The 140,667-nt window shown below is 39.7% G+C and overlaps 1 protein-coding gene across 11 annotated transcripts; it reads right to left on the bottom strand.

The window, feature by feature from the left end:
• Positions 1–32,249: 32,249 nt before the first annotated feature.
• Positions 32,250–122,962, bottom strand: ADGRF1 (adhesion G protein-coupled receptor F1). Of its 11 annotated transcripts, none has more exons than XR_013383416.1 (23): positions 122,810–122,961; positions 94,270–94,357; positions 88,198–88,329; positions 86,357–86,501; positions 83,900–84,099; positions 83,689–83,772; positions 83,511–83,595; positions 71,919–71,997; positions 69,752–69,844; positions 68,371–68,428; positions 66,026–66,175; positions 64,609–64,782; positions 62,868–62,968; positions 61,963–62,021; positions 57,857–58,017; positions 56,571–56,734; positions 54,730–54,918; positions 51,637–53,010; positions 49,877–49,918; positions 48,820–48,879; positions 45,080–45,146; positions 34,061–34,436; positions 32,251–32,738 (listed from the first exon to the last, which is right to left on the bottom strand). XR_013383416.1 is itself a non-coding variant. In XM_077903750.1 (23 exons), the coding sequence occupies exons 8-23, from the start codon at positions 71,946–71,948 to the stop codon at positions 32,728–32,730; spliced, it is 2,811 nt and encodes a 936-aa protein (XP_077759876.1). In that variant the 5' UTR covers positions 71,949–71,997; positions 83,511–83,595; positions 83,689–83,772; positions 83,900–84,099; positions 86,357–86,501; positions 88,198–88,329; positions 94,270–94,357; positions 122,810–122,961; the 3' UTR covers positions 32,252–32,727. The 11 variants fall into 11 exon arrangements, 3 of the variants coding, with proteins under 3 accessions (XP_077759876.1, XP_077759875.1, XP_077759877.1); XR_013383418.1 differs by having other exon boundaries at positions 83,689–83,769; XM_077903750.1 differs by having other exon boundaries at positions 32,252–32,738; positions 34,359–34,436.
• Between the last annotated feature and the right edge of the window lie 17,705 nt (positions 122,963–140,667).

The raw sequence follows: 140,667 nt of genomic DNA, 5'->3' as shown, positions 1-140,667 counted from the left end.
AATCATCCCCAGCCACTGTCGGGAGAAAAAAGTCTGTCAACACCATCAAGATTTGACAATCCTATTCCAGTCTCCTTGTCAAATTTTGTTCCCAACACTAGCAACTCAAGCAGCTCACAGTAAAAGCAATTATATAATTTCATAACTATTTAAGTTTAGAAACACCTAAGCTTCAGAACATTGACTTCATTGAGAGTTTGAATACAACTTTAAGGTACTCTAGAAAGAATTGCTATCTACTATTATCTCAATTGTCCTTCCCAGATTTCCATATCTGATGAAAATAGGATAAAAATGTGCATAAGACAGTTTAGAAATCACAAAAATGTTCTATTCCAAAACACATTCATTTATTTGAATATGTAGAATGTATTTTTAACAAAAAACAAAATTTCTAGAATAATGACAATATTAATTGCCATCAATTATTGAGTATTTATCACATACCAAAGGCTATGTTAAGTTGAATGTTTCACTTAATTCCAGTAACAACTCTGAAAGGTGGATACAACGACTTCCATCTTTGTTAGGAAACTAAAGCTCATGGAGGTTGTGTAACTGACTCATAGTCACTCAGCTGCACTTTAAAAATGTACGTATTTTTTTACTTTCATGATAAATATCGAATAAATAAATTAAGGAAAGAATGACTCAGTATATGAACCAGTGGCTTCCTGAAATGACCTATACTGCCTATGTAATTGTTCTTATGCAAAGAAAAATAAGCACAAAAATAGTTACAATATTAATAATAATATTATGCAGAAAATCAGTAATTTGGGATAAAACAGATTTTTACATTGAATCTGATGTTTGACTGGAGCTGGTCCAAATAGAGTGGGGAGATGAACCCTTTTGGGAGATAATTCTAGTCACTTTAAATTTTACTTGCAAAAAAAAAAAATTTTTACTTGCAAAATTTGGCTCCACTTTGCTCTGTGAGAGAGGTACTACTAGAATTATTCGTTTTAAAGTGTCTTAAAGAAATATTTAGATTGGGAAATGACCATGAACATTACAAGTATTTGCAAATATTATAATATAATAACATGTAATAAGTTAGCATTGTCATAGAAAATACTGTAAGATAGTGTTATTATATAAATTTTACTATATCATATATTGCAAAAATTTTAACCATATCACCAACCCAAATTTAGATCCATATATTTTTATACTTCGTTTTCTTTCAAGTTTTTCAAAGCTGACATAGTGCAAAGAAAATTACAAATAGCACTACATTTCTACATTTGTTTAAATCTCTCTTCAGTAGGGAGCATACTTTGATCCATAAAAAAAATCATCCTGGCGCACCTGTGTGGCTCAGTGGTTGAGCGTCTGCCTTTGGCTCAGGTCATGATCTCGGGGTCCCGGGATTAAGTTCCACATTAGGCTCCCCACAGGGAGGCTGCTTCTCCTTCTGCCTATCTCTCTCTCTCTTTCTGTGTCTTTATTAAAATAATAAAATCTTTAAAAAAAAAGAAAATCATCCTTATAGGACTTTCTTTTTGAATTATTTGTACATAAATCTTTATATTCACATACATATTTTTGTTTTCTTGCTTAATTATATTTCATTGGAATGTCACTTTGCTATACAGGTTTCATGCATTTTCTTTTGATTCACAAAAATACTTTTTCTTTAAAATCTTTAAAAAACATTTGTGATTCTTTTGTAAGTGAAATGGCCAAACTCTGATGTTTACATGAGTAAGCAGAGTTCATTCCAAATAACAAAATAACGAGTTCAGCTCATGTTCAAAACTACCTGAATTTCTGATGAAGCCCACAGTTTGCTGTTTATTTGAAGCTCTTTTGTTATTTCACTGAATTCCCCTATCCATTTGATTTTTTTGTCTAAATTAAATCTTACTGCTTAAAAGCATTCTGTAAGCATTGCCATGACATGTCTAAGGATGGTTGCATGGCCAAATTTGACATTAGTTTTTTCCATTTTCCATCTTTTGGAAATAGATACAAACAATAATGCATATAAATTTTCTGTTGTTCCGTAGAACTCCATTGTTGTCCACAAGCTAATGCTTTGTCTCCTGGCAACAAACCCAAGCTACGTTGAATACTAGATGATGTGTTTTTTCTTCACCTGAATATAATTCTCAACAAACTTTTTTTTAGAGAGAGATAAAAGAAGGGCAGAGGAAGAGGAAGAGAGAGAATCTCAAGCAGGTTCCAGGCCCAGCATGGAGCCAGACCGAGGGCCGGATCCGATAACCATGAGATTATGATCTGAGCCAAAATCAAGAGTCGGGGGCTCAACCTACTGAACCACCCAGACACCCACGAACAAACTTTTAAATCAATGCCTAAAATTGAAATTTGTTTTTTCAGCTTTTCGTCAAAGCCAGAACTCTCACTTATTACAAAAGATCTAAAAACCAGCAAAACACTTATAAATTTTGACTTCTTTATTTCTTCATCCAGTGGTCTTTCATAATTTGTATGATAAATGTAGGTGTACGAGAAGATTTTTATCATTATATAATCTAGTTGATCTAAGGTATGCATACTTTAAAATCTTATGAATTAAATATTTCTATCTTATTACTCATAATTAGTAATCCCTTTAAAATTTTTCCATTCTAGATAGAGATCATTTGTTTAATTATTTTTATCTGTGTTTTTTATCTGTTTGTCCCATTTAGCATCAAATTTCAAAATAATTTCTGCTTAACCTAAAAATTTTCCAGTGTTTTCTGTAAATATTGTTCTATTATTACCACAAAAAATCATCAGTATGCTTGGATGAATATTGGACACAACATTATTCTTTTAATAATAACATCCAATGCCCAATGGCCTATTTCAGTGATTAGATGTTATCAATTGTTTTCCATTTATTCAGTCTTTTTTTTTTTTTTAATTCTGATAATTGCTGCTTGCTTCAGGGGAGGTTGCATTATTTATGTTCTTTATTTGTTTTTGAGAGTTTAAGAATTTCAAGTCACAAATATCTTCATTGGCCAAAGCTGACCTTGAAAATGGATTGTACAACATGTACCAGTAGTATCAAAATACCCTGTTTTTGAACTTACATTATAAAAGCCAATTAGAGGGGCACCAGGCTTAGTCAGTTAAGCATCTGACTCTTGATGTCAACTCAGGTCATGACCTCAGGGTCGTGAGATCAAGCCCTGAGTTGGGCTCCATGCTCAGTTCAACTTTTGTCCCTTTTGTCCCTCTCTCAACTCCCCTCATGTCCCTCCCCACCCCGTGTGTTCTCTCTCAAATAAATAAATAAATAAAATCTTTAAAGAAAAAAAAACAAATAAAATCCAATTAGATAGGTAGAAGGCAGAAGTCTTACTGGTTTTGTTAAAATAGTCAAACTTTCATGCAGATACCTATAAATTAAAATTTATTTATTTTATTCATTTTATTTTATTTATTATTTTTATAAATTAAAATTTAAAGGACATCTCTCATTGAGTGCATTAGCATCCATTCCAATATTTATATCCATATACAAATATGTTTAGAGGACAGAAGCCATTTTATCATACCACTTAAATTATCAAGAAGGACTAAGGCAAAAGTTATAAGCTTTTGCAGAGGTAGTCTTATTTATTTGCAGAGACCAAACGTCCTCCTTTAAAATTATTTTGCCTGCAAAGTTAACATTTCAGCCTATTCCAAATGTGCTAATGAAGCTACTTCCTCTGAGGTTAGCCCTTCTGCTAATAGCATGACTGTTCCTCCAGTCCTTGGGCTGGACACATGGGACTGTCTTTAACTCACTCTTCTCCTTCACCTCATGATGGATGTTAGTTACCAAGTCCTGGGAGACTTATCTCAGCAGTGTCCTTCCTATCTGTCCTCTGCCTTTTGATCTTTACCAACACTTCCCTAGTTTGGGCCATCATTACTTCATACCTGGACATCTAAATAGGTTCTCAAATTGGGTATCCTTTACCCAGGCTCTCTCCTGTTCAAGTCAAACCATGCAGTGGTACCACATTCATTCTTCAAAATAATCTGATTTTCACTTGTGGATATCCTATATAGTCTTAAAATTAAGTTCAATTGTTTCTTCTTCCATGAAGCTTTAGCTAATCCTTTCAGCTAGAGGATACCTCCCTCTTGAATCTCCTGGTCTCCTCCGGGAAGGACATTCTTCTTATTTTGTTGTGTCTGATTACTTCTCTTACTCCCTTTACTAAACTATGAGATTCTTGTGGTCAAAGTCTTGGTCTTTCCATTCTTTATCCTTCCTGTATTCCTAACATGATACTATATATACAAACAGCATCATTAAAAATTTGCCAAATTAAATGAAATAGAGATTTATAAAAGCTTTCTCTTCTAAATAAGCCAATTTTAATATCTATTCAGATCAAATATTTTTATGAAAAAAAATTATTTGTCTTGAATATCCAGAAATTTATGGCTCTAATAGAACTTCTTCTGGAAATTAAAGGCAATATTTCTTTAGAGCTCCCCATTGTATGAGTAATACTTCAAATTCCAAATCTGTGAATAAACTCTTTTTAGCCTAATGTATTAGGGTAGTTGTAAGGGTTTGTTTTTTAAAGATTTTATTTATTTATTCATGAGAGACACAGAGAGACAGAGATATGGGCAGAGGGAGAAGCAAACTTCCCGTGGGGAGCCTGATGAAGGATTCAATCCCAGGATCCCAGGGTCATGACCAGAGCCAAAGGCAGACTCTCAACCACTGAGCCACCCAGGCATCCCGGGTAGTTGTAAGTTGTAAGCAGAAATGACCTGGAGCTGTCTTTTCTTCAGCATTACAAAAAGGGAAGAGAAGAAATATTACTGATTTACCTTAACAGAATTCCTCAGTCCTCCAAATCTGAGGGCAAGATAACAGTAATACCTTATAATTCTACCTCAGTTTAGAGATCCCAATATTTGCAAATAACATATTGGATAAAGGTTAGGATCCAAAATATATAAAGAACTTGTAAATCTCAACACCCAAAAACCAAATAATCCATTTTTAAAATAGGCAGAAGACATGAACAGGCATTTCTCCAAAGAAGACATCCAGATGGCCGACAGACACATGAAAAGATGCTCATAATCACTCATCATCAGGGAAATGCAAATCAAAACTACAATGAGTTATCACCTCACACCTGTCAGAATGGCTAAAATCAACAACATGAGAAACAATAGGTGTTGGTGAAGATGTGGAGAAAAAGGAACCCTCATGCACTGTTGGTGAGAATGCCAACTGTTGCAGCCACTGTGGAAAACAACATAGAGTTTCCTCAAAAAATTAAAAATAGAACAACCCTACAATCCAGCAATCACACTACTGGATATTTACCCAAAGAATACAAAAACACTAATTCAAAGGGATACATGCATCCCCATGTTTATAGCAGCATTATTTACAATAGCCAAGATATGGAAGCAGCCCAAGTGTCCACTGATAGACGAATGGATAAGAAAAAAAAATATATATATATATATATATATAATATTATTCAGCACTAAAAAAGAATGAAGTCTTGTCATTTCCAAAGACATGGATAGAACTAGGAAGTATAATGCTAAGTGAAATAAATCAGAGAAAGACAGATACCATTTGACTTCATTCATATGTAGAAGTTAAGAAACAAATGAACAACGGAAATCGAGAGAAACCAAGAAACAGACTTTTAACTCAGAGAACAAACTGAGGGTTATTGGATTTGGGGGAAACTGGGCGATGGATAAAATAGGTAATGGGGATTAAGGAGTGCACTTGTGATGAGCCAAGGGTGATGAATGGAAGTGTTGAATCACTATATCGTATACTTGAAACTAATACAATACAGTATGTTACTAACTAGAATTAAAATAAAAACATTAAAAAAGAGATCCCAAAATATTTCCATATAGAGATAATGCTCAGAGCATTTGTAAGTTATTCAAGTCAGATATTACTAAGCTAATTTCCAGAGAGCAAAATAGAGTCATAAAAGGAAAGTGAGAATTCTATCCATCCACCCACTACTAGCATGTTTTAATTTCCTGCACTCTATAGAATATTCCTTAAATTTAAACAATACACTTAAATTTCCATAGAATATGCTAAAATTTTTCCAAAGACTTATTTTGCTAACAGAAGAAAATAGGATCCTGGATTGAAAAAGCCATTAGATAATATTCAGGCTTGAAATAATAAATGGGTCACATCTTGAGCATACCAAATCTACCTAATTACTCAATTGGTAGCAGTTGCCTATAGCATTTAATTGAGAAGAATTATACTACAAAGTCAAGGCTAAGTAGTTTGTAAAGAGATCAGTGATGGATTAGCTGTGTCTGCCAAGGATATAGGAGGAGGCATGTGTGCCGTATATTTATTTGATGGGCTTAATCTAGTTCAACTCTCCTGTTGTATAGGGGGGAAGACGGGACCTCAGAAAGTTGGAACGACTGGTTTTAAGAGACATTGTCCTATAAGGAAAGAAACTGGACGAGAATCCAGAATTTTGAATGTAAAGGAAAGTTTCATGTGTACTCCCACTCCATGTCTATATTTGCATACACAGCTATGCCTGTTACCACTGATTACTAGCATCTTCTGTTTAGGGAAACCAGTGACTCCTAAAGAACACACACAAGGGTAATAATCTAATTTCTAATCGAGGAAAAGGTCTCAGTTTTCATGGGCATGAAAACACCTTCAGAAAAAGGAATGACTATTGCTTTTCAGAGGTAGGAGATTGCAGAGTATATTTGTTTTCAAAACTTCTGCTTGAAAAATCTCAACCGGAACTCCAACATCACCAGAGAAAACCTCCCTAAGGATGTTTGTTCCTGTTTGTTTAAATGAGAATATTCTAAGATATTTTGACTACCTGGTCTGCTTGTTCCATGCTGAGGGACATTCTGTCCTCTAGAAAGAGAAAAGAAAGAACAAATCCTAAGCCTGGGAAAAGTGGAAGTAATCTTTTTCCCTAAAGCTAATTGTCTTGCAAAGCCATAAATATGACATGTTGTTAATGGAGGATAATTAATTCATTCCTCATAAATATCATTCTTGTTCCACCAATGTGGCTATTTTCTCCAATGTTCTTATTTGTTCCAAAAGTGCAGACACCTCCTGATAAGATGTGAATCACCTGACAAAACTGAGAAGTCCCTGCCTCAAGAAAGCAAACATTTTGAGATTTACTAGGGCAATTCACATAGAAGGCAAGTGATACATTTATTTCAACACTTTGCTCCTACCCCTCTGAAACATTAAGGCAAATATTTACCTAGGCCATCAGGAAATATGGCTGTGACCGACACAAAATTGATTTTCCACGTACAGATCAGTCTCAGGAAAGTAAGTTATGAAAGAGTAAAATCACAGATACATTGAGGACTTTGTAAAAATTTGGAAAGCAAGGCTATTTTTTTCTTACACAACATCTTTAGTTTGCGCGAGGGGGCTCTGAGACAGCATGACCTGTAATTTTAAATATAAAACAAAAAATCTTAAATGTCTACAGTCAATTATTACCTTGTGTGACTTACACATGACTCCATCACACAGTTCTGACATAATACAAAATATTTGCAGAAACAACAGTATAACACACCTGTAAAGGACAATGGAATAAAGTGAAAACATTACAACCTTGAACTGTCCTTCAATCCTTGACCATTTTGGGGACTGCCAGTAAGCCCCAGAACTCACTTTAAGAGTTTGGAGCTAAAACCATGCCAGGCTTTGTATATTCATCTCCAGGGCCCTTCTCTGAACTGGTGGTTGCAGCAGATAAAGAAGAATGGGAAGATGTGAGAAATATTTAGGAGGTAAGAAGGATTTGCTAGTAGATTGGTGGGAAGAGAGCTTGGTAAAGAAGAGGAAGGATCTGAAAACCAGGCCCAAGATGGCTAGAGGGATTGAGGATACCTGTGAGGGAAACATTTCCTGAAAGAGGGAATACAAAAGAAGGATCCTGTTTGGTGTCTGAGATCAGAAAAGAATCATGGATTACTCCATAGGATATGATGGTAGAAGTCATTCACTTAGAGTCTGGATATAATGAGAGACCTCCGTGGGTTCACCAGATGGGCAGCCCTCTTCCTACTGTCTACACAATTCAGTCCACGGTCTTGGTTTTACATTGCTCCCAAGAACCTGAGATTCCCTATACTTGAGACTCTACCTGTACCACTTCTTGTGTCCTCAGCCCAGTCTGATGGGGGTCCGTAGCACATCTAAGTGTTAAAGTTACTCTGATTCAATCACACACCATCAGCAGAGATGGAGCCCCCAGGATCCCGCAGATTTGAGCAGGAGTGGCCTCCTCCAATTCATGTTCCTGGCCCCTCTTGCTCCACAAGGGATCTCACACATACAGGTATGAAAATCCAGGTTAGCACATCTAGACTCTAACCACACACTCTTGGTCACACAATTGGGGTTAGGAATCTGCTCACCAGTGGTACAATCCATTTGGGGGGCCAAAGCTTACATAGACCCAGAAAACCAGACTGAGGTCTTCAGCAGGGAGCTCCAGGGTCCTGGATCACTGTAGTGAAGACTAGAGAGTATGGCTCATGGGCTTTGGATGGGTTTGTCCCTTTGGCCCTATGAGGAGAGGTGTGGCTAGAGGATGACCTCTCTCTTCACTGCCGTACTCTGGCACAAAACTTCAAGGAATCTGAAAAATTCCTGGTGTGAACCTATCCATGCAGGTCTTCTTTATTTATTTATTTATTTATTTATTTATTTATTTATTTATTTTTATTTACAGAGAAAGAGAGACAGACAGAGAGTGTGTGAGCAGAGTGGGGGAGAGTCAGAGGGAGATGAAGAGAAATAATTCCAAGCAGGCTCCATGCCCAGCTTGGAGCCCAATGTGGGGCTTGATCTCAAGACCCTGAGATCATGACCTGAATTAAAATCAAGAGTCAAGAGTCAGATGCTTAACTGACTGAACCACCCATGTATGCACCCTCCGAGGTCATTATTATGAATGTCTCTTGGTCAAGGAAGAAAGATGAAATACATTTTATTTAACAGTTTGTTTGCTTGATTTATAACTTCAAAATATAAAAATATATGTTCTGTGGGCCTTTATTTATATTCTCATCCCAGTTTTCACAAATAGCAAGGATAGGGTCTGGAGAAGGAAGATTTGAGTCACTTACTTGCTCTTGTTCACTGTCCACATTCTCTCACACTGAGTGTGACTCTTGCCATACCACATGTGTTTTTAGGATTAAGAGATACATATTTACTCATGTCACATAGCCCCTAAAATGCAAGTCAGCTACTGCACCTTATACCAGCTAAGACACAGCCATCATTTCTAACCCTGAGAAATCACTGGCAGTGTTGGACTCACTGTGACAGTGTGTCATGTTTGTCCCAGTCTGACCTGGCAATATGGGCATTTACATAGTGTCTATGTCTCATGAAGGTTTTTTCAAGGTTAATTTTGATTGTCTTTAAATTTTACTCTATTCACATGTATATGCTGATTGGATGACTATCAGGCATCCTAGTGAAGGTAGTAGCCCTTATGCTAGTCATTAGAGTCTGAAGGGACAAAAATGTAAGCAAGATGAATTGGGGATGGTTCCAACTGGAAGAAAAATAAAAAGTGTGGGATAATTTAGATGTTTTATTCTTTTGCCAGCCCAAAGACAAATGAGAATGACCAAGGCAACCAACATCAACCTTCTCACTTACCTGCTTCAAAACTGATGAATTGATGGAGCAGACAAGCAAGTGCTTTGTAAGTAGGAGGAATAATTCTATTTATAAAGAGGGGGAAGAAAATATAATAAAAGGTCGAGTTCTAAAATCCCATTCTGAGGATTGGATCCTCTGCTATTCAATAAAAAGTCACAAGAGAACCTTCACACTCAGCCTTAAACCCTGTACTACAGCCCCTGTGCCTTGAATTCATCCAGAGAAGGCCATGCCACCTTCTGATGAAATTGGTTCATCCTGATACTATGAAGCAAGTCTCCTGGGAACAAGCTGTTGGAGAAAAAGATAGTGTTACTGAATCTGCAGGGGCTAATTTTCAAGGACTTGAAAAAGCAACATTGCATTAAGAAGGGCAACACTGCCAATAACTGAGTTCTTCTAAAGGAGATTTGAAAAGATAGGATAGTAAACACTCAAAGAGAACTAGGCTTTCAAAGAATTGGCGCCCATGGGTGAAAACATAAGGGCTGGTTTTTGTTTTTGTTTTTTTTTTTTTTTTTCTGTTTTAAAGATGGTTCAGATAATTTTATTTCAGAAGAAATGTCAGCTATTATTTGGGAGATGTTGATTATCTGGTTCAATGGGTATAGAGAATCTAAAGTTAGCAGGAAATGAAACCACAAAAATATTTAAAAGAGAGGAATGTGTGACACATTGGTGAGCAAAATTCAGAGATAGCATAGAGTGGGGCTGTGAGAAATATATGGACAAGGTATGAGGGAAAAGTTTAAAGATTCCCAGGTTTAGGTTTGATAATTGCTTATTAAGGCTACTAAACATATTTCCTTGAAAATCAGATTTTTTTTTCCTAAATTAAAGTCTGAATATAACATCAGGATAGAGTCAATTTACTCAAGAACAGATATTATGTATGGAACCTTCAATTTTGCAAGAGGTAAGAGACCTATAAGGCATGGGTCTTGACCTCAGAGAGTTTGTTGTTGTTGTTGTTGTTTTTTACCTAGGAGTGCAAAACCAAGACCATGGACTGAATTGTGTAAATAGTAGCAAGAGAGCTGCCCATTGAGGGAACCCACCTCTGCCATTTACTGCACACATGACATCTAAGCCACTCTGTGCCTCAGCTTCCTCATCCATAAAGTGGGAATAAGGACTGTAAATCTCTCTATGGAATTGTGAAGATTAAATGAGTTATCATATGTAAAAGGGCTTACACCAGTTTCTAGCACATAGTAGGTGCTCAATACTTTTGACTGTAATTATCATTATAGTTATTACTTACTTTTTAAATAGACTTAGATACATAATACTTGATTTTTGTGAAACATACCAAGGACAGGTTTCCTGCCATGCAAAATAGCATGTTTTTGGATATAAAACAAAGAACCATGCTTTTTGTATTCTTTTAATATAAATTATTACAATTATAATGGTTATAATATATTATGAACCATACACTGATAAGCACTTCATGTATAACGTATTTTCTTACATAATGCTCATTACTACTTTTCAAGTTGGGTGTAGATATGTACATTTTATTTTATTATTTAAATGAATGAATTTATTTATCTTTAAATTCAATTTGCCTACATTTAGTATAACACCCAGTGCTCATCACATCACGTGCCCCCCTTAGTGCCTGTCACTCAGTTACTCCATCCACCCTCCCACCTCCCTTTCTGCAACCTTTTGTTTGTTTCCCAAGGTTAGGAGTCTCTTATGGTTTGTCTACCTCTTTAATTTTTCCCACTCAGTTCCCCTCCTTTCCCTTATAGTCTGTGTCTCTATTTCTTATATTCCACATATGAGTGAAACCATATGATGATCTTCCTTCTCCGATTGACTTATTTTACTCAGCATTATACCCTCCAGTTCCATCCACATTGAAGCATCGTGGATATTTGTCTCTTCTTATGGCTAAGTACTATTGTATATATAGACCACATCTTCTTTATCCATTCATCTGTTGAAGGACATCATGGCTCCTTCTACAGTTTAGTTATTGTGAACATTGTGGCTGTGAACATAGGGGTGCAGGAGCCCTGCTGTTTCACTACATCAGTATTTTTGGGCTAAATACCCAGTAGTGCAATTGCTGGGTCATAGGGTAGCTGTACTAGTTTGCATTCCCACCAACAGTGCTAGAGGGTTACTTTCTCCACATCCTCTCCAACATTTGTTGTTTCCTATCTTGTTAATTTTAGCCATTCTCACTGGTGTGAGGTGGTATCTATTGTGGTTTTGATTTGTATTTCCCTGATGGCAAGTGATGCGGAGCATTTTCTCATGTGCTTGTTGGCCATGTATAGGTCTTCTTTGGAGAAATGTCTGTTCATGTCTTCTGTCCATTTCATGACTGGATTGTTTGTTTCTTGGGTCCATTGAGTTTGATAAGTTATTTATAGATCTTGGATACTAGCCCTTTATCTGATATGTCATTTGCAAGTATCTTCTCCCATTCTGTAGGTTGTTGACTTTTTCTTTTGCTGTGCAGAAGCTTTTTATCTTGATGAAGTGCCAATAGTTCTTTTTTTTTTTTGCTTTTGCTTTTGTTTCCCTTGCCTTCCGAGATGTATCTTGAAGAAGTTGGCTGTGGCCAAGTTAAGAAATGTTGTTGCCTGTGTTCTCCTCTAGTATTTTTATGGATTCTTGTCTCACATTAGATCTTTCAACCATTTTGAGTTTATTTTTGTGTACAGTGTAAGAGAATGGTCCAGTTTCATTCTTCTATGTATGGCTGTCTAATTTTCCCAACACCATTTATTGAAGAGGCTATCCTTTTTAGGGATATTCTTTCCTGATTTGTCAAATAGTAGTTGACTATAAAATTGAGGGTCCATTTCTGGGTTCTCTATTCTGTTCATTGATCTATGTGTCTGCTTCTGCGCCAGTACCACACTGTCTTGATGATCACAGCTTTGTAATACAGCTTGAAATCAGGCATTCTGATGCCCCCAGCTTTGGTTTTCTTTTTCAATATTCCTTTGACTATTCAGGGTCTTTTCTGATTCCATATATATCTTAAGATTATTTGTTCCAACTCTGTGAAGAAAGTCCATAGTATTTTTAATAAGGATTGCATTTAACATGTAAATTGCCCTGGGTAGCATAGACATTTTCACAATATTTATTCTTCCAATCCCTGAGCATGGAATGTTTTTGCGTCTCTTTATGTCTTCAATTTCTTTCATAAGTGTCTGTGGTTTTTAGGGTATAGACCTCTTTGGTTAGGTTTATTCCTAGGTATCTTATGCTTTTGGGTGCAATTGTAAATGGGATTGACTCCTTAATTTCTCTTTTTCAGACTCATTGTTAATGTATAGAAATGCCACTGATTTCTGTGCATTGATTTTGTATCCTGACACATTGCTGAATTGCTGTATGAGTTCTAGCAATCTTGGGGTGGAGTTTTACATAATGGATCACACCAGTAAGAGAAAAAAAAAAGAACTATATGATCCTCTCAATAGATGCAGAAAAAGCATTTGACAAAATATAGCATCCATTCCTGATCAAAACTCTTCAAAGTATAGGGATAGAGGGAACATTCCTCAATACCATAAAAACCATTTATGAAAAAAACCCACAGCAAATATCATTATCAATGGGGAAACACTGGGAGCCTTTCCCCTAAGATCAGGAACACGACAAGGATGTCCACTCTCACCGCTGCTATTCAACATAGTACCAGAAGTCCTAGTCTCAGCAATCAGACAACAAAAAGAAATAAAGGCATTCAAATTGGCAAAGAAGAAGTCAAGCTCTTCCTCTTCACAGATGACATGATATTGTATAGAAAAACTCCACCCCTAGATTTGACATTTTAATTGAGTCTCTAAAAAGTTAAACACTTGCCCAAAGTCAGGCTCACAGTTAGTGACACAGCTGGCATTTGAACCATGCCATCACTCCTATGCAAATTGGGAAACTCAAGGCTGTATCACTTTCTTATACAAAGCAGTTGTATTCTGCACACAGCCCTCATAGCCATCACTTCTCAAACCCTTTGAAATATATTCAAAAAGCAAGAGAGGGTTGAGCTTGAAAACAAGAGGAGACACAGTTTTCCCTTGAGACCAAGGTCTAGGGCTACGGAACTCACATGCCTGAGAAGAGAATTTTCTCCCTGGCTACTTAGGAGCACAAAGTAGGAGCACTTTAACTTGACCTGGGTTCCAAATATGGTGCTGGCTATCTCTTCCTGGATCTCAGGGTTGCACCTCCCAGGGAGAGTAGAGTCTGCTGATGACATTTTTATTCTCTAACCCATCAAGTGAGGAAGTATTTAATAAGTTACTCATCTGGAAAGCTCAATTGAATGAGTTCCCCCCCCACACAATAATGGTAACAGTGAAAAAAAAAAAAAAAAAAGGTCTATCAGTCCAAATGAATCATTGTGATAAAATATATTTTCTCCTAGTAAGTTTTGCTAGAAGTATTTCTTTTGTTGAAATATCTTTTGCTTTCCACACTTGTCTCAGGAACCCTTAACATTAAAACATTTATGATCTCATATTCTTAATGTTTATCAATATTAGCCATATTAGGAATTAAATCAGAAATGTAAAAAATATATTTGTTAATTCATTTTGTTTTATTTTATTTCATTTTATTTTTATATTTATTTTTTTTAATTCCAGTATAATTAATATGCAGTATTTTATTAGTTTCAAGTGTAGTGTATAATATAGTGATTCAACAATTCTATACATTACTCAGTGCTCATCATGATACGTATGTTCTTATTCCCCTTCATCTATTTCACTCATGCCTCTACCCACCTCCCCTCTGGTAACCACCAGTTTGTTCTCTGTATTTAAGAGTCCAGTTTTTTGGTCCCTTTTTTTGGTTCATTTGTTTTGTTTGTTAAATTCCACATTTGAGTGAAATTTTATGGTATTTGTCTTTCTCCGACTGACTTACTTCACTTAACATTATACCCTCTAGATCCATCCACATTGCAAATGGCAAGATTTCATTCTCTTTTATGATTGAGTAATATTCCATTGTATATACATGCCACATCTTTACCCATTCATCTACTGATAGACACTTGGGCTGCTTCCATAATTTGGTTGTAGTAAATAATGCTACAATAAACATAGGGGTGAATGTATCTTTTTGAATGAACAAATATCCAGTAGTAGAATTACTGAATCATATGGTAATTTCTATTTTTAATTTCTTGAGGAACCTCCATACTGTTCTCCACAGTAGCTTCCCTGGTGTGCATGAGGATTCCTTTTCTCCTCATCCTTGCCAACACCGGTTTCACAGGTGTGAGGTGTTATCTCACTGTGGTTTTGATTTGTACTTCCCTGAAGAAGAGTGATGTTGAGCATCTTTTCATGTGTCTGTCTGTAGGTCATCTGTACGTCTCCTTTGGAAAAATACCTGTTCATGTCTTCTGCCCATTTTTAATTAGATTATTTTTTGGTATTGAGTTATGTAAGTTCTTTATATATTTTGGATACTAATCCCTTATTGGATGTGTCATTTGCAAATATCTCTTCCCATTCAATGGGTTGTTTTCTGGTTTTGTTTATTGTTTTCTTTGCTGTGCAGAAGCTTTCTATTTTGATATAGTCCCAAGGGTTTATTTTTGCTTTTACTTCCCTTGCCTGGGGAGATATAACTAGAAAAATTTTGCTACATCCAAGGTCAAAGAAATTACTGCCTGTGCTCTCTTCTAGGATTTTTATGGCTTCAGGTAGTACATTTAGGTATTTAATCTATTTTGAGTTTACTTTTCTGTATGGTGGTCCAGTTTCATTCTTTTGCATGTAGCTATCCAGTTTTTCCCAACATCATTTGTTGAAGAGCCTGCCTTTTCCACTGTGTATTCTTGCCTCATTTGTTGTACATTAGTTGACCATATAATCATGGGTTTATTTCTGGACTTTCCATTCTATTCCAATGATCTATGTGTCTATTTTTGTGTCAGTACCATACTGTTTTGATTACTACAGCTTTGTAGTATACTTAAAATCTGGGATTGTGATACCTCTAGTTTTGTCTTTCAATTGTTTTAAAGATTTCGTCCATTTATCTGAGATAGAGAGAACACGTGAGAGAGAGCATGTAAAAGCAGGAGAGAAGAGCAGAAGGAGAGGGAGAAGCAGACTCCCACTGAGTAGGGAGTCTGACATGGGACTGGATCCCTAGACCCCAGGATCATGACCTGAGCCGAAGGCAGACGCTTAACTGACTGAGCCACCTAGGCACCCTTGTTCTTCATTTTTGGTAAATCATTTAAAGTGGCAATAATCAACCCCTCACATGTCTTTTTGAATATTTTATTTATTTATTCATAAGAGACACAGAGAGAGGCAGAGACATAGGCAGAGGGAGAAGAAGGCTCCCCACAAGGAGCCCGATGTGGGACTCGATTCCAGATCCCGGGATCAGGAACTGAGCCAAAGGTAGACGCTCAACCACTGAGCCACCCAGGCATCCCAACCCCTCATATGTTATCAAAAATAACACTTTTATGAAAAATAATTATGCTTTCCAAAACAAAAACAAATTGAGTGATAAGGTGGTATTTGTTTACATTTATGCAAACGTCTTTTAGTTTAATAGAAGATGGCTGGACTCTCATATTTACTTATGTATTCAACCCATGCTATTATATCATATGTCATGCAACCTTTGGAAAGACTTATTGTACAAATAAGACAAAATGAGAGGGGGAAAAAGGCAAATTATATTTTAACACTATGCTGAAAATAAGTTGGATCTCATGGACTTTTCAGAGACTCTAATCACTAGACCATGCTTTAAAAACCTCTGCCTTAAGGATTAAAAAGACAGGAGAATGCAAACTAGAGAAACACAAAATGAAAAATCATTCAGAGATTAAGAGATAAGACAGGGAGAACACTGAAAATCTTTAGTAAGTTTTGAAATGTTAGTGTGAGTAAAGAAAACTCCTTGGTTAAAACCCTATTTCTTTCTTTAGGTGGTTACACCAACTTTGAAATGCTTATTAGCAATTAGCCACTGTTGACAGTTTTTCAGTTGCTCTTTGGGAAATCACCTCTCAACAGAAGCCAGGACCTGGTGCATCATTTGCATAGCCCAGTGCAAAATGCAAACATGGGCTCCTTGTTCAAAGAACTTCAAGACAATTATAGCAGAACATTAATCCATTCATGGGCCCTTCAAAACGTAGGACCCTGTGCAACTCACAGTTCACACACCAGGGAAGCTGGTCCTGATGGGAGTACTTGGAAAGAATTGTTTCCTGGGCTACACTGGTAGTGAATAGGGAATTATCATCCTTGGACATGAATGAAATCACAGGAAAGCCACACATCTTTTTCCATCCCTTTTTCCATACCTTTCTAGGCCCACTGAGCACTTTCTCTCAAATATAATAATTTCCATCAATCTTCTCAAGTTATCTAGAAAAGAATCTTTGGAAATCTCACAGAATTTGAATGCTATGTTTTTGGAAGGTGGATATGTCTTCCCTGATACTAGGCTTAGAGTTTGGGTAATAGCTTCCATCCATTCAACCATCCATCCATTTATCCATCCGTCTGTCCATCCATTTATTTTTTGACATAACACTTATTAGTTACCTGCTATGTGCAAGAGTTTATCCTAGGATCTGGGGAGCTCATTGAAAGCTTCAATTACGAGTGTTAATACAGGGTGCGTGGGTAATTCAGTTGGTTAAGCACCTGACTCTTGATTTTGGCTCAGATCATGATCCTAGGGTTGTGAGATTGAGCCCTGTGCCGAGCTCCATGCTCAGTGGAGTCTGTTTGAAGTTATCTTTCTCCATCTCTCTTTGCCTCTACCCTCCAAAATAAATAAACAAATCTAAACAAAATTCTCTCTCTACCTCTGCCCCTCCACTCCACTCTCTCTAAATAAACACACACAAAAAGGTATTAATGCATTCTCATGGAAAGCTTAGAACAATTTCCTTAGCATTAATTTTAAGAAGAAAGACTAGCCTTGTTTCAAATTGTGCATAAGGATTATAAGGCTTTTGAGGTCTTAGTAGGTACTGTTACATTAAGTATCAAATACTTAATAAGGCTCTGGGACACCTGGGTGGCTTAGTCAGTTGAGCATCCAATTCTTGATTTTGGCTCAGATCATGATGTCAGTGTTATGGGATCAAGTCCTGTGTCAAGTTGATGCTCAGTGAGGAGTCTGCTTGAGATTCTCTCCCTCTCCCTCTGCTCTCCCACACCCCAATTTGCTCTCATGTGTGCTCTCTCTCTCTAAAGTAAACAAATAAATAAAATGTTTTTTTAAAAAAGAAGGCGGCTCTGAGCCTAGCTTCTGCCCATGTGACATATAGTCTGCTTGTTATCAATTTCCTCTGGATGCTCTGTAATAATCAACCTTTAAACTTAAACTTTTATAGGGGTTTCACCTTCTTCAAAACCTTTGTGCAGTGAGGTTCCTTAGCAGCTAGCATCTTGGAGGGCCCATCATAATGGGAGTAACCTCCTTAATCTTTTTCCTCAAATACTCAACAGTACAAGCTTTCATTTGTGCAGCCCGGATCATTCCTTTACTGACCTCCAAAAGAATCTTATGCCTCACTGCCTCCACACATTTGCCTTTTCTCCTTGGTCCACATGGAAGGCCTTCCCCCCTCCTCCATCTCCTGCCACACATCCAAATGCTTCTACTTTTTCAAATTTGATGCCCAGGTATTTTACCTCATTAATCCTACTTTTATGAATCTAAGGAAAGGAAATGATGAAAGATACAGACATGCGTACTATATATTAGTATATTATTTACATTACAAAAATTGAAACGAATTGCCTCATTTTCCTAATTCTAAGAGCTGTACTTTAACACATTTCACCTCTCTAATGCATATTACAAATGATGTATTCCTAATGTAATTTTTCCTTTATCCTACAAAATGCTATTTTAAAACCATGTTTCATTTAAAAATCATTGACAACTTAAAATAAAGGAAAGTATTAATGTTCCTGTGAAATTAGGGAGTAGAGTCCACAAAACCACCCTCACTTCTGATGCCAAGTTGGAGTTTGGGGATTCTTAAGGCCACCTTCAGTTTTAATAATCCACAAAGGTTCACAGAATTCACCAAAAACTATTATACTTGGGGTAATGGTTTATTGTAGTGAAAGAATACAGGTGAAAATCAGCCAAAGTAAGACATGCATAAGGCAGAGTTCCAGAAAATTCCAAATGTGGAGCTTCTATTTGTGTTCTTCCAGTAGAATCATGGTCAGCATGAAATCCCCTGGCAACAATGTGTGACAATATGACAAAGTATTGCCAACCAGAGAAGGCCTCCTGATTCTTGGATGTCTGGAGTTTTTATTGGAGCTCAATCACATATATACAGTTGACTGCCTGTGTGACTGTCAATCCCTGTGTTACCAACCCCTCTGGAGGTAAAGCAGAGGCCACATGACTTTAAAGCCTCCGTCATAAATCACATTGTTAGACTGCACAGTGTGGCACAAAAACCCTAAAGTAAACAAAGACACTCTTATCAGGCAGGACATTCCAAAGGCCAAGAGAATATCTCCCAGTAGCCAAAGTAAAGGCCAAACCTCTCTTTGGGTAAGATTAATTCTTTACTACAGAGCTCTGCAAATGAAGGATTGGTTGAATTATTAAATACAGTACAACATCATGATGAAAGAGCATGCACCTCATTAAAATCATGTTTTGAAACTTATTTATGACATGGGAAAATTTTCTGAGCAAATTTGTCTTGCATACACCTTCTAAATTGTGTATGTGTGTGTGTATGTATGATGTCTTTTAGCTAACCTGTGATACATTTACATTCTTCTGCATTAATGATTTTTTCAGTTGCCCACATTCAGTTCCCGTGAAATATATTTTTTATTCTCCCATTCAAGTTTTGCATTTCCTTACAGGATAACAGAGACTTCTCCTTCCTTCCTATTTCTTTATCCCCATACCAGGCCTTGTGTCAATGTTTAAAACCAAAGAATGGAAAATTACCTTGGAAAGCCAATTGTACAGAGAAAGTTTCTTGGTAAGAATTCTCTGTTTCTCTATTAAATTTAATCTTTCATTCCTTCATTCACTGAGCAAACCTTATACAATTTGTGTTAGGACCAGGAGCTATACAGGTGAGTGAGCCATACATACAATCTTACATCCAAAGGGATGAGAATCTCGTGATAGAAAGAGACATATAAAGGATAAGCTACCACGTAATGACAAAGCTATCTTCTCACCTAATGAAAACCCAAGTGCTTCAGCATATTCTAATCTAGAAACTTAGAAAATCAATGAGAAATTACTGTAGCTGAGCCATAGAGATAGAGCATATATAGTAGAACTGTCATTCTTCCATGGATCCTATATTATACCTTCCAGACCACAACCAGATCCAGGATATAATATTAGGACAGGGACTCAAGCCTCTGTCATCTTATGGACACAGAATCTGAATTCTATTTCTATTCTATTTACTTTGGAATTTGACCATTTCCTCCCCTTTCAATTCTCATGTTCAAAAGGCACATTACATTATCCAAGACATTAGACTGGCAGGACAGACATCTACAGGAGACACCTTAAGTGATTCCAGGGTTTCCACATTTAATCTTTGGTAATTTTGCAGTACTTTACCTGGCACCATTTCTGGCTTTGGCATTTGTTTTGGAGCAAAACAAGCAAAACAAAATGATAAAATAGAACAACAACAAAAAAAACCCACATATTTCTTTTTCATCAACATAAGTGATTGATTGAATGGAGGAATAAATTATAAATATCCTTTAATATATATAAGTATAACACACAGGACATTAAGTGGAAAATACCATAATGTCAGGAAAAAAGCTTGTAGAAAATCAGCATATCCTAGTTGAAGAAATAAAATATCACTCCCCACACCCTCATACACAGAATCGGCCTTAAGCCCCAATATTATTTGGTTCTAGGACCCATAAAAATTGTCTTTTGGCACTGTTTCTAATGACCGTCAAGCTGCTATGAATGACATCTAAGTTATCTGTTTTCATGCAGTGTTAGGTGTTTTCTTAAGCACTCCCTAAGTCAGCATTGTTATTGCTAAGTTAAAAAATAAGCTCCTCCTTCCTGCTCCATTCAAAGCCCAGGTGTGTGGGGGAAATCTCTACCTACCAGCCAGGCAGCGCACACACGAGCACATGCAGATACGGGTCCACAGACCAAACAGCCACCAAGAAGGAAATACTTTTCATTTTGGTTTGTCCAGAAGGGCTTGGCAAACAATGGAGAGAATTGAGATGGGAAAATACCAAAGAGCTGCTTGAAACATTCATCTATGTTTAAAAAAAACAAAAAAACAAAAAAAAACGGGGAGGTGGGGGCGGGGCGTAACTAGGTGACCGGCACTAAGGAGGGCAAATGATGAGATGAGCACTGGGTGTTATACTATATGCTGGCAGATTGAATTTAAATTAAACACACACACACACACACACACACAGGGAGGTGTGAGTGGCTTTGGATCACGGTGTTGAGGCGGATATATAGTCACATTAAATGAAAAGGGCCTCAGGGCAGCCCAGGTGGCTCAGTGGTTTAGCACTGCCTTCAACCCAGGGTGTGATGCTGGAGACCTCGGATCGAGTCCCACGTCGGGTTTCCTGCATGGAGCCTGCTTCTCCCTCTGCCTTTTTTTCTCTCTCCCTCTCTGTGCCTCTCATGAATAAAATCTTAAAAATAAAAAAATGAAAAGGACCTCACTTTCCTCACCTCCTTGGCCATGTTTTTTTTTCTGCCACTCCCAGAGCTACTTTTTTCCTACAGCAGATTTATAAATAAATAATAGAAAAAGCAAAATTGCTTTGATCAGAATGGTGCCCATTTTTCAAGTTGCATGAAGAGTGAAATATCTGTGAACAACCAATTACTTAGTCCACAGATTAATTGGTTAGGGTTGAGAAAATACAGGTCAATCTTCTAGTGGATTCTTTTTTACATTTTCAACATCTAATGATCAACTGAATCATTTTTAGCCTTTATCCAATCACTAGTTTTCCTGTAGACAATTTTGACATAATATAAAAGTTGTATAAAATGAGGTAAAGCCAGCCTTTCCTCTTGTCAATCAAGGGTAATACACACCCCACACACTCATGAAGGCACACTTACACACACACACACACACACACACACACACAACTTCTCGTAAGTAAAACCAAGAATTACGACATGGAGTTATTTTTAATTTCAAAATTGTTGAATCGTTCCTTGGCCTTTCTTGACTCATTTTGGAAAATATGAATTCCTCAAGGGCATACATTGTGTTGTCAATTTCCTTTCTATCCCCCACAGTACCACATCATTTTGGACATAATAGGAACTCACAATATGTTAAATGGATATATACGTGAATGATTCAGAACATAACTCAATTATTAAAAGATTTTAATTAGCAAATGAAAAGGTATGTTTCAAGTATACACAATTCATATTCGAATCTAACACAATGAGCTAGCTATACCATCAAAGAATAAAACACAGTAGTTGCTGCGAAGGAGTGAGTAATCTAGCAGCTGAAAAAAGATTAAAGGAGACAAAGACCAGCAAATGATAGGAAAGGTATGCAATAAGTACTTACCTGTAAAATCTTGGTGGCCACATGAATATTACAAGATTAAGAGGAGAGAGGAGCTGACCAGAGGCAGGAGCAGCAGAAATGTCTTTTTTTTTTTTTTTTTCAGAAATGTCTTCACATAAGATATGGGTGCCTCCTACACCATGAAGAGCCAGGAAGATTTATGAAGGTGGAAGAGAGTGGGTGGGCTTTATAGATGAGTGAAACTACATGGTGAGTGGTTATGACATTTACTAGTGGGGCCTACATATTCCAAATCCATAAAAATAACACCTTGCAAGATGGCAGAGGTTAGGCAAGAACAAGAAACTGACCAGGCAAGCTGAGAAGCTGTAGGCCTGCGATGGGCTGGTATTCATGTGGAAATGCAGGTTAGGTGAGCAACACAAAGGTTCCATAGGGACGGAAACCTCACCTGCCTTGTTCATCTTGCTCACTACTATATCCCTAACTCTCTAATACTGACAACAGTGTTTAGCGCATGATAGGAGCCCCCCAGATTTTTGTTGAGTAGATGAATGAATCTTGGAAAAGGCTCAAAGTGAGTCTCAGGTTTGTATACTTCCAAGCAGAAACATTTTAGAGACCTGCAGAGTGAGTGCTATGTTTGTTTTCCTGAATGGACTGGTCTCCAGTGGTGTTTACTAAAAACACAGCCCATTTCTCCATTAGAGTAAAAGTTAAGGGGAAAAAAAACCCTCAAAGAATGTTCTTTCTCTTTCCTTCAGAAGTGCATGCAGGTAAATGTCCTTTTCTAAGCTGACCTACTCTATGCCCAGGCCCAGAAGAATGAAGTTTGATTGCTCATTCCAAAGTTTTCATGACTACCAATGTTAATACAGGTCACAAAAGTGTTCATCCCTTTACATAAAGCCAGTTATTTATTTTGCCTATGTCATCTGTGCACTCCAAGGATTGAGTACGTATGGTAGAGTTTATTGTGCATAATGGCTTCAAGTCTAGTCAAATCCCCAGATTTAGCTTTAACTAAATATAAAGAAAGGATCTGTCCCAAGATTTATGGGATGTATTTAGGAAGAAGAAATTCCCCAACTAAGAAAACATGGAGTGAGTTGTTATATCAATTCATAAGAGGAGTATAAAAGGGAGACCATGTTTTTTTATTCCTTATCCTAAAACTAAGGGTAACTGATATTTCGGTATTTTCTGAAAATGACACTGTCCTCTCGTGCTCTCCACTTCTTCCACCCAGACCTTCTACTTCTGACAAATAGAAGGAAGTAAAGATATTCTCCTCAGTACATAAATATAAGTATTTATATAAATCATTGTTCTCTCCCTCTTTTTACTTTTTTATCCCTCTTATGCCTTCATGCTTTCCAACTCCCAATAAAGGATCCCTACTTATGTGTTTGTTTTTCCTTTGTTTGCTGGCAGGTCTTACTTGTGCCCATGATCCACACATATGTAGAAATCCTTTATTGGGGAAGTAAGATTGGAGCCTGCGATGTCTGGAGGATGGCTGTGAAGGATGTATGTAGACTCAGCAAAAGACTGCCAACTATGAACTCCATGGCCAGTGTTTTAGTGACCAGTGTTTTATATGATGGCATTTCTTGCTAGGGCTAAGTCAACAGTTGATAGAAAAAGATTAACCAGAGTAGAATAATGTGATAGATACCAGAAAGTATCTCAGTAACCTCTCTCTTACCAGCGTTTCAGCGATTCTTGGATCTTAAGTAGTTTTAGAGCAGAAAGAACATGGGTTTTGGAGTGAGAGAGTTTCTGAGTTTAAATCTCACTTTTATTACTTTTTGCTACTTGTTTCTACAGAAACTTGGTCTCTTGTTTCCTCCTCTATAGAACTGAGAGGATAATTATAAGGAGTATTAAGTGGCATTCTCTGTGTAAAGAATCTGATGTTGTCATATAAATGGGACACAAGATTTTTAAGAGAAGGCTTATTGAGTCTAACTGGTGCTTATGTTTAATAAGTCGACTTGACTGGACTCTTTCTGGACAAGGTGAAGATGATAACCATGAGCATTCAGCTGGCATTGGCACAAGGAAAATATACCTATACCTAGGCACATGTCCAACCAGGAGGCAGAACCAGGTCTTAAAGCGGGGTGTGTGTGTGTGGGGGCTGAGTGTGTGTGAGCATACCTTATCTTAGACTCCCTGCCACCACTCCTCCTGGAAACATTGTAAGATAACTGAACACACATATACTGTACTGTAGTTTATCCAGAAGAAATATTTGCAAAGAAAAAGCTGGAATTCGGTAATGAAGTCTCACCTCTTGGAAGTAGAAGTTGCGTCCCTACCAAGGTGCCGATGATCTCAGATCTTGAACAAAGTTGCTTATTGCCACATCTATGTCTGCTCTGTAATTTTGCACATGAAACTGTTTTATCAGCTGTGCTGGAGGAGGAATCCCAGAGTTAACACGTTGATTGGAACTTCATAACACTACCAGGCCTGGCATGGAGGTGGGAGGAGGAAGGGTGTGTGTGTGTGTGTGTGTGTGGAGTTAACGCTTCTCTTGGAGTTATCTTCAGGGTCAGCATCACGATTTTCTGCATATCTACTATGATGACCAAATCAGCAGATTTGAGAGGGGTGTGAAGTTTTTGTGAAAATGAAATTCATCCAGACCATTTTTATGCATATAAGTAACCATATAAAACAGTGATTTTTATTTTGAAAATTAGATATAATTCTAAGGCGCTAAAGTTATAAGATCTATACCCTCTGTATTTCATACCTAGTTCAGTCTCATAGAACATTTCCAAATTTCCTTTACGTGAATTTTTGAAATAAACACCAAATATAAGCTTGCAATGTATACAGTGGGCCCCATTTGTGGGCAGAGATAGTCATAACAGATGTATTTCAAATGTTTGACAATGATTATTTCTTGGAGAGCTGGGGGGGGGGCAAAAGTATAATAAGGAAAGGATTTTTACTTTCTATCTTATATACATTTTATATTTGTAATAAAATCAAAGCTGGGGGGAGGAGCAAGATGGCAGAAGAGCAGGGTCTCCAAATCACCTGTCCCCACCAAACTACCTAGAAAACCTTCAAATTATCCTGAAAATCTATGAATTCGGTCTGAGATTTAAAGAGAGACCAGCTGGAATGCAACAGTGAGAAGAGTTCGCCCTTCTATCAAGGTAGGAAGACGGGGAAAAAGAAGTAAAGAAACTAAGGCCTCCGAGGGGGAGGGGCCCCGCGAGGAGCCGGGCTGAGGCCGGGGCGAGTGTCCCCAGGACAGGAGAGCCCCGTCCCGGAGGAGCAGGAGCTGCACCGACCTTCCCGGCGGAAAGGGGCTCGCGGGGAGGTGGAGCAGGACCCAGGAGGGCGGGGATGCCCTCGGGTTCCCCGGGACAGTAACAGCAACTGCGCGCCCAGGAGAGTGCGCCGAGCTCCCTAAGGGCTGCAGCGCGCACGGCGGGACCCGGAGCAGCTCGGGGGGCTCGGGGGCGGCTCCGCGGAGGGGGCTGCGCGGCCCCGGGAGCAGCTCGGCCGGGCTCGGGCAGAGGAAGAGGCTCCGTGCGGAGGGGCCTGCGCGGTTCCAGGAGCAGCTCGGAGGGGATCGGGCGGCAGCTCCGCGGAGGGGGCTGCGCGGCCCGGGAGCGCGAATCCACCAGCGCAGGCTCCGGAGCACAGGGCGCCGGGACACAGCCCAGGATCCGGCCTCCTCCGGGACAGGCAGAGGCCGGGAGGGCCCAGGACAGCGAGGACGCTCCTGCCCCAGCTGAGCAGAGCAGCGGCCCCGCCCCGGAGCCTCCAGGCCCTGCAGACGGAGAGCTCGGAGTTCCTGCCGGAGCTGAATCCAGGTTTCCAGAGCTGCCCCGCCACTGGGGCTGTTCCTCCTGCGGCCTCACGGGGTAAACAACCCCCGCTGAGCCCTGCACCAGGCAAGGGGCACAGCAGCTCCCCCAACTGCTAACACCTGAAAATCAGCACAACAGGCCCCTCCCCCAGAACACCAGCTAGACGGACAACTTCCAGGAGAAGCCAAGGGACTTAAAGAACACAGAATCAGAAGATACTCCCCTGTGGTTCTTTTTTTTTTTTTTTTTTGGGGGGGGGGGGGTTTGTTTTGTTTTGTTTTGTTTTTGTTTGTTTGTTTTGTTTTGTTTTGCTTTTTGATTTGTTTCCTTCCCCCACCCCCCCTTTTTTTTTCTCCTTTCTTTTTCTTTCTCTTTTTCTTCTTTTTTTTTCTTTCGTTTTTTTTTTCTCTTCCCCTTTTTTTTCTCTTTCTCTTTTCTTTCCTTCTTTCTCTCCTCTCTTTTTCTCTTTTTCCCAATACAACTTGCTTTTGGCCACTCTGCACTGAGCAAAATGACTAGAAGGAAAACCTCACCTCAAAAGAAAGAATCAGAAACAGTCCTCTCTCCCACAGAGTTACAAAATCTGGATTACAATTCAATGTCAGAAAGCCAATTCAGAAGCACTATTATACAGCTACTGGTGGCTCTAGAAAAAAGTATAAAGGACTCAAGAGACTTCATGACTGCAGAATTTAGAGCTAATCAGGCAGAAATTAAAAATCAATTGAATGAGATGCAATCCAAACTAGAAGTCCTAACGACGAGGGTTAACGAGGTGGAAGAACGAGTGAGTGACCTAGAAGACAAGTTGATAGCAAAGAGGGAAACTGAGGAAAAAAGAGACAAACAATTAAAAGACCATGAAGATAGATTAAGGGAAATAAACGACAGCCTGAGGAAGAAAAACCTACGTTTAATTGGGGTTCCCGAGGGCGCCGAAAGGGACAGAGGGCCAGAATATGTATTTGAACAAATTCTAGCTGAAAACTTTCCTAATCTGGGAAGGGAAACAGGCATTCAGATCCAGGAAATAGAGAGATCCCCCCCTAAAATCAATAAAAACCGTTCAACACCTCGACATTTAATTGTGAAGCTTGCAAATTCCAAAGATAAGGAGAAGATCCTTAAAGCAGCAAGAGACAAGAAATCCCTGACTTTTATGGGGAGGAGTATTAGGGTAACAGCAGACCTCTCCACAGAGACCTGGCAGGCCAGAAAGGGCTGGCAGGATATATTCAGGGTCCTAAATGAGAAGAACATGCAACCAAGAATACTTTATCCAGCAAGGCTCTCATTCAAAATGGAAGGAGAGATAAAGAGCTTCCAAGACAGGCAGCAACTAAAAGAATATGTGACCTCCAAACCAGCTCTGCAAGAAATTTTAAGGGGGACTCTTAAAATTCCCCTTTAAGAAGAAGTTCAGTGGAACAGTCCACAAAAACAAAGACTGAATAGATATCATGATGACACTAAACTCATATCTCTCAATAGTAACTCTGAATGTGAACGGGCTTAATGACCCCATCAAAAGGCGCAGGGTTTCAGACTGGATAAAAAAGCAGGACCCATCTATTTGCTGTCTACAAGAGACTCATTTTAGACAGAAGGACACCTACAGCCTGAAAATAAAAGGTTGGAGAACCATTTACCATTCGAATGGTCCTCAAAAGAAAGCAGGGATAGCCATCCTTATATCAGATAAACTAAAATTTACCCCAAAGACTGTAGTGAGAGATGAAGAGGGACACTATATCATACTTAAAGGATCTATTCAACAAGAGGACTTAACAATCCTCAATATATATGCTCCGAATGTGGGAGCTGCCAAATATATAAATCAATTATTAACCAAAGTGAAGAAATACTTAGATAATAATACACTTATACTTGGTGACTTCAATCTAGCTCTTTCTATACTCGATAGGTCTTCTAAGCACAACATCTCCAAAGAAACGAGAGCTTTAAATGATACACTGGACCAGATGGATTTCACAGATATCTACAGAACTTTACATCCAAACTCAACCGAATACACATTCTTCTCAAGCGCACATGGAACTTTCTCCAGAATAGACCACATATTGGGACACAAATCGGGTCTGAACCGATACCAAAAGATTGGGATTGTCCCCTGCATATTCTCGGACCATAACGCCTTGAAATTAGAACTAAATCACAACAAGAAGTTTGGAAGGACCTCAAACACGTGGAGGTTAAGGACCATCCTGCTAAAAGATAAAAGGGTCAACCAGGAAATTAAGGAAGAATTAAAAAGATTCATGGAAACTAATGAGAATGAAGATACAACCGTTCAAAATCTTTGGGATGCAGCAAAAGCAGTCCTAAGGGGGAAATACATCGCAATACAAGCATCCATTCAAAAACTGGAAAGAACTCAAATACAAAAGCTAACCTTACACATAAAGGAGCTAGAGAAAAAACAGCAAATAGATCCTACACCCAAGAGAAGAAGGGAGTTAATAAAGATTCGAGCAGAACTCAACGAAATCGAGACCAGAAGAACTGTGGAACAGATCAACAGAACCAGGAGTTGGTTCTTTGAAAGAATTAATAAGATAGATAAACCATTAGCCAGCCTTATTAAAAAGAAGAGAGAGAAGACTCAAATTAATAAAATCATGAATGAGAAAGGAGAGATCACTACCAACACCAAGGAAATACAAACGATTTTAAAAACATATTATGAACAGCTAAACGCCAATAAATTAGGCAATCTAGAAGAAATGGACGCATTCCTGGAAAGCCACAAACTACCAAAACTGGAACAGGAAGAAATAGAAAACCTGAACAGGCCAATAACCAGGGAGGAAATTGAAGCAGTCATCAAAAACCTCCCAAGACACAAGAGTCCAGGGCCAGATGGCTTCCCAGGGGAATTTTATCAAACGTTTAAAGAAGAAATCATACCTATTCTCCTAAAGCTGTTTGGAAAGATAGAAAGAGATGGAGTACTTCCAAATTCGTTCTATGAGGCCAGCATCACCTTAATTCCAAAACCAGACAAAGACCCCACCAAAAAGGAGAATTACAGACCAATATCCCTGATGAACATGGATGCAAAAATTCTCAACAAGATACTGGCCAATAGGATCCAACAGTACACTAAGAAAATTATTCACCATGACCAAGTAGGATTTATCCCTGGGACACAAGGCTGGTTCAACACCCGTAAAACAATCAATGTGATTCATCATATCAGCAAGAGAAAAACCAAGAACCATATGATCCTCTCATTGGATGCAGAGAAAGCATTTGACAAAATACAGCATCCATTCCTGATCAAAACTCTTCAGAGTGTAGGAATAGAGGGAACATTCCTCGACATCTTAAAAGCCATCTATGAAAAGCCCACAGCAAATATCATTCTCAATGGGGAAGCACTAGGAGCCTTTCCCCTAAGATCAGGAACAACTCTGGGAAACGAACTAGGGGTGGTAGAAGGGGAGGAGGGCGGGGGGTGGGAGTGAATGGGTGACGGGCACTGGGTGTTATTCTGTATGTTAGTAAATTGAACACAAATAAAAAATAAATTAAAAAAAAAAAAAAAGATCAGGAACAAGACAGGGATGTCCACTCTCACCACTGCTGTTCAACATAGTACTGGAAGTCCTAGCCTCAGCAATCAGACAACAAAAAGACATTAAAGGCATTCAAATTGGCAAAGAAGAAGTCAAACTCTCCCTCTTCGCAGATGACATGATACTCTACATAGAAAACCCAAAAGTCTCCACCCCAAGATTGCTAGAACTCATACAACAATTCGGTAGCGTGGCAGGATACAAAATCAATGCCCAGAAGTCAGTGGCATTTCTATACACTAACAATGAGACTGAAGAAAGAGAAATTAAGGAGTCAATCCCATTTACAATTGCACCCAAAAGCATAAGATACCTAGGAATAAACCTAACCAAAGATGTAAAGGATCTATACCCTCAAAACTATAGAACACTTCTGAAAGAAATTGAGGAAGACACAAAGAGATGGAAAAATATTCCATGCTCATGGATTGGCAGAATTAATATTGTGAAAATGTCAATGTTACCCAGGGCAATATACACGTTTAATGCAATCCCTATCAAAATACCATGGACTTTCTTCAGAGAGTTAGAACAAATTATTTTAAGATTTGTGTGGAATCAGAAAAGACCCCGAATAGCCAGGGGAATTTTAAAAAAGAAAACCATATCTGGGGGCATCACAATGCCAGATTTCAGGTTGTACTACAAAGCTGTGGTCATCAAGACAGTGTGGTACTGGCACAAAAACAGACACATAGATCAGTGGAACAAAATAGAGAATCCAGAAGTGGACCCTGAACTTTATGGGCAACTAATATTCGATAAAGGAGGAAAGACTATCCATTGGAAGAAAGACAGTCTCTTCAATAAATGGTGCTGGGAAAATTGGACATCCACATGCAGAAGAATGAAACTAGACCACTCTCTTTCACCATACACAAAGATAAACTCAAAATGGATGAAAGATCTAAATGTGAGACAAGATTCCATCAAAATCCTAGAGAAAAACTCAGGCAACACCCTTTTTGAACTCGGCCATAGTAACTTCTTGCAAGATACATCCACGAAGACAAAAGAAACAAAAGCAAAAATGAACTATTGGGACTTCATCAAGATAAGAAGCTTTTGCACAGCAAAGGATACAGTCAACAAAACTCAAAGACAACCTACAGAATGGGAGAAGATATTTGCAAATGACATATCAGATAAAGGGCTAGTTTCCAAGATCTATAAAGAACTTATTAAACTCAACACCAAAGAAACAAACAATCCAATCATGAAATGGGCAAAAGACATGAACAGAAATCTCACAGAGGAAGACATAGACATGGCCAACATGCATATGAGAAAATGTTCTGCATCACTTGCCATCAGGGAAATACAAATCAAAACTACAATGAGATACCACCTCACACCAGTGAGAATGGGGAAAATTAACAAGGCAGGAAACCACAAATGTTGGAGAGGATGCGGAGAAAAGGGAACCCTCTTACACTGTTGGTGGGAATGTGAACTGGTGCAGCCACTCTGGAAAACTGTGTGGAGGTTCCTCAAACAGTTAAAAATATACCTGCCCTATGACCCAGCAATTGCACTGTTGGGGATTTACCCCAAAGATACAAATGCAATGAAACGCTGGGACACCTGCACCCCGATGTTTATAGCAGCAATGGCCACGATAGCCAAACTGTGGAAGGAGCCTCGGTGTCCAACGAAAGATGAATGGATAAAGAAGATGTGGTTTATGTATACAATGGAATATTACTCAGCTATTAGAAATGACAAATACCCACCATTTGCTTCAACGTGGATGGAACTAGAGGGTATTATGCTGAGTGAAGTAAGTCAGTCGGAGAAGGACAAACATTGTATGTTCTCATTCATTTGGGGAATATAAATAATAGTGAAAGGGAATAGAAGGGAAGGGAGAAGAAATGTGTGGGAAATATCAGAAAGGGAGACAGAACGTAAAGACTGCTAACTCTGGGAAACGAACTAGGGGTGGTGGAAGGGGAGGAGGGCGGGGGGTGGGAGTGAATGGGTGACGGGCACTGGGTGTTATTCTGTATGTTAGTAAATTGAACACCAATAAAAAATAAATTAAAAAAAAATAATAAAAAATAAAATAAAATAAAATCAAAGCTGAAAGTAAGAATAGCTAACATATACTAAACACATATTATGTTCCAGAAATTTTGCTACACATGCACTATTTTATTCAATTCTCTTAACAACCCTGTGGGCAGGTCCCATCACTGCCTCAATTTTACCACTGAGGAAACTGAGGCCTTGGGAGAGCTAAATCACTTCCCAGGGACACATGGCTGAGTAGGAGAGCTATAAAGCAAATGTGGTATTCAGATTCTGTACTTCTGGTCACCATACTAAACTTCCTCAACTGAATAAATAAATAAAACATAAAATTCCATTTTGGGAAACAAAGAGTCAATCTCATTACCCCATAGTCACACCTCCAATACATCTTATGCTTATAACTTGGAATGAAAAGTTTGGTTCATGTAAACACTCAATCAAATGTATATAACTGGGCTGCATAACCCTTCCCAGCTCCTGCCATGCCAGGGTGAGGACAATGCACACATGTTGGTGGCAGGGTGAGAGGGGTGGGGCAGGGTGGGGGCGGGTAGAAAACAAGAAAGCCCAGAGAACGATATCTGAGGCTGCAGGCTGGCCTTCCTTAAAGAAAAACACAAAAGCAGAGGGAGAGACAAGCTAGAAAAATCTTGTAATTTGGAAAACTGAGAGCATCGCACATTAGAAGTCCTAACTAGAAGTTACAGTAATGCTTTTTGATAACTTTGAAGTCTGTTTTACATTAACAAAGTAGAATAATTAGTACTTTCTTCTGGTTTGAACTCTTCAGTATTCTTCTTTTCAAAAGCTCTTTTTGGTTTTTTTTTCTTCTGACAAATCAAGGGTCATTAAATTTTTCTATAGGATAATGAGCAAGAAAAAAATATGCATAATGGGTTCCTCTCTTTCATGGTCTTCCTGGTTTCCGCCTCTTTTAAACAAGTGTTTTCTAAGCCATCCACATAGAATGTCCCAGTATGAATATTTTGTTTGATTAAATCCCTATGCACTGACCTTCATACTCTTAAAAGTTGGAGTTTATTTTCCCACTGAAAAAGAGAAAGGAAAAAGAAAATTTAATACCTGTAGTGTACAGACACTAAACAAACTGTTCTATGGACTTAATTTAAGCCTTCCAGTGACCCTGCAAGAAAATTGTGATCTTTCCTATTTTACAAATAAAGAGATAAGAAGATAGCCTGTCCTAGGTGGCCAGTAGCAGAACTGAGATTTGAAGCTTTGTCTATGGTGTATCTTTCCTCTCAGTGCACTGCTTTGATGCAGTAACAATGTTATATGGAATCCATGCTTCATTATGAACATTAGCATTATTAATGTCACTAATAGCCACCATTTGTTGGTTGCTTAGCAAATACCAGGCAATATGCTAAAAGCTTTCAGTTTCTCTGGGCACCTGAGTGGCTCAATCCGTTGAGCATCTGATTTTTGTTTTCAGCTCAGGTCATGAGCTCATGTGTTGTGGGATCAGGTCCCTCCTCTGACTCTGTGCTCAGGGAGGAGTCTGCTTGAAAGTCTCTCCCTCTGCCCTTCCCCCTACTTGTGTGTGCATGTGCAATCTCTCAGATAAATAAATCTTTAAAAAAAAACAATAAAACAAAAAACTTTCAGCTTCTCTCACGTGCTCCCAGCTTTACATAGAGTTATTACTTTTGCTTATGGATTAAATAACGAAGGCTTGGGAATGTAACAAGTTAACACATTTAGTAAGTGTTAAAGCCAGGCCTCAAACTCTTTCTTAACAGTTATTTCACATTACCCAGAATCCCGCCATCCAGCATTAAACACTTCTCTGCTCAGAAGTGTTGGCAATAGAAAATAAAATTGAAAAAAAAATCCTCACTCTCATGACCTATACACGAGGGGAGGTTCCAGAGACTGGTAATGCTTATCTTCAGCCTCAGTCTGGATCATTCCCTCCCTGAGTTCTCTAAGTCAGTGGTTCCCAAATCTGAGTGTGCGTCAGAGTCACCTGGGTGTCTTGTTAAAATATAAATCCTTAGGCCCCACTCCAGTGCTTCTGCTTTAGGTGGTCTGGGGTGGGTTCAACAATTGGCATTTCTAACAAGTTTCTGGTCGTGCTGATGCCACTGGTTGGGGATAGGCTTGAGGAATCATGGCTTTGGTCTGAGAGAAAGTAGGGCATGGGCAATTCATGTCATGGCAGACTTTAACAAGTAAGCAATTGTCAACCTAAATTCTGGAAATGATTCGGTAAATGTCACTTTGTTTTTATTCCTTTTTTTAAAATTGATGGGGAGGGAGGCTGTATAACATTCCCCACAATCTGGTGAAGCACAGGACAGGTAGGACTGGCTCCCTGGCCCAGCCAACTTCAGTAAAACAAACTCACATTATCACCAGGGCCCGGCAAAGCTTTCATGCCTCAAAGAGTTGTCCTTGGCAGTGCCCAGCAGAACATTGTCATGGAATTCACAACTGCCTTGCTCATGCCCTGTTGGGGGACATGGCTGACATCTAAGAACCAGGAAACCTTATCCATAAAAGCAATGTATCCCTTGGCAGCACATCACACTGGGGTACTCCTCTGCTCTGGTTTCAAGCATCAGGTCAGAATTCCAAAGGGGTGTTGCCTCCCATCTGGTTGGCATAAATGTAGCTGTTGGCAATGCTTTATCTCTGATTCCTACCCAGCAAGATAAGGTCCTGCCAAACCCACTTGGGCTGGTCCTCTTTGGTGATAAATTTCTCTTCTCTCAGCATGTTACCTATGAAGAGACACAAAATCAGAGAAGGGCAGGACTGGCAGGATTCTCTAAGCTTATCTCATGAATGCAGATCTGTGGTTTTACTGATGGGAAACTGCAACTCCGAGAGATGCCTGAGGCGACTGGCAGTGAGGCGTCCCAAGGACTCCTTCCCAGAGACAACCCTCCATGTCCGCGCCAGGAGGCCATTAAGGAAATATAACTAGCACACTTGGTTGGGATCGAACCAGGTGAAAGGTAGACCCATTCTGGGAAAAATTCGTTGTCATCTGTGAACAGGGGACTCTTCTCCCATCACTTATGGTTTACTTGTTCCTTAAGTCCCAACCCTTCCTCCAACCTCACTCGAGTGACTGAGAGAGTCTGAAGTAAAAGTATTTGGTAAAATTATGTCATGGTATCTTGGTACCATGGTATCCTTTTATTTTTTTTTTTTTGGTTTATTTATTTTTAAACATTTTATTTATTTATTTATTCATGAGAGACACAGAGAGAAAGAGAGGCAGAGACATAGGCAGGGGGAGAAGTAGGCTCCCTGCGGGGAGCCTGATGCAAGACTATCCCAGGACCCCAGGATCACTACCTGAGCTGAAGGCAGATGCTCAACCACTGAGCCTAGGTATCCCCCATGGTAATCTTTTAAAAGACAGCCTTGGGAACCCAATATTTATCCCAGAGGGGTACATCTCTGTTCATAAAATATCAGGCACTGTGCTACTTGTGTAGGCGGAGCCCGGGGGGCTTTCTGAACAAGGGAAGTAAGGCCAGGTGGGGTAGAGCAGATTCTCCTCCCTCCGTATTTGTTCTCACCACAGGCAGGTTACCCAAACCCTGAGCCACCACTTCCTTCTCTAGAGGGGGAAAGGATATAGACCTTAGAGTGTTGTTTCGAGGATCAAAGATAATCTAGGCTGAGTCTAGCACAGAAACTGGAGTATCAAAGGCTCCATAGTCTCTATTCCTTCTCCCACCTTTTCTTCATATCACGCTAAGTGCTAAAGCAAGGCTGGCGGTGAGGTGAGGGCTGAGGAGCACCCTGCAAGCTTTCTGGTCCTTCCTGAGGAAGCTTTGAGTGCCTAGTAAGTCCCTGCTCAACATCCAGCCAGTTTTTGTTTATGTTATTTTGCCCCCTCTACCCCTAGGATGTTGGGTACAATATGTAATTTGTAAAGAGTTTGAATTAGCTCAGTCATGGAGTGTGTGGCTCTTTTCTGAAAAAAAACTATAAGATTTGCTATACTACTTCCTCCGAAAAGAAGAGAAGAATACAAAAAGCTCAGAACATTCCCAACCTATTTTGTACCACGTGCTTGAATTAACTCTGAATTTGCCCAAAGCACCCAAGGATATCCCATTGATGCAGCCCAAATTCAAATAAAACACTGCCTTTCTGGCAGGTGGAAATCTCGAGCCAATCGTGGCTAATTCCTGCTTTGGCTTAGAAGCAGGCAGCCTTCCCCCTTCACCAGCACCCTTGAGCATAAACCCAGGAAATAGAGGCATTGTTTGCCATCTTGAAACAGAGCTATTATGTTCTTAGCTCCCTAAGCGCTTTTACTGTACAAAACACACTAGGTACACTGTAAACTGTTCCTAATTAGAGTAGTTGGATTAAAATGCCTTTTATTTCCCCCTGATTCCTGAGTGCATCTCAGGTGTACTTAAGCTTTGAATAATCTGTCCAGGATTTATTTCTTGGTCAGAGTCTGCCCCCTCAAGTTTGATAAAGGCAAGTACAGCACAGCCCCGCTGGCCGTCTTAACAAAAGACAAATGCTTTCCACTAAGAATCATTTGTAAGGACACAGATTTGGGACTCCTGCCAAAATCTGCATCAGTCTGAGAAACCTGCTAGGTGCTACAGAATAACTCTTCACAGCTCTTTCCTAAAATTGCTAGTTCCAGATCTAGAAGAGCTTATCCAATATAAGGCCAGGCAAAGTCTAAATTTGATTCCATTCTGTATGTTCAGTGTGAAACTTTCCCACAGTGGAATTTCTTATTCTGCATATCTATTATATTATTTTATCTTGGTAGAAGATGGGAATGAGCAAGTCAGGGTCTTTATCTACCTTGGCTCTTGTATCCTTGAAATCTCTCTTGAAATGCTTTTCTTAGCTTCCGAGGTGCTACGTTCTCCTGGTCTCCCTCCTACTTCACGGGTTGCTCCTTCTCATTCCCCTCTCTGGATCTTCCTCCTCTCCCTGTATATAGATGATGGGGTTCTCAGGTTCAGTCCTTGGACCTCCTCACTTTTGCCCTGTACTCACTGAATGATTTCATAGGGTCCCATAGCTTTAAGTACCATCTTTAGCTCAGTAGACTAGCATATCCAGTGGCCTACTTGACATCTCCAGTTGGAGGGCTCATAGGCATCTCAAAGACCCAAAGGAGCTGGCCAAAGCCACATAAGCTTGGAGAGTCCTGGGGCCTTTGAGTTCAAGGAAATGAATCAAGGGGACTTCCAACTTTTAAGATATCCCTTGCCCTCTCCAATATGCAAGAGTGCATACACACACACCCCACATTTATTTATATTTAACCACAGTTAAATGGATATGATTTCAAGACTCAAAAAACTACAATTTGCTGCTTCTCGGGGAAAATCTCTGTTAACTGTTTTAGCTTCTTCTTTTGATAGTTACTTATAGTGTTGCATCTTGGTGTCTCAGTTTTATTGATTTCCAAACACAAAGAAAGAAGATGTAGGTCTCTTCTGGCATCCCTCAATATAGACCTCCTATCCTGTATCTTCCCAAACACTTTTATTGTTAGTATCTTGGTTATATCAAAATCACTTTTGCATTATTGGTACCCTGTCTACTATATTCACAGGTGAGCTAGGTAGTATGTTTAATTACTTTTTCTTTTCCACATATTTTGTTTCTGTTCGAAGTAACACTTGCTTTTTTTTTTTTCACTTGCTTGGATTTCTGTGTTCTCATCAAAAATTCATCCCAACCCATCTCCAGCTATGTAAATTTCTTCTAAATAACTCTCAGATCTATTAGGTATCCTATTATTTTCATCTTCTCGAGCAATCTCTCTGCAGATCCAGCCTGTATCTGCCCCGGGCTGTTATCTGTGTAGCAACTCCACTTATTCCCACCCTGGAGGCTCCCTTGGCTCTCTCTTCCAATGCATCTTTCATTTTTGGGGACCCAAGTCTTTTTCTCTCTGGGTTTATTGCCACATTTGGGATAGTCTATTTCCCAATAGCTTTTGGGAAAAGAAGAATTGCAGGAAAATTTATGGAGAATTTCTGGTCTGAAGAGATCTTTATTTTTCCTCACACTTAATTGCTTTTGGGTTGCAATACTCTTTTCTCAATATTTTGAAACCATCCTCCGTTGTTATCTAGATGACGATGTAGCTGTGAAAAGTTTGATAATATTCTGATTTTGACCTTTTACATAAAACCTTTCTTTTTTTTCCTCCTCTGAAAATGTTTGGATCTTCTTTTTTTTCTTCTATGACCTGAAATTTCACACTGATGTTGTCTTAGTTGGTTCAGGCTGCTATAACCAAATACTGTAGACTGAGTGCCTTATAAACAACATTTATTTCTCATAGTTATGAAGGCTGTAAGTCCAAGATCAGGATGTCAGTATTGTCAGGTTCTGGCAATGGCCCTCTTCTGAAATGTAGACTGCCAACTTTGGGCTTTGTCCACACTTAATGGAAGGGGCTAGAGAGCTCTGTGGAGTCTTTTATAAGAGCATTAATCCTGGGGCACCTGAGTGGCTCAGTTGGTTAAGCATTGCCTTTGGCTTGTTCAGCTCATGATCTCAGGGTACTGGAGTCGAGCCCTGTGTCCAGCTCCCTATTCAGTGGGGAGTCTGCTTCTCTGCTCCTCCCCTCACTCATGGTCTCTCTCAAATAAATAAAATTAAAAAAAAAAAAGAACACTAATCCAATTTCAAAGATCCCACCCTCATGACCCAAACACTTCCCAAAGGCCCCACTTCATACTATTATCACTTGGAAGGTTAGGTATTAACATATGAATTTGGAGGGACACAAACCTAACTGCGGATCTCTTTTTGCCTATCATCTCCTTGAGTGTGGCCAGGACTTGTGACTTACTTCCAGCAATAAAATATGGTAAAAGTTATATGATGTCACTCCCTTGATTACGGTATGTTATATATCTCCTATCTTAAGAGCAGACTGGAGTAAGAGACTCTTCCTGAAGGCTTAAGGGCATAAGTGGCCATGTTGGAGAAGCCCATGTGGCAGGAAGTATAGATGGCTTCTAGGATCTCAGGGTAGCCTCTAGCTAATAGTCAGCAAAAATTCAAGATTCTCATTCCCACAACTACAAGGAAATGAATTCTATCAACAACTTGAAAGGGTTGGAATTCCCTAGTCAAGCCTCCAGTTGAAAATGCAGCCCTTGTTTACAGTCTTTCAAGAACCTGAGCAGAGGACCCAGTTAGCTGCACCCGGACTTCTGGTCTGTAGAAGCTGTGAGATTATGAACGTGACTTTTTTTTGGTTGCTGTTGTTTTTAAAGATTTTATTTATTTATTTATTTATTTATTTATTTATTTATTTATTTATGTATTTATTTATTTATTTATGAGAGACATACAGAGAGAGGCAGAGACATAGGCAGGGGGAGAAGCAGGCTCCCTGCAGGGAACCCAATGTGACTCAATCCCGAATCCCAGGATCATGACCTGAGCCAAAGGCAGATGCTCAACCACTGAGCCATCCAGGTGTCCCTGGCTTGTTTTAAGCTCCTAAAAAAATTGTGGCAATTTTAAAAAATATTTTATTTATTTATTCATGGAAGTCACAGAGAGAGAGGCAAAGACACAGGCAGAGGGAGAAGCAGGCTCCATGCAGGGAGCCCGATGTGGGACTCGATCCCAGGTCTCCAGGATCACGCCCTGGGCTGAAGGCAGTGCTAAACCACTGAGCCACGAGGGCTCCCCCTGTGGCAATTTTTAAATTCAGCAATAGCAGCTATTGCAATGTCTTACTCTTTTTCCTATTCTTTTATTGTTTTTAGTAACATTTTGGGAAGGAGCAGAGGTGACTGTTGTATGTAATCAGTGGGTTAGACAAACATGGCATAGGATATGGGATCAAACATGCTTTCTTTTGTCTCTCATCATCATTGTAAAATTTATTCAGTGGGAAAAGCTTTTCCCTCCCACTGCATATGTTCCAGATATTACTCCAACATCTCCAGCATTGTGGTCACTTTCAATAGCAAACACACTCATTTTGGTGATTAGGATGTCCTGTCTCATGTAATAGTAATAAACACAAATAATTTGGCATTAAATTTCTCTTTTCCCCCAGTGGAGTCCTGCTTTGGGTTGGCTGCTTGCACTGCCATATCTCTCTTGATGGACTTTTTTGTCTACCTTTTCTTATTCTCCTTCTACCCCACCTCGGGCTTTGAGGTTTCTGACCTCCTTTCCCTCAACTCCAGGGAAGAGAGTTTTGTAGTATAAGATGGGGTTGCCTTCATATAGTGCCAGGTCTCTCTCGATAATAAGGGAAGGTGCATGCAGGAACTCTTCAGAAATCCCATATCCCTGACTTCTCTCACATGTAACTCCTTTAACTCACACAAATTCCTCTGTATTCCAGGTGCTCACCTGTGACACCTTTCTCATCCTCTAATCTGGCTTCATCACCAGCTTCTTGCTGTTCTGCTTCCACCACTTTGGGGGGCCTGATAACACAGTATCCAAGACAAACCCATATTGTCTCTCTTTTCTTGCTTATCTCACCATGCACCATGTGTGGAAAGCACATAGACTTGCTTCACCCTGACAAATCCTAGGTATGTAGGCTGGTCTCAATTCAGAAACCATTCAGGGCCCCACTAGCAGAGCTGTGGCCACAGTTTCATGCAAGAATCAGAACTCCCATTCCCCCCTCCCAGTCAGCCCTGTGATCTAATAGAAGACTGAGAAATCTTTCATTAGGTTTGAGGTCAGAGGAAAAGCATCTCTTCTTCTCTCACCTTTTAGAGTAGATGAGGAGGTTTATGGAGTAGCTTTCTCCAAGGAAATTCTCAAAAACTTCTCTTTTGATTTGTATATATCTCTGTGGAGTATGAAACCATCTACTGATCCTGCATCATTTCCTTTGAGCATCTCACTATAGCTCTTCACCTGTGCTATGTCTTGGTGCCATGTGGAACCTTGCATTTTCATTTATTGTATGTATGCCTATTTAATCCACCACCACTAACTAGAAGCGCCCCTTGCTCTCTTTATGTGAATATTATGAAGCCTATTCATGTCGGGAGGCTAACACATATCTTAAGATTGTGCAATTCTCAAAATAGCCCATTCAGAAATCTGTTCTATGTCCTACTTGCACCTGCCTATTGAGTGCTCAATGTGTCCATGGGACTGAATTCAGATGCACTGCCCTGAAGAGGACATGTTGTGGTAGAGAGCCTGGCCTGAGTACCAAATGGTTGACATAAATTTACATGCTCTGATGCCTTCCTCCATCAATAACTCCAAACTGGCATCATGAAAAGGCATCCACGTCTCCTCTCCTGTCAGTAGGAGAACAGTGAAAGAATGTAGGGTAGGGACTGTCCAGCCTAGAGTTTGACCTTTCTGGGCTTGCTTTTCACTAAGTGCTGGCACTCACATCTGACCTCTCTAGCCTGAAAGATAGAACTGATATATTCTGGGTATATCCAGGCAAAGTGAGTCAGAGAATAAGAGGAGGTTACTCTGAACCATTTTGACACCATGAGTAACAGGAACCTTAGAGACATCTAGGATTGGATCGTGGTATGGGCATTGACAATGTCTATGAAAGAGAGGTGTAGGAGTGAGGCTTCACCAAAGAGACTCTGTAAACAGCAACTGTGAATGTGTGAGAGGCCAAAAAAGAAAGGGAGGCCAAGGTGGGTGGACCTAGTCAGGGTGACCACAAATGTCTGCAGATTATGGCCCAGACCACTTTAGGTAGCACCATTAATAGCACAGGGATAAGAATGGCACCCTCTTTAGTACACAGCCTATGAAGCCATATGCAGTGACCTTGTGAGACTGGCCTTCATTATCCCCTTGGGGACTTCAAGAAATAACTGGGAGGACATGTTGGAAGACCCTAACTTCAATTAAACAGCCAATAATAATTATAGCTACTTGTTATGGACAGAGTTATGTCTCTACAAAGTTCATATGTTGAAGCCCTAACCTCCAATGTGACTGTATTTGGAGATGGGGCCACTTAGGAGGAAATTAGGATTCAATGAAGTGATCAGGGTGGGACCCCTATCTGATAGGATTGATGTTCTTAAAAGAGACACCAGACACCTCTATTTACATACACACAGAGAAGATGCCATGGGGGGCCAAACAAGAAGGTGGTGGTCTATGAGACAAGAAGAGTGGTTCCATCAGAAAATAACCCTAAAGACAGTTTGATCTTGGATATCCTAGCCACTAGAACTATTAAACTATTAAAAAGTGAATTTCTGTTGTTTAAACTACCCACTTGGTAGTATTTTCTTAAGACAGTCTGAATTAATATACTACTATAAAAAGCCATGATAAATGAACTTGACTTTATCTCATAATCACAGGGTGCTGAGATTCAGGACATCATGGTTATGCGTAAAATAATAACTAGATCATGCAAGACTACTAGAGGATTCTACAGACCAAAAGGTGTAAGATTATAATTACAATTACATAAACAATGCCATTTTCTTATAGTCTAATTTATTTTATTTTTTTAAGATTTTATTTATTTATTCATAGAGACACACAGAGAGAGAGAGGCAGAGAGAGAAGCAGTCTCCATGCAGGGACCCTGACGCAGGACTCGATCCCGGGTCTCCAGGATCACACCCCAGGCTGCAGGTGGCACTAAACTGCTGCGCCACGGGGGCTGCCCTTATAGTCTAATTTATATAACCCCTTACCTATTATAATTCAACATCCACAACTATGATCTTGGCACTGCCATTCACCATCCATGTTGCCCTCCTCACATTATTTAGCCTCTTTGTGCCTTTCTTTCTGCAGCTGTAAAACGGGACAGTAATATTCCCTATTCACAAGCTTATTATAAATATTAAATGAGTTAATATAGGCAAGGCATCAAGAATAGTGGACACTTGCTTTAAACACTACCTGTACAGATTTCAAGGATTTCTAAGATTTCTGGAAGCAAGGATAAATCAGAGGGCTAAGTCCTGAGCCCAGTAGTCGAAATTCAGGTGAGCCCAAAAGGTCAAAGTATGGGAAGGAAATACTGCTTTATGTGGTGTCTATCCACCTGCTGTTCTGTATCTCATCTAAAAGTGGCCCTGGCTATACATGCAAAGAATTCCAAAAGTACTTACAGTGATTATCAAGGAAAACCAGGATGTGTTAGGGTATCTTCTTGAAAGGTGACAACCAAAATCTCTTTCAATTTGCCTCCTACATAGAAAGAATTCTGGGAGTAATGAATCTCATATCTGACCTTATAAATGTTGTTAGGGTCACAGATGATTTCCAAAGGCTGTTATAGGCTGTAGAACTGGACTAGGAATCCAAAGTCCTAAAAGTCCTTAGTACCCCTTTCCTGGCTTCCCAATCTCTACAAGTCACTCCACCTCTCTGAACATCTGTTACCTCATCTCTGCTCTAGATCAGCCTGGACACCTCACTTCACTGGCCTGGGGACCAGATGAAAGCATCCCGTAGACTGAAAAAGACTGCATTACCTATGAAATCATTTATTATACTTCCCAACTAATGGCTACAAAACTGTCTGTAATGGAATTTTTCATTTTATTGCTGATTAAATTTCAAAATTAAGTGACTGAACCTAAAAAGAAAAAATAAACATATAATTCAAGTGAAAAAATTCAGGGAAAAAAAAAGAAAAAATTTGGGAAGCAAATACCTTTTCCCTAGGAAATTTGCACCGATGATTTTTTTATAGAAAGCATGCATGGTCCATCAATTTATCTAAGGTGATTTCATGAAGTTTTCTTACTCCAATTCAGATAACTGGAAATGCCATGGGAATAATGTTATTTGATGAGAAAGGAAATCATAGTTCACGGCAATGAAAAGCTGGTACCACTGACGCAATTTCCAATAAAACCCACTTTTCTACATTTATGAAGCAACTTCTTTGAATCAAACCACATGGAAATAAATGGTTCCATTTAACTGAAGATACAATGAGCCGTGATGAAGCTGCTGAAACCTTTTTATTTTATTCCAAGACTTCTAAATCAGAAAATTCCATTTAAGATTAAGCTAATTTTTTCACTGACATTTAGCTCTAAATGTCAAGTTGCACCAAAAAAATTTTCCTTGATTTTATGGTTCGCAGCCTTATTCAGTTGATAAAAACTGAGTTAGCATGATGTCATTTGAGGATTCACCAGTATGAGAAAGTACATAAATGCCTAAGAGAGGAAAGAGAGGATAAGAGTTATTGTTGCTATGTCAGAATCAAGCATGAGACCAAAATGAAAAGAAGCCTATGTAATCCCTTACAACTCTGGCCAGGTCCGGGAAGATGGTAGGGAAAGATGCAGAATGCAATTGTTTGACTGACAGCATTTCATTAATGCCAGAGACTTGTATTTGTCAGACCTCTCTCATTCGAGAAAAGAAGCACCACATCTCTCAGATAGGGCTGGGAAATGACGTAAAGTAGGTTTGAGATCATAAAAAGGTGTTGCTAGAAGAAAACTTTGTGATCTCTTCATTTTTCATTTTACTGATGAGGGACAAATGTCCAAAAAGGTTAAGAGATTTGTCAAAAGCACTCAGGCTGGCCGGTGACAGTGACATGGGGACCCAAGGCTTCTGGGTGAGCATGTTGAAAATTTTGGGAGGGAAGTACCTTTGTGAGTTCAGACACTTGAATTTATTTTGGAAGTCAAATAATGTTGCTTGGAACCTAAAATGAGCAGCCTATTTCCCTGCTTTCATAAAGATAGTAACATAATTTAACATGAAATGGAACTCAGGCACCTAAAGATGACTTCAGGTTAACTTGCAATGCAATGTCTCTTCCTCAGCCCCCCCAGTTCCACTCTTCTCCTCCAGGCATACGGCGATTATTTGCAATGCTTACATAGCAGTCCTCTAGGCACTGAATATCACTGATTTTAGCAACAGCTAATAATGAGCATAAAAACAATGCATGTCACAGGTGGAGGGGACAGTGCTTCCTCACCCACAGCAAATGGTGGCTTCTCCGTCTGTGGGAATATTTTAGGTATTTTAGGAAGGAGGGTATGTCTAATGGGGCACAAATACGTGGCCCACGCCTACTGCTCAGTAGCTGGAACAAAGTTGATTCGAACTTCAGGAAGGATACAACTGGTGTTTGTCTAATCACATTTTGTACCCCGTGACCACAATGATCAATATCACCATTTATAGAATGTCTAAGTGAGGAAATGGCTGTGATTTGTGATGAAATTAAAAGGGACACTAGTGGTCTCCATGAGCATCAACTCCCTGACAATGTTCTATCAGCCATGTGTACCATCCTGATGAACCCCAGACACAGGACCAGCAGATACTCCCCTATTTCTCATGAGGTTTTTAAAAGTAGCCCTTCAATTTTCCTCATATGATATATTCACATTCTTTCATCTACCTTTTGTTAACCTTTGACTTACTGTTAACTCACCTTTGTTCTGCAATGGGTTGAAAGGCTTTGGGAATTTGGGTTTGGCAGATACATCTGATGAGTCTTGCTGCACAGAGAAAAACAAGTCATTCTGACATCAATAGTATTATTTTAGTCATGCTCTGTATTTCTTGACATCTTAATGTCATTAGCAATCCTTTTATTAGTACTCCACTGATGTGGGGCACCATTCTTTTTTCAAGAAATTAGAGTACTCCTTTCTTTCTCTTTCTCCTTTAGGACACTTTTCTCCTTTAAAATGCTTAAGAATGTATTTCTAACTGAATCTTGTGTTCCTGCTTATTCTCACAACTTTTAACAGCAAACTAGAAAGCAATTTTAAGGAAGATGTTATCTTTTTGATGTCCATGCTTATATTTCTTTGGTTCACACACTTACCTCTAAAAGGGGAAACCATGGAGATAAAACAATAGTTTTATAAAAATGGTCTCAAATAAATACTTTGCCTTATTCTCACTCATCTTAGTATTCAAATCTCTTTGTGAATAATCTTTTAGTAACTGGAACAGAGGCTAAACAGTTCGAAATTTTGAAAACTGAATTATCTAAAGGAAATAAAATATTTAAATAAGAAGCATGTACTTATGGGGAAAGGTAAAAGTATTAAGATACATTGTGTCTTTGTCCACCCATGAATTTATTCACTAATTTAATACCTCCTGTTGAGTACTACTGTGTGCTAGACACCAGGAATATTGCAAAAACAAACAAACAAACAAACAAACAAAAATAAAAAGCTTCCATTTCCTGCCACAGTCCACGTCATGAGGAAGCTAAATCAAGATGTGAGAAACAGGTTCTTGTTATATGCAGTGGACAGCTCAATGATAGCTCCTGATTTTCACTGAAATATGTAAATGGCTATCCCACATTGAGCTCTGGAAAAAAATTATCATAGAGAGAGAAATGAGATATGTAAAAAAAAAAATCCAAAGCAAAATTGATTTTCTAGAATTCAGGACTGAGTAAATATATAATACTGTAACCCTTAAAGAAAAATTCTGTAGTCGTTATCACTGCATTTAAAATTGCATCCTACCCCATTTGGAGAAATGATTCTTAGATTATATAACACATTCAGGACTCTACACAATCTGGGGGAAAGCAGCCTCTTCAGACATGAAGCTAAGTTGTTGATCAAATAACAGGGCCTGGGTCACTGGAACCATTAATAAATAAATCTCTTCTCCCTGGAGGGAGAATCTGTAGGGGTCCCCAGTATCTGTCTCTCAGTGAAGGATGACAATGGAAGAGCCAAGAAGGAGCCTTGAGACCCCAGCAGGGAGAGGATTTTGAGAAAAACCACACTGTGGGGCCGTCCACACAGTGTGATGGTGTCTTGAGGGATGGTCCTTGCTGAGAACATTGTTGGCTTCTTTCATTCCATTCAGCTAACAACCCAAATTTTCATTGCTCTTTTAAGACTCCTATGTTACCATCCATTTCCCGAACATCTCTTAGTGGATAGCCTTTTCTCCTACTTTAAAAATAAAACAACACAAAAAGGTATCCAGGTCTGAATTCTTTCACACGGTGACCCCATCTGTACCCATCGTCCATCTGCATCAAACTGATGCTTCCTGTGTCCAGGGAAGAGGCTGATCCCTGCATATTCAGACTAGACACTCCATCCGCCTTCCCCCAGGAATCCTCTTCCCTCAGTCATTCCCCTCCACTCCCCATCTGTCTTCAGCCTCGCTTTGCTGGCTCATCCCTCCCAGCATATGGACTTGCTTATACCCTCGTGACTCAGCTCTACCACCACGGCTGGTCCTGAGTCTGCATCTGGTCTCCACCCTCACTCTCTTTTCTCTCACAACGAGTTTCTTGACAGGAACATTCCCACTGAGGTAACTTGTCCTCGCCTTCTCTGTTCTCAATTGCTGTAATCTGGGTTCCTGTTTTACATCTAAACTCCCTCAGAAAATTACAAACACCCATCTTCTCCTCTGCCAACTATGCATTTATTTTCAAGCAAATGAGCCACCTAACCTGAAAACAAAATCCCATTTTTTTTTGTCATCTGATTTAAAAATGACGTTGGAAAGGGAGTACAAAGACTGAATGCTCCTTAAGACCTCGATGACCACTGCTGCGTTCTGCAAAGCGTCAACACTTTACATTAGAAACAGGGAGAGAAAACACTGTCAGGCATCCTTACTTTTGTTCTTGTTTTAATTTACTTTGGGGTGTGTTTCTCTCTTTGGTTTTCAAATGAGAAAAATTCTGACTTTTTACTTGGCGGTATGGGGGTGTCCTCTCTCACTCTATTGACAGGTTTTTCTATACTGCAGCCACATGGGCTGTATCTCCTTTTCTTAAGCATAGTTAGTGATTTATTCATTTCACATTCTCTGGTTCAAGAGATTTTAATTCTTCAAGACATAAACTCAAAATCACGGAAAGTCAGAACTTTTGCTTTGAGTAACTAGTCCAACAGTTAATGTCAACAGTTGAAAAAAGTTAAAACCGAACAGTACCATGTGATTTTCCTAAAATCACTCAGCCAATTGATTACGGAGTCAGAAATACAAGGCAGATCTGCTGGCTATTGGACCACTGCTCCCTAATTCACAGCAGTGCCGGAGGAAATGCAGACCCAGAGAAAACGTTTAAGGTTAGAGGTTAATTTCCTCACTTTTTAAAAATTATTATTTCAAAAGATTATATTGCCCCTTGTAAAAATCTCTAACACCTGTGTAGATTTTCAGGCACTTAAGTTAGCTGACTTCTATCAGACACAGAAATCCCTGCCTTAGACCTCTTTCCGAAAGGCCTTCAGTGTTTTGCTGAAGAGCAAAAGTCTAAATTAACTTCAAAAATACAAAACATGAACATGAGTGCTTTTGTTGTTAACTATACTCTTCTCCTAGGGACTGCACTTTCCTGGCAAAGAATGAAACAGGAATCCTTTGTTTCCATACAAATGTCTCAGTTTGTAGATTTAAGAGCTCAAGTTGCAAGGGTCAGAGTCAGTTATACCAACTTAAGTGAGAAAACTCAAAGAACAGTTCACATAAAGAAGATAATCAAGATTTCACCCTTTACATTATGCTGAGTGAAATAAGTCAATTGGAAAAAGACAATTATCATATGGTTTCACTCATACGTGGCATATAAGAAATAGTGAAAGGGACCGTAGGGAAAGGAGGGAAACTGAGTGGGGAAAAATTAGAGAGAAACACAAACTATGAGAGACTCCTAATTTTGGGAAACAAGCAAAGGGTTGCAGAAGGGGAGGTGGGTGGAGGGATGGGGTAACTGGGTGGCAGGCACTAAGGAGGGTGCTTGATGGAATGAGCACTGGGTGTTATTCTAAATGTTGGCAAATTGAAGTATATATATAAAAAAAAAGATTTTGCCCTTCCTTTCATGAAGCCAAAATGATCTACAGGAGGTGCAGAAAGTCAGGTAGAGAAAAGGGTCTCATGGACTCTAGATATTGGAAGGCAAGTCAGATTAAGCAAATGGCACCGTTCAAAAGTATTTGCCCATTTTGTAACTTTCCATGACTTCTCATTCAGTCGTTCCCTTGTTCATTTTCTCACTCAACTTTGTGAGTAGCGACTCTATGTTGAGCACCAGGCCAAATAGCAGAAATAAAATGGTGACAGAAACTCCAGAGCTTTTGCAAAAGTGGGTTTGCTGTGGGACTGCACACAGAGAGAAGTAAAACAGGAATTGCACACATTGGACCTACAGCAGCAGGAGATAATTACCTTTGATGCTTGCTTCCAAGAGCTGAAAGGAGATAATTTGTTGAACAGCAATTGTCGCAGCTATAGGGCAACAGAGAAATATTGAACAGAGACACATATACAATCATAATACATAAATCCAGAAGAAAACTATAGATTAGAATTGCTATTTGACAGAGGTATTTCCTGGAAGCGCTTAATAGACCATAAGTATGGCTCCTGATGAAAAGATTTCTTTTATTTGTTTGCTTTACTTATAAATAAATCTAGGATTAAACAAAGAACAACAGTACCAAAAGCCAGAATAATTCAGATCCTAGACAATAGTAATTGGCAATAATTGCTGAATTGAAATTTATCTTTGAAGTAAAGGGTTTCCTAACCTGTGAATGGTGCCATCAAGAGAATTACTGAGTCCAATCAAGGACAGAAAATTGCTTCTTTATAAACAGGGATTTTGTGCATGTTCTACAATTGTACTAATTATAAAATATTCTTATCTTCTTAAAAACAGTCTATATCACTTAAGTTACTGTCTTGCCTCTCTCAACAGAATTGCTCAATGGGTGGGAAAAATGATAACACAAGTTTACATATATCTTTTCTATTATCTTTTACTTATACTGATCATCCTTCATTAGAGATTTTATTTAATGTTAAAGGTTATTTAATATTTACCATATAAAACTCTAGAAATGTAGAAGTAGATGCATCTTTCAGCATATCCTATGTAAATGCATACATTTAATAAAGGAGCAAAAGGGAATTCACCCCTCTAGAAAGTACTTCTGCTCTTTAATGATTGCCAAACCATTGATTAAAGTAACAAAATGAAAAGTAAAAATAGTTTCCCTTTTTTTCCTATAATGTTTATATTATATTCTGTGATTCGTTCTATATGGTTTTCTTATCAGCAGTGTTTTCACTGAGTTTGCCTTTTATAAAACTATAGAATTTGATTACAAGAGTATGCATGGTCTCATCTCTTATAAGTGAATAAGAGCCCAGAATTGAAGGAGAAGAGTTAGATCCCTGGATTAGAAGAAGAAAGAGATGAAGAGAGAAATGAGCACAATACCTTACTGTCCAAGAGCATTCCAAAACATAAGATGAAAAAACCCTTTAAAAAAGAAAAAGAAATAAATCACATGCATGGGCTTTTCTCCAGAAAAGAAAGCATTGCTGTGTAATACTATTCCATCACCCAACATTGTTTTCTTACCTGCCTCCCTACTAGACTGTGCGCTCCTTGAAAGCAAGAACACAGGCTGCCTCCACAAAACCTGGCACAACACAAAGCACTCAGAAAAATGTTTCAGTTGAATGTATAAGTAAATAAATGAGTGCATAAGATTTTAAATGCATGGGGAGCTTTCTTTTCCCTTTGAGTCATCCTAAACCCCAAATAATTTCCATATGCTTCTATATCTTAGTCTTTCTTTAGAACAGCATTAAATAAACATTTACTGAGTGCACATAAATCTATGACAGCAGTGGACACTGAGGTCCAACCCTAAGCATAGGGTTGTTCTATCTGCATCAAATCCAGCCCTCAGGGAACCCTTGGCAGAGGCTGTATTGAAGCTTGAGGTCCTCTTCATAGTCAGACCACCCTCAGTTGGTGTCTGTTCACACAGCATATCACCATGGGCTTGCCCTCCACAAAGGCTCCCTAAATCTGCCTCCATTAGGTCCATGCTCCCTGGGTTTGCCTTCTGGTACCACTGAAACGTTCACTGGTGCACTGATATAGGTGGAGAACTGGTTGCTTTTAGAAAACATATTAGCATTTCCTACATTCCCGGCAATGTACTAAGAGCTAAATGATGTCATTTAATCCTCACATTTACTTTATGATCTAGGTAATTATATTATCCCTCTCTAACCGATGACAGAATTGAGAGATTAAGTAATTTTTTTAGAGGTCACAGTTGATAACATGACATATTTGAGCCCAGACCTATTTAACTCCAGAGCTCAAATGTTTAATCACCACTTCCCTGATTCATTGTGCAAAGGTGACCAGAAAACTTTCATCCAACCAGGGTTAAAGGCTCCCTTCCACACTCATTGAAACCCAAAGATTATTTCATCCACAAGTCTCTGAACATTCTTTGATTGTGGAATGTAAAACCCATGCTTTGCAGCAGATGTAAGCAAACTTTTTTGTATAGAGCCAGATAGGACATGTTTTAGGCTTTGCAAGTCATACAGTTGCAACTGCTCAATGTTGCCAGTGTAAAGAAAGCAGCCGCAGACTATATCTACAAAAATGGGCATGGCTGTGTTCCAATAAAACTTTATTTACAAAAACAGAGCTGGCTACAGTTTGCCAGCTCCTCCTCTGTCATGTTCTAGAGACTGGGCACCATTCAGAGTCAACAAGCACTCATGATTTCTTTCCCTTCACCTGTGTGCTTTTGCAGATGTCTGCCCAAGAGAAAGAGGACTGAGTTGGCAGCAAGAGGGATTAATATTAGCTCTATGAACTCAAATGTTTGAAATCCTGGGATGGCTTCCTGAAGAAGTCTAATATTCTGCTTTAGTGTGAGAATAACTATTAGAAAATATGGATCCTGTTGCTTATGTGTTTATTTTCTATTCACTGTTGCCAGGCAGTGTTGGTTACACACTGGAGGCAGAGAGATGAGATAGCCTCCAGAATGGTATTACAAACCTCAGTTCTCTATAATTATTCCAGTCACCTGATGATATAAGAAGTTATGAAAGAAAAAGAAAGAAAGAAAGAAAGAAAGAAAGAAAGAAAGAAAGAAGAAAGAAAGAAAGAAAGAAAGAAAGAAAGAAAGAAAGAAAGAAAGAAAGAGTTATTGTTCTCACCTGGAATGCATTGAGTAATGCAAAAATAACATGCCAAGCCAGATTCTGGTTGTCCACTATTGTTCCTATGCCAAAGCCCCAGGTGAGCCCCAGCAGAGGGGTCAGGATGAGGAGGCTCTTCCCCATGCGGACAATAGTGGCCTTGTTTTCCTGACCCGGTCTTTCTCCAACAGTGGGCCTCCAGAGCTTCGTGAGAACTACTAGCACCACAGCCAAATTCACAGCCACAATAGTCAGTGCGGGAACAGCAAAGGCCAGTAAGGGTTTGCTCCTATCAGACCAGTTAAGCCAACACGCATCTTTCCTTTTGTAGGCATTGCTAGGCTGGGTGACTGCAATCGTGATGACAGATATAATGAGAGGGCACCCATACCCCAGGCAGAACCCGACAGCCATCATCAAAGGCATGGCCATGTGATGGAACACAAGGAGGATCCGATAAGCCAGGAGGATGCCAAGCATGAGCATCCAAAAGAACAAGGAGAGGTAGAAAAAGTGCATAAAGAACACTGCAGCTATGCAGACTCCAGAAAGGTTTACGGTGGAACCTTCAGTGGCAGCAACAATAAACCAAACATCAGCAATCAGGAGGCACAGGGCTACATTCACCATGCAAATGTGACGTGTGTAGGAGGTTTGGTTTTTCTTGACCTGCTTCCAAAATAGAGCTTCAATGATTAGGCATAAGGTGAGACTTCCAATGGAGATGCCCAGTCCCACAAAGGTGATCCATTTCACCACGGGGATGATGGCAGGAGGGACAAAGGGTGACATCAGTATGGAGAAGGAGGTCAGGTGAGTACATCGGCACATCACCGTGTCTGCTGTTTCGTTCACTAGGTGGCAGCCCGCATTGTTCCACTGCAAACGACTGAAATCCCAAAACACACAATGAGGTTGGCTCAGATTTGACTCTATCTTGGAAAAAGTCAGGAAAATCTCATTTATGGAATAATTTTGGATAACCGTGGATATCATGGGCCCATTGACCTGAGCATTTCCATTTTGAGTAGTAGATAGAATATTCCCCAGGGTCAACGAGGCCATGCTGATAATTGTTTCTGGAAGAGACCACCGGAATTGGTCTGACCCAATCAACACATGGCCTTTGACAGGAATGGAGGCATTTGTGGGGAACAGTTCCGTCTGATAGTTGTAACCCATCTTAAGTTGGCTTGCAGACACCGGAATCCCTTTCCAGTCAATAAATTCCCGAGAAAAATTCAGAGGCAGAGCTGTTGGAGGTACGAGGCTACTGATGTTTTCTAGTGTCTTCAGAAACCTCGAGCTGGCTTGCTGTTCTTCCTGCAGTAACACGGTCCAGTTGGTTACTGATGCTGAACTGAGGATGTGGTCAGCTATACTGATGACATCCTGAAATACAAGGATGAAAGTCAGTTTGTATTTTGAATAAGCAGGTCAGAGGACTAGGAGGGGATAGTCGTCAGGATTAAGTATCACTATTGCCCAGAGAGTTAGCCCAGTTGACCACATCCAAACTCAGCGAAAATGAGTTTAGTGGCTCTGCACAGTGGAAACTTTGGGTAAAGAAACTTGGGTCAGTGGAATTGTGAAAGTTCCAGAGTGATCTCCCCAGAGCGTTTGTATGCACACTGGGATGCCAGCATGGCTGAGAAAGAATCCTGTGATGTGGGCTGCATCAGGGCCCATTTCCTTCCTCAGAGGTGACAAATATGGCCGCCTTCCTGCTCAGGCTGAGGCTGAAAGAGCAACACATTGGACATTGTTTTAAACTGCTTTCCAATGTTACAATTGTTTTGCTGACATCAGAAGTTCTAAATTCATGTCGTCCACATTCAAGTTTTAATTTGTGTGCATATGATAATTAATAGGAGAGACTATAAAGCAAAAGAAGAGAATATAAAGCAAAAATCCTTAAACACTGGACAAGTGACCTGGAAGCATGAAACCCTTGTGGGTTTTAAGGGTCCGTCTTAGTTTAAAAGCTTCCTTTACCAAACAAGTCCTTGAAAGGTGCTGCTTTCTCCAACAGGACCCTGTCTCTGGCCGATGGCTCTGGTTTGCAGGCATTCTGTCCCAGGCATCGACACTCTGAGTCTGACTCTAAATGAGCCCTCTGTGGCTTCTGGCCCCAAGTCCCATAGCATGCTTCTTTTACTGCCCCTTGGAACCTCTGCCTTCTTATGGTTTCTGTTTGCCTGCCCTGTTTGTGCCCTTCATATTTTTTTTTTTTAGACTTTCTGTGTCATTTTGTTTTAGTTGGTTTCTTGTAAACAACACATAGTCAGGCTTTAAAAAAAATTGAGTATTTTTTCTTTGATTCACGGAGTTTTAACTTACTTATATTTAATGTCTTCTCTGATATAATGTCACCTTATGTAGTTAAAGTATCATGGTGTGATCATGAATGCTATAATTCTACAATCCAATTTTGTAAAATATTATATACTTTACCATATAAAATGCATACATCCAAAATGTTTGGAAGGACATTTATTTAACAAATCTTTATTGAGTTCCTGTTTGTGCTACTTTTCATTTTCTAGGCACTGAGATGATACCTAAAATGCAAGCAGTGGCTATTCTAGGGTGACCAGATTACATATCTTTTTTTTTTTTTTTTTTTGCCTATTTGCAATTCTTAGTAAGCAAGTTTTATATGAATAAAATTTAAGCTAATTTTTAAATATCCCGACTAAATCATGAATTTCCCCATTTAAAAGAGGGATTTCTTAAAATATGCACTACTGAAGTCCGAGCTCTCAGCCACAGGAACGACAGGTGGAAAGACATTAAACAGCGGGCACCTGTCTCACGCAGTGTTATACTGTGTCATACAGCATGACATAGTGTCATACAGTGTCATACTGTGTCATACAGTGCAGATGCTCACCCCTTAAGCATGCCTAGACATAGGCTCCTCTTGCTTTGAATTCATATAATTGATCCCATGAGTTTTTTTTGTACATTGTGGAGAATGCAATAAGGCTCACACAATGACTGTTCCGTGATTCTGTTCTTTTTCATTAGTGCACCTTCAACTCAGGTTTTTGTCATTCCTCCTGAGACTGAGCCTCTAAAGTGAGTCCTATAAGCACAGGTAGACTTTACCTCCATTGTTGAATTGGACACCTTGAAATGGCTTGCCAGTGATAGGGACAAGACGCTGTCCAGAATTGACACTACTGAAGCCAAATTGCCAGCTGTGGTTGATGGGTTTTGCCGAATGACGACGGAAAGATTTCGCACCAAGGATGACACAGCTGTCTCGGTGGCATGGCCTGCCATCACACTGAGATTCTAGGAATAAAAATGGTTAAGTTTTATAGAACAATGAAAGGCTTGTGTTTCATATAAACTATGACCCTAATTATACAGAAACTGATATTCAGTGAGATTCAGTGACTTTTCAAACAGTACCCAGCTAGGAAGCGGAAAGGTAGGGTCTACTGGTACTAAATTCTGTTATGCTCTCTATACTATGCTGAGAAATCCTTGAAGATAGAGGGACATATGTGGAGATCTGACTACACTTTGTCTTGGGTTTGGAGTTTTGCTTCTTTCTTGAGGTTCCTCTCTACTTCCACTATACTGAGCTATCCTGGAAGGCAGCCAAAAAAGGATATTCCTTTCCCTTAAAAACAAGTCAACCCAGGAACAAGATCCCATCTGTTTTCCTTTTTGAGAGACAGAAAGAATGTGAGCATGAGTTGAGTGGGGGGGGGGGCACTGGGCAGAGAGAGAGGGAGAAAGAGAATTTTAAGCAGGCTCCACGCTCAGTGCAGAGCATGCTGGGGGCTTGATCTCAAGACCTTGAGATCATGGCCTGAGCTGAAATCAAGAGTTGGACACTTAACCAACTGTGCCATGCAGGCATCCCCTGACCATCTGTTTTCCTTTTTGCTTTTTCTCAGCTGATAGTAGTATTCTCTGCTCAAAGCAGAGAATTTGTACTCAAATACAAAGTAGTATTCTGTGCTCAAAGCACCTGGGATCTGCCTGCCCTCACACCCTGGATTGGACTAGTCCCAGCTATGGTCCATGTCCAGACTGAGGCAAAGAAAGCAAGAGCAAGGATAGACTCCAGAAGCCATCGAGTCTGACCTCTCCCCACCCAGTTTACAGATGAAAAACCTCAGAAAGGAAGCAGTAAACTTCTATAGTCCCTTGAGAAATACCATTCTGACTTCATCTGCGATAGTAGGGTCTCTAGCTGGAAGAGAAGTTCTGCTTAATATGGACATCTATTTGCAAAACAATATCTGTGAACTGGTCTTGGAGTACTTCTTTTCCATGACTTGAGTTCTAATTCCTCATCATTTGCTTCCATCTTTCTATTTACCTTTCCTTAAGAACTTGAACCCTCCTAAGAAAACATCATGTGGAGGTCACAGTCTTGGACTGGAAATCAAGTGACCATGTTTCTAATTTAACACTTTTGCTACCAGAGGGATCATTAACTGGTTAGTCTTTCACTTCTGTAATAATAGGTTGATAAGCCAGATGACCCTTAAGATCCACTGTCATTCTATCATTGCATATGGTTCATCTCTGGCTGCCCAGATTTCTAACATGTGTATATTTTTACTTGTACTGAGTTTGCAGCTTCTGACTCACACCTTTAGTTGGATCTTTGTTTCCCAGGCTTTCTGAACTTCTAAGACCAGCTTAGTTGCTGTTTTACCATCTATCATAGACCATTTTAAAATTGATTCATTACTCTGTAGCACCCTCCCAACTAGGACTATCACCTCTGACTTTTTCTAACTCTCTTGGCTTCCACCTAGACCCTGCCAATCATGCCAACACTGCCTATATTTACCAGGGTCTGATAACACTCCGACTTCTGTGCACTGACCAATGGAACAAATTAACATATTAACCTTCACCTAGCCATGCTCACTGAGGGATACCCACTGTGAAACTCAGCATGCAAGACAGAGATGCTTTACCTTCTTCAATTCTTCCAGCTGAGAGTGCACACACATCTCCCTGAGGACCTGCCACCCAGAGGGCTGGCATCTGACCGTAATGTTTCCAGTATAGCCACTGCTACAGGGAAGAGTAAACTCATCATTCCTGGACCCAAATCCAAAGACAATGCTGTTACACTGGGCTGGGAAAAAAATGGAAACCAAAAGGAAAAAGGTGTAAATAGCCTGGCACTCTATACAAAGCATATATCAGTGCATTCGAAGTCATACATTCAGAGACAAAACCCAGACAAAATTCAGGAGTAGAAATTTGTCCTTGATGCCCAGCTTCATCCTTATCAGTACTCTTTCTACTTTCTGATGCCCTCCCCATGGCCAGCCTCTTTCCCTCTAGGTGTTTGACCTGTGCCAAAAATCTTGCTTTTAATGGGCTATAAACTAGTAAACATCAGGTGAAAATAAGACAGGGATGATCACTCTCAGAAAAGAGTTTCATTCCATAAGGATGTGTTGGAAAATCAGAAAATCTTCAAGAAGCTATGGAACAAAGCAGTAATGATATGGTTATAAGATGGTGGTTGCCATTTTAGGATGACACATTCTGCTTTTTACCCTTTTTAAAAGCTTTTCACATTGTGGCGAGCCACTAGTTATTCTTGCAGCTGGCCCTTAGTAGTATATTCTTACCGTGATTGGGACCAGGAGAAGGAAACCCTGAATGGACGATCCTCCAGGGCTCTGATGTGTACTTGTTTTTCCCAGTACTGTGTCTTAAGTGCCTAGACACTTTGGCACTTAGTAAATATTGTTGAATAAATGTTGAAAGTGGCACATATGCAGGTATAAGAGGTTTAAGACTGAATGTAAAAAAGGAAAAGGAAAAAAATCTGAAGAAAAGTAGTGGGGTGTCATGTGTGAGTATGTATGTGTGCATGTTAAAGATCTAGATACATGCATTTTTTCTTTGGTTCTTTGAATTATGGTTTAGGAATATGTCACCCCCAGGGCTCTTTCAACATGTGTACTGGTGAACTATTGCTGAGTCATGTCCATTAGAGCCTAAAGAGAGGTAGTCTTCCCTTGGTGAGCTGGAGATCAGATCTCTGGTCAGCAAGGATCTGAAATAGGTGGCTGGATTTGAGTTTCATCATGGTGGGGGGAAGACAGCTGCCTGTGTCTACTAAAAGTCAGTCCTAGAACAATTCTGTATCAGAAACCTTTCCAGTCTACTTCCTGAAGAGACAAATGAGTTGCTACTTAGAGGACTCTCATAACCTAAGCCAGGGATGGGAATTCAGTATTACCTTTGGCAAATACTCTGAAGGAGCTGTCTTCTAGTGGGAACAGCTTGTGAAGGCCTTCCTTCACCTTCTTAGCCATCTGTTTAATGGCTGACAGCAGCTCAGATGTGCTGCTGGAACTCACAACTTCAAACCCAGCAAAGATTCTTCCATCTCTATAAGGACTATGTGGAAAGAAAAATGAGATTCATTTAGTCAGTCACTCAGGGCCTGCTGCATGTATGCACATCACTGGATCCATAGGAACACATCAAATAGATTTGGTCCCTGCCTTCATAGAGCTTACATTCTAGTAGAGAAGATAATACAAACAAGAAGCAAGTAACCACCATATATAAGTAATCATGCAATTGTATATAATATATATATAAATTTAGTTAAATGTTATGAGAGATAAATGCAGTGATAAGAATAGTAGGTGGAGATGAGTCCCACTTTATTTCTTTAAAATTTTTAAAAATATTTATTTATTTCTTTGAGAGAGAGCATGTCTGCATGACTGAGAGGAAGGGCAGAGGGAGAGAATCTCCAGCAGACTCCTTTCTGACACAGAGCCCAATGCGTGGCTCAATCTCACCACCATGAGATCATGACCCATGAGATCAGAACCTGAGCTGAAACCAAGGTCTGTTTAACCTACTGTGCCACACGGGTGCCTCAATGAGGCTCACATTAAAATAAAGCTGGCCAAAAAAGGCTTTTCTATGCAGAGGGTCTCTGAAGTTGAGGCCCAAACAATGAGAAGAAAAGTCCAGTGTTACAAAAAACATTGATGTAGGGTGCCAGCTTGTGTGAAGGTCCTGAGGCAGGAAAATGCTATGAGTTAGACAATTAGACAAATAGAAAGACTATCTGCCAGCTCAAGAACTGGAGTTGTTTCTCAATGCAGAAAGGCTTCAGTGTGGGTTTCAATTATCCTAGGGGGAATAAACTGAGTTCAATAAAACAAGTTATAAGACAAAATTGATTGATTAATTAATTTTAGCATAGCTAAGTTTCAATGAGCAAGAGAGAAATGGTAGGAGATGACTTTAGGTAAGTAGCCAGAAGCCATATTGGGTAGAGCCTTAGAGTTTGAATTTTATTTTTATTAAAAGGTTTCATTCTTTAGTAAAAGTCAGTGCCATGCTCAGAATGAGCCGCTGCATAGAATGAGCTGAAGGGAGGCAAGCAGGGAAACAGGAGGATCCATCAGGGGGCCAGTGTGTGTGGGGAGAAGTGGTCAGGTTGCACATGAAAACTGAGCCATGGGAATCGCGAAGGATACTAGGAATGGAGAAAGGATCCTGTCAAGAATGACTGTAAGGGATGGAAAAACAAATTGCAGTGTATTCATACAATGGAATAGCACTGGGAAATAAAAAGGAAGAAACCCTCCTCAAGGGCATTTGGGTGGCTCAGTCAGTAAGGTGTCAACTCTTGGTTTCAGCTCAGGTCAAAATCTCAGAGTTGTGAGATTGAGCCCCAAGACATACTCCAAGCTCAGCATGCAGTCTGCTTAAGACTCTCTCTCCCTCTCTCTCTAAAATAAATAAATAGATCTTAAAAAAAAAAAAAAGGAAGGACCCCTTGGAACTCAGAAAAACAAGGATGACTCTCAAAGACATTATGCTGACGGAAAGAAGCCAGACACACACAAAAACTACACATTGGGTGATTCCTTTTATATGAAGATCTGGAATAGACAAAACTAACCTACAATGATAGAAATAAGAGCAGTGGTGATTTCTGGTGGGAGGTAGGGGTGGGCATGGAATTGTCTGGAGGTACAAGGTAAATTCAGGGGGTGATGAAAATGTTCTGTCTCCTTAAAAGGTGGCTGGTACAAGCATTTGTCAATGCTTACGAAACTGTATACATAAGGCTTGAGCTCTCACTATGTAAATTATACCTCAATAAAAAATGATTACAAAGGATGACTTCAAATTTGGGTGTGTGCAACTGGAAGACTTGCGTCACTGTAACTGGGATGAACACAGCAGTGGGAGAAGTAGCTTAAAGGTTTTGAGGAGAAAAGTTGGAGGATCCCTGTTTTGGACACATTATGTTTGACATGACTACTAGAAAGTCCAATGGAGATGTTAATAGGCAGTTGGATATTTGGGTTTGGACTTCATGGGAAAGGTTAAGCTCAAGTAATACATTTAGAAACCATCAGCATAATGCATTGTGTTTTGAGGTCATGAAAACAAGTGAGATCATATATATTAAATCCTGCAATAATGCCATAAAGTAAACATTATATTGTCCCCCATTTTGTAGGTAAGGGAGCTAGAGTCCCAAAGAGAAGTTGGGTCAGGTAATTGTTAATTATTAACTGATGGATTAGAATCTCTCATGTTCCAAATATCAAATTCTTAATCACTACATTGAACTACACTCACAATGTTTGAATAAATCCAAACACTCTTTTATGTAGTGAGAGTCACAGTGTCTTTGCATTGATATGGCTCTCCTATCAACAAAACATTGTTTACAAAATATTTTCCTGCCTATGATTTCATTTGATTTAATCAAGTTAAATCATATTCCACAAGCTTTAACAGTCCCATTCACCAGAGAAGTAAACTGAGACATTAAGAGATTAAGATTTACTTTAAATCATATACATAGACAATAAGACCTAAATAATTGTATTTTATTGACTTATGCCTACTTTATGATTTTATCTACAAATTACAGGAGATAGCTTATAAAATATATGGAATGGAATATGTGTTAGAAATATAAATGGAAGGGCACCTGGGTGGCCCAGCGGTTGAGTGTCTGCCTTTGGCTCAGGTCATCATCCTGGGGTCCTGGGATCAAGTCCTGCATCACACTCCCCAGAGGTAGCCTGCTTCTCCCTCTGCCTATGTCTCTGCCTTTCTCTGTGTCTCTCATTAATAAATAAATTTTATAAAAAAGAAATAAATATAAATGGAAAACTAGGACCAAGGTAAAGAAAAATATGAATATTGAATACAAAAATTACTGTGATTGTTTCAAGTTTTTCTATGCATTCAGTAACTGCAGTCAGAAAAGAAAATATAATTTATTATATAGAACTTGGTATTAGAAAAAAAAAAAAAAAAAAAAAAAAAAAAGAACTTGGTATTAGAAAAAAGAAGCAGTATCTTTCCTAACATTGAATTTTAAAGAAAATTATACATATAGGCCTTTATGTAACAACATAAGAGAATTGGAAGGATAATATCTAGGACAGTATATTTAAAGCAATGCTGTTGAAAATTTCCTATAGCTATTCTTTAACTGTGAAAAATATATATTTTCAGAGTCAAGCTCTCTGACCTCTAAGCCCTTCCTCTATCAAGTAGACTATTAGTAGTAATCAATGTACACATGGCTAACTAACCAGTTGATTTTTGGAATGAAAGCATAAACAAAAGGACAATTTACTAAATATCTCTTTATTTGCTGTAGACAATACCTAGTCAGTTTTGAGCTATGCATAGGTGATATCTACACAAAAATGGTTTACCCAAGTATCCTCGCATGGCTCCCAATTATATAACTGTATCATACCCCTCTGTGCTTGTGAACAGAGAGAAATCATCCTTCTGCAACCTAAACCCTCATCTTTACCCCTCATCCTTCCCATACTTGCATACCATGATTTCCTGTTTCATCCCAAGTTCTGCAACAATGGGTTTGCAGTTCCAGTTCCTGAGCTACAGCTTGGAGAATGCCATTCAGTATTTAAGTTTCCTCTTCTGACTTTTAGAAGCATCACAGACTTTTGTCCGGTTTTAGTAAGAATCCTACTAGAAAGGCCGGCTCTTCCCTGTTTTCTGTCTAGATCATTTGGGAATGGCACTAGGCATTCTGCAGGATGGGTGCACAATTCTGGGGATGTCCGTTTTTAAAGATTTATCTATTTATTTTAGAGAGAGAGAAATATAGAGAGAGCAGGTGAAAGGAGAAGGGCAGAGGGAGAGAGAGAGAATCTCAAGCAGGCTCCCTGCTGAGCTCAGATTCCCAACACAGGGCTCCATCTTATGACCCTGAGATCATGACCTGAACTGAAAACAAGAGGTGGGAGTTCAGCGAACTAAGCTACCCAGGCACCCCTCTGGGGATGTCCTTCTAAGGCCATTGTGAGTACTTACCGAAATTGGGTGACACGAACTGACTCAAAATCTTGAATTCTTTTGAATGCCTCCTTAAGCTTACAAAGAGAAAAAAGGGCAATATGTTGATCTTTGACCCCATACAAGAAAGATATTTAAGAAAAAAAACTCATGCAGATAATAAGTAAACCAATAGAACCATTGAGCAAAGGAAAGAGATACTACAGGAGGCAGTTGCATATTATACAAATAGAGTTCAAATGACAGTTGAGAATTGTACACACACACACACATCCACACACACACACATCATTTATTTTTGAGTTTGCTAGTAAAGATTGGAGAACCAATTGCTTAGAAAATAGGGGATTGGGTGCTAGATGATACAAATTTATCCAAAATCTGTTTTCTCCTTCACAAAAATAAGCCATAAATCTCCATATGCATTTAAACTGACTCTATCTGGCAAGTAATTGTGTATGTCTTCAGTGAAAATGACATCTGAACCATCATCCTAAGCAGACAGACACTGATTCACTTTTTGGTGACTTCATTACATAGTCCAGAATTTTGCTCAGTAATTCTGTTTAGAAGCGAGGCTTCTTTATGGAATGAATCCCAAATGCTGACAATTGAGCCTGGAGCATGAAATTTTCTTTTGACAAATATAAAACAGAAAATAATCAAGAAGACTTGGTAGACTATGACTCACATAAATGAGCAAAAATGAACACAAGAGAAATGGAAAGAAGTCAATTGTTAAAAATCTCCCAGAAAGAAAACATTCAACATACGTCAGTTGTGGGCAAAGCGATTAACTGCTCTGTAATAACTCATTGAACATGAATAATTAAGAATATGTATTAAATAAACACGCTGAATTGAAAACATCTGAACTTATGTTTAGCCAACAATTTCTTATGTAGTAAGTAGAAAGCGCTTACTTGAATTTCAATTCCAGTCGCATATTTGGAGTATGAAGGAGAAGATGAATTCAAAAGGTCTTTGGTAAATCTTTCATTAATTTTGAAAGTGCCCCAAACCTCTATGGGAAATAAAAAGAGGTTTATAGATATAAAAATCACTCAGTGGAATTTATTGCAGCATAAAATTACAGAAGTACATTTGAAGCCCATCTACTCAACAGCAGCATTTCAATTTCTTCTTGTAATGTAATGAATGTTCACCTAAAATAATATGGGAAGCAGACACAAAACTAGACTTTTCAGTTGTGGATTTGAAATATAACGAGAAGGTGCTGGTGATCAAGATAACCTTACAAATACGTAAATGTGTGGCCACTCATGTGTGGTTACAAAAGGCAGTCAGTTAACACTAAAATGTGTGTCCATCTAGGCATTGAGCTGAAACATTCTGCCTATGAAAAATTTTTTAAGAAGAAAAAACTATAAGACACTACTTGCTGACTCTCCCATTGCTTTTCTGTGCTGGGGCAGGTTGTTGTTCATTTTCATATGGACAAACTCTGTTTATCCTTCACTTAGGACCTAGTCAAATGTACCTCCTCTGCAAGGCCTCCCCAGATCCCCCAAACGCAAATTCTTTCGCTCCTCTAAACTCCTACTCCTTTACAACCTCTTGTACCAACATATCTGTGAGCATTTCTCACGTTTATATAAACACACTCCACTTTGGAAAGAGCCTTGTGAGTATAATCCCTGTCTGATCCATCTCTGTATCTCTTCAAGATGCATCAGACATAGACCACCTTTCAAAAAGTAGGCTTTCATTCAAATTTATTGAAGAAATTACATTGTCTTCTTTCTTGGATTACAGCCTCACCTCCCCAACTGGGCTGCTAATTCATAGAGAGAGAGAAATGTTTCATTGTATCCTCCCAGAATTCACCTCAGATCTGGGTATAAATATGGCGTTTCATAAATATGTGTGGCCATCATGAATTGGCATGGTCCTGGGAAGGGGAGCCAAGAATGCCCAGGAATGCTAGGTTTTTTTGGGTTCTCCCTCTCTTTGCACAGCTCTACCAAAATCCAGAGCTTCAGGAGAACTGGAGTAGTCTCTGAGGAGACTTTCCAAAGTCCTTCAAGCCCTGGAGGCCACATCATTTGGCTCACTTCATCATCTACTGAACATAACCCTAAGGCAACAAAGGTCCCCCAGCTTCCACTGGTTTCCTAGGCTAGACTTTTAACTTCTGTTTTGTTTTGGTAATGCATTCAATACATATATTTGTTGGCCACCTAGAACATGTATTTCAGTATAACCATTATGTGTTCTTCCCTACTCTCACACCTCTAGACTTCCCTTTTCTGGAAATTGATGTTGGCAAAAGAAATGAAAAGAAGGCAGGAAAAAAATTTTGTGTACTCAAGCAGTTCTCCTACTTGGGATTCCTGTGAATTCCCCTCAATCTCAATAAAATCATTGAAATGCAGAGCTGAGCTGGATGACCATGAGGTTAAAGTGATGCCCAAACATCAACTCTCATTTCCCTTTTTTCTACACTTATAAAGCTCTCTCTCTGTCCAGCTAAGCCTAGTGGGTTATGTTGTCATGGCCCTTTGACAATCCTGCAAACCATAGCTCTGCTCATGGAGACTAAGAGTTAACACATGGGCAAGAAACTAGAGTTCCCTCTCTGTGCAGGTTGGGTGGGAGGGGCCCCAGCCCAGAACTCTCCTCCTGGCACCCTTATGTGCTTACTTGTTCTCTCACAGAAATTGGTGCTCTGACTGAGGTTGTTGACATGACAGTGACAGCTCTGGAGTGCTCCAGCTGTGTGAAGGTAGCATTTCTGGGGATCAAGGCATGAGGGAGGAAACCAGGTGTAGCCGTCCTCACAGGCACACTGCAAACTCCCATTCTGGTTGCCACAGTCTGCACAAAAAACAGAGCTTGGTTGCATGAGATCTGGTTTATAAACTGACCAGTCCTGAGCTCTCACCCTTAGACTTAGAATCTGAACCAAGTGTTTCTCACCAAGAGCTAGAAGGGTGAAAGTAGGATGGTAATATGTTTAAGGTAAATATATGTCCAATTCAATAGATTCTCAGCCTGATAACAGACACCTAACAAAAACACAAAATCAAGTGGCTGGGCCTGACATCCAAAAGAAGGATGGATGCCCACGGATGCCCTGAAGATAGCCCTTAGAATGGGAAAGAGAAGCAGAAGAGAGGGTGTCAACCTGACAGCTATTTAAGAATTCTAAAAAGTTCTTTACCACCATTTTGCTGGAGGTTCCTCCTACCCACCCAGCACCATTCTCAGGTGATGCTAAACATCAAGAGAGTTTTTTCTTCTTGAGAGTCATGGTGAAAAATTCCATCAGCCAATTCTGTGTGCTCATTCCCTACTGACTGACCTAAAACACCTATCAACAGGTATTCCTTTATAATTGGCCAAAAAATTGGGACAAAGTCACCAGACATTTTTGGGGAAATATGCATTATGATATTTGATATGGAATGATTCTCAAACTTTGTGATATTATGATAGGGAATGATTCCCAGACTTTGTCATGTGTCAGAATCACCTAGAGAGTCTCATTCCAAAGTTTCTGATTCAGTAAGTCTGGGACAGGGCCAAGGATTTACATTTTCATTAAGCTCTCTGATACTGGTTCCGCTGCTAATCTGGGCACCACACTTTGAGAACTACTGCTTTAGGCAAATCATTTAATGTCTCTGAGACCCAGCATTGTGATCATTAGTGCTATCAATTACTTCTTGCTCTTTTCCAGGCACATAGTAGGATTACATATCCTGGCCCCCTGAGGTTGAATGGGGCCACAAGACCAGTATTTGCCAATAAGTTGTAAGCAGAATTAATATGTGTCACTTCTGAGTTAGAGGATTCAACTGCCAATGAGTGTTCTTTTTGGCTCCAACTGAGTACATCTGAGATAGTGTCTGATTCATTAGCCTGAATTCCCAAGTGACCACACAAACACAACCCTGCTGCCAGCCTGCAATAAAGAGGTAGCATGAAGAGGAAATAAAATGTCTTCTTTCAAACCACAGATAATGTGGGGTTGATTGTCTCCATAGCATAACCTAACCTGACCCGACTGCTACCCACCTTCCCCCTTCCATTCCCAGTCCCAAGAGGGCAGATTTACGTGTAGTGGCTTTTGCTCTAATAATCTTCACTGGAGCATGTAACCATAATGATGGAGGCTTCAAAAGCTTCAGAAAATTCTTCAGGTCTCTCTTCTCCTTGGAATCTCTATAGGACACCTGAAGCAGTAGCTCATACTCCCGGACTGGGCCTAAAGAGAGGAAGATAGTCAGGAGCTTTCTTTTTCAATCTGAGAGAGAAATATTGCCAAGGAAGCCACCAGAAAGCAATTGTCACATGTAGCCTGGAGGTCATAGGCTATGTCACGCTGCTTGTTACTGACTTCTACTCATCCAGACACTAAATAAAAATGAGCATCCAGAGGAAACACTTGCAGACAGCTCCACATGTGCTTGATCTATGTTTATCCCCATTTCTGCCAAGCCAGCTCTCCACTCTCCCTGACCCATCCTGGTATCACCCTCCTGACTTTACATGGTTCATCAGGATGCATTCAAGGTCAAGTTTCAGGCACCAAGACCCAAGAAAGAAGAGGTGAGAAAAATCCTAGTTATTCTTCCCTCTTGCTCTCCCGGCTCCAGTCTCCTTGGAGCATGTCCAGTATAAAACCCCCAGTCTTGGGCAGCCCAGGTGGCTCAGCGGTTTAGCCACTTTCAGCCCGGGGCCTGATCCTGGAGTCCCAGGATCGAGTCCCCTGTCAGGCTTCTGCATTGAGTCTGCTTCTCCCTCTGCCTGTGTCTCTGCCTCTCTCTTATGAATAAATAAATAAAATCTTTAAAAAAAGAAAAAAACCCCAGTCTCACACTTCCCTCTCCAAAGAGCCCTTTTTGATCCTCTGAGAAGGTTTCAGTAATTAGCCAACTTTGAGTACCTTATATGAAATGCAAAAGCAAAACCAAAACCAAACCAGACCTTACTTGAGCCTTTATGTACCCTCATCTCTGTCTTATCACTCCTGAGCAGCACCTTTTGTTTTCCTAAGGAGAGGCTGTTACATGTTCTGGACTCAGGAGACTATGAATCCTAGGAGGATCCTCCTACCCGGAACTCATTTAGGCACATTCACATGAAGCATAGTGTGGGATTTCATGAGGTTTCAAGATTGTCCTAAGCTCATTTACACACCTAGATTAGGAATATAAGGACCCTAAAGAGAGAGAAGGAAAGGGTGAACATCCTTCTGTTGTGGGTCTCCTCTGACTGCCACGGGCACTGAAATTTCCTAGAATTCTCAGATTTCTCGTGACAGCCATGCTTTCTGCGGGGATGGAGGAGATGGGGAGCTTCTCTGAAACTGGCCCATTTGTTAGGAGCCTGGGGCACCAGGCAGGAGGGAAATTTATAGAGAAGGAAATCAGCAGATCAACCTCTAGACTTTTCAGAAGGCATTCAAGAGGGTAGCAGGAAGCCAGCTGAGGCTGACATGCCCCAGAACATGTACAAGAATTTCCTGCTACCATTGCTTCCACCATCTCCCTGCATAGAGCTTCAGCCCAGCCTCTTACTCTCTCCTCTCCTCTTCCTTGTAGGCTGGAACCTCTGTCCCAGGTCTTGGGAGCTACACCAAGTAGGCGAAGGTAAGTGGACTTCTGCTCCCACTGCCCAAGCAGGTAAGAAGTGGGAGGAGGCTCATGGCACTGGTTCTAGAGCCAGAGTGTTTAGATTTGAATCATTCCTCCTCCCCCTAGCTCTGTATCTTAATTTTATTGTCTATAAAATAAAGATGACCATTCCGCCTAAATCAGAGGGCCAGTGTAAGGATTTAATTCATCTGATGCACTTAACATAGCGTCTGGCACCTAGTAACACCTCACTAAATATTGTCTTTTCACCGTCAGAGAAAATGTTTTCATAGCATTCCAAGTTGAATTTTTATTTCATTCTCTGAAGAAGTGTAGCCTTGCAGAGTGGTTAGTACAATGACACTATTTGCATACTTTTTATGACAGATCACTTCCCTGGACCAAAGCTTTTGTGGACTGACCCAGGAACATAACAACCATCTGTGTGCACCATGGTTTCCACCAAGAAATATATTCAATGTCTGGAACATCAGAACAACAGATTAAATTTCAGAATGCAACCTATTCCTAGGCTGAGGGTTGGGCCCACTAATTACATTGTTAGGACTGAGATAAGGAAGGAAAGGAAGAATATGAAACAGCTACTTGCCCAATATGATGCAGGTTACTGCGCCTTTATGTATTATTTAATTCTCACAAATGTGTTGCATTTGTCCAGTAAGGATGGCTATTATTCTGGTTTTCCAGATTTGAGGTGTTTAATTGTATGTCAAAGACCTCCAGTCAGTCAGAAGACCTACTGAGGTAGGAACCCTAGTTCCTTGTCTACTGCACCACACTCCCTAAGGTAGGCTCAGCTCACCTGGATGCTTTTTCTTATTCAAAATGAGTCCTCTTTTTGTTTTGATGCCTTCAGTTCTCTGTTTAAAAGAAAATGAGAATTATTAAGGCAGAGCTTTGTAATGATTGTACTTCATAAGGCCTTATTGGATCTCCCAGATGAATTGAAATTATGGATCTAAAATCCAAGTCAGAGATAGTGGAGAGGTGGCCAGAGAAGGCTTCTCTGAGACAACTTTTGAGCACAAACCTGAAGGAGGTAGTGGAGTAAGGATCCCTGGAGAAAGAACTTTCCTGGCAAAGGGAACTGCACATGCAATGGCCTTGGGGTAAGAATATGTCCGGCATGTGAGGAGAGAGTGAGGAGGCCAGAGTAGCACAATGGAGTGGGGAAGGGGAGATGGTAGCACTTGAACTCAGAAAGTATCTCCAAGGAGGTGAGCTGTTGGATCTTTATAGGGCAACAGCTTAATTTTTACTTGAGTGGGATGGGAACCCACTGGAGAGTTCTCAAAAGAGGTGAGAGTGCTCTACTTTACTTTTTAGAAGGCTTAATCCTGCAGCCATGTTGGGAACAGACAGGCAGAGAAGCAATGAGAGCGTCTCAGGAGTTATTGAAATAACACAGGCAAGAGATACTAAAGGTGTGGATCAAGGTGGAAGCCACAGAGGTAGTGAGAAATGTTTGAATTCTGGGTGTATTTCAAAGATAAAGCAAAACAAAACAAAACAGGAGCCAATGGTTTAAATATGGATTATGGGAAGAGTCAAACGTGAAAATAAGTTTTTTTGCCCAAGCATCTGGAGAGACAATGATGCCACTTGTTGAGATGGGAAAGGAGAAGCAGGTTTGGTGAGAAAAAAAATCAGGAATTTAATTTTGGACATATTAAGTTAAGGGGTCTATTGGACACCCAGCTGGAGACACCCACGTAGGTAGTAGACAGACATATAGCTGTAGAGTTCAGGGGAGAAGGTCGAGATGCAGATGTATATTTGGGAGTCATCAGGGTGTAAAGAATACTAAAACCATGATCCTAGATGAAAGCATTGAGAGAGCGAGTGTAGTTGGGGGTGAGAGTCCAATGATTGCCTATGCCAATCTTTACGCCTTTCCTCAGTCAAAGAAATCATAAGAAGGAATGTGCTGAGCTAAACATGATCTCCAAAATGGTTTAGTCTGAGTTCCTTATTTTGCAGTTAGCTCATCTAAATTCCAAGAGATAAAACTGTCTAAGGCTATGCAGCTAATGTTGGTAACGTGGAGACAAGAACCCAAGATTTTTCATTCCAAGTCTATTAAATTATGCAGTTCCAGTTGCCAAGAGAATGATGGGTTTTCAAAGGGCAGAGGGAGAGAAGAGAGGTGGTAGAGAGGGAAAATAGGGCATATGCCAACTCACCCCCGGGAAGCCTTCCCAACCCTCAATGAGTGTGAAGAAAGAGATGAGCCAGAGCACGCGGACTTGCATCTTCAGTTGGCCTCCCTCCTTATCCTGGATTCAACGTAAACAACCAGAGTCACAGTCTGTGGCTAGACAATGGATATATCATGCAAGGCTGAGGCACAAAAACAAGTCATTCAAGCCAGAATTTAAAAATGCACACAGCGGTGGAGACTAACGAGCGGGTCAGAATCCCTGAGTGGTTGATTATTTTTCCACCTCACATGTGTAGCCTGAGATGCCATTATTTCCACTCTGGTAGCAGGAGTAGTAAGCTTCTATCTTTACAAACTGCCTAGAAAATTGCTCGAGAGCTCTCCTCTCAGTGATGAAATTTGACCAAACATAGGCTATTTTAAAATCATGCCTCGCTTAACTTTGCAAACAAATGCATTTAACATCCAGTTTTTTTTATTTTTCATGGTTTCCTTTTCATCTCCATAAAAACAAACATTAAAATAACCGAAGATCTGGGGCACCTAGGTGGCTCAGTGGTTGAGACTTTGGCTCAGGTCATCATCCTGCGGTTCTGAGATTGAGTCTCAAAACAGGCTCTTCTCCCTCTGCTTGTGTCTCTGCCTCTGTGTGTGTCTTTCATGAATAAATAAATAACATCTTTTAAAAACAAACAAACATATAAATAAATAAATAACTGAAGATCCTTAGAACCATGAATATAAGGACAGAATCAGAGTATGTAAGCATAGAAATAATAATGAACAAATCAAAAAAATTTATTTCCTTATAGTTGATGTAATTATCAACAAATTATCCTTGACTTTATGCTTATGTCAGAATAATTTAGACAAAAATCAACACATAGTCATGGTCACAAAAATCAACACAAAGTCATGGTCACATTAGCCATGTGTACCCAGGATTTTCATGTCAACAACAACAACAACAAAATCATGGTAAGTTAGAACTGTTCTTTTTTTTTTTTTTTTTATAATTTTTTTTTTTAATTTATTTATGATAGTCACAGAGAGAGAGAGAGGCAGAGACACAGGCAGAGGGAGAAGCAGGCTCCATGCACCGGGAGCCTGACGTGGGATTCGATCCCGGGTCTCCAGGATCGCGCCCTGGGCCAAAGGCAGGCGCTAAACCGCTGCGCCACCCAGGGATCCCAGAACTGTTCTGTCCAATATGGTAGCCACTGGAGCTATGTGGAAATCTAAATTTTAGTTTTAATTACAATAGAATGAAATGAAAATTTCAATTTCTCTGTCACACTAGCCACATTTCAAGTGCTCAACAACCACATGTAGCTAGTGGCTACCAATGTTAGGCAGTGTAGATGCAGAACACTTTGATTATTTTTTTGAAGATTTATTTATTACTTAGAAAGAGAGAAAGAGTGCACAGGGGGAAGGCACAGAGAAAGGAAGAGAGGAGAGGTAATCTCAAGCTGAGTGGGAATTCAGACTTGGGGCTCAATCCCACAACCCTGAGATCATGACCTGGGCCGAAATCAAGAGCCAGACACTCAACTGACTGAGCCACCCAGTTGCCCCAGAACACTCCCATTATTGCCAAAAGTTATATTAGGCACGAAATAGTATTCAGCCTTAAAATAGAAGGAAATCCTGTCACATGATAAGACATGGATAAACCTCAAGGGCATTATATTTTTTAAAAAGAAGCCAATGGGGAAAAGATCTTGTATGATTCCACTTCTATGAAGTATCTAAAGAAGTCAAGCTCACAGAAATAGAAAATAGAATGATGGTCACCAAGGGCTTGGAGAAGGGAAAACAGACACTTGTTATTTAGTAATAACAATAATAATAATAAAAAGTTTCAGTTTTGCTAGAACAGAAAGTTCCAGAGAACTGATGTACAACAATGTGAATATACTTTACATTATTGAAACTGCACACTTAAAAATGGTTAAGGCAGTACATTTTATGTTATGTGGGTTTTTTTTTTACCACAATTTCTGAAAAGTTGTATTGAATATATTGATAGAAATGAAGGTATACTTCCCTCTGGCCTCTCAACATTATTCCACATGGGAAAAGATGAAAAACTCTAATTCCCAAACTCAGTAACCCACCACTAGAATAAGTGTCCTTGGTTAGCTGCACAGAAAACACAGAGTTGGGCCCTTCCTTCCACCCCTTACCTTGTTTCCCAGATGCACTTTAACCCTCATACAAACCCTGCCATGGCTGACAGCGCTGCCTCACACTTTGCTCTAGGATCTACAAAAAAAGAAAAAAGGTGCTAGAGACAAGATAAAAATTACTACAGCCATGACCTACATGTCAGCAGAGACCCTTTCCAGGGCTTTCTAAGGAAGCATGAAAAATAAGCAAGGAAACATATACAACTTGTGTGTTTACCTTTTCCCCTCCTGGTCCTCTCCTGTCCCTACATTCCCACTTGCCAAAACTCCTTCAAAATCTACTGATTTAGCTTTGAGCAGAAGCCTGTGCTCCAGATTGTTCTTCTAGATCTTGCTTTTCAAAACTCATCTCCTCTGGGTCCTATTTCCTCTGGCCAGCTCTGTGCTGGACATTTATCCATAGAGCAGTGTTTTTCAAACATTCTGATCAGGACCCATAAAAAAGATATATATTTTATAATGTGCATATATACATACACGTATAATAAAATGTATGAGTGTGTACATCTAAATAACGCAATAGTTAAATAACAGAACAATTCTGTGAAACAGAGCTTAATTATTTCTGAGATGTGCCCTTGGATATTTCCATTTTTTATTAACTTTTTATTGAAATTCCACTTAGTTAATATTAGTTTCAGGTGTACAATATAGTGATTCAACACTTGTATGCAACACCCTGTGCTCATCACAGCAAGTGCCCTCCTTAATCCCCGTCAACTATTTCCCTCATCCCCCCCACATCCCCTCTGGTAACCATCAGTTTCTTCTCTATAGTAAAGAGTCTGTTTCTTGGTTTGTCTCTCTCTTTTTCCCCTCTGCTCATTTGTTTTATTTTTTAAATTCCACATAAGAGGGAAATCATAGGGTATTTGTGGTATTTGTCTTTCCCTGACTGACTTATTTCAGTTTAACATAATTCTTTTTTATCTCCATTTATGCCTTGCAAATGGCAAGATTTCATTCTTTTATATGGCTGAGTAATATTCTGTTGTATATATATATATAATATATAATATATATATATATCACATCTTCCTTATCCATTCATCAGTCAATGGACACTAGGGCTGGTTCCATAACTTGGCTATTGTACATAATGTTGGTATAAACATTGGGATGTATGTATCCCTTTGAATTAGTATTTTTGTATTCTTTGGATAAACACCTAGTACTGTAATTTCTGGATTGTAGGTTAGTTTTATTTTTTTAAGATTTTATTTATTTATTTTGTTTGAGAGAGAGAGAGAGAGAATGAACAGGTGGAGGGGTAGAGAGAGGGGAAGAGAATCTCAAGCAGACTCTGCACTGAGTGCAAAGCCTTTTGAAGGGCTTGATCTCACAACCCTGAGAACATGACCTGAGCTGAAATCAAGAGTTGGATGTTTACATGACTGAGTCACCCAGGAGCCCCAGGGTAGCTGTAGCTTTAACTTTTTGAGGAACCTCGTACTGTTTTCCACAGTGGCTGCACCAGTTTGCATTCCCACCAACAGTGTAAGAAAATTCCCTTTCTCCACATCCTCATCAACATCTGTTATTTCCTGTGTTGTTGATTTTAGCAGGAAAACACAGGAACATACCTCACACATTCTAACAGGTGTGAGGTGATATTATAGTTTTGATTCATTTTTCTCTGATGGTATGTGATGTTGGATATTTTCTCATGTGTGTGTGTTGGCCATCTTTTGACCATGTCATTTTCTTTTTTTCAGATTTTATTTATTTATTCTTTTTTCTTGTATGTCTGTACGTCTTTTTCTTTTTCTTTTTTTTTTTTTTTTTTAGATTTTATTTATTTATTCATGAGAGACAGAGAGAGAGGTAGAGACAGAGGTAGGCTCCCTGCAGGGAGCCTGACTCAGGACCTGATCCCAGGACTCCCGGATTACAACCTGAGCCAAAAGCAGGTGCTCAACCACTGAGCCACCCAGGCAACCCCTATCCGTATGTTTTATTTGGAAAAATGTCTATTCGACTCTTTTATTTTTTAATTGGATTCTTCATTTTGGGGGTGTTGAGTTTTGTAAGTTCTTTATATTTTTTGGATACCAACCCTTTATCAAATATATCATTTGCAAATAACTTCTTCCATTCCATAAGTTGCCTTTGAGTTTTGTTGATTGTTTCCTTCACTGTGCAGAACTTTTTTATTTTGATGAAGTCCCAATAGTTCATTTTTGTTTTATTTCCCTTACTGAAGAGACATATCTAGAAAGAAGTTGCCGTGGGTATCGTCAAAGAGGTTACTACACGTATTCTTCTCTAGGATTTTTATGGTTTCCTGTCTCACAATTAGGGTTTGAATCCATTTTGGATTTATTTTCATGTATGGTGTAAGAAAGTGGTCCAGTTTCATCGCTTTGCATGTTTTACACTTTTCCCAACACCATTTGTTGAAGAGACTTTTTCCCATTGAATATTCTTTCCTGCTTTGTCAAAGATTAATTAACCATATGGTTGTGGGTTCATTTCTGGGTTTTCTGTTCTGTTCCATTGATCTACGTATCTATTTTTGTGCCAGTACCATACTGTTTTTATCACTATAGCTTTGAGATATAACTATTTGTTTTTATTTTATTGGGTTGTGGTTTTTTTTTCTGGTTTTATTTTTTTGGTAAACTATCACATCCTACTAAATTGATTTACCAACACCTTCTTCGAGTACAGCCACATCGTAGAGGAAGCTTGTGCTCTTTCCAACACCATTCTCACTTTTTCTCTACTTCCAGGGAAAACTTTTTAATGTCAGTTCCTGACATTGAGCACTTTTTGCACCATAGTCTGTAGTGCTGAAGCTTTCAAAGAGGGCAATAGTCACTGTGCATGTGGGTATAATCTATCCTCTCCTTGTGCCAGAGCCTGCTTCCAAATGGGAGGCCTGGCTCTTATGTAGCTCTTTCTCTCAATCATTTCTCTCTGAAATATCTTTTTTCTCCATCATATTGCCCAAGCTTGAGCCTGCAAACCCAACACCAAAAGTCCCTAATGACAGCGTGGGCATTATGAGGAAATTCTCTTATACTCTTGGCCTCTTTATCCCCTCTTCCTCCCATGTGGAGGGTGTATTCTGGGCTGTCTCCTTGGACTTGCTAGAAATGGTAAATTGTCACTTACAGTCAGAGTTTCAGACCAGTGATTCCTGCTCTGTAGGCCAATCATGAATAGCTGGACTATTAAAAGGAAGGAGGAGGAGAGGGTAGGGAAGGAAGACCAGAGGAAGAAAAGAAAATATTTGGAAGCTCATTAGAAAACATAGATGCCCTTATCCCCCTTAAACCCTACTCAATCCTAGGCCAAACCCAGCCATGTGCATAATTAAATCAACCAAAGGATGCTGACCTCTATGCAGGTTTAAGAGTTGTTATTCTAGCCTGGTTCTGGGATAGGGAACAGGAGTGCAGCACTAAAGCCAAGCCTGTGATTTGAGTTCTACTTTGGGGTTTGGGACCAAAGCTCAAACTAACCAAAGGGTTTTCTGTGCTTCCTTGGTGTATACTTCTGGGATAAGGTTGGAAGACTGAATTTCAAATAAATAATGACTAATATTTTTAGTGTTCAGTATGAGACACACAATATTTGATACACTATTGATCATCCAGAATTATTCTGATGATCAGAACAACATCAGAATTTCAGTTGTTTTTCTGAAATTCAAATTTAACCGGGCATCCTCTATTTGACAGCTAGTCAAAGGTGGGAAAATAGAATTTCAAGGTGCACAGGACCCAAGCACTGTGGCTAGATTGCCCAGGGCTTGGGTACCAGCTTTGACTTGATAAATGTCAAACTGAGGCTTTCATACCTCAGTTTACTGATCTATCATGTGGAGGAAATCGTATTAATTCAGAGATTCTTAGGAGATTTGAATGCATTATTGCATGTAAAGTACATCAAACAGTGCTTGGCAGGTGGTAAGCCTCAATTATGGTCAGCAATTAATATTAGCATTACTAATATTTTAATTTCATCACCTGTGTTTATAGTTACTTGTTGAATTGTGTCAGAATTTGACTTCAATTGTGAGTCAGATTAACTTACCAAGTAAAAGGTGCTCCCAAGTCAATGGCCACCACTATGTAAAGAGAAGGATGGATCCCAGCCTCAAAATGATAAAAAATATTTTTTTACAGTAACTGAATTATCTGACTCAAAAGAGAGTCCTCGACAGTGTGCGTGTCAGAAATACTGTGTCTGTGTGTGTGTGTCTGTCTGTGTGTCTTGGGTAATCTGAAATCCCACTTAACTTTGCTTTTACTAAATGTGACCCCCATGGTATTTTCAGCACTTCCTTTCCAAGCTGAAAGGGTCCTGATTATTTTTTTTTAAGATTGTATTTATTTATTCATGAAGGACACAGAGAAAGAGCCAGAGACATTACAGAAGGAGAAGCAGACTCCTCAAGGGGAACCCAATGAGGGACTAGATCCCAGGACCCTGGGATCATGTCCTGAGTCAAAGGCAGATGCTCAACCACTGAGCCACCCAGGTGTCCCCAAAGTCCTGATTATTAAAAAATTCTCAGAATCTGTGTACTCCTGCCACAGACAAGGAGCTGTTGTTGACATCAAAGTACGTGTGTTTACATCACTCGCTGGGCAGCAGCTGGGGACTGCTGATGCCTGACCCACAGCTGTGTTGGCACCAGCTGCAGTGGGAAGGCTTGACCATGGTAGAACCTCCCTCACTTCCTTGAATTCATTCAAGTGAATTCATTCCTGATAATCCTTGTCCTTCAATCTGCAGAGAACAATCATTAGGTTTCACTACTACGCCTCTGGAGAATGTTGTCCATTGTCTCTCCATTCTTCCAGTTATGTCTTTATGGGTCCCAAATATTATTTATTTATGTCAACACTTGTCACCTTATCAACAGTGGTGCTGAGTTGGAACTGCTCATACCTACACTTCCCAGCGTTTTTAGCAATATTCTAATCTTAGGCACTGTTGAACACTTGGGTTGCTCTCCTGGCACCAATATTTATGGGATTGTTTCTTCCTCTATAAATAGAAGAATTCCCAGTAGAGATGTCCCCCTCTTCTCTGTCCTGGATTCACATGGGCACACGTGCATACCACACACACACACACACACACACACACGTGCATGCACACACTAATTGAAACAGCAGATCTCCAGCTAACATCTGAAGGACATCATAACTCAAATAGAACTGATTGTTTTATAGGCAGAAGACCTGTAAAACCTTGGTTTTATTTCATCTTTCATTTTATAGCTTTTTGGTAACATTTTCATTGTGATATGTCTTTGTGGAGGAAGCCTTAGGCCTTTTGCCTTTGAGATGGGTTTCTTTGTACTCCTTTAAGTAGGCAGTTATAGTAGAAGTCAGGTAAAAAAGGTAGGTAGGGACAAAGAAGACAACCAATTCACATCTGGAAAAGTGTTGAGAAATTTGGTGAATCTTGAGCTAGACAAATTTCTTCTGGAAGCACTACAATTTAAAGTTATTTAAAATCTCAGTGAGCATCTGCATAGATATGTGTGCACAGTACAATTTTAAGCACATATTTTACATTTTAGCATATTTTTAGTATGCTTCTGTTGTATAAACATAATGGAAAAGAGCTAGATGAACAGAATCTAACCCCAGGTTTGTCTCTGATCTGTCAGAACCTGTGGAAGCTAAAGAAAAAAAAAAAACAGAACATGCTGGAACTGTTTCTTCCTCTATAAAATAAGCAATAGGGGAGTATGAGCCCAGAGCCATTCACATTCAAAGTCTATTGTTATATGCCCATTTGTCAGTTTCTCTTTGGACATTATTTATTTAATTATTCTCTCCTATAGTGTCTGTCAATCATCAAGCTAAGTGGGGAAAGATTAAAATTTTTTACTGGGCTTTATACTTGTTTTCTCCTCCAACCGGTTATTAAAATTCTGGAATATGTGTTGAGATAGGCTGGGAACCTACTAAGAATGAAGTCCTTGGGTTGAGAACAAAGGTGTGATTTTTGAGAATTCTAGAATTATAAAGCTGAGAGAGACAAAAGGAACGACTTAGCTCAGTCATTCCTTCCCCAGAATGCTTTACCCATCTGCTAAACTCTAATTTGTTCAACCACTGGATATTGAGAGCCTCCAATTTTCTGGGCACTGTACCAGACACCAGCGGTTCACAGCATAGCTGGGCAAGGCATTCATACACTCTAGCTCCCGTAGTTTTGGGAAACTCCAAAAGCAGTGATCCAGCCCTACTTTTGAAAACAACTGCTGGGTGGCTGGGGTCTCTTTGTTTCTTGTTTAAATCCTGCACCGTTTCCTTGAATGGATCTCCCTTCAGAGCCCAGTTCATGACCCTACCTCCTTGTGGGATCCTTTTAGATCCCAAAATCAAGAAATCTATTTTTTACAAGTGTGGGTGTCCTCTCCCACTCGTGGGAACTTTGGCTACAGAGCATTTCTCATATTGCTGGTGCTGTCAGCCTAGCATGGCTGCGTGCTCCCCACTAACAAAGATCTGGACTTTTTAAAGCTTTTCTGTCTGTACTTTGTATCTCAACAAAGACACAGGATGATCTGTTGTTCTTAGCTCATCACCCAATACTTCTTCCGATGTCCTAGTAGAGTACATTTCCCACAGACAAGTCCAGCTCAATCCCGTTGCAAGAGCCTGATGGCCAGCCTCGGGAGTTGGCTCTCTTCCAACCCCTTGTAACTAAAGATTTTCTCCTGTCATTCATGGGTCAGTAGAGCCAATATTAGCACCAAGCCCTTAGAGGACGATTAATGGCATTCCAGAGAAGGTGCCAAGCTGTTTCTTCCAGCCAAGCCTTCAGCTCAGCGATAGGGACCCAGCCTTCCTGGAATCCCCAGGTCAGATTTATTTCCCATCTTCCTCACAATACTCTGCTTACTTAGCGGGTAAAACCCATGGAATTTAAACTTCCTCTTAGATTGTTCCATTGAAAAAGTACTTGAACAGCACTTAAGGGAGGTGATGGTTACATAATAAGAAATAAGTATAATTCTTTGTCATTTACTAAATGCTTTTGTATGTATAGATTTGGTTATTTTGGCAATCTTACAAGTAAAGTGGGGATTATTTTCATTACATACTTGCAGAAAATGAGAAGGATAGGCCTATATTCTAAATAAAAATAATTTATCAACCTTTTCTCTAAATTTCTCTCCCCAAAGAATTTAATATTTCTCTTGGACTCTGAGCCAATGCATGTTATTGTTTGGGATATGATTTTAATAAGGTCCTGATTGTTAATTTGATCTCCATCTGAGTTTCTTACAAATAAGCTTGCTTTGTTCAGAAAAAAGAAGAATATACTTTTCAAAGCTATCCTCCTAGCAATGTGAGTGTCATCAGTGTCCAAGGATGAAAACACACTTTAGTAGGCCCATTGGAAAGAACCAGAAAACAGGCTTTGTGGCATCTTCTTATGTGAATGATCAGATTAAAGATGCTACAAGCTCTTCTTGGATACCTTTGTAAAGAAATGTAAAATGAATATCCAACTTTCATTCAGAGCTTAAACTGATAAATCTTAACTATTTCAAGTATACTAAAAACATTCTTTCTTTGTTTCCCTATGCCTATTAACCGTATTTTCATAATAATCTCCTAATGAGTAAAAGCAAGTTCCAAAAACATTCCCCAAATGATTCTTCTAGAAATAGAACCAGTTTCCTGGCATTCCACCTATCCTATAAATATTATGTTAGTCCATACTCAAAAACCTCCCAGGCCCCATACTAGATTCAGATAAAAAGTACACACACTATTGTGGCAGATTCGTCATCTGGACTCCTACAATCTGCCCTCAAACATTCCTTCTATCAAGCTTTGTCTTGTGCATCCTTAATTCTGGACAAACTGAGATTTTTTTCCAGGTTCAAGTGCTGCTTCAAAAGGTCTATGCATTTTGAACTTCAATCAAAGTAACCAAATGCCCTCTCCATTTGTCCCCATCTACACACCCCAGTGAGGTGTAGGAATGCTAATTTCATCACCATGTTCCCAGCATCTTTTTTAAAATGTTTGCCAAATTGATAGGCAAAATTTTTGTCTAATTGTTTTATCTTCCATGTCTTTGGTTTTTTATCATTAAGACTAAGCCTTATTTTTGTCAGATGTTTATTAGCCATTTGTTTTGTTTGTTTTTCTGGCTTGACTTTTTAAGTCATTGTTCAAAGTTTTTCTGTTGGGTTGTTTACTTTTTCTTAAGAACTGCTTCTTTGGAACTTTTGTATAACATGAATATTAGCTCTTTGTCACTTCTGTTACAAATATTTGTTCATTTGTCTTTGGTTTTTTAACTTTTCATGTTCTGCACAAGAGCTCAAAGTGTTCATGAAATCACATCTGTCATTCTTTTTCCAGTATGTATTTTAAACTAGGAGTCATGCATAAAAAATTTTTTTATAAAAAAAATATTTTTATACAGACACCTGGGTGGTTCCCCAGTTGAACATCTGCCTTGGGCCCAGTGTATGATCATGGGGACCCAGGATCGAGTCCCATGTTGGGCTCCCTCTGCCTGTGTCTCGGCCTCTCTGTGTGTGTGTGTCTTTCATGAATAAATAAGTAAAATCTTTTTAAAATTTTTTTTAATAAAATGACTGTAAAAATATTCTTATATATTTTCTTCTAAACCTTCTTTAATTTTAATTTTACATTTAAACTTTTAATCCTTTTGGAGTTACTTTAGATTTTGGTATGAAACCAGTGTTTACTTTCATTTTCCTCCAAATGAACAGTTATCCCAACTACATATCTTGACCAAACCATTCTTTAGCAAGATAGCTCAGTAATTCTTTATCAGTTTTAAAGGCCACCTTCGTCATATAATAAAATTCTGACTTAAATATTTGCAAATTTTACTGCTGTGTCTTTTCTTCCACTGCTTAGTGGTTAATTAGTATTTTGGTCAATAACATGGTAGAGTGTTATATGCCCAAGAAATATATCATTAAGTTTCTTATGAGAAACAATTAGCCTAATTTTCTAAGGGATTAAGCATAGGGAAGTCTTCAAGCAAAATTGTGCTAAACTACAAACACAAGTGTGCAGGGTTTTCATGGAAAATATAATCTGCTTATACAAAGTCTCTTTACCCAAAACTTCGCAGGTGTGAATCTGTTCCATTGTGACAAGCTACCTAATACCACAAATTTATAGTAAATGCCTGCTTATCCCTAAACAATAAAGGAACTTTTACAATCAGTTTTTTTATGTTATCTTACAATAAAAAAGCAAATAAGGAAATTCTCTTAGACTTTATATTAAAAGACTTTATTTAAAACAAAATGAAAATCTAGAGTTTCCAAAGTCTGTGGACCTCAGAAATTAAAAATGGACATTTGCACTGAGGACCCAGAGGGGGGCCCAATAACCCCCCATCAACAAGATTTAACTACCGTTTGCACAGTTTGAGGGCTACATGCCTCACTGCTGTTCTCCTCTTTACATATTATTTATTCAACTGACTGCCTGCAGGGAATTTATGACAACTCTCTGAAATACCAGGGCACTTTCACACTTATTAATTCTTACGGATTTTCATTCTCGACATCTTAGAATTCCAGGTTTCCACCTGCCATTGAACAGGAGCCTCTGAGATTTTCAGTGGCTTTCAGAGGAGGGGTATGGTAGGAAGGCCTCCATTCTCCAAGGGTTTGTTCCTACAGTTGTGGATTTCCTCAAGGCTGGAACCAGCTGGGCATGTGAGAGGATATATGCCAGGCCATGTAGACCTTTTGCACCATCCCTCCAAATTTCTAGATTATTTTCACAGCTATGAAGACTGGGTATCTATTCCCTCTTGAACTGTGGAGACCCTGACATCCTGTGATCACTTCCTTGCCTACACACAACTCAAACTCCTCGATGTGTTTGGGAACTGTGTTTCCCCTTTTCTGTAACTATGGGTATTTCCTGCCTAAGAACTTAGAGAGAGAACAAGGTAGAATATTGTTAACGTTGCAAATACATGTTTGGATTGGGTGGAACATGGTTTTGTAAGCAAAACTGAGAATTCAGTGACACTGCCCCAGGAATACTACTTCTCCACCTTCTGCATTCTTCACCTTCATAACATCCCTACCACTGGTGACACCTTTTAATACCCAGGACCCTCTTGCTGCTTCCAGCTTGCCCTGGCTCTGAATCAAAGTGCTAACATCAGTCACTTACACCCCAGTTTAAATGAACGAGTTCATTTATTTTTTTCTAGGAGAATATTTGCATTCCTTTAATTGTGGAATGAATGACATCAAAGTGCATATGGATGCAAAGTATCTTCAGCACAACAAGAGATAAATCCTGTAATGGGAACCCTATCCCTACTTGAAAAAACAATTAAAGAAATTTACTCTCTTTTTAGAGAAGTAGGACATGCATACCTATGAGGCATGTCAGCAACAGTTTCCATCAATTTGTGGCCGTGCACAAAATAGAAGGATTTGCAAGTCAACCTGAGAAGCCTCAACATGCCTACATTTATTTTAAATCTTAATTTAAATCTTATTTTAAATCTTGACGCTGGTCCCTACCATTCTGCAAATTAAGTAACCAGAGCATGAAAAGCTAAATAATGTGCTCAAAGTTACAATAATTGCTAATAGTTGAATAAAGTAGTATGCTTGTGGCCGTTTTTGTGAGACTGTTTTGAATTTTGGTTATGGTTGGATAATTAGCAGTGGCTCTATTACAGAAAAAAAGAACATAAAAGGCTGTATTAATCTTCAAATAAATTATAGAACATATGTTTATCTATTTTTATTATTGTTTTTCTATCTGTAATTTTTCACCTATGTGTATTACTATCAGGATTAGGAAAAGCCACAGACATCATTTCTCCACACCTCTGCATTCTGACCTTCTTTCTATACTTTCTTCAGTAATTTCCCATCATCTAGTATATCAGGTTTACATAAATAAATTTATCTTAAAAAAAAAGAGGGGGGGATCCCTGGGTGGCGCAGCGGTTTGGCGCCTGCCTTTGGCCCAGGGCGCGATCCTGGAGACCCAGGATCGAAGCCCACATCGGGCTCCCGGTGCATGGAGCCTGCTTCTCCCTCTGCCTATGTCTCTGCCTCTCTCTCTCTCTCTCTCTCTCTATCATAAATAAATTAAAATTAAAAAAAAAAAGAGGGGCACCTGGGTGGTTCAGTGGTTGAGTGTCTGCCTTTGGCTCAGGTCATGATCCTGGGGTACTGGGATCGAGTCCCTCATCAGGCTCTTTGCACGGAGCCTGCTTCTCCCTCTGCCAATGTCTGCATTTTTCTCTGTGTCTCTCATGAATAAATAAATAAAATGTTTTTTAAACAAGAAGAAAGAAAAGAAAAAGAAAAATTGCTGATTTTCAAGGCCTGTCAGTCAGAAAATACAGTGTATGGCTTTATATTTATTAAGGGAAAGGAGCAGGAGAATGATAATATGGATGAATTTTTGGATTTTTCCTAGTTCAAGGAAGGAACTAAGTTGGGAAGTACTTTCCAGATTTATGCTGGTTCAGGCAAAGCTTATTATGAATTCATCTTAAAGTGAAAATACACTTAATCTGCTCAAGCATCTTTTTATTTTAAGAGATGGCTCAAGTTAATGTATTACTGACCAGGGGAAGTCATGAAACTGATATTTTTAACAAGTATCCATGGTGGCGCCTTCTTTATTCCAGTCCATCTACTTCCCAGGCACACCTGAAAAATAATGGATACTGTGTTCTAATCTCTTGTAGAGAGAAGTGTGTGTACAGTGTCAGAAAACCTGGAGTCTGTGAATCAGCAACTCACCTCAATTTACACAGTCACCAAGAAGATGAACTCTCTTGTCTCCGCTCATTGCTTTTTCCATCCTCTATTCATTTATTTAGCCTTCTTCAGGAAATGGGATTTTGAAATCAGAGTTTTCCCCACAGTGGAAGGGAGAATATCTCAGATGAACCAACCGTACTGGTGATACTAGACACATTCTAAGGAATCAAATGACAGCCATTGGGCTTACCTGGTGATTCCTCTCTTTCACAGCCTTTGGGAGCTTTCCTCCAGTGTATTTGTGGTTCAGTCACTTCTTAATGCTCTTCGGAAAGACATCGTTCATATCTGAACAGCAGCTCACCGGCATTCACACGGGCCCACTGATACATAAGGAACTCCAGGTGCATGTTGCTGCCCTTGTATGCAGACAAGCCCAAGACACACCCCCTTCAAGAAGGAAAAAAGAAATACTTTTCTGCTGACTCCCTCCCACTTGGAGTGAATACCAGGCCTGGTAAGAGGAAGGAGCTCTGAGACCAAGACCTAATGATTTTGCAGCAAACACAGACAGATTTCTGAAACCACAAAAGGAAAATGGAAGAAAAATGCTCTAGGGGAATGCGGAACACTTCTGTCCTAGATCAGTCTGCTAGCAAATGCCACTCTATCAAGCTTTCATGTCCAGCCTCAGGACAACCCGGGTCATACCCCATAAAGCAAAAGGAATGCAATCCTTCATGTATCATTCCAATTGGGGCAGGTGGGTAATTCCAATGGAGTGAAGGTAGGAGTCCATGTTATTTTTCCATTGCTGACTTTCTCACTCAAAGCCGAAGAGCCAACTTAGCCCTTTCCCAGACAAAGGAACCGCAGACCTGCTGGTGGGATAATATGGAATGGAGGCTGGTGAAACAGAACAACAGTGTACATGCTGAAGGTGAATGCTTTCTGTATATTCTTTGCTCTTAGAAAACCTAGAACTAAATCTGATTTTTAACTTTTTAAATAAATGTTTCTTTCCTTCCTAAGGATCCAACAGATTTGAAAACTAGCATTATCTTTATTACAAATGACTTTGAGGTGGCCTTAAGCCACTCCCTATTTTGCAAATGACTTGAAGTGGCTCATAAGGCTAGTGCATCAAAAAAAAATGATATTAAAATAGAAATAGAAATAAGGGAGCACAAACTATGAAATTTCTATATAAATTACACAAACTATAAAAAGGGAAGTTATAAAAGTAGAGTGGCAATTAAGAAAAAGAATGCAAACAAAAACCTATGCAGCGTCCACATGATTTTATAAATCTGAAACTTCATTTTAGGAGCAGAGCTTCCTAGCATTCAAAAAAAAAGGGGGGGAAGCTAATCGGGTATATTGTTCTTATCACAAAAGAGGAAGCATTCAAGTTCTGAGGAAGGAGAAAATGGTCTTCAGAGCACTAAATTCTGATAGAAATATATTTTTTTTAGAAAGAACAATATCCCTAAGACTTTTAGGGCCAAGAAGACCCAAACACAATGTGACCCTCTCATTTCCAACACCAAGTGAACCACATGGTCTGTAGCACAATTCTACATGGTCAAGTCTCAATCTGGTCCAGTAGAAAAGTTGTGCAAAGGACAAAGCCTGCTTGACAATCCCTAATTGCTCAAAGGCATCAACCATTCCTCTTTGTCTCCCATGAGCCCAGGAAGAATAGAACTGATCTCATAATTCAATCAAATCAATTTCATTCTCCTCTGTGCCCTTTTGCCTGTTTTCCTGATCCACCAACCAAATACAGAGAGTCAAGAGCTTCCAGAAGGACTTCATTCAGTTGATCTAGTCCTGAAGTACTAGGACTAGATGCTCTCTTTTCAGTTTGGTGCTGCCCTTTTCCTGTTATCTCTATTAAAATGCAAGTGCCTATAGGAGCATAAAAGTCACTAATTCCTTAGTGGGAATATGTTCATAAAATGGAACCAATAATCTGCCAATCACTTAGGGAGAAAAGTGGCTGTGGAATTGGAACGGGAAAAAGGGAACGAGTAAGGCAGACAAAATGGCTAATCAATGTGGAGCTTAATGTGGGGGGGGTCTTGAAGCTCACAAAGAAGCTCTGTTACTGACATCCAGCTCATTGTGTTGCAAAGCCTAGCAACCTCCCAGGGGCTGGCATATGGCCCTAGGACCCAAAGAGATTCCTATAGTTTCTTATTAGACCAAAAACATTTTAGCAGATAGTAGTAAATTAGGCAACCAATAGACATTAATAATTTCTTGAGCATATTGGTTTGAGGGAAAAATCTGAATCCAAACAAATGAATATATGTAAGAGTTTGTTCATTCCATATTTAATGGAAGGAGATCATAGTATGCCCAATATTTCGTTGTTTCACCAACAGGGTGTGCTTTTGAATTACTGATGACTCACTGGTAAGCCACTTACTCAGCCCTTCTATTTTCCTCCTAATGATCTACCAAGACATGAGACTCTGAACTCCTCAATACTTCCTGGTTAGGTTATGGAGCTCCTCAGTCCCTGCAGAAGATGGGAAGCAAAAGAAAACAGCATGGGTTTTGAGCCCTGTGGTGGCATTGTGACATAGCATTGTCCTGAGCCCAGGAAGAGCTATGTGTGAAGGCAGAGTTGATGAAGGCCTTGCTCCTCTGGTATACAATTGTAATTCTCCTGCTACTACAAAACCTCACAAATGCTCACCTGTGGAGCAGAAGCAAGGTGCTCACCTGAGCACACAAAGGCAGCTAAACAAATGTGTTTTGGTCCATCTCGGTCTACTTTACATCTCTTCTCTGGTAATCATAACCACAGAGCTTCCTTGACTAGGTAGGCTGGGCCCAGCATCCTAGAGAGAACAAGGAGGAAGATCAGAGGCTGAGGAAGCACTTGCAGACCTGTTGTGTCACTTGTTTGCTTGTGCTGGTTTTCTGAATGGTCTGATGGCTTTGGTTTCTCAGCAAGAGTAGAGTCACAGGAATAAACAGCAACAAACCTGAGGCCCTGGAGAAAGGCACTAGCAAACAGAATCACTCATTTGGTTGGAACTTGTTTTCTAAATCTTACCTCATCTTATCACTGGGTGGGTGGAGATATCTGAATGAGGTCAGCAGGTGAACCTGGAGAAGACTCTGGAGGACAGTGTGTATCCATCAGGGATGCTAGGCATTCTTTGCCCTTGGTCTTAGAGAAACTAATCCACAGGCTGCAAACACAATTGGTTGCCTTGAATGATATGGTGACTCTGTGAGATTGGTCCTGAGCTGTTTCAGGTGGCTTCATTCCATATTGTGAAATGACTCAATGCAGTAAGAAATATTTCATGGGTGCCTGGGTAGCTCAGTCAGTTGAGTGTCCAATTCTTGATTTCAGCTCAGGTCATGATCTTGGAGTCAAGGGATTGAGCCCCACATCAGGCTCTGTACTCAGCATAGTCTGCTTGTCTCTCTCCCTCTGCTCTTCCACCTGCCCCCACTCACACTCACTCATTCTCTCTCAAATATATAATTAAATAAATAAAATCTAAAAAAAATTATTTCAAGCGTGTGTGCCTGGGTGGCTCAGGTCATCATCCCAGGCTCCTGGGATGGAGGCCCACATCAGGCTCCCTGCTCGGCAGGGAGCTTCTCTTTCTCCCACTGCTCCCCACCCCGGGTCATGCTCTTTCTCTCTTGCTCTCGTTCTCAAATAAATAAATAAAATCTTTACAAAAAAATAATTCACATTATGGGGCACCTGGATGGCTCAGTCAATTAAGCATCCAACTCTGATTTCAGCTCAGGTCATGATCTCAGGGTCGTGAGAGCAAGCCTTGCGTTAGGCTCCACACCCAGTATGGAGACTCTTAAGCAGTCTCTCACTCTCTCCCTCTGCTCACTTGCTCTCTTTCTCTCTCTCTCCCCCCAAAAAAAGAAAAAAGAAAAAGAAATATTTCAGGTATATTTCAGGTCCCTGAAAGGAACAGTAGACAGAAAGGTTGAGTGTAAAATGTAAATTATAGGGCAGCCTATAGCTCAGTGGTTTAATGCTGCCTTGGACCCAAGGCATGATCCTGGAGACCCAGGATCGAGTCCCATGTTGGGCTTCCCTGCATGGAACCTGCTTCTCCCTCTGCCTGTGTCTCTGTCTCTCATGAGTAAATAAATAAAATCTTTTAAAAAAATGTAAATTATAGTGAGGAAGTTTTCCTAACTAATACGATAAGATTTTATCAAAACAGATATAGTCTCTTAACACACTCAGAACTAGGACTTAAAGAGAAGTGGGCAGGGAATTATTAAGCGAATTGAGGATAAAGCTTAGTTGAAGGGACTTATCAGAAACTCTTGGGGGTGGCATTTAATAATTATTGTAATGCTAATGAGCCTTAAAATAAAGTACATTCAAATAAACAGAAAGTTCACAAAACAGTAGGAAATCTTTTCCCATTGGTATCAGAGACAAGTGTAACAATCTACACACATGAACTCTGGCCCAGGGAGAAAACCAGAGAAGCTATCAGTGATCAAGCACATAGTAACAGCTCACATTTCCTAAGTACTTACTATGTTCCAAGTACTGTTCTGAGTGGTGTCCATGAGCTTTATGTTCCCAGCAGCCTGTGAGGCATTACCACTATCATCCCCACTTCACAGGTGAGGAAATGGAGGTACGCTCCGAGGTATACTCCGCTACTTCTAAAGACAGATGAGAAATGCAATTATTATAGATATTTAATATATATCGCATATGTCTATAGATATCTATAAGAAGAGTATTCAATTCTTCCAAAATAACCAAAGAAAAGTGAAAGGCAACATGATGTCTCAGCTGTTAATGAGGCATAGCATTCTTACCATCCAGACCTTTCACAGTAAACTGAAGAGGCACCAAAGCCCTTCAGAATCCACATTTCCATTTCATTCAGGGAGGAAGCTTCAAGTTTTCACTAAAATCCAAGGCTCTGGGCAAGTTTAGCAGGGCCAGACAAAATTCCCCCATTGGCTTTCGGCAGTTCAGAGTGTACAGTATTTGAAGGCCAGAGCTAACACCGAGAAAGAAAGCTATGGACTATAAAAGCAGTAAACTTTGTTTTTTTTCACTCTGCATTAAGAGAATTATACAGCATCAAGCATCCTCCTCTCTAAGCTTCCAGGGGTGGCAGGGAAAGCACACATCTCCCTGCACTCACAGGATGTGGAAAAACATGCAGGTCAGGGCAGCCTCAGTGAAGCTCAATCTGATACAGTTTACAAGAATCCTGCTTTTACTCTGCAGGTTCTGGAATCCCAGACCCTTAACAGTAAGATGCATTTCCCCATTGTCCTATAACAGCAGAAAAAAGAAACACAAACAAGGCTCCAGTACACTCAAGGGTCTGCTGGATTAGAGGCTAAAACCCGAAGGACTGTCACTTAGTCCCCCAGAGAAAAATTCCTGTGGGTGAGAAGCTCTCCCAGGACAAAATAAATCTGATTCTGTGCCTGGACATTTTTGCTTTGACGTTGTGGCTGTACTCAACTTCCTCATGAGGACAAACATCTGAAGATGTGGCCTGAGATTAAGACATTCTTTTTTGCGCAAGTGTTGTTTCTGTTTAGCAAACCGCCAATTGACCCCAGGGCTTCAGAATGTCCTTTAAGCAAAGGGAGACACCTAGTGGCCAAGACTCACCCCATAGCAGAGGCCACCTGTTTACCAAATCCCTGTAGGGTACAGAGGTTTAGATGCCATGAGGGTGAACTGGGACACTTGGTGAGAAGGGAGGAAAAAGAAGAAATGATCTGAATCAGGTAACCTCCGAGATCCTGAGCTACCTGGTCCAGATGCTTGGCAGGGATTCCACTCTCTGTGAAGTTCATTCACTCATCCATTTATTCATTCAACAAACAATCGTGTTAAATATCAACTTAGCTACAAGACACTCTGAGGCCATGGGGACCTCATAATTTATATACACTGCCTTCAAGGACCTTGTAGCTTAACAGAGAGACAAGGCTAGCAACAATCAATTAAAATATACTGTGATAAGGCCAGACCACACTATGCTGTAGTAGTCCATAGAAAAGGCACTCAAACAAATCTCCAAGGGTAAGAATACATGTCTAAACCACAGGTCTCAAACTGGCACCCTGAGGGCCCCATCTGGCCTGCAGATGTGTTTTGTTTGGCCCAAGCAGTATTTTTAAAACTCCGAATTAGTCGCTAACATGTAAACATCAAGGGATTTCACATGAAAATCCAGACTTCAGCTTTTTTTGAAAACTGAGAAGATCTGACAACATTATTTCCATATTCCTGTAGAATGATATTTAACAGGAGCTGGGCAGGGGCTGCTTACTTTCCTGTTCCTTTTTTAAATAACAACAAAGAATTTACTTATTTCAATGAAATTTTGGTAGATTTCATATGAATGGGATGCAAAAGTCAAAATTACAAGAATATATTCGTTGAAAATTAGTCTCCTACTATGCCTTATTCCAAGCCAACAAATCATCACCTACAAAGGCACTCACAAATAGTGAGTTAGACATTGAATGTATTCCTACCTCATCCCCACACCAAAACTAGTTGCATTTGTATTATTGATTTTAAAACAAAATATGAAACTACAAATACTAGAAGAAAACAAAAAAAATTGTTTCCATTTTATTCTTTAAATAATATGTTCATTTATGGAAAAGACCTTTTGTAAAGAAAGACCGTAACTCAGGCATCACACACAAGTTGATATTTGACCACTTAAAAAGGGAGGGGCGGGATTCTTCCTACCAAAAAATATAATGAACAGCAACCAAATACAAATAAGCAACTGGAAAAATATTTTTGATTTACGTCATAAATGACTCCTTTCTTGAATATGTAATTCTTGTTAATCAATAAGAGGCACAACCAAAGAGACATGTGGGCAAATAGGAATAAACAAAAAAAAAAGGATACAAATACTTTTGAGATAAATGAAAATGATGAAAAATTATTTTTCACCTCGCAGATGGGAAAAAAAATCAAAAGAAATGATAATATTTTTGTAGGTAGGAGGAAAGAGGCAGTCTCATATACCACTAGTAGGTTTATAAACTAGTAATTCTGTATCAAATTATAAAATGCACATATCCTTTGGACTAGCAATTCTTTTATTGCACTTCCTCTTATTGCACACATCCTTTTATTGCACTTCACTTTGTTGTGCTCCACACATAATGCATTTTTTTACAAACTGAAGGTTTATAGCAACTCTGAATCAAGCAAATCTATCAGCCTCATTTTTCCAGCAGCATTTGCTGGAAAACAGAGACATGAGTCTCTGTGTCACATTTTGATAATTCTCACAAAATTGCAAACTTCTTCATTATTATTGAATTTGTTATGGTGCCGTGTGATCAGTGATTACAACTGGCTGAAAACTCAGATGATGCTTAGCAATTTTTAGCCAAAAAGTACTTTTTAAGTAAGGTACCACACTGTTTTTTTAGAGATAATGCTCTTGTACACTTAGTAGGCTACAGTATAGTGTAAACATAACTTTTATGTGCAATGGGAAACCAAACTTTTCATTTGACTTGCTTTATTGCTCTATTCACTTTATTGCAGTGGTAAGGAACCAAACTCGCAGTATCTCTAAAGTATGCCTGTATTTCTAGAAATATAACCTACAAATATGCTTGCTTGTGTGCAAAATTACACAAATATATCATTCAAATGCATACCTATACAAATATATCCAGTGCAGAATTATTTTGTAATATGTGAAAATTAGAAGCAGTATAAAAGTCCATCAATAGATGTGGTGGATTGTATTTGTTTAAAACGTATTATATGTTCAGAGCATATTTTTTTTTGTTTTAAGCAATTGAAATTCTGAAATTGTTACTATAGTGTAAATTAGCTTAAATTAATACAGACATTGGTACCAAGAGTGGGACACAAGCTTTCATAAGAGAAATATGAAAAGTATGTGGCATTTGCTTCCAGTCTGGCAGATGGGAAGCAAGGAAATTTATTGGAAAAGAATAGAGAGAGGTGTTATATGTAATGCAATGAAACATTTGAGTGAAGCTGGATGGCAGATAATGTGCTAACCAAACTTGTGGCTTTAGGCAAAGAAGTTAGAATCCTTTTTAGTATAACAGTGGCTTTCCTTACAGTGCAACTCTCTTAAAAACATAGTTGGTTTTTTAACTATTTTATTCCAATTAGCTCTATGGCCTGTGATATTGTGACTAATAATAAGAAACATGTGTTTGGTCTCTGTCCCTGTTTCTGGCACAGAGCTCCTAAGTTTTATTAAAACCATTGGAATTTCCTAAGTGATGGATGCAGTAAAATTGTCTTATGTTAAAGAGATGATTTTTGTTTAGCATCTAAGGATGCAGGAGCTGGTTGCCAGGAGAACTGAGTGATTGAAGGATTAGAATTTATGGCCCCACCCTCCTTGACCTCCTAGGGAAGGGACCGGTGTTGAGGGCTGAATCAAACACCAATGACCAATGATTTTATCAATCCTGTCTGTGTAATGAAACCTACATAAAAATCCAAAAGGACAGGGGTACCTGGGTGGCTCAGTGGTTGAACATCTGCCTTTGGCTCAGGTCGTGATCCTGGGGTCCTGGAATTGAGTCCCACATTGGGCTCCCCACAGGGAGTCTGCTTCTCCCTCTGCCTATATTTCTGCCTCTCTCTGTATGTCTCTCATGAATAAATTTTAAAAAAAAATAAAAAATCCAAAAGGACAGGTTTCTGAGAGCTTCCAGGTTGGTAAACATGTGGCAATTTGGGGACAGTGGCACACTGGGAGAGGGAGGGAGCTTTATGCATCTGTTCCATCTGGCAGTTCCTGAGTAATATCCTTTTATAATAAATTGGTAATCTAGTAAGTAAAATGTTTCTCTGAGTTCTATGAGCCACTCTAGCAAATTGAACAAACCAAAGGAGGGAGTCATGGGAACCTCTGATTTATAGCCAGTTATTCAGAAGTATAGGTAACAACCTGGAGTTGCAATTGACATCTGAAGTAGGGGATGTGGGGGGCAGGCTTGTGGGACTTTAACCTACGGAGTCTGATGCTATCTTGACTGACAGTGTCAAAATTGAGTTAAAAGGTAGGATGCCCCACTGGTGTCCAAGTCTTGCTTGGATATGTGGGGGAAACCCGTCTTCTCTCCCACATGCATTGGAAATGGATGCAGAAATTTCAGTGCCAATAGCTATGCTCCCCCACCCCCCATCCTTTGGCAGACCTTTAGGGAATCAGGCCACACCTTTGGTCTCTTTTCCCGGAGCAATTTTTTCCAAATGAAAGGATTTACTTAGAAGCATCTTAATCCAATTGTTTCAGCAACAGATTTGATGGTCATACCCTGACTTGTTCCTTGTCAGGAGGCTTACTTGTAATTGGTCCTAATCACTGAAGTCCACCTCAGTTTTATATTTTACTAGTTAGAGGTAGGAATTAGTTGCATCTTCTGCCTGGAAATTTTGCTTTTTTAAAATTTTCTTCCCTTTTTATTCCTGCTTGAGAACCAGTCATTGTTTTCTTGGAATAAGTAGTGTAAGTGGGCCAGGAGCAGCTAAATGATGCTAATAACTGTTTTTTCAGTTACCTCACTATTTGTTCCAACACCATTTATTGAAAAATCCACCTTTTCCTCATTGTTTTGAGATGTCACTTTCATTAAATATGAAATTCCTGTGTGTCTTGGGGTCTATTTGTGGACTTTGTTGTCCTTTTCATTCATCTGTGTTTACTCAAGGACAAACAACACTATTTGCTGTAGCCTCACTATACATCTTCATATCCAATATAATAATTCTTCCTTATCATTTTCCTTTTTCAAATTTTTCTTTCTACTGTTTAATAATTTTTTGTATAAACTTTAGGAGAATTTTTCCATATAGACTTTAAAATCAGCTTGTGGTCCCTCCCTCCAACAAACACTACCTCCTTCAAAATCTATTTTTTAAAGACTTTATTTATTTATTTAAGAGAGAGAGAGAGAGAGAGCGACTGCGCATGAGCAGGGAGAGTGGTAGAGGGAAAGGGAGAAGCAGACTCTCCACTGAGCAGAGAGCCAGATGCAATGCGGGGCTCAATCCCAGGACCCTGAGATCATGATCTGAGCTGAAGGCAGACATTTAACCCACTAAGCCACCCAGGCGCCCTCAAAAATCTATTAATATATTTATTGAGATTGTGTTGAATGTAAGGCAAACATAAGGATAATTAATAGCTTTTGAATGTTGGGTTCCCATAATTAAGAATATGGCTTGATTTTCCATTTGCTCGAATAAAATACTGAGGAATGTTTCTAACAAATATACAAGATCCATAATGAAGAAACCTTCCAAATTTACTAAAGAACACAAAAGAGAATTTTTTTTTAGTTACATCCCAGGCTTGTGAGATATATGTGCATGCTCACATGTGTCATTAAAATATAAAACAAAATTAACCTGATATTGAGAAATATTTCCACTCAGGATGATGTTCCATTGCAAGTTTACCATGAAATTGCAAAGAGGAGCTTCTGGGATAAATGGGGAATAAAAGATACACCTTTAAAAAGAAATACATTTATTTCCTAAAGAAAGAGTGGCAGGGGAGGGGAAAGAAGCCAGGGAGACAGAAAAAATATACTCACTTTTGCTGCTCTGGCTATTTATATTTGTTACTGCTCCTGCTTTATGGCCCTGGGATATGATGTGGGTTTGCAGACAGCTCCTATTTTCCTGCACACCGATGAAATTTAAACAAGGTCAGAGCATGCTTAATTATCCATCTATATTTGTTACCCACCCCACCTTTTTGTCCCTTTCCTTTCCTCCTCTTGCTCACCTTGGCAGTTCCTCTGCCTTGCAAGGGCATGGTGGAGGAGGGTACTGCAAATCATGAAGAATAAATCCCAAAGCTCTCTATTGCAGTATGTGTTCGGTGCTCTGGCAAGCGTTGGTACTGATTAGTAGCAACCTCTCTTAAAAGACCTCTTTTAACTTGACTTAACTCTAATTTTCAGACCTCAAAGCAGACTCTTATGTGGAGTATTCTCAAATTTAATGCTTCTTTCACAGATTCTGTAAGCCTTTATTCATAAACTTGATCAAACACATCCTCACACTTAATGACTCTGCCAGCTAGAGACCTAATTTATAATTTGTCATATAAAAAACTTTTTCACAAAAAGTTTTAAACAAAAATCCACATCAATCCACAAAGAGAATTTTAGGAGCTGGTGTCAATTTATCTTTATAAACCCATATTCTTTTTTCTAGTTCCCTCTCATGACAGCAACTCACAGTTAGGCAGCAGGCCAGACTTTGGGGTGCAGTTGTTTAAAGTGGGAAGGCAAACTTAAATGGTTCATCAAATGCCTGAACAGAATAAACAAAAACACAAGCACGCTTAATTTACCAATTGTGTTATTAGTCAGGGTCCTCCACAAAAATAGGACCAATAGGCTGTATGTAGATAGAAAGAGATGGATTATAAGGGATTGGCTCATGTGAATGCAGAGGCTCAGAAGTCCAAGATTGGCCATGGGCAGACTGGAAACCCAAGTAAGATGATGTGCAGCTCCAGTTCAGAACTGAAACCCTAAGAACCAGGAGAGCCAATGGTGTGGGTTCCAGTGTGAAAGCTGACAAATTCAAGATCCAAGATCCCAGAAGAGTCTAAATCTGAGGGCCAGGAAAGACCTGTCCCTGCTCAATCAATCAGGTGACAATATTCTCTCTGTTCACAGGGAGATCAGTTTTCTTGTTCTGTTTAGGCCTTCAACTGATTGGTTGAGGGCTACTCACATTATGGAGGGCAATTTGCCCTATGCAGTCTGTCAATTCAAATATGAATCTCATCCAAAAACACCCTCACCCTCGTTACAAGCTAACTGCCATAAATGGTCCAACCCATATGGTTCTGGATTTTTCATGCTGCTCTTATTGGCCTCCACATGATTTCTATCCCACTCTTCAAAAATTATAATGTTGTACTTTTTTGTTGAGACTCATCTATTTAACCAACCAAAAATAGATGAAAATCAATGAGATATTGGGTATTGCACAAAAGCCATCAGTACATCAAGAGCTACCATCTTTTGTCCATGGTATGGAAAATTTCTGGCACTTCATCTGGATCACCTTAGCCATCTGATCCCATAGATAACTCCTCTTACCTTGGTAGGTGTCAGGTAACTGGACACACAATACATGAAGAGGCCTATATTCAATCCAACTGACCCTAACAACTGACTAGCTAGAACAATCTGGACCCTTCAGGTTCACTTAACAAGCATCAAATCTGTGCTTACCATGACCCAACATTTCAAGAGGTCTCCAAGGGCAACATCTTTTCAGGGTGAATACTTGGGAATGGGGAATACACTGAGAATTACTAATATCAATGCTTACCTACATTAAGGCACTTTAAAGTATTGGCTTGCCTACTAGATACAAGAAATAAAATCTAAGAGAAAGAAAAGAAGCTTTTTTTTTTTTTTTTTTCCTGAGAGTAGACTATTTCAGGTCTTCGGAAAAAAGGTGTAATGATTCACAGAATAGGTTTCTATACTAAGAAACAAGGAAAACCTCCAATCAAAGAAAATGTGAGGATCCACCTTTCTCTGTGGTGTGGATAGGGGAAGTAGTGAATTTCATCCGGGCACAATACCTATGCAATTCCCCCACTGAGTCATGGAACCTGTTGAAGTTGCTTCTCCCTGTGGTTGTCCCACAACAAATGGACCACAGTGCTTCCTCCAACCACCCACCCCCGGTGCCACTTACTCTTTCCTAGGACACAAATAGCCTTTGAATAGAAATAACCAAGACAATTCCACTTATTTCTCACCTCCTAATTTCACGTTTAGGAACACAGTAGTTCCAGAAAATGTTCTGCATGTATTTACTTAATTAAATTTCACAACAACCATCTCTGAAGTGTTCTATTTGTTTCTTCCATGTTATAATGATGAAAAAGGCTTTGAAAGGTTAGCCAGCTCATTGAAGGTCACAGAATCAGCAGAAAAGCTGACTCTGAAAATTAGGTCTGTCCACCTTGGGTTTCTGAGCTTTTCCTTATTTATCCTTAAATCATGACTTAATGCTTCTATGTCCAAATTTAGAAATCATGAGACTTTAAGTATATGGTTTTAAGGAAACTTTACCAGTCGTAGGATACTTCAAAGGATGAAATTCCCCCATCTGTGCAATGAATAAAAGTTTCTGGACCTATATTGGTTAAAAGAAATTCCACTTCAGAGATTTTTTTTTGGGGGGGGGTCTCAAAACATAATTTAAATTACTGCTTTAAATTCTTAAAAGCAGTTTGACCATTTGAGGAGACAATGGGAGCCCTGACTCTAGCTGTTTCATAACTTTACTCAAAATCATATGGCTGAAAATTTTTCTTTTTTCTTTTCTCCAGCTTTATTGAGATATAATTGGCCTATATCATTGTGTAACTTTAAAGTGTACAATGTGATGATTTGATATATGTGTATATTGTGAAATGATCACAATAAAATAATTTGATTTAACTAACTCAAGCTTGAGAGGACTGAGGGAACTGAAGAGAGTTTCTTTAATTACTGAGGGACTTCTCTGAGCTAAATACTAGCAATCCCTACCCTCAGGGGACATACAATTAATAAAGGACATGGACAAACAAACAATAATAGTGTAACCACCCCACTCATCATAATGGGAATTGGAGTCTAATAGAGCTGGTGATGAGCAGACTCATCCAGGTCATTTCATCAACCTCACAATGAGCTGACACTACATCAAATGAAACTGAATTTGGGAGATCTTATTTATGTTGCTACAGCTGACTTTTCTATAACATTAATATTATAGCTAAGTGTTAGATCAGCAGATGCCCAAAGAAATACTGAGCACCTAACCCATGTCTGAGTACAGAAAATATATATAAACTACACCCATTCTGCCAATCAAATCCACTGCACATTTCTTCCCAGAACTCCCTCTTGCCTCTCCTATTGCACCATGAAAAACAGATAGTGCAAGGGTTAAGAATAGGGGCTCGAGGTACAACTGCTGGTTTTGAAGTCAATTCTACTTTCTTGGCTGATGACGCTAAATAAGGCATCTTAACTCCTAAACTTATCCATAAACCTACCTCAATTCATGCCTATCTCAGAGGGTTGCTGTGCAGATTAAATGAGACAACGTATGTAGAGTGCTTTTCTAACAACTAGCATAGAAAAATGCTTTTAAAAATGTGGCTTCCTCAAACGAATAGCCATTTCCTTCTTCTCCATCTCATCAAGTCCTACAGTGAATTAAAAGCCTGCGTCGAGTTCTCTTTTCCATGGCTATTTTCTCCCTTGCTATTCTGGCTTTTAATAGGATGACTTCCCTTAAATAATCAACACAACACATGTAAGCCTTGGATAATAGGCTTATTAGATTCTGACAACTCCTACAAAGGAGGTTGGTTGGGATGGGTAAGGGGCAAACGGGCAAGCACTATTTCCATAATGTTGCTCATGCTGGTCCAGGCTGGCCAGGTTGCTGGAGTGTTCCAGAGGGGACCAGTGGAGATCAAAGACCACACTTCTATCTTCCCCTCCTTCCCCTTCAATCTACTTTCTAGCTGTATAACTCAAGGTAAGGACAGGTTTGGTTGCTTTACCTATAAAATGGGCAGGATCCCATTTCTCCTAGCTGAAGTCAGGAAGCTGAACCATATCCTAGTTGAAAGGCCTCCTTCACCTCTGATCTGAGATTCTCCTGGCACTTGTGTGCTGGGTGTGAAAGGGTGCCTCACCCCAAAGCCAGGTGGCCAGTACATCTGGCCTCCCCAGAGGCATCCATACCCTCTGAGTGAACAGGACATGCTGTTCTTACTTCCCTCTACTCCCTCCAAAATCTGGAATCTCTCTCCAGTCAGGCCATGAGCCAACAGCTACTAGAACCCAGGCTGCCAGCAGGGCAGTACCCAGGGCTCACTGATGTAAATACTGATGAGGAATGATTGAAGTTTGGCTCTGTCTGTCCCTTTATGTGCTATCTTCAGCCAAAGGCCTGCAGGCTTTCAACTGCTGAGCTGGGCATCATTAAACAACATTATTCTTCCTTCCTGCCTCAATGGCCACCCCTCCTTCTGGCTGCTGTCTCAAAGGAAATAACCAGCAAAAAACAGACAGCCCCTGCCATTTAGACCTCTTTTAAATGCGGAGGGATTCTGGAGTTTTCTCCAGCGTCTCTAATTCTTTACTTTCTTTCCTGGTGACTAACCTCAAAGAGGAATGACAGACAGAAGAGGGGACTTGAGACTTCTTTTGGCCAAAGAAAGAAATGATTTATGACTGAAGAGTTCTGATTCCGTCTGTAACCAGGCAAGGCCCATCTGCCTCCAGGTCTTCCTTAGACAATGCAGGATAAGGTCCCTGGTGAGAGTAACCCACAGCCCAATGCCAATGCTGTACCTCACACACACACTGTGGGCACACAGCTGTCTGTGAAGACCATCAGGGCATTGCATTCAACTGTGTAGGTTGTGTTTTCCCAAGGGCACCTGGCACAGTCAGGGCTGAAACTCAACTTGGTCTCCACTTGCCAAATCATGTGTCACATCTGTCCAGCCTGCTGCCTTTTCTGGTTTTTACAAAGTCTCTGTAAAGGCTAGCGTGGGCACTCAGTGGGTCTGTGTCTCTTGTCAGCCATGCTGGATAGATGTCCAAATAGAAGATCCATAGCATCCTATCAGCTGGCTGTTCTCTCACCTCCATACCTCCCTATGCTATGACTTCCTCCTCCTCCTTCCTCATCTTTCCTTCTTCCATTCCCTCCCTCTTCTCTAGTCATTCTCTTTTTCCTCTCCTCCTTTCCCATTCCTTCCCTTTCCCCCTACTCCTTGTTTCCAATATATTTTCACATACTGAATGGCTAGATCCTTTCCAAATACTCAGAAACAGTCTGGAAGGAAGGGGGGCAGGTAGGAGTGGGAATGAGTCTTTGTATTCAGATCACAACCTTTGTTTCTTTCTAAATTGTGGCCTTGGGATTAATCACAGGCTATTCTGGGAGATGGCAGAAAACACCAGGAGGGTAGATTTAAGAAACTTTGGGAAGAATTTAAGGAGGTTATTTAGCTCTGCCCTATAGAAATTGGTAGGCACAAATGGTGACAGTATACCTAAGTGCTATTTTCCTTTCTAGTTGACTGCTGTAATAGGCAGAACAATGTCCCTCTTTCACCCTGGAGATGTCCATGCCCTAGTCTCCAGAATCTGTGAATATAATACCCTACATGACCAAGGAAACTCTGCAAAGATAACTAAATTTACAGCTGACCTTAAAATAAGGAAATCATCCTGGATTATGAGGGTGGGCTCAATCAAATCACAGAAACCCTTAAAGCTGAGAGCTTTCCCCAGCTAGAAGCAGAAGAGATATGTAGTAAGGAAGAAAGCAAGAGAAATGCAGCAGATGGTGGAGTGGGAGAGATATGAAGTATGAGAGGGACTGACACATCACTGCTGATTCTGAGATGCAAGGACTACAGAGGGGCCTCCAGGAAATGGTGGAAAGCAAGAGAAGTGATTAGGCAGCCATTAGGAGCAAAGACCATCCCCTGTCTGACAGCCAGGAAAGAAATGTAAACCTCAGTCCCACAACCACAAGGAATTCCATTCTGCCAACAACCTAAAAAGGTTTGGAAGTGAATTATTGCCCCAAGCTCCCATTAAGGAATACAGCCTTGTCAACCCCTTGAATTTAAGCCAGTAAGACCCACTTCAGACTTCTAACCTACAGAATAATGAAATAATAAATGAGTAAGTCACTAGACTTGTGGTAATTTTGTTAGAATAGCAATAGAAAACAATTGCCAAAGACCTCTGAGAAGGTAAAATAATTTCCTTTTCTTCAATTTTTCCTTTTATAAATAATGTTCTGGTTATTATTTATGTTCATCTAATTACCCCAAAACTTAGAGGTATAAAAAATAAGCAATTGTTTTACTCCTGTGTTTATGAACAATGATTTCAGAAATGGTGCAGCTAAGTAATTCTGAGTAATTTTCTCAGCCATTTGCAATTAGATATTATCTAAGACTGCAAATATCAGAAGGCTTGCCTGGGCTGGACAGCCAAGAAAACTTACTTCCAAAGCTAGCACTGGATACTGGCTGTTGGCTGAGAGCTCAGCTGTGATGGTTGACGGGAGTGTTTACTTGTGGCTTCCAGTATGGTGGACTCAAAGTAGATGGAGCAAGCATACAAAGATCCCCAGACAGAAGATGCATAGCTTTTTCTGATCTAGCCTCAAAAGTCATGCGTCTTAGTCAGTTTGGGCTTCTATAACAAAAGTACCATAGACTTGATGGCTTAAACACAGAAGTTTATTTCTTAGAGATTGAGAATCTGGGAAGTCCAAGATCAAGTGTTGGCCAATTTGGTTTCTGATGAGAACACTCTTCCTCAGTAGCAGATGGGCACTTTTTTTTTTAACACTATCCTCCCATGGTAGAGAGAGAAAGCAAGCTCTCTTATGAATCTTTTCATATAAGGGCACTAATCCCATCATGAAGACTTTATCCTCATGACCTAATTACCTTTAAAGACTCCATCTTCAAATACCGTTGCATTTGGGGATTATGTTTTAACACATGAATGGGGAGGGATGCAAACATTCAGTCCATAGTATTATAGAGCTAAAAGTCCTGGATAATACACATAAAACAAACATAAGAAGGCCCTGAAAAGTGAAGAGAAGAAGACAAACCCACTAAGGATCTCTGAACACAAAAAATGACATGTTGGTGAGTCCCTTGTGTTTTCTTTTTTTTTCTTTTCTTTTCTTTTTTTTTTTTTCATATCATCCAGACATGGAGCTAAAGAAGCTGGCAATCCAGGAATGTTAACAGGTATAATCACAAAAAACCCCAAGGAATACCACAGGAAAAGGGCAAATTAGCAAAGCAGAAAACCTTTAAACAATAATCATTCTATTGCAGGCAAATACAATAGAAAAACTGTGGCCCTACCTCAAACCCATGCCAGAAAAAGCAAAATGGGGAGCCTAGGATTCCACTGTCACCAGGCTGTAATGAGGCACCCAAGGTCTCCTGCAAAGGTAGTATCAGAGAAAGTGGAGTAGGGACCTGGGACACCATTCCTACCAGATATATAAGTCCTGTTCCCTCTCCCTCTGGCTTCAGTAGAGACACATGCATAGTCTAGACTTCTATTCCCACTTGGCAGTGGCAGTAATGAGGCACAGCTTACCTTCTTTTGTAGGGGGGTGTCAGAGGAAGTATAGCATAGAGTCAGGACTTTCACCAGTGCCCAGATATAATAAGATCACCTCATCTCCAGTGTCAGTAGAAACAGAAACAAGGCAATCCTACCCTTCTCAGCCAGGAAGGTATCAGTGAAAGCTTAATGGGGAGCCAGATCTCTCACCCTTACTCAGTAGTAATGAGAAGCCCCTCATTTGAGTTTCAACAAAAGCCAAGTGAGAACCTGGACTTCTCCTACAGCACAGTAATGAGGGATTCCTCTTTTCCGCTAGAACAGTGTCAGAAAAAGACAGCTAAAACCGAAGGTTTCAATAAGTTCTATTGTCTCATAATATAATGCTCAAAATGTCCAGCTTTCAGTAGTGAATCATTTGTCATATCAGGAACTGGGAAGATCATGGAGTGAATAAAAAGAAACAATCAAGAGATGCCAATACTGAGATGACAGAGATGATAAAATTGCCTGCTAAATATTTTTAAAAGATTTTATTTATTTATTAGAGAGCCAGAGCAGGCACTAGTGAGGTGGAGGGGAAAGGTAGATGGAGCAGTTGACTCCCCACTGAGCAGGGAGCCTGATGCAGGACTCCATCCTAGGACCCTGAGATCACGTTCTGAGCTAAAGGCAGCTGCCCAACTGACTCAGCTACCCAGGCACTCCTCTAACAAATATTTTAATGCAGCTATAATGATAATGTTTCAATGAGCAGTTATAAATATGCTTGAAACTAATGAAACAGTAAAAAGTCTTAGCAAAGAAACAGAGGACACAAAGAAGCAAATGGAAATCTTAGAATGGAGAAGTGAAAAAAAAAACAAAATAAAAACCCAATGTATAAGATAAATAAGTATTAGGGATGTAATGTACTACATGTGGACTAGAGCTAACACTGCTATACACTAATATACAGGAAAGTTGTTAAGAGAATAAATCCTAAGAGCTCTCATTACAAGGACATTTTTTTTTCCTTTTTCTCTTTTCTCTTTTTATTGTACCTATATGAGAGAATGGATGCTAGCTGAATTTTTTGAGGTAATTATTTCACAATACACATAAATCAAACTATCATACTGTATGCTTTACACTTATACAGTGACATATATGTCCAATAGTTTTCAATAAGACTGAGGTAGAAACTCAATGTTGAGTTCAACAATAAAATAGTGGGCACAGGGGAAAGAATTAATGAATTTGAAAAGATAACAATAGAAATTACCCAATCTGAACAACAGAGAGAAAATAGACTGGAAAAAAGTGAACAGAGCCTTGGGACCTGTGGGATTATAACAAAAGATTTACCATTCATTAAAGTCATTGGCTTTCCAGAAGGAGAGGAGAAAGCAGGCAGGGCTGAAAAGGACTAAAAATAATAGCGACAGAAATCTTTAAAAATTTGACAAATGACATAAATTTACAGATTAAAGAAGCTGAACAAAGTTTAAATAGGATAAACCCAGATAAATCCACACCAAGGCACATCAAATTCAAACATCCGAAAATTAAGACATAGAAAAAAAACTTAAAAGTAGTTAGAATTGATATTTTACTTATAGTAAGAAACAATTAAATGACAGTTTATTTCTCATCAGAGTATGAGACAGGAGACATTTTTTGAATATTGAAAGAAAAGAATTCTATATTTAAAAAAATCTTTCAAGAATGAAGAGCAAAGTGAGACATTTTCAGACAAAAGAAAACTAAGAAAATTTATCAATAGCAGTGCTACCCTAAAAGAATGGCTAAAAGAAATTCTCTAAATAGAAAGAAAACAATCAAAGAAGGAAATTTGGCATATCAAAAAGGAAGAAAGAACTTGGTAAGTAAAAATATGCATAGATACAATAGACTTTTCTTCTTTTGAGTTTTCTAAATTATATTTTAATGTTGAAATAAGAAACCATATTGTTATTTAATATGGTTCTAAATCTGTATGGGGGAAATACTTGAAACAATTATAAATGGTAGAGGGTAAAGAGACATAAAAGGAGGCAGAGATTCCACACTGATATGCCATGACCAAGTGAAGCTTATTCCAAGAATGAAAGACCAGTTCAATATTGAAAAATCAATGTAAACTACTATATTAACAAGTGAAAGAAGAAAAATCAAATGATCATATCAATGGATGCAGAAAAACATGTTACAATTCAACATCTATTCATGATTTTTAAAAAAACTCTTAGAAAACTAGAAATAAAGAGGATTTTTCTCAATTTGATAAAGAACATCTACAAAATGCCTAGTTTACCTTTCGCTTAATAGGAAAAAAAACAGTACTTTCATCCTAAGATCAGAAACAAGGCAAGGATATCTATTCTCATCACTCTTGCTAGTATGACACTGAAAGTTCTAGGCAATGCAAAAAGGCAATAAAGGAAATAAAAGTTGTACAGACCAGAAATTAAGAAATAAATCTGTCCCGATTTATAGATAACATGATTACCTACCAGAAAATCCCAAGGAGAACTAAAATACACACACACACACACACACACACACACCACAACTCTTTGAATAATATATGCATTTAGCAAATTCGCAGAATCCCCATGTAAAATCAATTGTACTTCTGTACACTAGCAGTTGCATTCCCAGGCATTTGTGCAAATGTATGTTCACACAAAAAGTTGTACATGAAGATTCAGAGCAGCTTTATTCATAAGAGCCCCAAAATGGAAATATCTCATATGCCCTTCAACAGCTGAATGCTCAAACTGTGTTGCATCCTACCATGAAATACTTCTCAGCAATGAAAAGAAACAAACTATTGATACCTGCAACATGCTCTGAGTGAATTCCCAGAGAATTACGCTGAGTGAAAAAAGCCAATCCCAAAAGATTATATGCCATATGATTCTATTTATATAACATCCTTGAAATGTCACAATTATAGAAATGGAGAAAGATTAGTGGTTTTCAGGGCTTAAGAAGAGGGTATGGATGGGAAGGAAATGGATGTGACTATAAAAGGCAACATTAGTGATCCTTGTAATAGAAATGTCCTATATCTTCCTGACTGTATCAGTGTCAGTATCTGAATGAACTGCAATACTGAACTGTAGTTTTACAATATATTTAGTTGCCATTAGAGTTAATAGTATACTGGAACTCTCTGTTTTCTGCAACCCTTTGTGATTCTACAGTTATATCAAAATAAAAAGGCTAATTAAAAAAATCAAATGAGCACATCATGCAGCAATTCAAGGTAAATTCACTAAGTTTTTAAGAAAGCAAACAACAAATAAAAGACATGCAACTGACTTCCACTCAGTTCTGTGGGTTCCAAACGAGTCATAACACCATTCTACATTCAAGCAGAGGGGAATTAGACTTCACCTATTGATGAAGGCATAACAAGCTCACTTTATAGAAAGGCATGTGGAATGGGAGATGTTGTGGCCATCTTTGGAAAACACAATCCAAGAGTGTGATTTACCACTATTCTCTCTCTCTCTCTTTCTCTCTCTCTCTCTCTCTCTTTCTTTTTCCCTTCTGGAAAAGAGCTGGAGAATAAATGAGTGAATCCTTTTGCCCTATATCATATCCCTTCTCTTTCAAAACTATTCTGTAGCTTCCTTTATTTAGGTCTCTGCCTTCTTGGACTATTTTTCAAAAAGTCGTTGATGTTGAGATGGTTGCCGGGAGTTTTCTGAATGTTAATTCTGGGATGAAAGAACAGAAAAATGCTGTACTAATATGGTAGGTCTAAGTCTGCTTTAAAAAAAAAATGTGTTTCTGCAAAGGTTGATTGTGTTTTGTAAATAAAGTTATCTCTTAAAAGTCCTTTAGGAGACTATATTATTGGGGCACCTGGGTGGCTCAGTGGTTGAGCGTCTGCCTTTGGCTCAGGTCATGATCCCGGGGTCCTGGAATGAAGTCCTATATCAGGCTCTCCACAGGGAGCTTGCTTCTTTCTCTGCTTAGGTCTCTGTGTCTCTCATGAATAAATAAATAAAATCTTTTTTTTTTAAAAAAAGGAGATGGTATTATTGAAAAGATTTTATAACCAACTTTAATAAGAGCTTTCACATGTCATCCCTGAATTTATGTGTCAAATTGTCCTGAATTCATCAATTTTACAAAAAATAAGGGATATTCTTTATGTATTTGGCAAAAAATTTGTCAAGTATTTCCTTTAGGGTAAGGGACATGTGATTCCTGTCTCCAACTCTAAAAGTCCCTCCATCTTTGTGTTCACCATAATAATATGAACTGTTATTCCAGTAGCAATGAAGAATTTGGGCAAATCCATCCCAAGTTCTTGGTTGAGTTCTTTCTGCTGGACTTACCATAATCTGGGGGTAGTGACCTTTTTATAATCCATCAGCTGTTGAATAAATAGATAAGAAGCCTAGATAAAGTGAAAGAAGAAAGTTTGCTCTGCTTAAGTCATGATATTTGTTCAATCTTTAAGACAAACTGAAGATCTAAAAGTGATTTTTTTTTTTTTTTTGCTTAAAATAAGATATAGCTGAATCTCTATCATTGATTTCATGGATGAGAAGTTTCCTGTCTCTTCAATACCTATAATTAGAGATAAGTTTTTAATTGCAATTATCCTTGGGAGAGAAGCTCACTAGCTTGAATTCACACTAATAAATGACTACTCATACATTATTTTCTGAGGTATTTTGGGGCTGAGCTCTAATCTGTGGATGGCGTAGGGAGTGATTAAGTGATAGACCAGTTGAAGGGCTCTTTTCTCTCCCAAAAGAGAAAGCGTATCACATGGAGGGTTAAGAACTATAGCAAGAAGAAGCTACTTAGACAGAAACATTACAATTTTTCCTTTCAATTGGTTCTAAATCCTCTAACATGTGGACAGAAATACATGACTCATCAATTTACGTGGCCTATTTCTTCCCTTGAAGTTTTTCACTTCTACTATATACACAGTCTTTAAGTTGGCAGCTAAATATTTGGAGTCATAGAACATTTGAACTGGAAAGCACTTAGAGATAATCATGTTCTATGTCCTCTGACTCTGGAAATCCTCCACTTCACACAGAGAGCAGTTGAAAACATTAGGGAAGCCTTCTGAAAGAACAAGATCAGGGGTCACATTGGTCTTCTTAAGTTAGTTGAAAGGTTCTTCTGTGAAAGAGTATTAGGTTTGTTCTCTCTAAACTTGGGGGATCAGCATTCAAAAACTTGCTAGAGGTCAGAGCATCCCAATGTCGGGAAGCAGTTCTGTTACTAATGTGCTCACCCATGGGCAGTGCAGCCACTTAAGTCTCCATGGGTTTCATCCCTCAAAGAGATGTGGGATTTGATAACTTTGAGTTTTCTTTCTACCCTGGGATTCTAGAGCTGCATTACCCAATAGGGTAGCCTTTAGCTATAAAGCACTTAAAATGTGGCTAGTCCAGCATGTAAAATACACAGAAGATTTCAAAGTATGTTATTAAAATTAAGTTCACCTGTTTCTTTTTAATTTTTAGCTCCTAGAAAGTTTTATATTATGTATGTAACTATGGGACTAGCATATTTCTATTGAAGAACACTGTACTAGCTAATTTGAGGATTTTTCCCAACTCAAGGTCTCCTACTTTCCAAAAATTAAATTATCTTTGAGCCAGCTGTGACATGACCCTTTCCCACTTCATGCCATGAAATGTACCTAAGACTCATCTTTTGGGTAAACAACATTGGCACAGTATGACATGGTTTCAAGAACACACTTATATGAGTTTTCAAAATGAATGGGAAATTTAGAGATTCTCTAACCCTCCTCCAATTACTTATTAATATAGATTAGTTTATAAGATTGGAAGATTAGTATCTGATATTGAAAACAGTATCTGGCTCAAATTGAATTTCAGAGGTGTTGAATTTGAGAGAATGAAACAAACTGACACTTAGGTAGTCAGGGAGCATGAAAACTAGTGATGAAACAATCACAGCAGAACGATGCAACCAGGTCTTTATACTAGGTAGTTGTAGAAGGTTGAAAATTCCAGGGTAGAGCAAGACCCGAGATGATTGCAGGTACTAGAGGCCAGTGATTGACAGGGATTCACAAGCAAGCACCTATGCCTCCTTACCCTATTCTGTACAATGATGTCACCAAAACCCATTGATAAAGATCCACTGCTGGGCAGGAATCCTTCCACTGAATGGCATATGTAGAGTCTCAATTTCTTCTTTTATAAATGAACCCCTGCATCCAGAGGTTGTTGTAAAGTCAAATGATAGATAGAAGGTGCTGAGTACAGAGTAAATGCTCAGTAAATTATAGCAGGTATGACGTGTCTTTCCTCTGCTACCTGTAGGCAAATATTCTCTATAGGTAGACCTAAGGATGTGTTCCTCACAACTACCAGTGAGTGAACTTGTGCTTATAAAAAGTAAAACAGTACAGTCCGTATTCAAATTAATTGTGTTGCTAGTACAGAAAAGTAAAATACAAATCCATTTGCAAGAGTTTGAAATTCAAATTGCAAAAGTGTTCTCTAACCAAAAAACTCATTTTATTTTTAAAATATTAAAGAACCGTAAAAGCACTTACCTTGACAGAGCTGTTTTAATTTTGACTAACAGCAGGGTATGTTTTTGTGCTTCCTAACACTCTGTAAACACTTCAGAAATGCTAAATAAGAGAAAATCCACATTCTTGATTATTAAAAATATTGGGTAAGCCAAATGGCCTTATTTCCCTTCTCATAGCAGATTTGTCCTCTGGGAAAAAAACTCCTTGGTTGTTAATACTTGAGATTTGTAGGTGACACTTGTCCAATTAGAAATGGTAAGAATTTATGCAATCACTTAGAGAAACATTTATTTGGTTTTGGCACTGTAATAAGTGCTGAAGCAGAAATGAACAATGTTGGTAATAAAGGGCTAGAGATTCCATGGATGAAGAATGTAGAAAGATTCAAAGGAAGAACTGTTGTTCCTGGAATTGGAGATGGGTATTAGTCAAGAAAAGCCTCCCAGTATTCAGAGATGGAATAACCCTGGAATCAGGTCTTAAAACAGATATGTAGGTAATGTGGCTTTGAAGTGGGTTGAAGGAGAGGAAATGGACAAGTAAAGAAATGAGGAAGGAGAGCAGAGAATAAAGAGCATCCTTCTGAAAAGGTGAAAAATGTGTATGTAGAGCATGTGTCTGTGTGGTGAGTGGAATACAAGAGGTACTGGTGAAAGGCAAATCTGCAGAAACATCTGGCTTTAGGGGCCCACTAAAGGTGACATGACTTTAGGGTGACATGACATCCGGCTCCATTGGGCCCACTAAGGAGTACAGCTCTCATCCTGCAAGCAATAGGGAGCTACTGAAGGAAATTCACTTCAGCTGCTTTGTGGGAGATGGGTACAGAGGGAAAAACTGAAAGCAAGAGCATTTTAATAATCCAGGGAAGCCAGGAGCTGGGGAAAAAAGAGAGCAACAGATAAATATCACAGATGCTGAGGAGGTCCAGTCTATAAGACCGGCAACTGGTTGGCTATAGGAGTGAAGGAAAGAGAAGAAGCTATAATGATCTCTCCCACACACAGGATTCTGACTTGAATGAATAGATGGATGATGGGGGAAGAGAAAGAAGAACTGGCTTTATAGGAAAGATAAGTGCAATTTTGAGTATGCTGAGTCTGAGCCCCCTACATGTGACATCTAGGGGAAAAGATCTTGAAGGAAGCAGTTGGAACTTAGGGGAAAGGTCTGAAGGTGGGGATATAAATATGGGGGTACTCAGTACACAGGCAGAAGGTGGAACCATGGACATGAAATAAACGACCAGAAAAGAGTAAGAAGGGGCAAAACCCAAGGACCATAAGGGACATCAGCATTTGAGGGTGGGTGTAGAGAAGAATAGTCAGAGAGAGAGAGACAGACAGACAGAAGAATTAGTAGGTCCTGGTATCATGGAAACCAAGAGCAGAATCTCAAGAAGAAAAAAAGGGGAAAAAAGGGATTAATGGAGACAAGTGTTATATAAATGTCAAACAAGGTGAGACTAAAAGGAGTCCTTTGCTTCTAGCAATTAGACAGTATCGAGTGCTCTATACCAGACCATTTTATTGGAATTGTGGGCTGGGCCTGAGAAAGTTGTCATAGGGGAGGTTGAGAGTCTAAAGTGGAAACCACAGTCATGAAAAATGTAGTAGCTAGGTGTAGTTAGAAGTACAAATGTCAAATAGAAAAGATTCTTTGTAGGATCTTATCTGGAAAGGGAAGGGAAGAGAAAGGAAAGCACTGGGAGAAGAAGGGGAGAAAGACAGGTTAAGAGAGGATGTTTGTAAAAGATAAGAGAGACCTGAGCATTTTCATAGAAGATGGGAATGGACCAGTTCATAGAGAAAAGGATATGACAATACAAAGCAGAAATAACTTGAAACAAGCTCCTGGACAAGACTCTTTGGATGAAGAGCACAAGAGGAGGGACCAGCAAGACACTGGGAAAAGGCTGCCTTTGTCTGAAACTGGAGGAAGAGAGGGAGGCTTGTGGTGGGAGACAGCCTCAACCTTCTCTCACAGGTCAGTGGCCAGCAGGTCTGCTGGCAAAGGCTTGAGGGGAGTAAGGAAAGTTCAGAAGGGCAGATGTAGAAGTGACAAATGACCACTGTCATGATGATTGGAATTAAACCCTCTATATGGACAAGAACATTCTGTGAGACATGAAAAAGGAATTTGTTTAGGCCCACCTGGGGGTGGTTTTCCTCTAAAGAGAAAACCAACTTATTTCAATTTCTCTGCCCTTTATTTTTCACACTTCTATGTTCATTTTAATTAAATTGGCCTTTGTTCTTGCAAATAATCAAGGAATATTCTGGGATAAAGCATGTCACAGCATGCAAAAAGTTACACTCATTTCTCCCTGTGGATTGAGTTAGCAACCACCAAGGGCTCATCATCACTCTGGCTATTCAAGTGACACAACCATTCTTATGGTGGAGAATTATAGTTAAGTCTGATCTGGCAATCCTCAGCGGTTGTTAAAGATCCTTGTGAAAAAAAGCGAGCCACCTGGTACTGAGGGGAACAGGTCTGCTCTGTGTAACGGTATTGTGGTGGAAAAGCTCTGACAAAACAGGGCATAACATCTCCTTTGGAGACCAGATCAAGGAGCCAAGCAAGATGCTATCTGGGCTTGTCAGGCTCAGAAAAAAGATTGTCTTGGAACAATTTGGGCAGGAAGACAATAGAATTCTTTATTTCTTGGCACAAGAATGAATGAATCTTTATCCCAAATGCAAAGCAGGCTTTAATCCAAGGACAATAAATGGTGAGACCAGCATTCCAGGAACAATCACGGGCTTTCTCTGTGTGCTCACAGTGAAAACAGTCCCACAGGGCTTCAAAGAGACATGTGGACTTCTTTTTCTCTTCTTAAGTAAACAAAATTAACAGAGAACAAGCACTTCCTACAGCTGTGGATGCCCAGAATTTCTCCCTACCCTATCCCAATCCTGACCCCAACCCAAAGAGCCCTCATCTTTTCTGGCTTAAAGTAATGTGTACAGATAATGACCTTGAGGTTGAACATGAACCTATCTGAGCGCCCCATTTGAAGAGCAAGGTTGAAATATTCTCCAAAGTATAATGAACCTTCCTAAACCCCCTGTACCTCGCTATCTTTTTCCTATTCTTTGAAAATAAATATATATTTCTGTGAACAAACCCCAATATTGATCATGTATGCTTATAAAATAAACTTGGGGAGGGTCAGATAGTTCTTGATGATAAAGTGTGCATTGAGATATGTTGAAATGTAAGTTCTTTGATGCATTTTAAAATTTAGTTTTTATTCATAGAAATAAGCAAATTCAGTCTTCCAGTACAAAGGGACATTCCAGTATTCCTTTAGCTCAGCTTTCAACTCCTGAAGGAGATTTTGTTTCATTTTATGCTAAAAACTAGCCTGTAAAAACCTGGTGCTGGTCCGGATAGGACCTGGAGTCAGCTGCCCCTTTGTTTTCTATTTCCTGTCAGGCTGGCAGAGTGCCATCCCCATATAAAGTCTTGTCTTTGTAGAGGCCGGCAAGGCTCTCTGTAGAGTCACCTCTTGCCACTTCTCAGAAATCACTCCTGAGTCAGGGAATTGCAAATAAAGATTATTCCACATCACATGATCCCCTACTCCCACAAACATCTCTCTTTGAATCTCATGGTTTATATATTCCCAGAAGGTTAAGTCAAGGACATTTGGTCACACGGAGAGTTATGGAAACATAGGGTTGGCCATGCAACAAATTTAGAAATTAAAAATTTCTCTAATTCCATGTAGGATGTTACATGGGACTGCTTCCCTATGACAGAGAGCTGTCCTTTTCTCAGAGTAAGACCAAAGTGTGACCAATCCTTTAGGGCAGACAATTCCAATTCAGTTTCATGGACTTTCTGCCCTGAACCTACAATTTGTTAAACATGAAGTCACAAAAGAAATTGAAAAAGCAGGTCTGGGCCTGAGAAATCTTACAATCTAGACAAAAAAACAGGAAACACACACACCCATGAAATAGTTTGTTGATTCATTTAACCAACCAACAGATTTTTATTAAGAATCTACTTTGTGCCAAGCACTGTATAAGATACTAGAGAAATAACAAATAAGTTTGATCTTGTCTTTAAGAGACTTGCAGTCTAGGGGTGCCTGGGTGGCTCAGGTGGTTAGGCATCCAACTCTTGACTTCAGCTCAGGTCCTGATCTCAGGGTCATAAGATCGAGCCACATGTTGGGTTCTCAGTCTGCTTGAGATTCTCTCCCTCTCCCTCTGCTCCTCTTCCCCTTCTCTCTCTCTAATAAATATGTCTAAAAAATGAAAAAAAAGGAAAACAAGCTTGTAGTCTAGCTAATGAAAACAGGTCCATCTGTAAACATAACCTCTATTAAAAGGCAATGTATCTGGGCCAGTGGTGGCTGAAAATTGTTAGGGACCAAAATGACTTAGACATCCAGCAAATGCTGTAACAGGTCTTTAAAGAAGAGATGAGCAAATACAATAGAAATCAGGGCAAACTCATGGAAAGATGAGATTTGATGTAATTCTTAAAGGATGGTGGCCATTCCAGGAAGAAAGGCCATCTGAGATTATGAGGAGGGCAGTTCCCAGGATGGGGTGGAGATAGTCACAGGTGGAGTGAATTACTATGCACACTTGCAATTCTTTAACACAGCAAAACATCCAGTCCCACATTGAAGCAATTGGCCACAAAGAGGTTATCAGTGAAATAATGACTAAAATATAATGCAGATACGTATAACTCATCCAGCTCTGCCACTTCTTTGCTGCACATCCTTGGATCAGTTACTTAAACTCTCCAAAGCTCAGTGGCTTCTTTTGAAATCATAGTAATCACCAGATAGGATTGCTATGAGGACTACTTGAGTTATACATGAAATATGTTAGAACAGTGCCTGACACATGGTATGTGCTTAATAAATAGATATGATATTAAATACAGATACAGCACTAGAGGAATACAACAATGGCTAGCATTTATTGAGTGTTATTTGCCAAGGGAATGTACTACATACTCTTCAAGGTATTAGATAATTTCATGCACACAAAAAAATAATAATAAAGGTATCTCTGGGCAGTGGAGGCACCAAGAAATGGCTTAGAAAGATTTCTCCACAACACTTCTTAAAACTTCCATTAGTGCCTATTTCAAGTCAAGCACTTTGATGCAGAGCTTGAGACAAGGATTACAGCACATGTGATACATTGAGGAAGCTCTTAGGAGAAAGAGACAGAAGAGAACTGGGCAGGAAAAGGAGCTAGACTAGGATGTGGCCTTACTGGGGAACTAGCTTTAGCCTCATCCCCCAGGAAGCACTGGATTGGGAATTGCACCATAGAGTCAATTCTGCTTTGAGGCAAAGGGACCACTTTTTTCTTACCAATTAGTCATTGGCTGCAGGCTGGCCTTAGGGTGAGGGTGCTGGACATAACCTCCCTTGTAACTCCAGCCAGAAAAGGACAGTTCTCTGGAGAAGGGAGCATCTGTAAACTGTTAGCAGTCCACACTCACAGCAGCTGGAGGATGGATACACCGGATGGATAAAAGGGATCTGGGATCTGTGTAGCAAACCACCCCAAACTCAGTAACTGAAAACAACAGCAATCATTTACTTTTTTAAAAATCTACAATTTGAGCAAGGTTTTTCTGGGACAGTTTATCTCTGTTCTCCATGCTATCAGCTGGGATAGCTTAAAGACTGGGGGTGATTTGCCTGAGGGTGGAACCCTCTGAGAAGACTCACTATGACTCATTTAAAGAAAATGTTTCAAAAATTAAAAAAATTAAAAAATTTTAAAAAGGAAATGTCACAAATGAAACTTTAACACGCCTCTTTAGTTGTCAACTTCCAACCAATTCACTGTCTTTAAGCTCTTCCAACACAAAAATTCTGAAGCCGCTACTATTCTGAGTGATGGAATTATGATGTGCTATTGGTTTTTAATAATAATAAATATGCATTCTTATGGATCAATGTTATGTTATATAAAATGCATAGATTTAAAGAAAGTTATAAAAATTATGCACTGATGGAATGTGGCCTTGGTGAAGTATAAGTAAACTTTCCAGTAGAATCAGAACTGTAGCAAATTAAAAGATTGCTCTACCCACTGTGTGTCAGGAATAAAGTTTCCTATGTTGGGAGGTGGTTGTCTTTAATTTTTTTATTTTTTTATTTGATTAGAGACTAACACATGCTATGTTGGTCGATATTGATTGCCATATAAAATTCTCCATCTTCTCTTTTTAGCATACCTTTTTTTGAAAATACTTTTAAGTTGGGGCTACATTCAAAAAAATTAAAAATCATATATATAAATATAAAAATATAAAATATTTTATAAATATAAAATATGTGTGATGAAAAGTCTTTCCACTCCTGTCATCAGCCCAGTTCCCACCACTTTTCTTAGCATATCTTTCCAGATTTTGTTGCGTATCAAGCAAATAATATAAACACAAGTTTTCCTTTTTGTCTTCCTTTACACAAAAGGTAGGTTATTTTTCACACTCTAACATACACGGCTTATTTAGTTACTTATATCTTGAAGATCTTTCCATATGAGTTCACAGGCATGGCTATGTCTGTAATACATATAAACGTACTAGATTGTTCAAAGATTGTTCAAAGACAAAGAAACGTACAAGATTCTTCAAAGATATTTGCCAACAGAACATATTTTCAAACTTGTACTTTTACAGATTGATTGGTGAAAATGATATCTTTCTGTAGCTTGAATTTATATTTTTCTTACTCAGATAAGCATTATTTTACATTTTTAAGAGTCCTTTGCATTTTCTATTTCCCGAATTCTTCATTCTTCTCCTTCACTCATAATTCTATTGGATTGTTGGTTATTATTCTTTTTGTTAATTTCTAGGAGCCCTTTACATGTTAATGAAATTAGCACTTTGTCAAGGATGCAAATCCTATTCTGCTTCTAAACCTCAGTTTTGTTTAGATACTAGACTATTTCAAGCATCCTTCACCTATAGAAAACTTGGAACATAGAAAAAGAAAAAATAATCAGCATAATCCCACACAAGAGATCTCAGAGTTGAATAAAACATAAAACTTTTCTTGACCTATTTCTTTAAGGAGATGACAGTTGCAGGGGGGAAAAAAGGAAAGGAACATTTACTGAGCACCTGCTAAAACCTACTAATAGCATTTTATTCATGTAATCCCATTTATAGTGCTCACAACAGCCCTATTTGGCACTTTATTTCCATTGTATAGCTAAGAAATTTGAAGCTCAGACAAGTTGAAAAAAAAAAACAGACCAAGAGCATACAACTAGTAAGAGGTAGAACTGGGGTTCCAACTTGGACCTGTCAGACCCTAGGGTTCCTTCCCTTTCTATATAGTTCCTGTTGCTTCCTTGCTACCTGTGTTTTAAGAGTAGGCTGTTATGTCCTTGAAGATCTGTAACAATGGAATAACGGCCAACGTAATTAAGAGGATAACAATCTTAAGAAAGATGACAAAGCCCCTGTTGTTGTTTTGAATACCACTAGAATTCATTCACTCTCAGTTCTGGAACATTTGGAGGTCTGGAACTGTCACATTCATCAGGAAGTAAGGCCCAGCTGGCTGCTGCTGGCTCCTGGCCATGTGTAGACAACCCCTGGTCATTTGTCAATGTTCCCAGGGGTGCCTGCTTCATGTTAAAATCCTGGCAGTGTGCCTCACTCCACTGTATAATTGTCCTGGCCATAGCAAGGCTGACTAAATCCCCTTGATGCTTCTGCTAATTCCATGGGCCCAGCAGGCTAGAGGAGCCCAGAAACAGAACAGGGCACACCCAAAGTGCAATCCAAAGGCTGGAGGCTCCTCTGGTTGCTTAACATGAGTAAACATTTCACTGTCAAATTGTCACCATGCAAATACAGGCAGAGCTTTCTTCTGGGCAAGAATTGAATGTTAGAACTAGAATTGACATCAATGTTTCCCTCATACAGTGTTCCAAACTATGCTCAAAAGGCTCTGAGATGGTGGAGGAGGTTTCCATAAAGGTCCCTGTGGGGAATCAGGAAAAGCTGAACAGGTGAGGGTCTTGGTTTCACACCCCAAGTTCAACCAGATCAGGTCTACTTTTGCCTGTAGCCACCCTATAAGATTTATCTGGAAAGGGACTCCCAGCTGAAACAAGCGTGAGAAGCTCTTCATTGTACTGGTTTACAAGCTGAGGCTCAGGAAAGGTTTGATGCAGCGTATCACACAGGAAGTCAGTGGCAGGACTAGGCTTAGTGGTGGACTCCTCAGCCAGAGCTCTTCTACCGTCTGGGCTCTATTATCACACGGAATTCTGTTTCCTTTGTGCTGGGTCCTCAATCTTATGAATTTGCAGTCAACTAACTATTCCCCAGACCCTCAGTTATAAATCAACTCGTCCTGAATTCTCAAAAGCCCCTCCACGAAGCAAGCTTTCAGTAAAAATTTCTTGGTTATTCCCTGGTCTGTGGCATCCTGCACTATGGTATGCCAGGCTGAGCCGCTGGAACCGGAGGCAGAGGAGAGACATGCACACCTATGTACATTTACCGAAACATCCTCCCAGATTTTGAGCCAAAGTGGAAACATTGGTGAAAGCTCTACAATTAAAAAAGACAATCTCTATATAAGACTGTGTGATGCCCAATTTGTTTGCTCACCATTATCAACCATCAGATATCTGCTGTGGGAAAGCAACAGCATACAGCTCCAGGAACCCAGAGCTGATGAAAAACAATGTCCCTATGGCAGAGTAACTCGGGATTGTAAAATAGGCAAAGAGCAATAACTTGTTTCTGTGTAAAATTTTGAGATTTTGTTCATTGTGGATTTTTTCATGAAATTTGATTAAGTATTGTGTTAAAATTTGTATTTTTGATTAAAATAATTCTTAGTTATTTGAGTCTCGATTCTTGAGGGTTTTTTTTTTTTTGGCACTCCCTCAAATTTTGTGCCTCATTCAGCTGACCTTACCCTAGGGCTCCTGCTCACTTGCACAGTCTCAACAGCATCTCTCACTTAGGGCTTCTACACACAGTCTAGTCCTTAAGAGAACCCAACAATACAATAGCCCATGTAGCCAGCCAGTATTTTATCTCTTGTGTCTCCTTGAAAATCCGAAGGCCCAAGTTTTTATTTTTTTAGTAGAAACTTCCAGAAGAGTGTTTTTATTTTTTTTTACACTGAAGTATAGTTGACATAATATTATATTAGTTTCCAGAGTACAACATAAGAATTCAATTATATACATTAAAAAATGTTTACCATGATCAATTTAGTCACCACCTGTCACTCTACGTTATTATAATATCATTGATTACAGTCCCTTACATTTTGCGTTTCATCGTTGTGACTTATTTATTTCATAACTGGAAGTTTGTACTCTTAATTCCCTTCCCCTGTTTCCCTCATCCCTCCACCACTTTGGCAACCACCACCTTGTTCCCTATCCACATTCTTATTTTACTATTTATATCAGCCCTCTCTACCTACTCCCACATGCTCCAATAAGGAGTTCTCTCTCAAATCATAACTCTTCTTTAAAGATTTGTTCATTTATTTTGGAGAGAGAGGGAAAGTACAAGCAGGTGGAGAGGGAGAGGGAGAGAATATCAAGGAGACTCTCCACTGAGCATGGAGGCTGCTGTGGGACTTGATCTCAAGACCCTAAGACCATGACCTGAGCTGAAACCAAGAGTCAGATACAACCGACTGAGCCACCCGGCACCCTCAAATCATAATTCTTTTGTAAAGGGTTATGTTCTCACTCTGCCTAGCAATTCTTCCTCCTATGGGTGCTGAATTAGAATCAGAGCAAGACTTAATTACCTTTAGGACTGAGTCAGAAATATACACTCTAGAAAACTATATGAAGGAGATTCCAATATGTTAATACATGGTTTGAAGTTACCAGTTTAACTTGTATCCCCCAAACTTTTTCAGGCATTAAGACAACTTGTTTAGACAAAAATAATGTGGAATTTGGGGCTGGCTTAGTATGGGCTTCTCAGGCACCTTCATTCCCTCACAGCTATTAATTTTGAAACAAGCAGTGCTGACTTGGAAATTGCATACTAATTGAGTATGTGGTCTGAGAATAAACTGAGGGATTGGTGGCAAGTAGGTTGTGCAACTTCCTCTGCTTTGCAACACACCAACACAGGTGCAAAAACAACAGATTGGAGAGAGCCAAAAAATGTTGTTTTGCTCTTTTCCTTCTTTCAGCAATATCTTAGAAATGTAGTTAGCAACATGCTTAGCCATTTGTTTACCCAAATTAATCCAAAATGCTGGTTGTGGTTGGCTGTTACTGGCACTCACCTCTCAAAGCCTGACCAATCTTCTCTCAGTCCTAGGGCAACCAGCTGCAGGAATCAGGCTTAAAGCACCAGCACCCTGAGTTTCTTACACATTTCCCAACTTCCTTTCCAGTGACTCTGCCCATTTTTGTTTACATGTCTCCAGTTTTTTGTTCACATCTTTAAATCTGGGATGTGCCTTCTGATTTTTATTTCTTTCTTTCTTGTTCTCATTAAGGCCAGATGGAATCAGGTCTCTGGGAAACTGTTTTGGATGTTCACATCTGGATTTTGCTACCCTTTTGTTCTGTGACTATAATCTGAGACTGCTGTTGAATGGGTCTGAACATTTTCAGTGGGATTCATATTTGAACCAAATGAAGATAATTTGGAATTCTACTTTATTTTTTGACTTTTTAGTCATACTTATTTCACTGTTTTTAGTGTTTGCTGCAGAGATTACAATATACATTCTTAATTTGTGAAAGCCAACTTCAAGTTCATATTGCACTATTTCATGTAAAATACAGAAATCCACATTATTTATGCTATAGTTCTAATATGTGTTACATCAACATATATTATAAGTTCCATATTAGAGAATGTTATGATTTGGGGGGGTTATATGTAGATGATGTTTTCTGTTTCTTCATACATCGATTAATTGTAGATCATATCCCAGACATTATGAAAATATGTTATAGAGAATCTGGATTCTGTTATGTTCCTCTGAAGAGTATTAATGTTTTTTTTTTTTTTTTTCTTTTCAAGTCTATTCCTTGTACATGCATGATTCAGAGTTTAGAATCTAGAATCTGGGTCTTTCCCTCTCTGATCCTTTCCTTTTCAGGATTTACTTTTCCCAGCCAGTAAGGTATCATTTTCCACTTGCTCTATTTATCCCCACAAGCCACAGACTGGGGTCTGCCCTCAGATTGGCAGCTATTAGAAAAAGGAGCAGGAGGAGACTATACCCAGTGCCCTCCACTTTGTCCATGAATCGACTCACTTCCAGTATCTGTTTGCTTATATTCACTCTCTAGTGCCTTCAGGTAATTGGATTTTTTTCAATATCTTTCATCTTGAGTTCACAGTTTTTATCTTTATGAAAGTTGGTTCAATAGGAACTACTTAACCAAATCAGAAACAGAACTCCCTCAAATGATACTGGGTTGATAATTCTAATGTGAAAATGGCATAGGGCAGATGGAGAGCTATGAAGTTTGATTAACAACCTGTGGATATTTTCAGCTTCATAAATATTTTTGGAGCACCTTCTAAGTTCCAGGCACTGTTACAGTTATGGAAAATACATAAATAAAGCCCACCGGCCCAGCCTTTGAGGCAGGTTACACTTTTATTCCAGTTAAGAGAGAAGTATAATATTTCTCACTGTAAAATGTGAGCTATTTATTGCCTTTGCTGGGAAAAGAAGGAGTTAAATTCATGACCACAACTGACAGAAGTGGTAGAAAGAAACACACTTCTATACCAGACAATGTGAATGCTTGACTGTGCTATTTCACTTTCCCCCAAACCAACCCAATGACATCACTGATGCTTTGTTCTTTACCCTTCTGCTACAGATGAAAAAGATGCTCTGAAATGTTCGGTGTAACTTGTTTGTAGTCACATCACTATTAAAGGGAGGGATTGGCTCTAACTTCATTTCCACTCTCATTAACCAAACTTGAAGATATCTGGTCTCTACCTCACTCTATCTGACTCTGAGCATATCAGGAAACTTCATTTCCTCTCTGTAAGATAAAACTTATCTGTACCCTTGGTACCTACCCCCACCATTCCAAGATAAACTAGTTTATCTAAGAATAAAAGAACCTTTCAAATACATTAGGTGTACACTTCAAATACCATGAGGGTGAATTGTCTCCAAGGTCCTTCACTTTAGGAATCTTTGAGTTTTAGACAATATGTGAACATTACCATGGTGGGTCTTTCTCTGAACCCTTATGGCTCTTCGTGTTCTACCCTTTATTCAACACTCCTTGCACCTCATCTTACAGGGGGTACTGTCTTTTGGTCTTCTTTCTGCAGGGATTGCAGCATCATAGATGCATAGTAGATTTTAATAATAATAGAGAACAACACCTTATACCTAAAGCATGTCTTTTATTTTTCAAGTTCCTCTTGTAGATATTCTTTCATTTGATCTGCACACCACTTTGAGGTAGCCTGTCTTATATTTTCTCCTTCTCTAAATGAAATACTAATTACATTTCTTAAATGTCTTTTTTTTTCTAGTGAGAACATTATTTCTATTTTAGGAAGGTAAGTTTTATGTGCCAAAGAACATAAGATCCTTAAGAGAGTCTCAGTCTCTCAATGCCAGGGTTTATTTCCTGTTTTCTTTGTATCCAAATCACCTAGCCTGTATTTATAACATAATCGGTGAGACCTTGACAAAAATAGTACTAATAAACTTAGTACTGATTAAGTTTTAATATGATATTTCATTTTATAAATGATGTGTAAAGGAATGTCAAAAAAATCCAGGCTCCAATTCCAACTCTGCCACTCACTAGTGTTATGGTTTTGGCTAAATTACTCAACCTTTCTGAGATCCTGGATCCTTACATGTAAACTCTGAGCAACAGCCCAGGGTTGTGAGATGAAAGGTTACATTTCAGGAAAACCAAGTACAGTGTCTGGTATAGTGCGCTCTCCAAAATACCAATTCTCTGGTTTTTAAGTGAGGAGAATGGCATTTCCCCCACTTTTAAAGATATTAAAAACAAAGGCCCAGTCAGGTTGACTTGTCCAAGGAACACGAAAGCGGTTAGGAAGATTTCCCCCAGCTTTCTCTCACTTTCCATTAGACTGTGGCTACCCTAATCCTGACCTACACAGTATGTACTTGACAATACTACTACTAATAATTAATGCTATTCACTGCAATGTATGAAGACCCTGCCATCTTCTGGGCACTGTCAGTTTCTATATTCACATTCTTCAAACAGTAACAACAGTTCTGCAAGATAATTGTTACTTGTGCCTGATTTACAGATGAAACAAAAAAGGAGATTTTGAAAAGTTAGCCACCTCACTCAAGGATGCAAAGACTATAAATGGCAGATGTGGGATTTGAACCCACATTCCAAAACTCATGAGCTCTTTCCATTGATTCTCCTCCCTTTATACTACCTTTCTAAAGGGAAAAAAAAAACATGGAAATGTGATAAGTTATTGGGAAAATTTAAATTTAAACTCTGCAATCACTTGATGCCTCATGATCCAGGGACCAAAAAAAAAAAAAAAATCCCTCATTTATTTTCTGCCTAATTGGTGCAATTCTCAAGTAGTTGATTAGGCAGTCTGTTTTTGTCTACTTCTAAGGTGCAGAGCAGAGGGAGAACTTAGAAAGGAAATTCATGCTACCAGTGAAGGGCAAGGTGAGTCCAGTGCAACAAATCCACCAAGTGAGTACAAAAGGCTCACGGGCTCCAGCACTATTCCAGGAGGAACATGCTGAACTGCATTGTTTGAGTATAAACATGTGTTTTTTCTCAAAAGAAAGACTTCCCCAGCAAGCTGTTTCAGAGATAGAAGCTGGACCAAGATCTGCTCATGAGGGTCGGCTCCCAGCTGATGTATTTGGTTGTTCTTGGTTCTACGAGCGAACGGCCATAAGGGAATGATTACTACAGCTTCCACAACTTGGCAACCAAAGCTCCTGGGGGTTCACTGGGTGTTTTCAATCCTGGCAGCTACTTGCAGCTCTCGGGAGAGAGCAGGCAGAGAGGCAAAGAAGAAAGCCAGGTGTGGGCAAAGAAGAAAACCGTGGTGAAGCAGAAGATGAATAAGGAATCGTCAAATGACCCTGAAAAGACACACAGAGGACAAATGATCTATTCTCAACTTCCATAGGGCTTAATGCCTGCACTGATTCAATGTTTTGCTCCAAGGTGTAGACGGAACCTCTTCCCACGAAGAAGCCCAGATAGAGATGGTTGAGTAGCCATGTGTAACTACTTTCGAGCTCTGTGCCTACGTGCCATGTTTTTAACAGAGGTGGAATGGGCATCGGTGTGGAATGTAACAATGCTGAGTTCTACCCCAGGTGCATTTACGGACCCATGAACCAACTGAGAGGCAAATGGGCCACAGTGGGAAAAGCAAGAGGACGGTTTCGAACCTAAATGTTACCTTTGTATTAGTGGAGCAACACCCTTAGCTTGTCCATGGCAACAGAATCCAGTCTGAATAACTAAATTCCAGAAGACTTGGGTTCTAGTGGGGGCTCCTCCATTATCCAGCTTTGCAACTCTGTGGCCTCAGATTCCTAAAATCTGGGCTTTGGGCTCCTGTTACAGAAAACCAAAAGGCAGCACATGATAAAAAGTACACCAACTTGGAACACAAAAGGCCAAAAACAAAAAACAACAAAAAACAAAAAACAAAACAAAAAAAAAAAAAACAAAAGGCCTCGCAGAATGTCATTTAACCTCTCCTAGCTGACTCAATGCAAAAGCTATTTTTCAGCAATTATTTATGGAGCATTTACTAAGCTCTGGGAATGTGGCAAAGAGCAAAACAGACCAAACCCCTGTTCTCATGGACCTTATATCTTTAGATAGGCAAAGAGATAATCAGAAAATAAACAAATACATGGACAGGGGATGACATGCCAGACGGTCATAAGCTCTATGAAAAAATAAATAAAGCAGGAGAGGAAAAGAGGGAGGGCTTGCCATTCTAGTTAGAGTGGCCAGGGGCAAATGATATCACCCTGAGAACGTTATTATGGAAAAGCTAACAGGGAATGTATTTTACCAGATTACAGCATGAAGCAAACATACCATAGCGCTGAACGTTTCAATGGCTCACAGGACTACTTCCCATAAGATAAGGTGGGGCTTTCAGGCTGTGTCCATGATTGAGAAATAAAGCTCAGCATTGCCTGCTCCTGCCATTGCCCTTTCCCTGGGTCCTTTCAGTGTTGCCTCTTTAAGTGTGGGGGCTTTTTGTTTTTGTTTTGTTTTTCCCCATTCCTGCAGGGGGAACTTGATCTCTGGTAACAGGAAGTTAATGAATGTAAAACCTTCTTGGAGGAGAGGCATTTGATACCACTGACGATGTGTCCACAGTTTGCCTCTGTTGGTCTCCAGGGTTCAGGCCTCAGCACAGGGCTCAAGGTTCAGAGGTGTGAGGCCTGTTAGTTTTGGAGAGATCCGTCCACCAGGTGGTAGAAACTTCCCGTTCAGGAAATGAGCCCTGAAGCAATCAGGCCAGTGGATTCCATCTGCCCAGAGCACAACAAAGGGCTCAACTGTGTAGCCACATCCTGGCCCAGAACACGCCTGCAGGTAGCAATACCCAGACCATGCCTAGCCTGACTCTTGCACTCAAGGCTCTGACTTAGATCTCTGGGAACTCATGGATTTTAGGGTTTTAAAAGGAAGGCAGTCATCCGAGAACTGGCTCTTCTTCGTCAAAAGCAAAACTCTCTGTTGTGCTCAAGTGTGACTCAATACATACATGTCTAGGGTTTTCCACCTCCATGTTAAGGCAAAGCTTTCCTATGGGCCGTAGAATGGCTGACAAATAGGTCACAGATCATTATCCATTGTCATAGATAACATTATGAGAAATTATAAAATAAGTAAAACATTTTAAATGTTTCCGGCTATCCTGTCAACAGGCACTTTCCAATGTAATTTGGATCTGTTGTTCCATTTGTTTGTCACTCAAAACATTGTGTCAAATGAACTTTACCCTATAAATCCATGGTAACCAGCTTCCAAGGTGGCTCCTAGAGACCCTCATATCCTGCTGTCTATACCCCTCTATAGTCTTCCTCCCCACTGAATCCTTACTGGTTTGTGTGGTCAACAGAATAGAATAGAAATGACAGTATGTGATTTCAGGGGCTAGATCAGAAAAGGCACTGCGGTTCCCACCTTGGCCTCTTAGATTACTCACTCTGGGGTCAGGAAGCCACCATGCCATAAGAACACTCAACTAGCTGAGCATCCCAGAGAGGCTCACATGAACAACAGCTGGAGCATCTCACCTATAGGGTGGCATGTAAATGAGCAGCCTTGGAAGTGGATCCTTAACCCCAATCAAGCCTTCCAATGGATGCGGCCCTGGCCAACATCTGACTAAAACCTAACGAGAGATCCTGATCCACCACCCAGAGGAACCACTCCTGAGTTCCTGACCCACACCAACTGTGAGAGACAATAAATGATTATTGTTTTAAGCCACTAAGTTTGGGGTAATTTGTTACACAGCAAATGATAACTAATATAAAAACTATTGAGTTACCAGGATTGAATGGAAGAAATTACAGTCTGTTAAACCCACCAAAACTAGATTCTAATTAATGCTATACTGTTCTGCCCAACACCACAGCAGCAATTTTCAGAAAACTATTATCTAGAGTTGGCATTGGATTTGCAGTACTAGTAAAGGCCCAATCTTTGCCTTTACAACACTTGTGGGCACACCAAAGGAATAAACCTTCTAAGCATTGCCTCTGAGCATGATCTTACAGAGGTACTGGGTTTCACATTATCTTTACATTCTGTAGATGAATTGGAGTTCCTACAGTTATTGGTTGAAGATTACCAGGGAGGTGGACATCAGCTCCCCAGCACTTCTGGCTTGCTAAGCACATGGCCAGAGTGGGTTCCTTCTTCTAGAGAAAGCCAGCAGGCAAGTGGACACAGGTGCTAGTGGTTGCAAATTGAACCACTGAATTCCGAAATGGCATGGGTTGGGGGGCACATGGGTGGGGAGGCCAATTGTCCACTTCAGTTACCACATAAAGGCTTTAGTCACAGGAAAAAAGCACAGATCTGAAACTGAGGGGCATAATCAAAGCCCAGCTATCCAAATGGGGGTTCAAGTCAGGGCCAGACTAGTAGCAAAAGCATCCTAGACCTGATGGTAAGTCTGACCTCCCAATTCACTCTGGCTGGGAAGAAAAAGCAGGAGGCTTAGAGACTGGGAATCCTCCTCATGCCCCTCCGCCCTAACCACTGGCATAAGATTCACCAGGCTCACCCTGTTGGGACTGTGCTACCATTTTATTTTCTCGCTGTACACTCTCACCTGAAGCAGCTCTTCCTTACTATGGGCTGTCCTATTTAAAGGACAAATTGGTCATTTGGAAATAAATTCAACCCAGGGCTTTAAAAGAGCCAAAAGATGGCACTCTTCTTCTTAAGGAAGTCAGTGAGTTAACGTAGGGCTTGGCACACAGTAGGTACTCATAAATGTTTTTTTTTTTATCATAGTAAATTATTTTTTTTTAACTTTTATTTATTTATGATAGTCACACACACAGAGAGAGAGAGAGAGAGAGAGGCAGAGACACAGGCAGAGGGAGAAGCAGGCTCCATACACCGGGAGCCCGACGTGGGATTCGATCCCGGGTCTCCAGGATCAGGCCCTGGGCCAAAGGCAGGCGCCAAACCGCTGCGCCACCCAGGGATCCCGGTACTCATAAATGTTAAGCTGGTTTCCCTCCAGCCTCTGCCACCACTGCCTTGGGACTGCCAGGCAGGAACAGAGTCAGAGAGCTAATCTCTATCTGATCTCCAGGCCTGTTTCTTACCAAAGAAAACACTCAACGCTAGTACTGAGTCCTCCATGTGTAGTGGTACTGCTTTTTCACTGGGAATCCACCTTGGTGGACGTTACTCCCGAGGCCTCATTAGCTTGACACAGGCACATAGGGTAGAGCATGTGGGAAGTTCCAGCAGCGAGAACAAACTAGCACCTGGAGCTCAGATTTGAGGAACCACCTGATTTCCTCAGTGGTTCCATGGTATTTCACACTTGGGTTCCACTAGAAAATAATGTCCCTCCAAAGTCCTCTAGCCTTTGTTCTAATTCACTTGGAGGCAGGGACTTAGATAAAGAGCAGAGGCAGAAAACTTTTGAGTATCCTTTTTTCTCTCTTGCAAATATTTGCTTCTCTGACTTCAACCTCCAGAGGGCACTGATCCTCAAAAGACTAAACCCAAATACTAAGGCTGGGCCCTACAGAATGTCAGCTGTTGGCCATCCAAGGTGAGGACATCCTCACCAGTTGTTAATTCTCTGTAAATAATTAATGCTGGTGAAATTGAACCAGAGACATCATTAGCACTTATAAATGGTATATCTTCCCCCTGATAATATAAGGAAGCCCCAAGCCCATGGTTTCTGCTGCTCTTGACATCCTTTTACAGAGCTTCCCTCACCTCCCCACTATTAGCTCCATGTATCTAGTAGGCTTTTTCTGGAAAAACTCACATTTCTTGGTCATGCTTACTGTGAGGAACATCTGAAATTGAAAGAAACCTGGTAGCCCAGGAAGCCAGTCCAGAGATTCTCAGAAGGCAGCTGTGATGCTTCAGAACTATGTGTTAACAAATGAAGATGGAGGTTTTAAAGTTTAATAGACCTGGTTTCAGACCCTAACTCTGCCTCTTGCTGGCTATATGACTTTGGATAAGCTATACAACCATGGGGCACCTGGGTGGCTCAGTGGTTGAGCAACTGCCTTTAGCTCAGGGCATGATCCTAGGGTCTCAGGATCAAGTCCCACATCAAGCTCCCCACAGAGAGCCTGCTTCTCCCTCTGCCTATGTCTCTGCCTCTCTCTTTGTCTCTAATGAATAAATAAAATCTTGTTTTTTTTTTTAAAAAAAAAGCTATACAACCACATCTCAGCCTTACTTGTAAATAGAAATGATAATTAATCTCATAATAGTTTGGCATGGAACAAATTCATTTGGACATATGCAACACTAACACTGTACCTGGCATGAAATAAGTACTTTGTATTAGTTCCTTCTTTGCCATCCTTTTCTCTACCTTTGATAACACCACACAGGATCAGCAGATTCCTGCAAGTTTTCCTACAGAAGCTTCAGTCACTTACTTGAACCCAATCTTTGCCCTGTTTTTCATGAGCCTGGCATCCCCCAAACAAGGAAGGGTGAAGTCCATGTGAGAGTCAGAAAGCCAGCTAAATCTGGAGGCCCTGGGGCTGTCTTCATTTTTGTACCCTGATTCTTCTGGAGTTGGGTACACACGCAGTCCGGCATTGGCGGAGTCCTCAGGACATATCTTCAGTGAATGATATTGAAAATTTATTTAGCAGAAAATTCTCCTATAATGTGAGGCGCCCTACTCCTTCATCCCCACCTCAAGTGCCTTATATATTTCAAAGGTGATACCAAAGTCAAATTCTGTGATGAGTAGAGAAAGTACAGAAACAAATCTTGAGTAAATATACCTCCCTTGTGTCCTGGATATTACCCAACGAGTCACTGGGCTGCTGCCATGGAACAGGCCCAGTTTAAATCCTGAGATGGCTGGGCCCTCATCCTCAATGATCTTTGTCTACCAAGGGAGACAAGTAATAAACAAGCAATGACAACATCATGTAATAAGCTCTGCATTTGGAGCCAAGTACCACATGTCTAGGCCTGATGTGGCAAGAGATGGGGATCTGGGCTGTATCGAGGACGATCCACATCCTTCACCACTTGCCATCCCATCTTTGGTCACCAAGATGACCTGTCTGGGCTGCACTTTCTTTGAGCTCTCAGTTCCTATCCTATCATGGGACTTCTTTGCCTCAGCTTATTTGTCTTGAATAAGGACCAGGAATTAGAATACTGTAGGGATGGCTCTAATCAGGGCCTAAACAGAGGGGAAATGTGAAGAAAATTAGATTTTTAATATGTTTTTAAATGCTTTTAGAATTTATCATGAGGCTCTCAATTATAAAACTGAGCTATCCTAAAAACAAACAGGGGTGCACCTCTGGGTAGCTCAGTCAGTTAAGCATCTGCCTTTGGCTCAGGTGATGATCCCGGGGTCCTGAGATGGAGCCCTGCATGAGACTCCCTGCTCAGTGGGGAGTCTGCTTCTCTCTCTCCCTCTGCCTCTCCTGCCTGCTCCTGTGCTCCTTCTCTCTCTCTCTCTCTTTCTTTCTCTCCCTCTCTCAAGTAAATAAATAAAATCTCCAAACAAACAAAACACTGGCATTTAATAACCATCCTGGTTTTTCTGAGACTGTCCCAGTTCTCGCACTGAAAGTTCCATGTCCTAGGAAACCCTTCAATCAGGACATGAGGGAGCAGCTGGTCACAGCTCCTGTCCAGAGTCCCTCTCTACCCAGCTCTCTCGGCCTCCAGATTTGTGCTTCCCTGCTCTTCCCACTCCTTCAAGGCTTGGAGATGTTAATGGTTACCCCCTTGACCACTCTCAGGGCTCTATGCCATCATTTGGAATTTCCCAAAAGCTTGACCACACATTTGTACATTGTACACACACTGAATATGTTTTTGTTTACTGCTAGAATGCTGACAAATATAAACATCAGGAGAACAACTAGCTCAGTGATTTCTAAACACAAGTTTGGGCACAGTTCTGTACTGGCCACATCAGCATCACTTAGGAAGCTTTAGAGAGTATAGATTCCTGGACCTCACACCTGGACTACTAATTCAGAGGAGCCCTGGGTGAGGCCTCACTCTGTATTTCTAGTAGCTTCCCTGCCAATCCTGCCACTGTAGCCAGATCTGGGAAGAGTTCACTTCCGAGGCCCTGATATAGCTGGACCCTTTCTCTTCATCAGTATTTTGTTGTTGTTGTTGTTGTTGTTGTTGTTGTTGTTGTTGTTCTGGCTTCACATTTCACTCTATTTGATTTCATTTTGGTTAGAAACAAAAGAATACAGCACATACAGAAACTATGCTTGTCCTCCAGAAAGGTGATCTCCTGTTAGGGTGGGAATTTTGGTCCACTTCTTTCAGGTCTAGAACCTGCCTGGCACATAGTTGGCACTTAATCAGTATTTGTTACATAAAGGTTAAATGAATAATTAATTGCGCACATTTGCAGAACTTCCCAGGGCTTAGATTAGTTCAAGTTGACAACCTCAAGAGGGATATGACCTAAGCTCCATATTTGAGAAAGATCCAAATGAACAAAAAGTGATCTTGAGAAAGATGAACTTGACAACAAAGCTGAGTAAGTCACTAATATAGGTATAATTTCAAACTAGCCACTTTCCTAGAACTTTACCCCATCTGTCCTTGGAAGCCTGTACATTCCACTAGATAGGATGACTTATGTTAAAAGACAGGTAGCTACTATGTATTTGGGAAGGTACTTTTGAGGTGAAACCCCAATTTTACTTTCTCCTACTCTACACTATTATACATATTTGGAGGACTCATAGCACCATGTTTAACACAGAAATTGCCATACGATCTCAATTTGAGTATTCAAAATAGTTCCTGAACAGAATAAAAACCCAGAGCCAGGCACATCCTTTCCACTCCTTACCAGTCCTCTACCTATTTCTAATGACCCAAGGAGACTTGGCCTTCCTCTTCCCCCTTGCCCCACTTTCCCTATCTTTTTGTACTGCTAAGAGAAAAAAAAAATCTCTTGGCTTACATTTTTCTAACAGGATATATCAGCAAATTGCTAGCTAACTGACCTCTTTTCATGCCAAGACTAAATGTGCTTGAATAAACTTGGTTGGAAAGCATTCTAGAATAAGAAACACACTTCTCCAACTCTTTAAATGGATTATACTGCTCATATTCTTTTTTGAGGATCATCTTTTCTAAATGACCCATGGTCCTCATGATGAAAATCAATTATTGATTTTAAGGTATTTAAAACCCATTGGCTGCCCAGGAGCCAAAAAGTGGTATAGAGCTCCTTGATCTTTTTATAACTGGCCTCAGCCTGATGCATTGGCTCAGTCTGTTGTTTGCTTTTAACAGCTTCTCTGTCATCTCCATTGCTGATTATGGCTTGCTGTTGTCAGGATGCTTGCTCCTAAGGTGAAGCTCTAAAAAAGAGCTCTCCGGGCAGGTGAGGGGTCACTCGGGGCTTTTAGACAAACGTGTATTTCTGCTCTGAGTTATGTAGGAGCTGATCTGAGAGGCATCTTCACAATCTGAGAGATGTTGTGAAACGAGAAAAGCTCTAGGAGTTAGCAATAAACTGACAATTCATCAGACTTCTAAAAATATTTTTAAAGACTTGAAGCAAAGATTAAGAAATTTGTGCTATTTAACTTAGAAAATAAGTCTGATGAATGATTAGATCTTGCTTTTCAAATGTTTGCTACTTTTTGGAGCATATGCAATGCTAATTAGAGAAAAGGAGGCAGAATGGAGAAAGAAAGAAAGAAAGAAAGAAAGAAAGAAAGAAAGAAAGAAAGAGAGAGAGAGAGAGAGAAAGAAAGAAAGAAAGAAAGAAAGAAAGAAAGAAAGAAAGAAAGAAAGAAAGAAAGAAAGAAAGAAAGAAAGAAAAAGAAGAAGAAGAGGAAGGAAGGAAGGAAGGAAGGAAGGAAGGAAAGAAAGAAAGAAAGAAAGAAAGAAAGAAAGAAAGAAAGAAAGAAAGAAAGAAAGAAAATGACTGTGAAGGGTGCTGGAAATGTCTTTCTAAAGGGAGTTACCAAACCAGTTGGCCTTGCAGTCCCTACACCAAGCATGGCTTCCCTAAATCTATGTGAACCCCCGACCAAGGAACAATGTGGGGCAGGGGGAGGGAGGCAGAAAAGGAGGGGGATGAACACTATGGGTTCTCCAATTTCCTTCTAACCTCAGAATTCAGAAAGATCATTTCTCCATGGTTCTCCTATGACATTATACATTTTTAAGGTATATTGTCTATGGGTTTAAAACTATGCCTAATCTCCTTAATAGCTTGGTTTTTGTTGGAGTATTGCAGAAAATAAGATAAAATAAATCCCTTCAACAACAACAACAAAAAGAAAGAAAGAAAGAAAAAAAAAGAAAAAGAGAAGTAAACAGGAGAAATGGAACTCAGAATTTTTAAAATATGGTATTATTTCTGATCTTTGGAAGTACATGTGCCCCAAAACATCCTAATTCACCCCAGTGCCAGTCTTTAGCAGCATCTGAGACACTCCTCTGCATTACTTTCTGGAGCAGTCTGAAGTACTAGGTCAGGGACCATGTGGAAAAGCAGAGGTTAGCCTATACCCAGTATCTTTCTTAAGATACCAAATGCATATATTTGCATATGAAGAAGCATCAGTGTTGTACTTCCCCCTTTGCAACATGGGTCTGTTATTCTCCAATTTCATGTTTAGGTCTCAAGAACCAAAATTTGAGCAGTGGAGCATGGAATGCCTGTCCCTTGGCCACCTGGAATTAGTCAAGGAAGGCATTTGCTGTTCAAGAAAAAATATCCTCCCATAATTACCAGAAGCCTTGCTTACCCTGTAAGGCCCTCCCTGAACTTAGTCACCACGCTACCAAGTTCTAGAGGAAGAGTCATCAAACAAATGATTCAAAACATTTTCATTCAAAAATAATAATAAAACTGACAATGCCTTCCTTTCATGCCACAGCAGGAAAACTTCCATGACCAGGGAAAAAGCCTGCCTGTTACCTGCATGAATTGGCAAATGGGGCCCACTGCCACAGAAGAAGTTTGTCTGTGGTGCCTCAGTGGCTGAGAAAGGGCAAATATATTCTTAGAGCAACTGTTTGATTTAATTGCCCAGAAGTCAATCTAGCCAAAACTGCTCACATTCAGCAATTTTTGTTGATTATAGTTCTCCGAGTAAACATCAGGTGACAGAGGAAAACGGGGAAGGAAACCAATTTTGAGGCCAAAGAGGGCAAAACAGCATGAAGAGAATCAGTTCACCTGTCCATTCTCACAAATCTACCCGTTTCAGACTGACCTGCCCATTTGGTGTGAGCTTCAGTTAGAACATATAAATCGTGGAACTTTGGCACTTCAAGGAGTTTTAGAGACCATATAATCTACCTTCTCACTCTAGAGATGAAATAGACTCATGGTCTATTTCTTCTCAGTATCTGCAAAGTGATTTGCTGAGTGTCTTAGAAATTGAGCACAGTGGGGGAAGGGAGGCTCAATCGGTTTAACATGCGACTCTCATTTTTGGCTCAGGTCATGTTCTCAGGGTCGTGATCTCCTGATCTCAGGATCAGCCTCACATGAGGCTCTGTGCTCAGCCCAGAGTCTGCTTAAACTCTCTCTCTCCCTCTGCCCCCCTTCAAATAAAATAAATCTTTAAAAAAGAAAGAAAGAAAGAAAGAAAGAAAGAAAGAAAGAAAGAAAGAAAAGAAGGAAGGAAGGAAGGAAGGAAGGAAGGAAGGAAGGAAGGAAGGAAGGAAGGAAGGAAAAGAAAAAGAGAAGAAAGAAGAAAAAGAAAGAAAGAAAGAAAGAAAGAAAGAAAGAAAGAAAGAAAGAAAGGAAGGAAGGAAGGAAGGAAGAGAAAGAAAAAAAGAAGAAAGAAGAAAAAGAAAGAAGAAAGAAAGAAAGAAGAAAGAAAGAGAAGAAAGAAAGAAAGAAAGAAAGAAAGAAAGAAAGAAAGAAAGAAAGAAAGAAAGAAAGAAAAAGAAAGAAACTGAGTACTCTGGTCTCCTGTTAATCCAGTACTTTTTCCATGTATCATTCAAGGAGCTTTCCTGGCCTAGTGGTCCAAATAGTGGAGCACAGGCTTTAGGTGAGATCTGCTTCTGGAAAGGAAGGGAGCACAATGGAAAGGCAGCCTTTATACAGAGCTCCCAAGGAGACTCATAGTCATTCTTTTCTCATGGAAGTCCCCAGTACCTCTAGAGACCACATTTTTCTCCTCAGCAGAATGTTGAAATATATGTTAGAGGAAACTAAATGACCATCCTTTTGAGGGCAGCTCAGATTTCCAGTCCTCCAAGGACAACACACCTGCCAGCCCTTGAGATACTGGTCCCCAACACTTTCACACAGCCCATGGCAGCCTTTGAAAGAGCCAGCACCTTAGGGGTCACGGCCATCCTAGCTGGGGCAGGAGCAGAAGCCAAGACACCGTTGATCTTTGGCCTCCAGAAGCACCCCTATGTACTGGGGGAATAGGAGCAGATTAGTGTACAACGACAGTGAAACAGGAGCTGCCTGTTGCCCCTTTTGTTAGTGTTGCTGTTGTCTCTGGGCCATGAACAGCTCAGGGTTTCAACCCACTGTTCCCCATGATGGGCTTCCTCTCCAGGTCTCCAGCTACAGTTCTGTGTCTCAAGGGCTCTGCTGAAGGTCTCCACTGGAGGTCCTCTATCACCTCATTCCCACCAAACCTGACAGGGAACTCACTCTTCCCCTGCTCCCTTCCCTTTCTGAAGAAGAACCTCTCCATTTCTGTATTTTTTTTTAACATTTTATTTTTTTTATGTTTTTTTTTTTTATTGGAGTTCAATTTGCCAACATATAGCATAACACCCAGTGCTCCATTTCTGTTATAAAACACCACCTGGGGGCACCTGGGTGACTCCATCTGTTAAGCATCTACCTTTGGCTCTGGTCTAGATCCCAGGGTTCTTCGATCCAGCCCCACATCGGACTCCCTGCTCAGTGGGGAGCCTGTTTCTCCCTCTACCTCTGCCTGCTGCTCCTCCTGCTTGTGCTCTCTCTCCCTCTTTTTTTTTCTCTTCCTCTTTCTGTCAAATAAATAAATAAATAAAATCTAATAAATAAATAAATAAATAAATAAATAAATAAATAAATAAAACACCATCCTCCCAGCTACACCCCTGAGTTACTTTTTAATCCAGTCGCCCTTTCCCACTCATTCCCACCTGGCATATCAAGTAGTCCCCAAGTCTTAGCAAGACTCCTGTGTATGTGTAAAGCCTTTCTTGTATTGCCCTATCATTTGGTCCACAGCTCTTGAAGAACAAATCACTACCTCCACATGCTCCGCACCGCGTGCTCATTGCACGAGAGACAATAAATCTCTGTTCATTGAAGCCACCCAGTCTGTAGTATTTGTTATGGCAGCCTGGGCAAAGTCATCCACCGCCTGTCCCTCCCCACACAGCTCCAGGGTGTACTTTGGCATTTCAGGCCTCGGGGCCTTGGCACTGACTGAGTTTTTTGCACCCCACCCTCTTCTTCGTCTGATTTGGTAAACCCTTAATCGTTCCAGATTTAGCTTAATTGTTCCTTCTTCCGTGACTCGTTCATAAAGCCATCTCATCCCAGGCCCAAACTAATCTCTTCCTCCTCGATCCTGGCCAACCAGGACTCACACCTTCCTCTCATAGCTTACAGCACGTGGAGCTGCAACCACCTGCCAGCTTCACATTTGCTTTTAGACTGTCGTTCTCAAACTTTGCTATATGGTAGAGTCATTTCGAGTGATTTTTTAAAATACTGGTCAGAGAAAGATAAATACTGTAGGATTTCACCTATATGTGGATATTAAGAAACAAAACCAATGAGCAAAGGGAAGAGAGTGACAAGCCAAGAAACAGACTCTTAACTATAGAGAATAAACTGATGGCTACCAGAGGGGAGATGGGTGGGGGGATTGGGGAAACAGGTGATGGGGCTGAAGGAGTGCACTTGCTGTGATGAGCACCAGGTGATGTATAAAGTATTGAAACTAATAAAACACTGTATGTTAACTATACTCAAATTAAGATTAAAAATTTAGTAAAAAAAAATAATACTGATGCTCAGACTCTACCCCGGAGATTCTGATCAAGTGGTCTGGGGAGTAGCTCTGGCATCAGTGTTTTTCAAAAGGCCCGGGTGATTCTAACCTGCTGCTAGGATGTTACATGCTATATTAAACCATGCATCTGATGGATTGGGTTTCCGCCTTCTTCTTTGATCTGCTGTTACCTTAAACAGTGGCTAGTTTCAAGTGAGCACTTCCTAAATGTTCCTTGAATTGGGTGAAGGAGCCCAGACCCTCTGGCAATCCTCTTCTTTTCTCATTTCTCTTCATTTAACATCTTCGCCTCTCCTCAAGAAAATACACAAAAAACACAAAACAACCCATATGTGAAACAGATCCTCTATAAAATATCAATTTGAGATTTAGAGAATGAGATCATCTGAAATCAGCAGAGGCTGGGGGTGGTGGGGATGTCATACAAGTATGATAATAGTAATTTAAAATAAGCAGCTCCTGTTCAATATCCATTTCCCCACCGTCTAATATTTAAAGCAACCTTTTTTCTCATTCTGAACACAGAACGTGGGAAACTATCTCATCACCCCAGCACTTGTACTCCCACTCCATGCCTTTTCCCTTGAGGGATTTCAGAAAGGAAATGCAATGCTATATTTATGCTTTTCTAACGCCCTTAACCAATCATCCCTTAGTGACCATGGACTATGGAAAGATCTGGAACCCCTGGTTTCCCTGTTAGATCAGTTAGATCTCAGTTAGATCTCATATATTCCCTGTCCTCACAAATCTTTCTCCCTTCCTTCTCCCTCTAAAACTCTAAGAGGAAAGTGACTGATAAAGAGCCATTTGCTTTCATTTCTTCTAAAGATAAAATCAATACATGTTCCATATACAAAGTTTAGAATATACCAAAAAAAAAAAAAAAGACCATACATAGCTATGTAAGGAAAATGTTTCCATAAATGCATATACAATGTCTCATGAGTAGGTGGGTATGAGAGAGAGAAAGAGAGATAGGACGGGGTGAGGGGAGAAGGAAGGAGGGTGAAAGGAGAGAGCAAGGGAAGAAAGAGGGAGGGAGGGAAAGAGAGAGAGAATATATATTGACTGTCTCATGGTGAAGAGATCTGTTCACACTGTACTAACTTGTTTCTTTATATACTCAGAATACTGAGACTCAATTCGACAATGCATTAGGCTGAGGATGTTCCTGAAGATTCCAAAGAGAGGATGGAAGAGAATCCTCATCTTGCTCGCCCACAGCTCTCACCATCTTTATGCGTATCTCCTCCCTCTCAACACCCTGCCCAACTTCATGTCCCTTGGCACCAGCCTCCCCACACCCAGATCTTTCTCCCAGTCTCTATGTTTCCTTCTTTAGGGAGAGCAGTTTAGCAATATAGCTTAATTTTCATTCATTCTGAGGGGATAGGCAGGCTTAGCTCAGAATCTGAGACTTTGGGCCTGTTAGGACAGAGTCTGTAGGAGGACGGAACAGGTTCTGTAGAATCAGAGCAGGAATCAACTTCCCCCAACAACACCCCACCCTACACACCCATAACCATAGAAACACCCCTTATCGGCCTTCTAGAAGGATCAAAAGGGCTTAAATTATCCTAGTGCTAACTGAAGAACATTCAAAAGAGACAGCAAAAGGAAGTTTTGCAAATCACAAAGCTTTCCACGAGGGATTTGTTCTTGGAAAATACTGTAGTATGGTAGTCAAATGCCTTGTCTTTGGAACCAGACAGGCATGGGATTGAGTTCTACTAGCTGAGCGACCAGGGGCAAGTTACTCTGTCTCTTGAAACCTCAGCTATCATCTGAAAAATAGGAAGAATAATAGTAGCCTCCTCAGAGCATTGTGATGAGAAGTAGATTAGATAATATATGAAAAATACTTAGCACAATATCCAATGTATGAGCAGTGCTCAAGAAATGTTGTTATGAAGACTGTCCTCTGGCTGACTCATGCACTGGGAGTGTTGTTATTGTAATTTCCTGAAAAGTTTTTTTAAGCATCATTATTAAGAGCCCTGGAAATTTTTAGGCATTTAATAAATGATAGCAGCAAAGATCTAGTTTGGGGATTACTTTGGCTCATAGAGCATCTTTGAAACTTGTCTGATTGAACCTATGAGAAGAAATAAATTTTATAAGGAAACGCATCATATACACCCGTGCATGTGCATGTATGTTTACAACTAAAGAAAAAGAAAGTCCATAAAGTAATACTTAACCTTCTGATGTGACATTTGATATTTTCTACTGTGTTTTTAAAATGGTGGACATAATCAACTTAATTAAATTTTGCAACCCACTAAAAAGTTGAGACCTACAGTTTGCTTCATGGGACCATCAAATGAAATGTCCTGAGGCATAGGTGTCTCTTATCTCCAATAGAATGATTCTTTACAATTTTGAGCTCTGTAATATCTTCCATTATTATTTGTTCTATGTTTCTATGTCTTGCCCCCTTAGTATATCTTTTGAAGTTAAAATAAAGTTGTAGGCTTTTTTAGAATCTTGCACAATCTTCTATTACAGTCATGGAAACAAAAGACCTCTCAGAAATTGTCTTTTAGGCGTAATTGAATTTATATTTGCAGAAAATTCAAGAAACCGATCTCTCTTTCATAGGAAATTTCTTAACACAAATTATAGAAGATAATCAGGTGCCAAAATTGTCTATCTAAAAAGGCTACACCAGGATGTAAAGGAAAGACACTGAGGAAAGTATATAAGAAAAAGCCAGCCGGTCCTCCTAGTTTCTATCTCTCCATCTACCCCCACACCATGTTGTTAATGACAATTATTAAAGGGCTGGATCTACTTCTCATCAAGTAGGTTATGGTGTTCTCTCCTATCTTAACTCTTCTCCTTCTAACTGTACCCTTTCAGACCTTCTAAATTGTGATTCCCTCTGTCACTGACGGAAACACGACCAGTATCCACTGGTTTTGCCTCGGTGACGGGATCAGACCTGTCAGACTGAGAAGATCCCAGGCAGACACTTCAAGACCGATGCACCCTCTGGCTCCTGGACTCCACCTGCATTCCAGAACCATGCATGTGCTTTCAGCACCTTTGACTGCCCACAGTCCCAAGCCAGAGGAGACCAGCTTGCAGAATTTTGAATTCCAGGACCTTATTTTCTTTCTATTTCACACACATGTTCTAATCATAATCCCATAACCTATTGACCTTTGCCCCCATTGGAATGTCTAAACCAGCTATCCATGCTCAGCCAGGTTAGAATAGCTGTTTGAATCTCAAGTAAAGTTTTAAGTTTTTACATTTTTACTTGAGTCTTTATGCTTCAAACATTATACCTTAGGTAAATACTACAGAAAAAAAAAATCACTAAATAGTAGTATGGTGTTGACTCCCTGCATCTCTTTCTTTCTTTTTACATTTTTCTTTCTTTCTTTCTTCCTTTCTTTTCGTTTCTTTCTTTCTTTTCATTTCTTTCTTTCTTTTTCTTTCTTTCTTTCTTTCTTTCTTTCTTTCTTTCTTTCTTCTTTCTTTCTTTCTTTCTTTCTTTCTTTCTTTCTTTCTTTCTTTTCTTTCTTCTTTCTTTCTTGTAATTTGCTGAATTTCTTCCCTTTTCTTCAATGTATTTTGAGGTGAGGGATATAAAAAAAATTACTTAAGAAAAAATTATACTATTATCCCCCTTAAAATGTCCATGATCTTGTGCAGGAGAATTCATCATAGTCGGTGTGTTCATAGCTCAGTGTCAAAGGCAAGGTCAGGAAAACAGGACAATATTATGTAAAGTAATTACTAAAGGGAAGACGATCTGGGTTCAGGTCTTCTTCCCTTTGTTAATCTGTGGCTGTGTGGCTCTAGAAAGGTGCCTTGCCCTACCTAAGCCTCAGCTTTTCTATCAGGAAAATGAAGCTAATAAAAGTATGTAACACTCACTGGATCCAGGCAAGTACACAATAAATAGTAGTAGTAGTGGTAATGTTGTTGTTATTATTGTTGCCATAAAATTTCTCCTCCACCAGAGCCCTTACAGAAAAAAAATGTTTGGAGGTGATGAAAATGCTTTTTATCTTGATTGTGGTGATGGTTTCATAGGTGTATGTGTGTGTTGAAACCCATAAAACTGTATACATTGAATATGTGTAGTTTTTAAAGTGTCAATTATATTTCAATAAAACTGCTAAAAAAAAAAGTTGGACTGGCATGCATGGGAATATGGAGGAGGCACCAATAGTATCTGCCTCCATTAGAAACTAAACAATCCTATTAATAAATGTTTAAAAAGAATTTCTAACTAAACAGTAGAAACAGAAAAAAAAACCCACACAAACAAACAAAAAAAAAAAAAAAAAAAAAACAAGCAAACAAAAAACTTATAAAAGCCAAAGGCCATAATCTTGGATAAAAATAGGATTTCAGCAGCATAACAGAGGCAAAATTTCATTTCTAGTCCTATCAAGAATTTCCCACCAATGAGCAAATAGCCGTGCGGCCAGAAGCTATGGGAAAGACCTCCAAGACAATATGACCAAGTGAATGTTCCCTAATGGATCTTCCAAACCTTCAGATGTGACTGGCCTCCTACTCCATAGAGACTCCTCAGGGCCAAGGGGTCCTAGGAGTTCACCGGCTCTTCCTGACAATCTCTGAAAAGCACATTGTCAGTGATGGAGTGAGGCTGAGCGGGAGAGCTTTCCTGAAGATTCTGCACGTCAATTTGGGAGAGGTTCCCACAACATGGTTATCAGAAGCAGATAATCTGAGGCAAGATGAGGACAGGCTACAGCTTGTATTTCATAACATTACCCAGATTTCCCCAGACTCCACAACTTTGACCTATGTCCTAGAACCACAAGCTGAGAGAACAAGGGGTCACATGTGTCCCCAGCTTCCAGAGTTTCCTGCCAAGCTTCCTAGTGGCTGGGAACTCTTTGCAGACCCTTAAGGAGGTGTGAAAGCTGACCCCAAGTTCACGGGGTCTATTAAAAAAACAACTTTCTAGCTGGGATGTTCAAAATAGAGCACCTATAAGGAGGAAGAGACCTCTGGATGTCCCTGAGGCCAGCTCCCTACTCTTCTAAATGCTCTGCACTGTAGCTCAGCCTTTAAAGGGAGCAATGAAGTAAAAGTTGACCTCTAGCTACTCCCTCAACCCACATGATTAGTCCAGGAAAATTTTTCACAATATAGATGTTAGAAACTGATTGTCTAAGCCTTGATCTGAAGAAATGAACCTGCAGACTCATGTCATAAATTCTTCTGCATTTCTTAATCTCCAACATTTTAGCCCTGAGCCTGGAGACCCAGGAAGCTAAGAACAGCAAAACAAGACATTTTGCCTCTTGCTGAATTCCCATCTCCTACAATTTCCTGTCAGATCTGTAACTTTCTCTATGTCATGGCTTCACAAGGCACACAGCCACATCTCTTAGGCTCAGAAGGACTCTAGGGATGATCTGCTGCCTCTTAGGAGCTATACTCAAGTCATGAGATACACTTATGGCTTTATGATTTTGACTTCCCTTAAACACCTTCCATATATAACAGGGTTGGACATACTGATGCAGTCAGAAAGTGGGAGCTGCTTCCC

The sequence above is a fragment of the Canis aureus genome, chromosome 7, assembly GCF_053574225.1.
Source record: "Canis aureus isolate CA01 chromosome 7, VMU_Caureus_v.1.0, whole genome shotgun sequence".
Lineage (NCBI taxonomy): Eukaryota > Metazoa > Chordata > Mammalia > Carnivora > Canidae > Canis > Canis aureus.
The sequence above is the reverse complement of the archived record's forward strand: the minus strand, read 5'-3'. Positions and strand labels throughout refer to the sequence as shown.

Bases quoted from the DNA above. Each gene is read 5' to 3' on its own strand.
- ADGRF1 (XM_077903749.1), bottom strand. From the start codon at position 71,948: ATGAGGGTTAAAGTGCATCTGGGAAACAAG. The intron at 58,018-61,962 runs GTAAGTACTCAC...CTTTCCACATAG, and splicing joins GTTCGTGTCACCCAATTTCG to TCCTTATAGAGATGGAAGAA. The intron at 53,011-54,729 runs GTAAAGTCTACC...CTTGTATTTCAG, and splicing joins TGTCCAATTCAACAATGGAG to GATGTCATCAGTATAGCTGA.